This window comes from Vidua chalybeata, chromosome 2 (genome assembly GCF_026979565.1).
Source record: "Vidua chalybeata isolate OUT-0048 chromosome 2, bVidCha1 merged haplotype, whole genome shotgun sequence".
Taxonomy (NCBI): domain Eukaryota; kingdom Metazoa; phylum Chordata; class Aves; order Passeriformes; family Viduidae; genus Vidua; species Vidua chalybeata.
The window spans coordinates 99,135,268-99,257,163 of record NC_071531.1 but is presented as its reverse complement, the minus strand read 5'-3'; the positions used below and the strand labels follow the sequence as shown (position 1 = coordinate 99,257,163).

The 121,896-nt window shown below is 39.7% G+C and overlaps 1 long non-coding RNA gene across 3 annotated transcripts; it reads left to right on the top strand.

The window, feature by feature from the left end:
- Positions 1–17,817: 17,817 nt before the first annotated feature.
- Positions 17,818–73,938, top strand: LOC128784738 (uncharacterized). Of its 3 annotated transcripts, XR_008429595.1 has the most exons (4): positions 17,832–17,884; positions 18,224–18,332; positions 20,205–20,311; positions 66,839–67,939. It is a non-coding gene; the product is annotated as an uncharacterized LOC128784738 (long non-coding RNA). The 3 variants fall into 3 exon arrangements; XR_008429594.1 differs by lacking the exons at positions 18,224–18,332; positions 66,839–67,939 and adding an exon at positions 73,185–73,938 and having other exon boundaries at positions 17,818–17,884; XR_008429593.1 differs by lacking the exon at positions 18,224–18,332 and having other exon boundaries at positions 17,818–17,884.
- The last annotated feature ends 47,958 nt before the right edge of the window (positions 73,939–121,896 follow it).

The following is a 121,896-nucleotide window of genomic DNA, read 5'->3' as shown; positions in this document are numbered from 1 at the left end:
TGTTTACATTGTTTTTTTTTGTTCTGATCAGATTCCATTTTCCAATCAACTGTTCAGAAGGAAAACCATTTCTCTCCAGTTTAATTAAACCTGTAATCTTAAATTGTTCCTTATCCTTTAGTTCAGCTTAATTTTTGTCTTACCCATTAACAGATAGAGAACTAAGTTTGTAATCCTGGTTTGCACAACAGATGTCATTATACAGTCAAACATATCTCTGCATCTGGACAGTTTTCCCCTAAGGTGAACTACGTTTTGACAGTTCTCTGTACCAGATGTTGTTTATGAGCTGGTTAAACTGGAGGCCTCTTTTCTATACAGAGTTGGTATTTCCTTAAAAGTTCCTGGTAAAGCTAGCTAGAAAATTATCTCCTTTTTTCCCAGAAAATTCTGATTTGGCAAAAGCCTCATTGTTCAAGAAGATTTTATGTAGTTCCAATGTCATATATTTCTGACATTAAAAAAAATCACAGAGACTTATTTTTGTCAGAAATTCAACAAATTGCACTAATGATATTAGTAATAATAATTAAGTCAATTTTAAAATTAAAGTCATGATCTCTCATATTTTTGTCAGGGCACTTTTTCTTTGCATTGACTTCATTTTAATTGATTTCTAGCAGAAGGGAGAAAACATTTCCAATCCAATCCTGCTTCTAAAAAAAAAAAAAATCTTCATTTTAAAACCTTCTCAAGTTCCCTTCCTTTAAGTTTGTACAATGAATGAGGAGAAGCACTTTGGATGAGCAACATGCAACACTCTTTGTGGCTCCTGCACTGCCTCTTGCTGCCTTGCTGCTGATCCCAATGGAGTCTGCTATTGCTGCCTGTCATGGAAAGCAGTCTGAATGCTCTGACCTTTCTTTTCTGTATATACCTGACACTTGCTGAGTCCCTTCCACAGGCCACTTTGTAACACAAGCCACATCTGCACTTTATGCTTAATTCTTTGCAGAATTTACTTGGCTTTTAAAAGCCAGTACCTTTTCTCTAAGGTGTTTTTTTGTGCCACTGCTTTAGTCCTATCACTGAAAGTCAAATTGAAGTAGTCTCTTTATTGGATCTACTCATAAAGAGTAAATGAACTGCTTGCAGTAAACATCAAGGTTCTGAAAAGATGTGGATACAAGCACACATTAAATATTTTAAGGCAGGAAAGGATAATCTACAGTTTTGGTGCAGAGACTAAATTTATACTTTTGTATTCCTGTATCATGTATATGTATAGAAGGGAAAATTCTTTCAAGCTCAGCGTCTCCTACAAATCCTGCTGACTTCTTCTTTTCCTTTTCTTCGCTCTTGTTCAGCTCAGTGCCCAGCTGTCTAAGCAGATGGCAAATACCATATGACAGCTGTGAACTGGATGTTTCTGACAGGTACCATCACAGGGACATACCATGCAGCCTCCTGACATACATCAAAGCATTGTGGATAACTAGGCATGATGAATATGTTATGAAATAATGAAAACATAGTGGCTTTCAGCAGGATCTTTATCCCAAAGGAACTCATGTGCTCTGGGTGTGGAGAGACTAGGGCAGGAGTATTCCCTATTTCTGAATGAAGAATGCTATGGTGGTGAGTGGCACACTGAAATACAAAAAAAGATGCTTAGGCTAGGAACTAATGCAGCTATTGCATCTACTTGACACTGGTCAAAATGTCATTAAAATTTAGCTTAGAGCATTGGAGTGCTATGTTGGCAGACAGCGTCCAGAGTGGAGATGACACAAAACACTCAAGATGGGAGCTTCCTGCTTCACTTGAACAAAACTACCATGAGCACTACCATCAGTGTTTTACTGATGTCCAACATGCCAGTCAGTCCAATCTGGGTTCATAGAGAAATACATATTTTGTTATTGCCAAGCTTCCTCGCCTTTATTTTCTTTTCTTTTGACTCTGCCGGTAACATGGGAAACCTGAGTTATTGGCATTTTCTTCACTGGTCCCTCCACCATCAAATCTCTCCAAAATTCATGAACAGGGCAACAAAAAAGGAGTTTTGTGTTGCATAGTGCTGGGATCTCACCTTCAGAGCTCACTCAGGTCTGCACTAATAACCATATTTCAGGAGGAAGGGGCATATTGCAGATGTCAGGCAAACTGGTAGGTGTTAGTATGGTAGCAATAAAATAAACAGAATTATTATAAAAAGTGAATAATTATCGTGCATATACTCCTAAGAACTGTATCAGAGGAAGTCTAGGACTCATTTCATATTTGGGTGAGAAGTTGTCCCCCACAGGTCAGCTGGTGGCATGGTTTGATGGGGAAGTTTCAGAGCCCAGATGGGTCCAATCGTAATTTCACTTGCTGGCAGCTTCTGTGTCCCACACGATCCCTCAGCTCCAATTCTGCTCCTGACAACTGAATCCTGACAGCACTTAATGCAGCTAATGGAGGAATAGCCTCATTAGTGATGTGTCTGGATCTTTTCCAAGCCAGTTCTCCCTTTCTTTACACTTTGATCTTGGTGAGTTGTCCCCGTGTTTGTATGTGTAAATGAAGGCAAGAGTGCTGTCCCTTGTATTGAACTCACTGGGTGAGGAGCCTTCTTTGGCCAGTATCTTGTTCTAAATGAAGGGTTCAAAGGCTAAAGGCAGCTGTGGAGCTGAGGATGTGGTTTGCCATGGTGGCAACACGTGATGTGTGCAGTTTCTGGCACTGACACTATTCTGCCCTCGAACTCTGCATTACCATATGCATGGGGATTCATCTCGCCCAACTTCAGACAGCCAAACCCCATCTAAACCATTTGTTTAGTCCCCCTTTCCAGCTGAGAGAATAGGCACCTGGGGGCAGAAACTCATCCCATTCCTCTCATGAATGGATACAATTCATTTCTCTAGGAAACTCGAGATTTCCTGGAGCACCTGAGTATGTGAGAATGCAGGTTTACCCTGGTGCGTCTCAGGTACCACTGGATGTCTGTGTTCACATCCCTGACTCGTGCCTCAGACACCCAGACCAAGAGATTACTCCCACATCAGAGTTGTCTTTCTGCCTTTACTGACTGGAGGGATGCACTGTATCTGCACAGATGATTCACCGTCCCTAAAAGTGGCTGCAGGAGGATACCTTAGCATTTTTAACATAGCATTTATGATTATATGTAGGCAAGTGAATCATGCCACAGACAATTACCTGAGTCTAAACACTGCACTGTTAATGATTTAATGTTAAATGAGCCAAAGGCAATCCTAAAATACCCCCGAATCCACCTTGGGAGTGGCCAATGTTTCAAGCCCTGTGGTTTCTATCTGCCAAGAACCCATATTGATTCCACTGCAATGCCTTTTGGAGAGACCACAGCAGTTTTATTCCACTACTTTGAACTCAATTCACCCTTCAGAGTGAGAAGCTGTATTATTAATGACTTCTTATTTGCACTGAGCTCTTTGCAGTCATGCTGGACTGCTGTCTCAAGCAGACTTGACTTGAGCTGAAGTACCTCCATGCTCCAGAGCAGTTGCCTGCAGTGCAGACATATCCTCTGTGATTTCTTGTGACATGAGATTGAATGTAAACATGCTTGACTAATGTTAGTAACCATTTTCTGCTATGCCAGCTCTGTACAGTGAAGTATTTAGAAATGCCTACTATTGATGTGCTGAAATGAAAACACAACTACTAGGTACTTGTTGCTATCAAACACAGTTTATGTATTCCTGGCAAAAGAAGATGGGATGTGGAAATGACATATTTCCCAGATGGAGAATGAAGGGAAACACTTTCAAAGATCTTTTTCACTCCCTTTTCCCGCCACTCACTACCCACGTATTCTCCCTCTCCCAATAATTTTGTCTCTTGCCAGTAACTCTCTGAGGCTGGCACATAACAGCAAGATCACAGTCCAGTGATCTATGCATACTACTGCACACATAGTATGATTCACATTACTAGTAGGGAATGGCATCCTTACACAAACACAATAAAGCAGATTTCCACTTTGCCCCAAATATTCCTTTGAGTTTTTTTTGGAAACTCTAATTTTTGAGTTCAAAGACAAAAGAGAAGTCCCAAAAGATGCAGCTTCTCAGAAACCAAAATATTGTTGTTTAACACCAAAGAGGACTTTAGGGTGGGCGCGAGAGCCTTACCAGCTTTCTCTGATCAATGGTGTAATGAGAGTTTCTAAGAAGAGTCAGCTTCCTGTTACTGGATATGACTGAGAAGTTTATTCCTGTAATAAAATCTTGAGAGTCTTTATTCTTGGAATAAGTTTTCAGCCAGTTTTTTAAACAAAGAATTTCTTAAAATATCCCAATCATAATTGGGGCCCCCAAGATTCATGAAACTAAGTATGCTCCAGCACAGAAAGGATCGCTACCAATGCTCCATTACAAATGCTCAAAAAGTATCAGAAAAAATTGTGGACAGCGGTGATTGTCCCCTGTGCTTGGCACTGGTGAGGTCACATCCCGAGTGCTGTGTTCAGTTCTGGGCCCCTCATTTCAGGGACACTGAGGTGCTGGAGCATGTCCAGAGAAGGGCAACAGAGCTGGGGAAGGGTTTAGGACACAAATCCTATGGGGAGCAGCTGAGGCAGATGGGGGTGTTCAGACTTTCAGCATGGCAAAGAGCAGGCTCTGGGGGGAAACTTATAGCTCTCTGCAACTCCCTGAAAGGAGGGTGTAGCTAGGTCAGGGTTGGTCTCTTCTTCTAGGCAACTAATGACAGAACAAGAGGACCTGTGCCAGGGGAGGTTAAGGTTGGACACTAGGAAGAATTTCTTCTTAGAAAGAATGATTGAACATTGGAATGGGCTGCCCAGGGAGACAATGTCCCAGGAGGTGTTTAAGGAAAGACTGGATCTGGCACTCAGTGCCATGGTCTACCTGACATGGTGGTGTTTGCTCATAGGTTGGACTCAATGATCTCAGAGGTCTTTTTCAACCTAACCCATTCCGTGTTTCTGTGAAGTAAGCATATGCCAGTTCTTCCATTTCTGCACCACTATCCCAGTGATATGGGCCATTTATGAGTTACATGGGAGCATAAATACACAGGTAAATACCAGATGAGTTTTACTAACCACAGTTATGTGGGAGGAAGGTCAGTGTTCACATTTCATAACTGTGGGATAAGAGTAAGAGTATATTCCATGGGCAATACAAAGAGAGTAGGTGTGAGTAGTGGCACAGATCTGTGAGGTGGAACAGGAGCTTGGATAGGTGGTGTGAAACTTTGAAAAACTTTCAAGTTCCTTTGCACAACCTTGTCTTTGGGCAAGAGGAGACCTCTGCAATATCATGGGCCAGATATCTTACAGAAAAATATCCAAATGCAGCAAAGATCCACTTATTTTTAGCCAAATTTCCATGGAAAATGTGGTGTACATAATGGTGTTGTAAATATATGTCTGCCTTTTCCTAGTAATGTTTTGAAGGAATTGGCTAATTTCAGCCACATGGGAAAGAGTGAAGTTTCCTAATAATATTAATTCTCCCCATATCTTATGAGAATAGTGAAGAAGTACTTTTAGTTATTTCAGAAAGAGAAGGGCTGATGGGTTAGTTCAGCTCTGATTAAAAACCAGATCATCCACATAGGAATATTTTCCTCAAAATGTAAGTCCTCAGTGAGCTCAGTTTTAATTTGTTCTACCACTCACAGGACTGTGTATTTTGCTCTAGCTGCACAGGCCTTATCTCACTTCCCTCAGCTCCTTCCTTTCTTTACCTATCTGCCCTTCCTCTGCATGGGATTGGGGGCCTGTTCTTTATTTTGCTCAGTCTCCATATCGGAAATACGTCACGTGAATAGGAGCCACACACACACCCAGTGCTGACAGTGACAGTGATGAGGGTGAGCATTGGGAGCAGCTAGAAGGCTTTAACTTTTGGAACTTCATAGTGACAGGTCTCAGGGAGATGAGGTGCAGGTATCTCCAGACGTGGACAAACAGCAGCAGGGAGTGAAGCCAGGTGCTATTAGGGTGCCATGCTGTGTGCTTGCAGACAATCCAGAAGTAGCATTGGTCCGGGTGAAGCAAACAGTGCTTCAGCAGTGTTAACAGAAATGAGCAGGGCATGTGTAAGCCCAGGGAGCAGAGGTGAGCATTTAGGAAAGCAGCCCTGCAAGGCCAGGAGGCTGGTGCTCTGCAGCTGCAGCACTACTCGTGCATCTTGGAATCAACACCACCACTGCAAAAGGCCAGCGTGCAAGAACTTCCTGGCTGAACGAACCTGCTGAAGCCACGGCTTCAAGGCTAAGAACAGCATTTCTGTCAGTTTGTAGCTGTCCCTTTTCCCACTCACAGTTTCAGTGATCACAATGGCTAGATCTGTATTTAAATCACTGTACCTGCTGGGGAGTCAGGAGAGGTTAATATACCATAGGAGTTCATTATCCATGTCTTTCTCTTCCAATATTCTTTAAAAGTTGCTGCTTTCTCCAAAGATAAGAAAATTACAGAGGAACAAATTCAAAGTTGGAGCTTCTTTTTTTTCATGGCCTTATAATTTTGTTTACATGTTCATCAGTCAGTGTGTTGGCTGGACACAGGTGCTCACAAAACCTCTCTATCACTCCCCCTTCTCGACTGGACTGGGGAGAGAAAATATGATGTAGAACAACTCGTGGGTTGAAATAAGGCAGTTTACTAAGCAAAAGTGAAACGTTGCATGTGCATTAGCAAAGAAAACACCAATAATTTTATTTTCAGCTTCCCATCAGCTAGCAAGATTGGGCCATTTCCCAGGAAGCAGGGCTTCAACATATGTGATGATTGTTCTGGAATACAAACATTGTAAATAAAAAATGTCGCCACCCACTTCCTCCTCCTTTTCTTAGGTTTTATATCTAATCTGACATCATATGGTATGGAATATTCCCTTGGTAATTTGGGTCAGTTGGCCTAGATGCGTCCCCTCCCAGGATCTTGCCCATCCCCACCCTAATGCTGAGGGTATGCTGGGGACACAGCAGTGATGCTGTGCCAGCCCTGCTTAGCAGCAGCCAAAGCACTGGTGTGTTATCACCACCTTTCCAGCTACCAAAGAAAACACAGCACTGTGAGCACTGCTAAGGGAAAATGAACTCCATCTCAGCCAGACCCAATACACACTTCACTTCTTATCATTTGTGTCATGCTCAGATCCCATATAATTTTATGGTTTTTCTAACTATTCCATTGTATTTATTTTCTCATTACTGAAATCCCTTCTTACACATACAATTAAAACATTTTTAAACCATCTTTATACCCAACATACACACTAATGCATTTTCATTAACTACTATCCCTCCTCCTTCCACAGACAGATATTCTTTTCCCACTTCATGAGCTTTCTCCACCCCTTCAGATGTTCAAAAACAGTCCATGCATGACTTGGGTCCCATTCCATCAGGATAGGTGCTCAGGACCAGAGGAGCAGCACATTCGCTCATTGGACACCAACACCAGCTCAGCCCAGCCCAGGTCACTGTCACACTCCCCTGCAACATAATACCATAAATTTTTTTCCCCATGGTTAAATCTCCTTGAGGTATACACTGGCTCTCCCCAGTCTTCCACATTACCCACCAAGTAGACCCCCTTTGCTTGAGCAAACACAATCCCACAAATGTGTTTGTCTTTTCCCATGTAAGGAGAAATCCACATCAATTTCCCCATCCATTTCCCTGTGTGCAGTACAGAGACATCACCCAAAATGGGTTTTTTTTTGGACAGGATGAGGCCTGTTAGCTGATCCTCTAGTGTTAACCAGCCTTGGGCTTGCTAAATTTGTGTCCCAGTGCTTCCAGGGCTCATTACCAAATGCTCTTAACATAGTCTTCAGCGGTCCATTATAACAGTATTATCAGAGATTTGTGAGTGATTAAGGATATGAAATATAACACAGTTGTACTGAATTTGTTGTCCCAGAGCTGAAACCTGCTGAGTTTCAAAGGGAGATAACAGCTGGCCACAGGTCGCCATTGCTTTGAGCACTCTCGACTACCTGCTCTTGAAAATTATCAAGTTGAAAAACAAGTTAGTTTTGTTGAAAAACAAAAAAGCTTGTTTTGTTTGCAACTTTCCAAGCATCCAGGCATTTGTACAATTCTTTTCCTAAGAAGAGCTCTACACCGAACCTTCTGTGACTCTCCTGAATTTCAGCATTTCCTTAACTTCCCCATTTCCCATTAACTTCCGTTGCCATTCCCTCTGTGGGCATTTTGTTCTTACAAGAGGAAGTCATACTCTTCCAGCTTGAGTGAGAAAAAATTAACTTGGTTTGTCCTGCAGCTGCCACAAAGCACTGTGTGTCTTTGTCCCCCATCTTGTGGGATGTTGATTATCCATCAAAGCTGAAAGATCTTAAGGGCAAGGTGGAGGCAAAGATGAGCATTATTTCCTCAAGAGTATTGCTGGCCTCTCCCTGGCACTTATATTAATCTTTCCACTTTGATAAGAAAGTTTTCTAATGGGACTATTTGAGGGTTATGTTTTTCTGGTTCCCTGGCCAAAGTATCGGTTCCATTCCTGGAGGAGAAGACCACAAGTACTTGTACACCTGCATACCTTCCAGAAAAGCTGCCTGTTATTTTGTTCTCTGGTTGGTAAGGTGTGATAATATCTCACACTCATCAATACCAGTTGTGAAACCCAGAAAGGCTTTCAGGTACAAGTTTTGCAGTTTGCTTGAATAAAAGCCCCTACACTTGAGAGACTCTTCTTTCTAGCCTCTTAAGCTGGTGCAATATATGGTATTGCCTCTCCATAAAATTTTTCAACTTGAATTTGGAAGCTGTATGGCTACCCTGTTACTAACATGTTGCAATCTCTGTATTTTTTAAATGTAAATGGACATAAATAACCTAAATTGCTGGCAAGCATGGCAGTCTGAATTAATCAGGTTCCGTCTTTCTTGAAGACCCCCCAAAATATAGGTTGAGCTTCATAAATGGGCAGTTACATCATTCTTATGGTGCCACCTACCTATACCCTGTTTCATCTCGTGCACTGCTACAGAATGGAGTTTTCATCTGACTTCACTTTATTAAATCCCAAATAGTTAAGTGAAACCGATTTTATAAACCCTTTAAAAAACTGTGATGGACATATGTTTTTCTGGCAATCTTCCTTCAGAATCAGACATAGCAAAGACAACCTCAGTAATCTAACCCTTTTTTCATTCAGATATACAGACTAAGAAATTTTTGTGTTATATAATGCAGTGATTCAGTAATGTAGGAATGGCAAGATTTGCAATGAATGCACGTTGGGATACAGTCATTTCAAAGAGAGGGGAATGCTGGGAGGTCTTGGACTACACTGTAGCTTTAGCCAGGCATTCTGTGCCTCAAGGAAATAAACCAGCAGTGTGCTAAAGGTACCAACCGCCTTGATTGCTTACAGCTTCACTAATGAAAGCAGCCTACAAGAATATTTTATTTAAATGTCTGCAAATATCTTTCCCCCAGGGAGAGAGAAAATGCTCCTTATGAATAAGGGAAAGAAAGAAGACTTATGTATACCTGCCTGGGCAGTACTCTTAGTTCTGCTCATTGTCTTTCATTTCTGTAGCACATATCTTTCCTGTTAGGTTTCCTACCAGAATCCCAATCAACTGCTTGTGCACCAAACCCACTTTCAGATAAGCTTATTTTAAAAATATCTACTTGGATCCTAAACTTTATGGGTATGGAAAGTTAAAAAAAATCTGCTAAAATGGTAGGATGTTGCTGAGGGACAAGTGCATAGGGATAATTTATGTGAGTTGTTTTGAGTTTTCTTTCTGTCGGCTTTGTACTTGCCCTGGTTACAGAGGAGTCATTTGTCATCTCTTCTCGTGGTAATCTTTAGGCTCTTCTTTCTCTCTTCTGTATTCTTTGGGAACTAAAATGAAAGCGAAAAGTCATGTTCACCTTCTCCAAAGCAGTCATTGAACTGGAAAAGCCGTTTTCTAGATGAGTTTACTTCTAAGGCAATGAACCAAGAGCTCAGGGAATCCAACTGCAAAATCCACCAAGCCTTTCCTCCCAGGCAGTCTCCAAAAGTTTTTCTAGCTGCACCTACAGACCCTTCCTACAACCTTCTTCTCCCTCTCTCCCAAAACTCTTTGAAGGATAAATAAAAGTTACTACCATTAACTACAACTTTTAGCAGTGGACTGCAACAATGTGGACATGTGACCAGTGAGAGCAGCTTGTCCTCTGCAGTGCTCCTACGCCATCCACAGTACCTGAGCTAACTAACTCAGGTCAGCGAGGTGTCACATGAAAGGAGGGTTGGGACACATGCCAGCAGCATAAGAGAAACCCCCTCCTGTTTCTCCACACTTTTAGCTGAGTACCTTATCCACTGCCAGCGACTGGCAGCACCCTTGAAGGGCTCAGCCAGACAGTTTACAGAGTAACACTGTTAATGAACTCCCACACTGAAATTGTGACAGGTTAAGGGTCAAAGATTGCCATTGATAGTAACTGACTGCAAAAACACATTCAAAGCAAGACACAGACAAGCTCTAATAACCAACAAAAATAACTCAAGATAACCATTCAACACACACAGAATTAGGGCTCTTACCTGAGAGTCATCTCTATGGGGGAAAAGATAGGTTCAGCCTATTTGACTGATCCCAGAAGTTACAATGAAATCTTCCCTAACTTCTCCCTATTCTTAACTTAATTTTTATGTGGAACTTGAGTGACTCTAGTCACACATACCTTTGTTGTTACTTGGTGTAAAATTCTCTCACTTTGCTCTTAGAGAAATAGTCAATAAAATAAGGAGTGCCTGCCCAGTGAGGGGTGGTCGTATCTCGAGGTGAGTAACTGTGGGATGGAGGTGTGTGTTGGGGTTTCAATTACATTATAACGAGCCAAGTTCATCCAAGGAGAGTGATTTCACCACAGCTGCTGGTTCAGCAGTAAGGCATCTTCTCCTCTTCCTTGGCTGACGGCTGCTATGTGGTTTATCAGCTACTTGGTACCATCAAGTTCCCACTCCTGCAAGGATTTCAACACGGCCTGGCAGCTGTGTCTCCACTCCATTCCAATCCACGCCCATTTCATCTCCCTTAACATGTGCTTAAGGTTGCACACTGTGAGTGTGGGGAGTCATTGTGGAAGAGGTTTTGAGCATGACAGCTGCATTCCAGCCAGGGTGCAGGAACTGCATTTCATCCTATAATTTCTGTACTTTTAAAACTTCTGTTAGACTATAACTTTCCATTTTTTTCTCTAATTTTACCCCTAGTCATCTTCCCACTCAGGGTACTCTGGTTGTTAAGGAAGAGGTCAGCCCCTAGGTTTTGTGAGTTGGTTTAATTCACCTCAAGGTGTTTGTCCTTGGAGAGGGATCCCAAACAAGGAAACCTCTGGGCCTTTATACTGTCTGTGCACCCAATCTTCATGTGCTCTTTTTGTACCCTTTTGTACCCTGCATGTGCCTCTTGGACAAATGAAGATGTATGGTCTGGGGTCTTCTAACACCTCATTGGATTGTTTCTCCATGTCCACATGGGCAAGCCATTAATTGTTCAAATCTTCCAGCCTGGGCCAGCCTGAGGCCCTCCAGTGTCTCAGCCTTTATCTGGAGATATCCATCTTTCTCTGTTTACAGTCCTGCTCAGCTGTTCATGCTAACAAACAGAATTCATTTAAAGTTCATCTGCATTAAGTCTTGACTCGTGCGAAGCTATAAGCAAACTGTACAATCAAACTGTAACCTATACAATTTCTAATATTTTATAAGTAAATTTATTTTAATCTCCAGTGCTGTTACAGCATGGCAGTCTGCAGCCCACAAAACTCCCCTGTGCATGTAAACCCCCAGGTTGGCCTAGGAAACATTCACAGTGGTGTCTGCACATTTTCCTGCTAACACATTAAGCAATTTGGGAGAGAAAGAGAGATTACAGTAGGACAAGGAGTCAATGAGAGCCTTGGAAAGGGGAGGATAAACAAATTTCTGCTTACTTCGTTAACACTTGGACCATTATTTTTAAATTAATGAGAAAAAAGGAAAATTATAAATGGGAATAGCCACACTAACTGCATTTGGAATTTCAGGTTTTTTAAATCTCTAATAATATTTCTAATTATGGTGTAAGCAAACCTGGTTTGAAACACCATGTTTAATGGTTGGACTCAATGATTTTAAGGGTCTTTTTCAGCCTTAGAGGTTTTATGGCTCTGGGCTAATGTCCACACATTCGCCATGCTCTCCCTTTGCTCCCTGTCCCAACCAATTCCCACCCACCAGAACAGGTACTCCTGCCAATCACAGTCTAGTGAGCAGTTTCAGGGATACATACTTACAAAAGCATGGCAGGGGCCATGTTAATTAATCCTTAATTCACAGTTTAATTAACCCTGCCAATCAGGAGTTGCCAAAGAGAAAATGTCTCCCCTTCTCAGCTAAAACCCAGCTCTTGTTCTTGCCCCGCTCCTGAGCATCAACAGTGACCCAGTGCAGGGGACTGACTGATCCAGCTGGAAACAAAGCAGGCCCTAAGCTAAGTGTGAAGAAATTAATCTGAAATCTCTGATTGATAGATATAGGTGATGGAGTGCAAAAATATTACATAGGAATGCTTTTCCCTGTTGGCTTGGCTTATCTCAGAGTGGAAAGAGCTTGATCACAGGGGCATTTTCTTATTGTTAGCAGCTCCCTTTTAAATACATCAAGTAATTAAGTACTAGTCTCTTCTGTATCTATACAGATATACCACTGAGAGTGTACACTTTACTTAAATTTACTGCAATTAATGTGCTGTTCCCTGGGCAATTCCATGACAAATGCAGGTCTCTAAAACCCAATTTTTCCCCAAAGTGTTTCATTATGCTCCAGACAAGTACTTCCACACAGGTTTTCTCTTGTGTTCTTTTAGTGAGAAGGCCTGCAAATACAAAAGGAGCAAAGACACAGAGAGAAGACCCGAATCACTAATATCTGTATTCCATGTGAGGCAGAGATCTCCTAAGTCTGGCTAAATTCTCTGTTTCCAGCTTAGGCCTAAAAGGTTTAATGTGCTCATCACTTTCTCCAGCTTGCATCCACTGGCAGCTGGAGTTGTTAATTTTGTCTTGTAGGCGCAAATGGTGATTGATTAAGGAAAAAAACAGTGAAGAATGATTACTTCTGCTGCCCTGTTGGAGGTTTCTGGTCTTCGGCAGTTACACAAAAAACAGAGCCAGGAGATTTGGAAAGGCATCTCCAGCACAGCCAGTGAAAGGGGAAGGATTTGGGGACAGATCTAGGGTCTTCTGGAGTGGGTTTCTCACAGTCATCAGATCTGCATTAGGAATGCCTGCTTCCTTTCTTCTCTCTCACAAGCTAGAGGCCTTCCATTACCTCACTGTCCCAGGCACATTCATTGCCACCCATGAGGGGACAGCACTTCCCACTGGATTTGTAGGAGCTGTGGGAGTGAACAGTGAGAATCCTTCCCGTGTTAACCAAACCCTCTGTGATGAGGGACACGGTCACCTGCAGGTTTACCTTCCTTCAGCAGCTGTCCCTGACTGTGGACACTGTGCCCTCTGCCCGCCTATGTCCCCTCTGCTGAGCCAGACATGCCATAGGGAGGCACAAGGGGAAGATAGAGGTTAATCAGATCTTACCAACCACCTAATGAATCTCTGGAATCTGGCTACAGGCAGATCTATTTACACATTTAAAGTGTGACACTTTAAGATATCCAGAGCAGGGGCATTTACATCTGCTCTTGTCACCATAATCTCCCTTAATAGGCACCTCTAGGACAAAATTTATCTTAGTCAAATGAGATTAGAGCAAAATAGGTCAAATTAATTGTGTCCTTATTTCTCCCCAGTGAGCACAAATGGAGTCTAATGTAATTAATTCAGAAATAAATATCTCTGCCATAGATATTTGTGGTTGGAGAAAAAAGGAACCCAAGCCACCGATTTCATTCTTCTGCTCCAAAATAATCACCTGTAAGATGAATGTCTATGTAGGCTCCTCTTATGATCAAACAATAGGAAAAGGCACTAGTAGAGAAATACCCAGTGAATGGGCCAGTCTGAGGATAATGCACATTTCAGAAGTGCCAACCAGGTGTCTAAAATGTGAAAATAAAACTGCATTGAGGTAACAAATAACATGTTCTGGTTTAGCCATTAACTCTGAATCCTGATGACCATTTTATTTCAGAGTAAACCAGTACAGTATCAAAAAAAAAAACAAAAAACAAAAAAACAAAAAAAAAAACCAACAAAAAAACAAAAAACAAAAAACCTCCAATTTCTTTCTGGAAAAAGACAGAGAAAATGAATAGAGAAAGAAAAATTCTAATTTCAAAATGTGGTTTGGGGTTTTTTTGTCCCAGAATGAAAGTTCCATATTCCCTTCCTTTTGCAGACAGAAGGGGCTCTGCTCAGTTGTCCACACATGTGCCCTGGAGACTCTTGAGGCTTCACAGAACATCAGAGACCTCCATCAGGACTGGCAGATGTTGCACCATACCTAAGGGAAGCCCATGCTGTCATTACCAACAGTCAAGTGACAGACTTGTACTTAAGGCATCTCAAATAGCAAAACATATTCATGTTTAAGTAAGGGATTCACACCCAAAAATGTATTATACAACTGCTGTAATTCAGACATATAAAAGTTTGACCTCCTCTTCCAATTCCCCTTTGAATCTTTCTGTTTCTGTCCTGGCTTCAAAGCAGTTAAAAAGATGTGACGTACTACTTCATCAGTCTTCCATATGGTCAAGGACTAAAGAGATGGTGATACAGAGGTCATCATGGAGTGGAAACTCACCCCAACTTGAAATAGATTAATTAGTATTGTTTGGATCTCTCTATCTACTAGATCATCTGGTAAAATGCAGACATTGTCTTAAATCATAGAAGATACTTTTTTTTTTGGAAACCAGTAGTATACCACCCACTGATTTTATCATTGCATCACTTGGTCTTCAAGAGCAAAACACCTATGCCTTTATATGATTTTGGAGCCATAGTCATTGATCCAAGCCCTCCTAATTTCTTTCTCCAAGAGAGAAATTTTTCTTAAGCCAACAGCAAAGTGATGGCACTCAGCTCACAGAAGACACTGTCATTTCCGTTGTGTGGAGTTAAAAAAGTAATTTTATCATTTCAATTTCTCCTGTACAGGATCTAATCTTCTGACAATCCAGCTTCATGACTGATCTTTAAATTGTGACAAGCAATCAAATATATTGGTTCAATGATCCTCTACAATCTTCTTCCTTTGACTGCCCTTTGACTTTGAATTAGAAGAGTTAGCAAAACCCTCGATTCACTTTTTAAAAAACTTTTATGATTCTTTCTGCTCTGAAGAGGGGAAACTGATCAAGTTAAGCAGCTCACAAACCCATGAGTAATAAGTCACTAAGGCAGAATAGAGTACCTAAGACAATGCTAAAATTCACTTCTCCTGCCAAGTCCTTAGTGGAGATCCCAGAACTTTTCTTAGCCTTTCATTTACACTTATCCTTTCTTCTCACACTTCCTTGCACATCTTTTCTCAATATGCAGAAAACTTCCCATTACATCCATCTTAACACTTTTCTTTCAAATTTACTTGCCTCCTCCAACTATTATCTCTTGCCCTGCCCCTTGGAAAGAGCCTTACTCCTAAATTTTGGTTGTATCTTCTTGTGGAGGTGGTTTCCGTCTTTTACAACATGTCCTTAAGCTCTTACTCAGTGACTGCTCACAGAGAAGCTTCGCATTTTTGTTACAGGAGTGTCTTTCCTGACTTTCCTGATCTTTTACATGACTTATTCCTCTAAAAACATTGTCTTCTTCTGGTTGCTCTGACTGTATTCCCTTGGATCTTACTTCAGTCTCCAACAAGACAACCCATATCTTTCACATGCCTTCTTCTATTGATACACACTAAAATCTCAGCCTGTTTCTCTGACCCCTCCTCATGGACATGCAGCTTTCACCTATACTTGCCAGAGTAATTTATCACTTCCTTCTATTATTAATTCCTTCAGGTAGTACCCATTTCTGGGTCCCTAGCCTGATCATCAACTACATCTGTAGCTGCTCTACATCCCCTGACATTCTGAACTTCAATTGCATCAATTTCATGCTTGCAATCATGGCTAAATCTCTTTTAAAGCTCTTATTACCAGCTTGTCTTGCTTGTTGCAACATGTTTTTTCTCCAGCTTTGATAAACACATTTTTCCCCTTACCTGTTCAGAGTGTTCCCCCTTGTTTATTATTTTCCATGTCTTGTATCTTGTCTCTCTTATCTCACTTATTTTAAGTGATGTGTCTATTTTCAAAGACTGTCATGTCCAGGCCCTACTCTGCCTGTCACCTGTCATTCAGTTCTTCAAAGACCACTGTTTTCTTTGATTACTCCACTGTTTCCAAAATCCTGCTTGCTAAATTCTGAACACATTTGTGATAACTTTCTTCCATTCTCTTCCATGCTGTGGACATAATGCCATAAACATCTACTTTATCTTGCTGTCATTCAGAATACTTCTAATTTTCTTTTACCTAATATCTATAAAAAGCTGTGGAAAAGCCTCTCTTTTTTGGCAATCTGAAATTCCCTCCCATCTTGTCAATTAGAATGTGTTTCCTTGAAGAAGCCTCTTCATCTCTCTGATGTTATTGATAATCTTTGTCTTAAATTTAAATAGTGACCTTCTGTGGGGTAAAGGATATCATTTTATTCTGTGAAAAGTTCTGTACATCACAGTATATAGATACAATAACACTGTACAACATAAAGTAATAATAACAATGATAATGACAAGAAATCTGTTCCAAATGAAAACTCAACAGAAAAGATTTAGTGGCTTTAAAAATATCATTCACCTCTTGCTTTGACACATATTGTACAGCTTTATCACTAGCCACAGAACAATATTTATGGACCTATAAACATACTTGTATAAGCAAATAGATAAATGACAACAAAGCATCACTTATAAAGAAGGTTTTTTCTTATTTTATCACATGACTGAGACAAGTAAATGTGAAGGCATACTCTAAAATTACCTTGCAAATTGTACTATTGTTGCCTGGGTGGCACTGCCCTTTCACTGCCTGAGCCATCTGCTCCCCTGTCAGCAAACTCTGGTCCTCCATCCCCTCCTCCTCTTCAGCTGTATTTCCATGGAAAATAATACGTGTCTGTGGTGACTGACTGGTGTTCCCTCTGACCTCCAATCCATTTGTTGTCAGCCAGGTTTCCTTTCCTGAGTCCTTTGTGTGAAAATTGCCTTTTAACCGTGCTACTTTGTGTTATTTCTCCCTTGTCCAAAATGACATATGACAAGACATCCTCAGCTCCTCCAGCCTGCCAGCTCTGATAGCATGCTGCCCTGCCTGCCATTTTGTGCACCAGACTGATAAGAAATTTCCATCAGGAGAAAGAGGAAAATAAGAGTGCAATAGCCAATGACATCCGATCTTCCTGTGCAGTTGAATTCTGTAAACTGCATGTACAAAAAAAGAATGGCAAAGAGCCAAGTACTCTGTGGTTCAAGGGAGGACAGGGTGTCCTGGGCACAGCTTGCCTTATGCCAGCTCCTTTCCATACCTGCCAAGTTCCAGGGTCTGCCCCGGGATGCACCAGAGCTCAGTAGTCACTGTGAAACCACCTCATCAACGTTACATTTGGAGTGCCTTAAAAATTTGTTGGCATATTTTGACGTCTTTCCTGGAGTTCCAAAGTGAGAAGGGTAGAAAATTAGCTGATTTTTTTGCCCCAGGCTTCCTGCTCAAGAACAACCCAGCTGCTGTTTGGCTCAGATGTTCAATGTTTTACCAAAGAGCACAGGGAAGCAGAGGCCAGCTCACTCTGAGATAACCGACCCAGGCGCTTGCACAATCTGCTGTGACGTGCTGGCTGCTGCTGGGATACAGGGCCACATGCAGCTCCATTTCCAGTTGAGCACTGCAATTACTGGGGACATGAAGCTGTAAGTATGGAGAAAAAATTAACTCATTATACTTACAAATTATATTTGCAGGTACTTAGTTGGCTGATTGAGCTCTCAGTTCATAGTTCTTCAAGTTGTGGTATCATCCTCTGTAATTGAAACACACCTAGTAATAGATGTGTAATGGAATATGTATCAAAAAAGTAATGGAGATAATGAAGGAAATAAATCTGTTTAACAAAGGACATATTCTGGTAGTCATCTTGTAGTATTCCAGAAAGAATCAAGAAGAAAAACATTTTCGAAGCTCCCTGAAAGGAATATCACAGTGTGAGATATCCTTTTGATTGTTTTAATTTTGTTTATTTTTACATTTAGAACTCCAAAGGTCATAGGAGGCTATCTGTTTGTCACCCCACGGCTGAATTTGTTCCTAATGCATGTACACAATCACATAAGAATCAGCTCATTGCAATGCATCCTGGAGGTGTGTAGACCTGAAAGTTATTTTCAAGACAGATTTTTTTTTTTTTTAATTTAAAAATGCCAATTTGGGATTGCTTTCAGTATTTTATTCCAAGTCAAAAAAATTTGACATTTCTTTAATATCTTGTTCCAGTATCTTCAAAAAGAAGTGCTCTGTTTCTTCATTTCAGAAATGTGTTCCTTCTGAAATGTAATTACAGTGAAAACAAAGATTTTTTTAAAATGAAAAAGATCAGCATGTAAAAGTAAGCATTTCAGCTACTCTAAATCTATATTTCTTGGGGAGGGAGGTTGTTTGTTTAATTTTGCTGTCTTTGAGGTTCTTGGGTTTTGTCCCAGTTTGATAGAGGAACCTGAAATATTCTAAAACCAAGAAAATTATAAAATAGCTTCTGGCCCTATATAACAAGAAAATAGCTTATTGCAGAATTCAAATATGGTGATGAGTGAGTGTTGAGTGATGAACTGCCTCACTTGGTGATCTTCTGGCTTCTCTGTAATTATGCTGGTGGGATTTACACCAGGCCAGTTTAATGTGAAATCCAGTTATGGTACTGGCCTATTTTCCTTATACACTACATCAAAGAGGTTTGAATAATTATCTTGATTGTACTTTTTCTTCTTAAAACCCATACATGATGTAGAATTAAGTTTCAACAAAGAGCCATCTCAGGCCTGCAAATCCATTAGATATATTCTTTTTACTAAGGAGGCAATGTAATGATTCAGTATAGAGACACACAAAACTGGTATATTTTGTAGCACAGTTTTGGTTGTTTTGTTTTGGTTTGTTTTGTTTTGGTTTGGTTTTTTGGGTTTTTTTTTTTTTTTTTTTTTTTGGTTTTTTTTTTTTTTTTTTTTGTCGAGCCACTTCTGGAGATTTCCAATCCATGGACTTCATTTCCTGAAAAACTTCTATGAACAAAGAAAAGCCGTTCATAAATAAAGGAAGATTAGGTATAAGGCCTGTGAACAAATTGTCTCAAATTAGGCCATTACCTTTATTAAGAGCACTAAGAAAATATAATGAATAATCAAGAATGTGTTTAACATGGTGGGGTTTTTTTCTGTTCATCTACAAATTCACACTAAGTAACATGTCCAGAATTTAAAAGTTTGATGTATTTTAAATGGTAATTTGTGTGGAATTCCTTTACAGAAGCATATAATTATTAGTACCATTTTGAGCTTAGGGACTTTTTCTATTTAGATAAATATTACTGATGTTGAGAAACGGCTTTCATATCTAAATTGTCTTTTCACAATACTGCATAAGTAGGTAATTCGTCTGTTGAAGAACATACTGTCTTTAGTCATATTAGACTACTTAACTGCAATTATTATTCAATTCAACCTCTATCAGTCATTTATTTTTAAGTCAGTTTACTGGTAGAAGAAAGATTTTCTCAGTCTCTTTGATGTTTTCACTGCTACTAAAATTCAGAATTGTAAGAAGTGATTCTTCTTGAGCTACCTGCTGTATTTGCAGTCATTAATCATAAATTTCTTTTTAAACAATTGACTTGATATTTGCATCCAAAAAGGCTTGATTTTCATCAATTACTTTCATACTTTCTCCAGCTTGGGACACTGGATAATGAGAACAGTGAGTAACTGCATTACTCATTACATAGCACCAATTCTTTTTGTCTCTTGTGAATAAACTACTTGCATAGATCAGATCTTTTGGTTGACAAAGTCCAGATTTAAAAAGTATTCAAATGTATTCTCAGACTTAAAATTCAGAAGGTTGTGAAATTGGGATTAATCACATGTAGGCCTTCAGGGCAGTTTTCCACATTTATGTTCTCCAGATCCATCTTTCTGTTCTTTCCCACTGCATAATGGGCTGTGGTGGTTTTTTATTCTTCAGCACTGGCCTGTCTCATGTCCTTTGGAATGATACCAGATGGTCAACCTCCTTTCCTTTGGGGAAGATGGTCCGTACTGCTGTGAAGAATTTGAGCCTGGGGAAAGGAGGTGAACATTCCTTTTTCTCCTAGTATTTAAGAGAGCAAAGTTGTGGGCTTTTAGCAAAAATAGCACCATTTCTTAAAAAAAAAATATTTCATATTAAACCACGTGAAACTAAAATTCCTTTAGAATGTCTTCACCTTTTCTAACACCACTATTTGAACTTTACTGCTGTTTCAGTTTCAGCTGATAGCATATCAGACTGTTTTCCATGCAGATTCCCTATTCACTTGGATGTCTTTCTGAGAGTTAGGTAAGGCACAATTCAAGATTTCACCGATCCAAACTACAAAGACAATCTCATAAAAAGGTGATGAGTGTAATGGCAAACACACTTAGAAAATACCAGACTTTGACTGTTTGTACAACATTGCATGTCTGTATTTTGATACAGACTTCCACTCTGGCAAGAAGATGCAGTATTTCAGGTGTCAAAGACTTCCCCCATTTTGCACAGTCTTTCAAATACAATAGAGAAAAGACTTTTATTGCTCATGTTCTCTCAAATAGCCTCCAACTCATCAGTATTGCTGTTCCCTCTGCCACTTTAAGCCTTCCACTAAGCATAGAGGTCTGGGAGATATATATTGTGAAGACAGAGGCTGTTGGGATCTGTGATATTTAAATGCTCCCGAGATTGTAGAAAGTCTCTGTCTTTCAGCCCCACTGCCAAAGAAGGAGTCGTCATTCGTCTGTGCTGGTTTTCAAGGTTGTTTATTCCTTCTTATCTAAAATATTTTCTCTCTGACCTGCAGCAGGTCTGTCTCGCAGGACAGCGTGCGGGGCTCTGCCCCTCAGTGGGATGTTACAAACATTATATACTAGAAACTATGTGTGCTATATTTACAATAACGTGCCAGTATCTATCACCCATGTTGAACAGTGTGTCCCCAGTCTAAACCAATAGAAAAATGCCAACACCACAGTGAAACATGGAGGCCATGAAGAAGAAGAAAAAGGACAAGGCACACCCTGTTTCTTCCATCTTGCCTCCTTTGAACCCCTTATCTAGAATCCTTAAATTCTACTTTTGCACCCGTGCCACACTAATTACTACTTATATCAAACACTCAGAGCTTGTAATTCATCCTGTAAGATTGAAAACTCTTTTCCATGGATAGAAATCAGAGTCAGTGTCTCTCAGGGCTCTGTACAGGGGGGTTTCTGACCCCATGCCAGGGTCCCAGACCTTTCAGGGCAGCCAGAGAGGGATGCCCTGGATTCCCACAAGAGGCAAAGAAGGTGTTGAACACATCAACCTTAGCTGGAACTGAAGCCAAGATGGCAATGAACTTGCACGAGGATTGCACAAAGAATAGCTTTGGTACCGGGTCACTAGAGATGAATGTCATCTTGAACATGTCGTGTGGCAATGCCAGGAACTCTTAGTTAAAAAACATTGTAAAACTTGTGATGAGAAAAACAAGAGATTGCTTTTCCTTAATCCCTCTCTTTGAAAAGGCCAAATGGCATTAAGAGAGCTTAAACAAACATGTTCAAACTAAGGCACTTTCTTCTTGTGAAAACTATTGGCCTAAAACATTCAAGTTCGGCAAAGAACTGAAAATAACAGGAGTCATCATCCATGACATGAAGATTTTATTTGCATCTTAATACAGAAGTGTCTGTCAGCTTGATGGTGTTTGATAATAATGATGTCCTTTTATTTTTAGCTGCTACTTTTGAAGCATCTCTCAGAAAAACAGTAGAGAGAATCACTTATAAATGCAGGCTCAAAAATATCTCCATTACAGTCTATTGGCAGCCCCCTACTCAGCCCTCCACCCAACTTCAACTCTTTGCAATTAATTTTTTCATTGCCAGGGTAATGCCTTGTTTATTAGCAAAGGTTACTTAGTGAAAAAATAATTCTACTTGTGCTTCAACTGCACACTGTGCAATGCCAGGAGTAAATGATTACTAAGCTGTCATGTGTTATCATATAGAAATGCTGTCCATTTCATAGTGGATAAATTTAATGGACAGACCACATATTTGAGTAATTTAATCTGTTGGGCAGTTTTTGTGTCAGCCTTTGGTGCTTTTAACATTCTATTCTTTTTGTTTTCTGTTGTTAAGATTCCTTGTATAGATGAGCTCTCATGATTGTCTGTTACAAAAATAGGTAAAATTCTAAATTATTCTTCTTTGTCTGTTAAACCTTGGCCTTTACACAAGGAGGAAATGAATGGAACATTTTTTCCTCATTTCCTTTATATTAACCATGGAGCTGAAGGGGCTTCAGCTGGTTTTAAGGCATTTAAGAGACAAAAAGATATGTTGTAGCTAGATGCTTTTGCCAAAGCTGGCTTCCACATTAATTACTCCAACACTTAAAGTTATCAGGCTGCGAGGATAGAGATCTTACTCAATTACATACAGTTGTTACGAGAAAAACTTGTTCTTCAAATCTTTGCTTTAAAACTAGTTGCCATTTATACTGCTATGCCCATAGTTTTGTCAAGCATACCAGAAAAGGCAAGTCCGCATCTAAAATAAAATGTTACCAAAATGTTTCAAAGTAATGCTTGCTGCTTTCATTCCTTTAAATTAAACATTTCAATTTTAAAAGCTCATAAATATTAGCTAGGAAACACTGCTGAAAACGAGTCTGGTTTGAACACTGTGAAGTGTTTGCAATTCTAAAAATAATTTCAGTATTATTTTCTCAGTTCCAAAAATCTTATTCTCCCTGCAGTCTGTGGCTGACACTGTAGACGTAGAATAGTTTTGTATTAAGATCTTTTCTGCAGATTAACACCTTATTTCCTTTTTTATCTCTTTGGATGAGGATTATTCATATATACTTCTATACCGAACGGGGCGTATTCTTTGGAGACAAGGATTTGGCACGGGGCCCTTCAGAATTCATTCTGGCAGGTTGATTTTTATGGAGTCAGGCTGGCAAATAATGGCTTTTACTGAGAGGGTATTTTTCAGAAGTGTTCAGCACCTACCATAACCCAGGGAGGTGCCTGTGTAATTGACTTGGTATTAAAAAGAGAGGAATGAAAACAGTGACAAACTCCTTGCCTTTGGAAATGTAGTTCAAATGAGGTGCTACTACCCAGTGCATATACATGCAAAGGTGCAAACTGCAGAGCTTGGGACTTGATTTCACTGCTTTTTTACCCTATCCACCTACAAGGCACCTGATGCAAATGCATAACTTGTTTTTAAATCAAATGTTAGCATTTCCAGTTTAAGGTTAATTGAACACCCAGTCCGAGGCACACTACATGACTTTTTTCTGGTTTGATTTCTTATGGTTTAGTGTTGTGGACAGCAGGAACATTGGCCAAATGAGGTCCCTCTGTTTATATGTCTTGTCATTAGTTTAATGAGAAGCTATTGCAGTGACTCATTCCCTCTTTTGCTCTAAGGCTCTTACCTTTAAAAAACAAACTGGCACAAAAAAAAAAAAAAAAAAAAAAAAAAAGGATCTAATAAAAGCAAAATTGAACTTTCCTCCTTTCTTTTTCTCCATGCTCATAATCTGGAGTGAGAGCGGGTTCCGAGTGTCATTTAACCATCTGCTCCTACTGAAGTGCCAGATGCCCAACAACATATCTGAGAGAGGGGTGCCTATCTCTGGGAAGTTGTTCATCCTTAGGGAGGTTTCTCTGGAAGTACAGCTAGTTAGACACAACGTCCCGTGAGCAGGACAGGCCTTGTCTCCATGTATTTTTCTGGTTTTAATAATGGACTTTGTTTGTCAGGCTGCCTGGCATGTGTGGCTTCACAGACAGGCATTTTGGTCCAGCTTATTCTCCTTCCTGGGTGAGCCAGCACCAGCTTTATGTGCTGTTTATTGAAAGGCAACCCAAGAACTGGAGTTCCAAGTGTCATCTCTTCTCCATCAACACCACCGCATGACAGCTAAACCATGTTCTGAAAAGTAACCTGAATGAAGGAAAAGCAAACTCACCCAGTCCAGAACAAGGGTGGCTTTGATCCCACAAGCAGGCACATGAAAATCCTCATTTTCACAGAAAAAATGCTTTAGAGCTCTTTAAAAAAAAAAATTAAAAATCTTTTTTGATTCCAATCAGCGCTTCAAATGGAATTCAAGGAAACAGATTGGTATTTATGGGGATAGGTTTCGGGGGAGGCATAGGAAATGTGTCTCAGTGTGTCTGTCCTCTTCACTCTGTGACCACACAAGTGACAATAAACCTCTCTGAAGCACTGAGATGATGTGTCATCAGTAGCAAGACAAGTCCTACAACAGCTTCCAGCTGATGATGTATTGCACATTTCCACAGCAGGATTCCATTTTAAATGAAGATTATTTATATGAGAGTATTTTACAAGTAAGAATGCAAATATTCCAGCCAGTGCTGGAGTTGCCTTCCCACTCTCCTTTCCTTTGTGGCAAAGAGTTTTTCTGACAGGAGCATTTTCTGAAACAATTACTTTGCCCCTGTGCCTGCTATCAGCAAAGACTCATTTTAGCTTGTTTTCTTGTTCTCACTTTTTTAATGTGCTTCTCCTCCTTGTCATTGCTTTGGTCTTTTGTTTTCACTTTCTTCTTCCAAAGCTGCAAACATCAATGTGAAGGATGCATGGTGGGATTGAACAGCAGGTACCGAGGCTCTCAGACACCAGCCATCCTTTCTGGAGGCTATTTTCCCAATATCTCTCTGTGAGTTGAAGATACACATACCTCTTCTTTCTCCAGGTACACTGCTGGCAAATATTTCAAACAGGCCATAGCCTTCAAATCCTTTTGTTCTAAATTTTTAGAAGCTATTTCATGGTCCACTTAATAAAAAAATACTTTTAGTTGATTGGATTTTAATGAGGGAAAAGGACATTAGGAATTTTGTGCCTAGGGGTGTTATAGAAAAATAAATGATTGGTATAAGCCTAGGGGTGTTATAGAAAAATAAATGATTGGTATAAGCCTAGGGGTGTTATAGAAAAATAAATGATTGGTATAAGCTATATTTTCCCTCTAATTAGTGCTCTTGATGGGTGGCTAGTGTAAACGCAGTGGGAAATGCAAAGACTTCAGGAGCTCAATATGACCTCAACATTACTATGAGCAGGTATCTGACAGAGCACTGTATAATTGAACCATCCTCCAGCCCTGCAACATACTAAGCAAGGTATGAAAAGGTCTGAATGACACCTAAGTGTCACTGACATAGCATTTATACTACTTCTGAAGAGTTGAATTGCAGGAAATCTTGCTAAGGATACCCTTGAATGGCTGCTACCCAACCCTCAGTACTGCCATATTTTGGAGTCTTTTCTCAGAAAGCCCTTTTGCAGGTCACAGAACTCAAACAGAACAATCTGGTTTTGATTATTGCTGAAGAAGAAATTGCTGGATGATGGTGACCAGGAAAGGACAGGTTATCTTTCTGGTGCTTTTTAGTACATTCCTTTGTATCCTCTACAGCTATTCCTGCAGAATGGCACAGCCCTCCAGTGGCACTTATAATATGTTCCAGATCTCTACGAGTGTCCTGGACACCCTGAAGTATCTCTTCTTTTGTGTTGAAATTACTAAACAAAAGTTTACCTTCAAAGAGGTCCTTTTCCCCTTTCTTCTATATGAAATACAGTACATTACTATATAAACATAAATTAGTAGAAGGTTGCAGTTTTGCTACATCTTCCCTTTCTTGTTGTAGAAGAAATATTCTTGAAGTCTGTTCTGGTCTTCTTTTAGGTGGTAAAATAAACAATTAGTGATTGAGCACAGGAACTACTGCTGCAGCACTCACGAGAGAGTGTCACAGCCCAGCCTAACCTTTGTCTTCCACCTACTCTAGCAAGAAAAACACCACATGGTTTCCAGGCTGTCACCACACTCTTCATTGGCCTCTGTTGCTATGAATAAAATAAGTATTTTAAAGTTATCAAAAGCCTTCCTATGCTCATATTTAACTCTTCCTACTGAAGAGCAAAACTGAAATGAACAATTATTTTGTGTTGGCATTGCTGTACATTAGGAGACCCAAACCTCAGGGGGGCTCAAATCTCAGATGTCTGCTGAATTTAACTGTCAAAAATGGAATGGAGGCAACCATCTCTAAGAAGAGATTCTGGCACCAGCTGCCTGTGACTGCTGCCCCAGACACTGAGCACACCTCTGTTAGGGGATGTGGTTGGCTCCTAGCTTAACACCTTGGTGTGTACCCAAAACACCAGGAGGTTTTTTCTTTAAGCAAATACCTACATTATCAATTTCTTCCATAGCAGGAGACCCAGAAGGCCTCAGGAGGGAGGGCTTATATATCCATTTTAGACATACATTTGGAAGGTCACAAAAACATTGTGCCTGACTTTTGTCTATGCAAACAACACTGGCTCTTGCTGTACTCCACTGCACAGATGAATTTTAGAGACAGGTTAAGTGCCTAAATTTTGTAGTGACCCTTAAAATTATGCCCTAAAACTGCCCTACCTCCATTTTGGGCAAAGTTTCCCAAGAATATGCAGGAGTCTGAAGGATTGTATCCAGCTTTTCTGGATCTGAGCCCTGTATCTTCAAACAGTCTGAATGTTTATTGGAAAAACCAGCAGTGGGTTTTTTTGTGATGCTCATGTTCCTGTACATACCAGCATCAACACTTAGCTTTGGAGTCTGAGCTCACACCTTGCTTCTGCTATATAAAAAAAAGTATGCTAAAATATGAATGCAAATTCTACAACAACATAACTATCCAAAAGCAGGCTGCAACATTCACAGACTCCAATGAGTAGAGGATAATTGCAGGACATCAGCTGAGACTAGGTTAAAAAGCAGATTTCTTCATTATTTCCTTTTTAAGTCCTCTCTTCTGTATATAGAGCTCTCCACTTTGGAGATTTTGTATTCCTTTCAAGACAATAAAATAATTATACCTGTCAGTTTCTATTTGATTTCCTTGCAAAATTTTAGACACTTGTCTTTTTTTATAATTTTAAATACCAAAAATAAGAGTAATCAGTCATTTGTAGCACTATGTAAGAAATAATTTTGTCATGTTGTTACCCACTACTACACTGGTACAGTGTTTCATTAGATTGACATAGCATATCATGTTGAAAGTTATATAAAAATTATAATGGCAGCTCCTGATTTCTTAGAAACCTCTGAGTCTGAAGACACCCTGGAGAACAGTACAGATCCTTTTATAATTATATCAAGCTGAACCGAGAGCAATTTCTGTCAATAGAAACGAGTTGTTTGTATTAACACCAGTTAGAGCAAAATTTGGCCAGCTGTCCAAAAGGGAGAAAGTCTGCTATATTCCTGCATTTATTTGTTTATTTCCATTTATTGTTATGTTTGCAGTAGCATAACTACCAGAAAAACGGGCAAAGGCTCTAGGTCTGCAAGCAAGCCACTGATCATCTGTTTTAGTGAGATACCCCAGTCACGTGGGATGCTGTCTGGACCAGAAAGTAGCAGGGGCACCTGAAATCAAGTTTCTCCCTCTAATGCAAGACACCTAACTGATGGTACTACATCCCACACTTTGAGGCTGTCCATGATGAATTGTAGGCATGTCCAAGAGTAATTTGGGCTTTAAGAGGAAATCCATCATTCCGGGAACGCATCTTCCATATTCTCTGTCTACAGAGAGATCAGGAGAAATGTGCCTCAGATCCTTGAGTTTGATGCAGTAGAGCAGAGCCTACATTGTTTTCCCTACATTCAATGTTTTAACTAAATAACTTGTGGCATCAGTATGTTACACTATGCTAACAATGTATGTAGTCCATAAAAAGGAATCTCTTAAGCAGTAGTGGGAATTTAACGTTTTCTTATATATAATGAGAAAAAAACAGTACTTCTAATTTTAAGCTGTTGGACAGGGAAGATTAAGGCACAAAAATATCAAGCAGAAAGTACAGCATCAAAGTAGCAATGAGAGAAATCTGTGCAGTATTTTTCCACAGCAGTCTCCCATGTTTTGGGAACAAAATAACAGCTGTCTTTGCATCTGCATGTGCACATCTTAAACAGAGCAATTGAAGATGTAGAGAAAGGGATAAGATTTCATGGGTCACAGCTGCTAGATTTTAGCTACCCAGAAGCAGGGAGACTTGAGGGAAAATTTGAAATGGGTGTATGAAACTTTCAGTGTGCCAAGAAATGTGTGTGTGTGTATGTGTGCGCATACATATATATGCATACATTCATATTTTAGAAAATAACTTTTAAATGGAGAAATGCCAACTGTCCTTAAATTTAGTATACACCAGAGGCACAAAATGACATAGGAAAATGGTATATGTCTAATCTGAGTACTAATTAAACTTCCATTTTCTTAGTTACTGCCTGGACTTTCTCAGCTTTAAAGGTCATGTGACATTTAGACATCTCTTTTTGGGCATAGGCAGAATACTTCTTAAGACAACTGTGTCTCTGATAAGGACACACACAGACTCCTACACATATTCCACCTTCCACCTGGACTTAAATCAGTTGGTGTCTTCAGAGTTCAACTATGGAGAGTGCAGCAGCTTCTTTGCTCTAGAAGAAGACAGGCTTCTCTTTCTCACTTCCTGCTAATGTATCTGATCATCTCTTGGTCAATACAGCTTCTGAGGCTGTGCTGGTCTTGGGTTCACTTCCCCTCTCCATCTGAAATCATCTGAACCTGCTTCAAATATGAGGCTGTATTTGGTGGGTGCTGCTTGGCTCTCCTGTGTGTGCTCAGAATTCTTATCCCTTGTTTCTGGGCTGGGGAAGAGGAGGAAATGAAAGGAAGTCCTTTAGGGCCACCATGCAAGACAGCTGGTTTGGTGGGGGTTCAGCTTGGAATTTCAGCACTTTAAATAATGAAATTTAGAAACTCACTCTTGTGTTTTGTGAAGCAGTGAATTCAGTTAAAAAAAAAAAAAAAAAAAAAGAGAGAGAGACACACACCTCTTTTCAGCAGGAACATCAGCACATCTGATCCTGGGAGGCAGCAGTGGCATTAGTGCCATAGCACCTCTTACCAGCTTAGATGTCCTCTCTGCATGGCTCCTGTGCACCGCACAGGCATCCCAAAACCCTCACCCAGGAGTGTGGATACCACTAGGCAGCCTGCCTCAACAGTTGCCAAGGGAAATCCCAGAGCTGTAATGTCTTTTAAAGAGACAGCTTTCACTGGTAACAAGCTTTTACTTCCCTTTTATTTTAAGGGATAGACTTACATTTCCCTACCAGCTATCAGATAGTTGATCATGAAAATGGCATAAGATAGAGTGAGGTTTGGAAACATCAGGGGAAGACCATAGGATAATATGTTTTCTTTACATGGTACTTTTCTGTAACAAAGAAGAATACCAATTAAGGCAGAGAAACCCCACTCAGCTCCAGGTAGAATTTCATCCCATGTCTCACTGGAGAGCCCAGGACAACAGCAGCATCATTTCACATCCTACCATAGCATTGTTTTTCCTTACAACTCTACAGATGTGTATGCATTCAATATTTGTTTTTATTGCCATCCTTTCCACTATCTTTTAACTTCTCTAAATTGCAGTGTCATTACTCTTACTGTTCAATTACCTTCCTCTATTTTCCTACTTCTTTGCCTGAGCAGGCAGGAGAAATAGGAATATTTAAAGCCAGACACACTGGAGAACTGCCCCATTGCTGAGAACTTCATGTGAATTGCTGCATGGAGGAAGCTGTAAGCAGTACAAGTAATTTTACTGATCCTACCAAAGATGAAACTAGCTCATGGATTCTTAAATGCCTATTAAATAATTATTTGCCTCTGTGTTGATATTGTGTTCTCTAGTAACAAAAATTTTGCATTTTACAAAACTTTACTGCCAAAGAACATTCAAGCTAACTTAATTTTATAACAAGTCAGTTGTACTATTTATTTTGTGCCTTGTAGATTACATTTAAGGTACTCAATGCTAATATAATTGTGGGCTATTTAAAAAACCAACCAAACAGCCCTACAAAAAATCAAACCACGAACCAGTCTAGTAGAATAATATAATCTGCCAAGAGTACCTTTTGTTATCACCTGAATTCTTTAAAAACACAGTAGTTTGAGTTGGAGATGTTGCTTTGCCCCAATTTTTTCCTTTTGCACATTGATCTTGGTTTGGAGGAAGCAGGCTGGGAGTAAAAAAAAGAAACTTGCCCTCAACAACAGAGGGCCAAGGACTCCACATTGTTACTTGCACCCAAAAAGGTTTGACCACCCACAGCAGCTCTGCAACACCCTTAGGCTGAAGCCAAAGCGAGTGCTTTAGACAAAGACCTCCTTGTCAGCTTCTCAATAAGACAAGTCTCCTGGCAAATCTTCATGTGTCTTAAATTTCCAGCCTTTTTTTTTTTACTCACTGACTGACAGAACTATCCTCTAACTGGGTGCCAAGAGGGTGCATAAGAAATAGGTCAGATGTCTCACTCTCTGGAGGTGCCTTCTCTTCCACTGAGTGTAAGGGCAGGCTATTCTGTCAAAGGCAGGGATTTCACATCCCTGTCTGCAAATTAACCCTCTAAAGCTGGTTCTTCCAGTCTTGGGGACTGTGCTATCATCAGTGCACTCTTATCAGTGCAAATATCAGCCCCAGCTGAATGGCAGAGATCTGAGGGACAACCAGCCCTACCTTCCTGCACCCTCATTTCCCTGGAAAAGGAACTTGGGTACATCCTAGGCAGAAGTTGCAGTGTGGTTCAGCTGTCCCTGCAATCCCTCTGGGTCCCATCTCTCGATGCCTGGGTGCCTCCCAGGTGGCCCTGGCATGGTATTTCCAGATCTGCATGCTAGGTACTGGAAAACCCATTCCTAAAGGTAACTCATGTTGGCAAATGGCAATGCAAGACATGGGACAAGGATCACTCAAACATACAGCCTGAGATGATCCAGCTCCACTTTTACATCCCTGTTTTCAGAGGGAATGTTCAATAACGTCGAAATATAAGAAACATTTCTTTCTCTACCAAAGAGGACAGATAATGTGTTCCAATACCAGTAGCTTGCATGTAAAAGTCAGGTGTCTAATAAAACAATCTTCCTGAAAAAAATGAAACTGTATTATATACACAGGCAATGCAGAGACATATGGAGACAAACTAATCCATAATGTTTTCATAGTGGAATTCTTTAAGGACAGGTGTTGACTCATTTCTGGTGTTTTGGCCAAATAGATTTCATTAGCTTGTGTCAGTTTCTCAAATATTGTTGTAGGCTTGGCAAAAGTATTCCATTTTCCTGTAGGCTTCCTCCATAGGCAATATTTTGCGATGAACAAGGTAGAACTGCTAATGTAGAGAATATTCTGAATAAAATTAATTATCTTACATTATGGGTAAAATCCACGGAAGGATGAGCAATGATATAGCTCAGAAATCATCACTGCATGAAGAGAGTACTCCATGATATATACTACAGGGAAATGGCTAATGTGTGTCAGAGTTTGTCATCATTTGAAATACAGCCTGATGCTTAAGGAATAAATCAGCATAATTTCCCTTATTTGTCATCACTAGAGCTTTGCTGATCTACAACGCTTAATAATTTGATCCACAGTACAGCAATATTAATATAATTATTGCTATTTATGTGCCTAAATAGTTTTGGACACAGAGTTTGCCAACCAGTTGGAATACAGCTTGAACTCTGAGGAAACGTTACTGCTATTGGACACAGCAGATCCACAATGGCATCAGAATGTATAGGGCACCAAGTGATTTTGCTGCTCTACATGTCAGAGCAAAGAGATTTAGAGTGTCTGTGTTGGACAATGAATTAAATTTAAATCAGAAGGAAAGAGAAAAGACAAAAAAAAAAAAGCAGAAAATACTTTTCTGTATGCCAGCAAAGAAACATCTAGTGAGAAGAGCTTGTGAAGGCAGTTTGTCCAGTTAAATAACAGGAAATGTCAGTTCTGAACCAGACTGTACTCATTGATTTCAGCAACACTTCTGAGAACATACATAATGCTTCCCACTGCTCTGTATTTCCAGGAACTAGATGAATAAGATCCTGTCTTTTCAGCATCTTTGCTGTGTAAGCAAACAAAAAGGACTCATAGGAATGTATGGTTTTGAAGATAGTTGTAAGTCCTACTTCCTTCACACACTTTGGCTGATTCTTCACAAAGCTTTGTCCTACTTCCTGCCTATTTCAGAGGATAGATCTGAGCCCTGCCACAAGTAAGGCACGTACAGTGCACTTTGGAAACAATGAGATGAGCATTGTCTATGCTGCTATTTCAAACATTCTGTGTAATTGCTGTTATTAACCCACTTCCTTTGTGTTGCATGACAGCTATGTTCTACCCTGTTGAAAATAATAGAGGAAAGTGTAAAGAAGAGCAGAACACTTTAGAAGAACCTCAAAAAAGATTTTACTTGGTCAAAATTATTTTTTTTTAATCTACTCCATTACACTTTTTGCATTATGTTTAGCGGTACAATATACTTTATCAAGGATATTATATATTGTTGATTCTAACCTCTTTTTCCTTTTGTTTAAAGGAAATATTTGGTTTGGTTTTGCAGATATTTGACAAATTAAGTTGCACATCAATATTGAAGGTGGTTTTAAAGGTTTCCAAAGCAAAGACATCCTTATTTTTATTTACATATACCTTTTACAAGGAAAGTCATGTTTTTCTTGGCTGTTATTGAAGCCACTATATTCAGTAAAAGATTTAAACATCTTCAGTGTCTCCAGGTTCAAACAGTTCCTTAGACTTTAAAGTTCTAAAGCTCGCATGATGGAAATTGTTATTCTGTCCTATATTTGCAATGAATTCTGTTTGAAATTAAGTTGGAAACTACAGTTCTAGAAGAAATATCCAAATGCCATGCATTCCTGTTCTATATTTCCTTTGACATTTTGTCAAACAATATGCTGTTTTCAATCTCACTTAGAAGAATCTGGTAGAACACTGTATGCATTATTTGCTCTGTCCTTGGAAGAATCCATGGTCCACATCTACCTCTCATTCTGGAAAGGATGGCCTCCATGCATCCACTCTTTTTTCTTCTGTGCTTCTGATGTCTTTAGGTGTGAAAATCAAATTCTGCATTTTTGACAATACTTTCTGTTTAACATAAACTTGCTTCCAAAATCAAGGAAAAACTCTTTATTTTTTTTAAATAAGTGGATTTTTGACAAGTCAGCCAAAGAATCCTGCCAGAAGGTTTTGGTTTTGCAGGAGTAGAGACTACATAGTCTCTAGTGTTAGCAAAGTTAAATAGCTTATTCAAACTCATGTAAAAAGTTTAGTCAAACTCATATTTAACTCATCAAAGTTTATTCAAACTCATCTACAAAAAGCAATCGATCCTCCTCTTGTGGAAACCTTCAACTCTATTATCTCCAGCATGCCAGTAACCTCAGACTCATGTAGATTAGCTACAAATTTGGTTTTTTCCAATTGTCAGTACAACCTTTTTTTCCCCAGTGTGGTTTTTTTTTTTTTGGTGTGTTTTCTGATGTTGCTGTCCAGGTGAAATTTCCTCTTCCTTTTGCCACTCCTAATTCCGGAATTCTGGAATTCACAAAAAGCATTAAATGCACACAAAAATCCAAACAAAAAAATCACATTGGCTACAAATCAATAACCACAGCTATTTTTGCACTGGGAGAACAAAACTGAGAAGGCAGTGGATTTTAAATGTAGGATAATCTAAGAAAGAACAACTAAATAAAGAAGAGTTATTCTTCATGACAAGTTAAAGGTTAGTCAGCTCCCAGGAGCTCTGTATGACCTTATTCTTTCAGATCATCTAAAATTTTAGCTGATAACTTTGTGAGTATAAGGTGACCCCTACACTGAGTTTTCTTGGATAAGACTTTGCTTATGCTACCCATGGTTTTGCAGATAAATCTGACAATAATACTATACATAGTCACACACAGTCCCAGACCCTTTAACTGAGTTCCTTGTTGGAAGTTCAGGTTTCCACAGATCCTAAACCCGATGCCTTGAAGGTAGCCAGCAACCATTTGCATATTCACATCATCACCCTTAGGTTATGTTCACATCCTTAGGTTATAATGTTAATCTGTTTAATGGACCTAGATATTAGAACTCAACATCTTAACAGCAGTCATTTTACCCTGAAACTACTAGAAGGCTGAAAATGCTTTGTCTAGCTTCTCCTCTTCACTGCCTGAGATTTCTCCAGCACTTGAGCTACAAAAAGCATCCATGCTTTTTCTCTTTCCCGTTTAAATACGTCGACATGCTGCCCTCCTGCTCCTTAGTTTGCTTGCTCATGCACTGCTCCCAAGCTGTCGACTTCTCAGAGAAAATAAGGGAAAAGCTGTCCCTGGCAGTGGGCCACCAAGTTCAGGCACCTGACTTAGGAATGCAGCCTTCCTGGTTTCCCTTCAGAGAGGTATGGAAACCTGAGGGGGACAACAGAAGTTTCTGTTAGTTCTGCTCTGGAACACTCTCTAGAAGCGTTAGAAACTTTGCATTACCTTTTCAAGGACTTTGTTTAAGTCTCCTATGTTACCTAACTTGCATGAAAATACCTTTCTAGATTTCCATCAAAGACTACCATTTGGTATAGCCTAAAATTTATTCAAAACATGTCAGAATGGATGGACTTTAGAAGAGAGATGTGAAATTTCATCATCTGTGATTCTACACCACACAAGTATCTAGGAGCTTTTAAGCTGCCTGTTATGAAGACAGCAACCTATCCGAACTCCTTTCCAACCACCACCGCCGTCAAAACTTCAGTATGTTCAACATGATGTTGCTTTTTGATTAGAATTTTCATCAGTCACATGGTCAGGAAGGCATTTTTCCTTTGTGAGTTGGTGGCTTATCTGAATTTCCAGGTCACAAACCAAAAATTTTAATGGTCTTATTATCATTCAGATGAAGGAAGGAAGGAAGATATGAACCTTCAATCAGTTATGTGTGAAATGCATCATATTAGTGGTGTATTTGACAAGATTAGCTCTGGTTCAGCACTCACTACCAGTTAAAAAAGGAACTTTCACTTCCTAGTCTACTGACACAGAGAAAACACTGGGAAAAATTCTGCCTTGCTTGTTTAGCCAAGCTGTGGGAAGCCATTGGTCCAAGTGCCATGCCAGATGGGTAAGTGAGAAGAAAAGGGCAAAAGAACAACATGGAGAGGATAAGAAGGATATGTAGAGGCTAAGCAAATGTAGAAATGAGACATGTGGGAAGCAGTAAGACATTTCATAAAATTGAGCTGTGAAAAATTAAGAGGGAGAAAAATGGTAAAAGAATATAGAGGCTGGAAAAATGGGAGGACATGGAGACTTGAACCTGGATAGTCATTTACATCCGGCAAGGTCAAGTAACTCCTGCAAGGGCACAACATGAACAAAATCCATTATTTTGGACTGAGAAAACAGAAATGCTGCAGTCAAAGGACAATACTCATTGTTCCTGTCCTTACAGTCAAAGTGAGCAGCTGATCAGCAAAGCACAGATGATTTTGCATGCCAGAAGACTTAAAAATGTCCAAAGCATCAAGAGAGATTTACAACAGAAGCCAGACTCAATTTTTTGTTACACATGTTTTGCAATGAAGCCTTAGAGATTAGTAGTGACCTCTCCCACACAAATGCTGCACAGCTGCACACACATCAGTTCATCCTCCAAAATGTTAATACTTGGTCACTTTAGTGGGAAAACTGGGCTGTTTCCCTTTTCTTGCTGATTTGGCCTGTGGTTGATGCTTGTTAAATCTTTTTTCTTACAATACTTTAATTTGACAGTTCTTTCTCAGCTAGCATCTTGTAATAAGTTAAAAAACATTTTAAAACTACTTGTGGCTAAATGAACAATATGAATACTGCAAAACCCACCCTTGTTTAGAATATTTAGAGGGCTCTAACGATCTCGGGACTGAGATGGTTGTTGCAGCTTGAAAAATGAATAAAAGTGTGTCATTAGGAGCAAGATGCAGATGTAGTGAGATTTTGTTCATCACTTTTTGAGTCATTTTCACACGTGTCTCTTATGTGGGTGCTCTAGAAGCTGAGAAACAGCCCAGAACAAAACTTCCTCTTCATTATCACTAGGCTGTGAAGAGGAGTAGGAAGCATTGGGAAATGCAAGCCTTAGTGTTATTTCAAGTACATTTTTCATGAAATAGATTGAGTAGGAGAGATAAAAAGTTCCTGCGGAGAACACTAGATGTGTGAGTGTAGCAGGAGAAAAAATTCTGCCGCTCTGTCTAGACTACTGTTAATGTAGAGTTTTAAATTAATTTGGTATATTGCCAACTCATTCTACTTAACACTCACCTTGGAAAATTATGTTGCAGCCATTTTATAAAGTCATGTGTTTAAATCTTAACGCTTTGGATGCATGATGGGTAGGAGATGACCTCACAGAGTTTTGCTCCAAAGCACAGGCTTGATTTAAGCTGATGACTTTGATCCCATCTCAATCAGCAGGCCCACAATCATAGATGCAATTAAGCACATTGTGGAACTGGGATCCAACTAACCTTTTCCTATTCAAGCTCCCAAAACCATTTCTTACACAAAAAGTCTACAGTAATGGGCATGTACAGGGTGTGGCACTGGGAAGACTGAAGTAACCATGATTTTTCTTGTCATGTTTAGAGATCAAAGTCTTTCCAGGTGGATCCTCTCAGTGAATTGTCAGTGGATTTCTGGGACACTTACATGGTGAAATACAGCACCAAAAGAAAACAAAGAATAAAATATTTCTGCAATTTTATTTGCTGTAATGAACAAATGTAGAATTTAGTCTCATAGAATATTTTTATGGTAATTGTTACATTTACAGGAGAAAGTTCAGTTTGGGCTCAAAATATTGAGTAGGGAGAGAATTTTAGTTTTGCTGGTGATGCATCTCTCCTACTGTATCTGCAGTGAAGGATTCCAGGTGAATATTATGTTACTTTAGACAAAATACACATTTTCCTTCACTGTTGAGAGGCTGTTCCCCAACTTAAAGAAAATTGATGTTTTCAAACCTTGCTCTGTGTATTAAAGACTTGAAGGAGAAGCAATTTAAGGTTTTGCTTAGAACAAAATAAATCATTTTATCTTCTGAAGTGTCAGGATTCCTGAGGACAGTGTCCAGATAAGCCATTAGGTACAGGTACACAGAAGGTAACACAGTTGGTATTGTTTGACATCCTTGTGACTTTTAATCTTTGCTTAAGCACCCAATACCAGGGATATTCTTCTTGTTATTTACACTCACAAAGAATGTCCTGACCACTGACAACCTGATGTGTCACTATTTACAGTTCTGACAGGGAATGTCTTGAAAACATCTCTTTTTGTGACCTGAAAACCCTACTTCTAAGCCTGGCAACCAAATCAACTTTTGTTCAGTTCAAGATCATTTTCAGCTTTACTCTGACCGTTGTCTTACTCCTGGTTGAAAACCACTGCCTGCCACAGAGCACAAGCCAAGTGATTGTTATCTGCAGTGACACTTCAGTCATCCTGGAAAATGCACCCATGCCACAGAGCAGGGCTGCTCATTCATTCCAAGGATTGTTGGGCACTTTCATTTTGAAAGATTTTGGCTTAGCGTCCTATAAAACAAAGAATGTAAAATCCATCAGAGCCCAGGATGTTCCTGTGCTGTGCTGACCAGTGCCACTCTGAACCCAGCACAGGATGACCAAAGAGAGCCTCATCTCCACCGCCAGCTGCTCCCCAGCTCTTCCTACCTGCATGCTGTCAGAGAGAAAGCAGATTCAAAATGGAGCCTGCTCCCTTTTGAGGTGAGTCCTGGCTCTGCATAAAGTTGCCCCAGTGGAAAAAGGGATTTATTCCTCAGTTTTAGAAAGACTTTATCTAAAGGGAAAAATTGGACTCAGTTCCTCTGCAACAGACCTGTCATGACATCTGCAAAGATTGAGTCAAAGATAACTGCAGAGGTTATTACGTTTTTGAAGATATTCTGGAATCTACTACAGTATTCCAACAGTATTTAGGCAATTCTAAGAAGATGTGTAAGAATTTTAACTGACTTTCAAATCACAAGTTTTTACCTGAAAAGCTTATTGCAGTATACACTTCAAATTGTATTTTACCTAGAGGTCATTATAGACTCTGAAAGAAAATTTTTTATGACATGCCACATTGCAAAGGCAGCTACTGCATTTCTGCAAATCATAGAGTGCACGTGGAGGGTTCATGTGTTTGGGTTGGATGTCTAAGGTGCATTTTCAACTGCATTTCATAATGCCCTCCAGGAATGTGTACACTCTTGTAATGATTTTACTGAGAATATATATGTTAACTTTTGTATAATCACTATCTTTGCATAAGGTATTTCCATTTTTTCCCCCCAGGAGTCAGAGAAAGGCCAAGAAAATCTTGTGAAGGTAATATAGACTTACTGAATAACCTCGTTTGGAAGGAGCCTTCAAAATCATCTAGTCTTCTCTCTGGCTCAAGGCAGGGAAAATCACAAAGTTAAATCAGGCTGCTCAGGAACTTGTCTAGTAAAATTTTGAAAACTATCAAGGCTGCAGATTTCCATAACCTCCTTGGGTCTCTCCTCTAGTCCTTCATCATTCACAATATGAGGGATTTTGTTCTGTGCCCAGCTGGAATGGGCTTTTCACAGAAAGGAAAAGAGCATAGGTTTTACCAGAGAGCTGTTAAGTTACTCTCAGTTTACTAATTCTGAAAAGCACCAAAGTAAGGCAATGTTGATTTGAAGGGAAAACACACATTTCATAGCTTCAAGCATTATTTCTATGAAAGGCTAAAACTAGACTAAAGCATTTATTGTTAAAAATTAGGTTCTGGGTGATTTTAACAATCATTATATAGAACTAAATGGAAAATACTTTGCAAATAATATCAAGGTGATAAAGAAGAGGTGGGTAAAGATTGTCACATAGCCTTCTGGAAATAGCTTTGCAGTAAGTTTTCTCAAAAGATATTTTGGTCTGTCAGATCCTATCATCAAAAAAGACTGAAGGCAAAGATTGATATTTTAAACTAAAGCAGTCTTAACTTCTGTCGCTTGATTCCTGAGCAGCTCTTGGAAATGAAGAATTCAAATGGAATTATTAGAGCATCGTTTCAATGAACAGTACATGTGGGACCCATTAGGAAACACCCCTGCAACAAATCTGTATTTCCTTCATTGGAGTGTTATGGTGGTGCATTCTAGAGGATACACAAGGAAAAACTTTTGCAGTAGAGTTGATGGATTATGATGCCAAGGCTGGACTTTGCAGGACTATACAAGATCCATCATGATTTATACTAATCCTTGTATCACAGAAAGGCAAACTATGAAGTTCAGTCTATTTGTCATAACCCATCACTTGCAGTAGAAAAGTGTTCTGTGGGAGAGAGTAGAAATCACACAGGACCTAACAACAGAAGGATGACATTAATTTCTATCCTCTCAGTCATCTGCAATTCTTCATGTTTTCTCAGGGAAGTGTGAATGAAGTCCCAGTGTCCAAAAATAGCCTGTGATATTCAGTGTATTTTGTGGTGACACCAGGCTGGGAAGAGCAAGGGGCAAGCACAGGCAAAAGGTTGTTCTTCAGTGTGGCAGTCCTCCTGATCCATTTTTCCCTTGTAACAAAGCCTAGGACAACCACTCTGTGCTCATGCACATGCTGTGGGCTGCACTCTGACTCCTCACATCCAAGCAGAAGGATAAAAGCCTGGGCTGCTCCACAGCTAGACATCAGGCTTAGGTGACTTAGGTATGATCCTGAGAGTCCATAGTTGAGTTCAACCTGTGCTTCACCAGAAATGGAAATATATCTCTAATGGCCTGAGTTTCAAAGTCTGCACACTCCAATACCTTTGAAAACAAACATCTCTTAAGCAGCCTGAGATCTGTTTCTACATGGTATTAGTCACATTAATAGCCTGAGCAATCCAAGGACAACTTGTTTTCTCCCTGCTCTAATATTGCCTCCTTCCTCCCCATGTGGCTCTTTATGGCAAGGACCTACTCCTCAATGTCCTCCTTGTGCCACTGAAACACACTGAAGTCCTTGCTGAGTTAACACAATTTGAATTCCTCAGTTTTTCATCTTTATATTTTAACCACTGGTACACCTACAGTCTGGAAATTTGTCTACCCAGACCACTTGAGTTGAAAATCTTGGTCCAAGTGTCAGATTCCCACATCTTTTATTTCTGTTGTTTGCATTCACTTTGATTGTTGACAGTCTAATCACACTAACATCTAGCCAAAAAAAACCCAACCAACCAGCCAAACAAACAAACAAAAAAAAAAAAAAGTGCCAAAATTCATTATCTTACAATTCTGGAAATATGTACACAACTCCAGCTGTTTGTGCTCAATAAAGAAACTTCTGTGGTTTGTTTGGTTTTGTTTTTAGTGCCAAATACTTAATGAGTTCTCAACTTTCTCCAAGCTATTTGTAACCAGCACATTACATAAAGCACAGTTAGGTGGTGGTTCATCAAAGCCCTAAGTTGCTGTAAGTAAGTGGATAAACAAAATCTATTCTGATTCAAAGTTCTATTTTCAAGTAGTAAAAGGAAAGGAAGTTTCTTACTTTTTTCCCATTCAAATAACTTGTTCAGCAAAACTAAGAAGGTAAGGATATTTTTGCTTGAAAATTACTATATTTGGCCACAATTTCCAAGTCAAACAAGACACATTGAACTCCTTCTGCAGTTTATGTTGCTCTCACTTTTGTTTGTACCAGGACTAATTAGGTACACTGCAAACAATTTTTGAAATGAAAGAATAATCACAGTGTTCCCCACTTCTCAGTATTTCCAGAGCACAGCAAAGCACAGAGATTAAGTTGTTTATCTTCATTACAAACAGAAAAACATCTTCTGATCATAGAGAAGGGAAAATAGATTAAAACTGTGGGGTTTTTTATTTATAATTACTTTTCAGATTGCCACATATACTCTGACACTTGTGTTCCTGTATAGTATCAGATGGTCTATATCATTGATGAAAGGCACCACAGTGCTGTCTTCTGAAAAAAACAAAAAAAAAGATTTTTTTTGTCTCGTATATACAGAAATCTTCAACTACTATAGTTCTATACCCACATTTAACTGAGATTCAATTTAATGTGGGTATAGCCCTCAATTGGGCTACAGCATTAGAGCCTGTAGCAGTTAGAGGCACCCCAGGTTGGTTATGACTTGGATGCTTGTTCTGAGAAGCATATGTGGAGTCTGGTCAGACCCTGTCCAGCCCCACTGTCTGCCCCCTGGGGTGCACGTTGCCTCCTCAAACCCTCTGGTTCTTCAAAATTCCAGCTCAGCAGCTACCGGTGCTCAAGTAGTTTAAATTCTGAATGGCTGGCATATGTAAAGCTAGTCATATCTTTGCATCTGTTCTCCAGATCACAGGAAAATAAAATTAATGCCATTTATTATTTTAATATTTAGACAGAAGATGCCACAAGTTCAGAAGAAGAGCTAAGCATGGGTCAAACAGTGGTCATTAGAGGGGGCCATAAACCATCAAAGATCCCTAAAGTACCCTCAGACTCTTTTCTGAGGTCTTCCACCAGAGGACTGCACATGATCCACAGTGTTGCATCATAGAGTGTAAAACTCCCTGCTCCAGGGGAGGTACCTGTGTGTTCCCACCTGGACCTGAACACACATTAACACATTAAACTTCTTCTTTTGTGGCCCATGTGAGTCTTGGGGTACATTTGCACTTCACAGTTCCACAGAAATATTTGAACTTGCTCCAAACCCAGCAACATTTTAACATCGTTTCAGCACTATAAATCCCAGTTGTGGCCATCAGGCTATTTCCAAAACCTTAGCACCATGCTCCATGGTACAGGGCAAAGCTAGTGTCTTAGTAGTGCAAGGAACTATATGGTGATGTTGTGTCCAAAGATACAGATAATTCATGACAGTTACATGAAATGTAGAAGTTTTACACAAATGACTCCCTAAAAGGGTACCTAAATGGTTCCCATCCTCCAGAACCCACATCCAAATTATTTACAATGTAATTTCATTCAAGTCAATAGAGACAGTGTTGAAGTCAATGGAGGGTACAACAGAGATTAATTTGTCCCTTAAAGCTTTAATAACAGGAAATTACCATGCCTGCTTTATTAAATTTTTATAAGACACAGAGTGACAGTTTTTATAGAAAGACAGATTATTAGTATTGCACACCATCCAAGCATCTGTCCTCAAGACTGGGCTTTATTCAGCAGGAAGAACATATGTATTGCTTGTTTCACTTACTGATGTCTTTCTTCTTTCATAAAAGCAGGTGGTTTGTATTATTGTAGTTAATGTCAGTAAAGTCTCAGTTCCCATAATCTTCATTCTGAGCAAGTGATGCAATGCTTAAAGCAAAAAATCTCTATTTAACAATATATAAATAAAATAAAAAAGTATTCCATCAAGGATCACATATCCAGAGCAGGACTTAATTTATTGTCTTTCTATACCATTGCCTTCTCTATTTTGTGAAAATGTAATTAATTGCTAAGTCACAACATATGAAGGAGGCATATTTCCTTGCAGGGGCTTAGCTATAGGTGCTCATCCTCATATTAAGAGAAATTGTATGGCCAGATCCTTACAAAAAAACAGCAAAAACCCAAACAAACAAGACCCCCACAAAAACCCAAAAACAAACAAACACAAAATAACAACCCAGGAAATTTACCCTTTCTCAGAAAATGTGAATTTTCACTAGCAACCTATAATGTGAAAGCAATAGTTTTAAGGCCAAGAACAGTAGTTACATCAAATAAATTCCCACTAGTGATGTTCTGTCCCCCTCCAAGAGCAAGTAAGGTGTATGCAAAGAGCTTAAAGTAGGCACTTCCTTATGTTAAGCCCTGTTCACAGAGCCTCAAAGGAGCCCCTTTTCAATGGATTCATATCAGTAGGCACAAAATTGCAGGAGGCTTCATTGGTGCTGAAGAGGAGACCATATTGCTGTGTTTGGGATGCCATCTTCCTACTGACCCTCTTTAAAACTATGTAAAGTTTGACTCTTTCCCACCCATTGTGAATATATCTTGGGCTTAATTCAGGATAAATTTACATGTGTGAGGCCAAAAGCAGAAGTTTAAGACATTTTAAACTTCCTTAAGTGAAATTACAAAGGCTGTTTCTTACAGCGAATACAAGTGTTTTTCACAAGAAAACTATGGCAGAGCTGGTTTCCTCTGTGTTTTTGTATACAAACCACATTTAAGAGCATGAATCAGTGGGCAGGAAACTGAGCCACTGAAATAAAAACCCCAGAAAACACAAACTTTATTAGAAAGGCTAACAATTGCTATTCTCCTTTTAATGGTCTAACTTTGTAACATGATTATGATGGGATTTACCAGAATTACTTCCATGCATACAGAAAGCATGGAAGTAATATGGGCTGGAATGGGCTGGAAGCAGACCATTCCCCATTTCACCATCTGCAGTGTCATGCTGGGTTTTTAATAGAATTCTGTGGGCATGATATAATTGCAAATCTAATGAGGAGTTTGTATTTGCAATATTTGTCATAATGCAATGTGTAAAGTTTTACTAGTGTCTATTCAGAAAGCTCTGAGTTACAAGCAGCCAAAAGCCAGAAAAGTGCTAATTAAGGTATACAACAAAATATTAATCAAGAGATCTGGGGGAGGAGAAGGGAAAGAAACTACTTCAATTAGTCACACCATTATGTGGCATCCAGCATAGCCTGAAAAAAAAAAAAAGCTAGCTGTACTGATGAAACAGCCAAGGAAAATAGCTAGGAGACCTCTCTGGCAAGCAATATAAGTGTCGGAACCACAAGTGGATTCTGTGGGTCCACATGAACTTCTGACAAAGGCCATTTGCAGAAGAAAACACTCAGCACTGAGAGCATTGTGCATGAGCTGTTCCAAGGGCACTTCCCCACATTTGCTTTCCCAAGCCTCATGTTTGAATAATAATCACAACAGGGAAGTTAAACATGCCATACTACAGAAAACACGGTAATGGTTAATCACTCTGTAAGCCTCCTTTCACTATCGGATAAATCAGCATGCTTCCCTCTGTGGGTCCCACCACCACTGCTAAAAGGCAGCAATGGAAATGTCCCCATCTGTGCTGTGTACTAGGGCTCCATTGCCTCAGCCCTTCTGTCCATACTGCTTGTATGAGACTCAAATAAATGCATTGTTGATTCTTATCTTCATCCCCTTTAAAGTCTGTCAACAGAAGTCACCCCCCCCAATAATGTGTATTCCCAGAATTCCTCTTGTGACCTCATGTAGACCTCCTGGGCCATGCTATTTGCAACCAACATTTGTCATTTGTCACTGTCTGAAGCAATGAGTTTTTCCCATAGCAGCCCTCAGAGAAATGGGCTGATTGTCAGGACAAGAGGGTTCAGATGGTATTTTGTTGAAGTGTTTTCTGTCAATCACATCACCAGCATTCTGGGCTTGGGTTTTTTTTTTGATTGAGTTGAGGCTTTTTATTTTTATCTTTCTTCTCCTGGAAATTCTAATTCATATGCATTTTATAAAAAAATCTGCTTTGCCAAGGAGTCAAGTTTCTCCATTCTTTCCTTGGGAATTCTAGAAAGTTACTGCTTTCTGTTCCCCTGTTTGAGAGTAGAGCCAATGCCTCACACCAGAACATCAGCGTTTGTCCATGTGAGAGACTGGTCTATTAATTATTAATGACTCAGAACATTTGACCATTTGTGGAAGAGGATGCTTTGCTGAAGCCATGTTTGCACCCCTGCAAGAGGTGAAAGGGAAAGAGGTGAGGTTTTGGGTGTGTGATGGCAAACCTCTGGTCTGCACAAGCCAGAGGGGGTGAACAATCACCACTGGAGGCCACAAACGGCCTTTGAGGCTAATAGGAGGCAGATCCTGTGAGGTGGGATGGTGCTTTTCATCATGCCAATTGCCCTCCCTTACAAAAGTCACTCAGTTGTAAAACTCCCCCAGCCTCCACCTGGGAAAGGTCCTGAGGGTTTTCATCCCTCCTGATGGGGCATTCCTGGCTCAACTGCGCTGACTGAGAGGCAGCTGTGATGTCTTAGAAGGTGTCACAAACCATCAAAGACCCCCAAAGTGCCCCCAGACTCATTTCTGAGGCTTTCCACCAGAGCACTGAATGCTCGCCCCCAGGGGAGGTGCCTGGGGGCTCCCATTGAGCCCGAGTGTATTTGACCAAGGGATATCAAAGATGCAACAATCAAGTCTCATCCCAAGATCTGGGGTAGTGCTTATGTGTCTTTCTACTCTTATTCTTTCTTTCTCTTTCTTTTCTTTATGTGCTTTCTTAAGTAATATTTATGTGCTTTCATATTGACATATTACTGTAGATAAGCAAAATGTAAGCAAAATGGCTACATGCCTGCTTTCCATTGCAACCAAATTGTTCTAAAATAAACCCTTCGTGTGTATATTTACAAACTCTGATCATCCAGTCTCCTTCCACTGTAATCCGCCCCAAGGGATCTATTAACATGAACCTGGGTTACCCTCACGTCCTGGAGTGGGTTGTAACAGTATTTCATTTACACCACCAACTTCTTGGGACACTGGCCTGCTAACTGGCAGCCAGTTTTAATGACAGCCACTGCAATTTTTTATCCAGCAAGATACTGCATAGCCACTTATCAAAATACACAAAGTCAGTATGAGGTCTTGCAAAATTCCCTCCAAAGCATTAAAGGTGGTTATTCTGTTTTATTGGAACAAAGCAGGGAGAAGGCTGCAAGACAAAGCAGTTTGGATTTTTTTTTTTTTGGTGGGGGGGGTTGCATACTATGCATTCAATCGACAATCAGGACCTATGTCATCTCTATTTTTCAGAACCTCTTTCCATCAGACAACATTTTCAGTGTTTCAGGTATAGCACTAGAGAATGAAATTCCTATTCCAGCTTTCTAGTCTTCTTACAATAATTTCAAACTGTGCTGAAGGAGTGAGAAGAAGTTTTCTTGGCTTTTTGCATTATAGAAAGATCATGTCTGAAGAAGTGAACCCACATAGAATCACAGAACCATCATCTGCATCAGCTGAAGTGTGTGGGTTTGTAATGATTTCACAGCACACTGTGCCCCCAGTTCAAACTAGAAGATATAGCATTTGCCTTGGGTACATGTACAAGTCAACAAGGCATTAACTCTCTTGTGAGGATTAGCATGACCTCTGCATCACTGTCAAAACCCCATTTTGCTTCTAATTCATGTCTTCTGAAAGCTTTTTCATCAACATGGTGATCTTGACATTGATTATTTGAAAGCTATAAACCACATCAAAAAATTGCAGGACTAGCATTAAGGAAAACTATGCCTAGATATAATTTGGAACTCTAATAAATACATGAAATATCAGGAAGGCTCAGTAATTCAAAAATGATAGAATTACACAAGTCAGCAGGACCATGATGACATCACTTCATCTCTAGTTAAATTTCAGATTCAGAGTTTTACAGCAGCAGAATGACATGTCTGCATTGCTGGAGGAGCTGTTTCATCTTGTGTTCCTAGAAAAACAGATTTGGATTTCTCAGATCTTTGGGACAGCAAGAAATTACTGTTTCCCTGATGTCCTAAACAAAAATAAGTCCTTAAGGATGAGTCTAATTCTGTAATGTGAGCCTTGTTCAGTAGAACTTTAGTTTTGAGGTCTTCCAGGCTACATTCATACACTGACATACTCATACTTGTCAGTGTGAGCCACTCTTACCAAGGCAGATAATCAATTTAGGAACAAATATTGGCTTTGTCCTTTATTTGTAGGGGTGCAAGAAAGAGGTTCTGAGCCTGATCTGAGCCAAAGCATTTCTAAATGCAGTTTGGAGGTGTCTCACATAAGAGAAGAGAAAGGCAGTATCTGTGTAGCTCCTCAGAGCTACACCATTGCTCTGCCCCCACTTTGACAAAACTGAAAGAAACTGGAGATAATACTGAGCTTCACTAGCTTTGTGTTTAGCATGAGATTATGTGACCCATCTATACTTCAGAAATAACTGCTTTTCCTCCCACTTCCTCAATTTTAATGTGTTTTTTTAATATTTTGCCTTTCCATAAAACCCATCCCTCTCTTTAATTGTCCCTCTCTTTAGTCACCCCAAATATTACATGTATATATATTTACTGCATTTATAAAGAATTCAAGGACTTTCTCTTGCTCATATCCTTTTAAGCCCAGTGCCTGTAATCTGCTATTTTCCAGACCTTTAGCTAATGATCTTTGTTGGTTTTTACCCTTGAACGTGTTCTCTTTAGAAGGCGTTTTTCCAGATTTGAGATATAGGCTCTCATTCAGTCCATATTATTCAGAAATGTCTTTTTGATGTGTTGAGGGTCATCCCTCTGGAGCCTGTGGCATGTCAGAGGGTAGACCTGGGGCTGAGCTGGAGCTGTGACATATTCCTTCACACAGTTGCCCGCTATGGGAACTGAGATAGTTTCCTTCCCTCTGTTAAATCATGGCACAAGGATGGTGCAAGTCAGCTTCTTTCAATTTCTTTAAAGCTTTAGTTCCAGTTCCACATGCCTGTCCCTGTGAAAGCTTCTATTAACATCAGATGATCTGGGAAGGAGTCTCACCCACAAACTGCACATCCTGAGCACAGACTCTCGTAACAAAGGCACTGTTGGCGGTTGGCAAGTGCTCTTCGCTGTCATTCAGAGCTAAACCTCACAGAACCTTTTCTCACTTTAATTGTCCCTTTTATTTTATTACACAATAGCTTCACACTTCATGACTAAGGAGGTAATCCAAGTCTTAACTGCATAGAATTTCATGTCGCCCACCTTTACTGCTGTAATGTCAATTAGCAGATGTTTTGAAGGTGCAATAGCAGTCAGTGTCACTTGTCCTCACATAAACATGAAAAACTGATCAATTTTTCTTTTAACTTCATTGTATTAGCATTAGATCTCACTGATTTATCAAACACGAAGCAGTGCATTTCTGCCACTGCAGTTGTCCCAGTACAATATGGAAAAAATCCTGCTTTGTTTTGTTTGGAGTTTTTTGTTGCTTGCTGATTTGGTTGCTGTAGATAAAATTTCTAAAAAAAAAAGAAATTCCTGTAGTTATGGGAAAGGCACTGGATGAAAAACATAAGTTTGTCGTTAGGATTTGTCCAATATCTTGAAATAGTCATGAAGTGTGAAGCTCTATGCCGTGTCATTTGGTATTTTAGGACACTTATACAAGATAGAATTATTAGTAACTGTTGATAAATGACTGGATCGTCAGGTCAAAACCAATTTATTAAAAGATTTTGAACAATGAATGAGGGAAGAAGGGTATGGAGAAGAAACAGGCAGCATTATCCCAACATGAAGGACTTCTAGTGCAACTCAAGATGTGTGTGAGGGCACTGGGAGATTAGAAATTCTGGTCAGACCCTCAGACCATTATGGGTAAAAATGCTGAGGGAAAACCTTCAGCAGCAGCTGCCTGAGGCTATGCTGGTGTCCAAAACTATTCCTGATGGTCAATACCTTATTGTATTACCTGCTGAAAGTGCACGCTGGAAGACATTGTTCTGTTTTTCAAGATGTTCTAGTAGAAGAAGCACACAGGGAGAAGGCAAAAGCTGCCACAGTTTGGCAGATTGGCACTTGAACGTGTTTATTTCTATAACAGAACTAATCACACTTTGGTATTTTGGTTCTTTATATCAAATTAATTTCAAACTCTATGTATGGGTGGAAAAGGGTAATGAAGGACCATTGCTTTCTTTTAGGTAAGTAGCAGAAATTAAGGGGTTGCAAGAGAAAACACAGAAATAGAGAATAGGTTTTTTTAAAATATGGTGTAGAGCATGAAGAGCATTTCTTTTTATAGTCTCAAAGGACTGATTAGTGCTAAACAAAATTTAAGAATCATGATGACTTGCACTTCCTAGGAAAAGGGTTGAAAAGTGCCGTGCAACATCTCTATAATTTCTGAGAGGTTATCAGCTGTACAATAATCCCAGTATCAGTTTAATCCTCATTGCTTTTTCAGCGATCTGAGCTAAAACATTTTGGATTTTGGTCACTTCTGCAGATAAGGACAGCTTTTAAGAAAAAATTAAAAAGACATTTTCATAAAATTAGGCCAAAGAATCACGATATATTTTTCTTTCTGGAAACAAGTTATTGGAAGGTATCTTTAAAATCTTATAAACTAAAGAGTAGTAGCAATTAGTAGGGTAGCACAGCTGTAGCTGAAATTGGGTTGTGGATTTTCTTGAAGCTTTTTCAGTCTTGATAAGGTTTTGCATTCAGTACAGATGGAGTTTCCAGCAGGATTATCTTTCAAAGCATCCGCAGCACTTAAAAGAATCTTCTCTGTGTACACACAAATCATTTAATAAAACACCCAGAGAAAATACAGCTCCCTGGATCCTGGCAGATAGCTGACCAGAGGAAACTTCTCTAAAGCTGATTCACCTGCAAAGAGAAATGTATTTCTACAAATAAATGAACTAGGGTGATTAATAAAGTCTGTATTTCCCCAATTTTCCTATGAATACAGGGTTATTTCTGAGTGAGTAGGGTTACAACTGTTCTAATATGTACACATACATTGTTCTGAAGATGTACCTTATAATCTGCCATTGAAAATCCAGCCTGGGCTGTAATGCCCCTTGGGTTGTACCTCAGAGGCATCATAACTCCACGCTGCCTCACCAAAAAGACAGCATTAATTGCACATCTGTGTCACAGTTTTTTGGAACTAGAAGGTGACATATTTTTGAATCCATTAGATTAAATTCTTTCAGATGCAAAGCATCATTTAAAAGGGAAACACATTCCCCCCACAAATTATTCCAAAGGCCAAACCTTGCATGAAATTGAAAAAAGAGCTATCAGTTTATGAGACAACAAAGACCGCAATTATATAGATGAGGTTTTATGTACAACCAGTATTTATGTGACCAAATAACAGCAATCTATTTATAGATGTTGTGCATAAGTATGACATACAGAGATTTGAAGAGGACAGTTTTCTTATGAACATATTTCTCAGCATTTTTTCTCTGTCCTGAAGCATCTGGTAGTGGATTCTGTAAAATGTCAGAACCGGTCAGCTTTTTGATTTGAGTTTGGATATCAAACCCCACTTTCTAGCTGCACACAAGACTGTGTAGAACTGTATAATGAAAGACTGGAAGGAGAATTATACCTAATATGAAAAGAAATCTAGCCAGTGAATTTTCTTGAAAAATGGTAGAAGTAAAACATAACAGAAAATGCTGAAACAAATCTGTGCTTATTGCCTTAGAGTCAGCATTCTGCACTATACAACAAGAATTCCCTTCACTGTAACAGGAACACCCTTCAGGCTACCAGGACAGGTAAATGGACGAACAGAGCAAGACCAGTTCCTTTAAACTCTTTATCAGTGATGCCAGTGTTTAAGTAGGACTTGATTGTTGCTGGGAATTAGGTAAATTAAGCTGGTACCATCCAGGATCAAAATGGAAAGTTTGGTGTAAAACTGTGCCCACTGGTACTGGCATTAGCTACTGCTAATGATCCCAGCTGCAGCATAACTGGTTGGCTCACTGTTCAAGCTTCTCTGGAGGCAGCATTTGGGAGAAGTTTCCTGATTTGCAGCTCTCTGAGGCTGATGTCATGGTTTACTAGCATGGAAATATTCCACATAAGACATGGACTCAGCTTTAAGCTGCAAGGGAGTTTGAGACTTCTGGGTTTTGCATTGTTGGTTCTTTTCATTATACAAAATATTTCCTACATGTAAGTACCTCTTCAATGAATTGCAACAATAGTTCTGAGGAGAGCTAAATTAAATACAGCATAAATTTAAACACATGTAATCTTTTTAGACATTAGCAAGATAATTTTCCCATCATTGCTAAGTGTGTTTATAAGGGTGACAACCATTCCAGAAAAAAAAATTTAAGTTCCATTTGAATGTATCATTTATTCTCTTTATTGTTTAAAACTTTTGTTCTGCAAAGCTTAATTATAAGTGAATGTCTGTAATGGTGAGTTTTTTCCTCCAAAGTCTACTGCTACAAGGCCCTTGCAATGCAGGGTGCAGAGATCACAGATGCTGGTACTCCAGCATGCCTCGAGCCCGTGACTTTGGTGAGGCATATTGGGTTTCTTACTGGGCTGAAGGAGAATTAAGAATACTAGCTTTAACCTAAACACAAGTAAAGAGGATCAATATATTGCTGTGCATGGGAAATAACTTGTACTACATATATTTGCCCTGTCCTCACCCTAACTTGGGGCATTGCCTTTGCTTCAATGATGTGCAATGCTGCTCTTGGATTACCATCAAAATTTGCTTATTAGTTTTCAGAGCAATCTTAAACTTGTACTCAGTCACACAATCGTGTTACTGAAGGTTAGCAAACTGTGCTGGATTACTTGTCTGTTCACAGACATAACAAATAGTTATTGTTGAACACCCCTCTGCTTTTGGATTTAGGATAGTCCCCTAGTTTGCTGTGATAAATGCTTCATTTACTCAGCATTTACATCAAAAGCCTGTAGAAATTCTGTAAAGTTACTTAAAAACATTAACCAATCCATGACTGAATTTCCTCCTTATTTCCTGTAATTTCCACCTTATTTCCACCACTTTGCAGGAACACAAGGGATTACTCTGTGGCAGGTGTAGGATCAGGCTCATCCCTCCCTGATAAGCAGGGCACCTAAGCTAGGAGTTCTCAGTCCTACCAGACATCTCTACAAGGTGATTTGAATTCTTATCTGGTGATGACCCTCTCTCTCTGCAGTGACAATGAGGCAACCTGGATAAGCCTGTGGTCCCAGGCTGGGCATCTGAGCTGCACGCAGGTGGGTGCAGTGAAGCAGAGTTTCATCCTGACCAGATTTTTTAGCTGTCTAAGCAGTTTTAGATCATCAGTGGTACCCAGGAGCCCTGCAGAATTCCTGCTGCACACACACCAAAGGTGACAGCTGCTGACCTAAAGAGCAAGGAACAAACACTTGAGAATAGAGAAGACCATTTTAAAGAGGTGATGTGTCAATGCCAGTGAACTTTTGAAGACTTTAAGTGCCTTAGAGGATGTGTAAATTGTTTTATAAGCTAAGGCATAGGCCACAAACAGGTGGCTGTGAAGGAGAGCTTTTCCAGATTCTCCACAAGGACTGACTTCTGAATACCATGACTACTGGGTACAAAATGGAAGTTAGAAGGTAGATCTAATCTGCCTGGAGACAAAGGTTAAGCATTTTTGCTTCTGTATTTGCAAGGTGATTTTATGGAGCATTTAGTATACTAACACAGCTGTACTGGTGATTAGATATAGAAGGTCTTTGCCCTTGGGCACTACTCTTTGGGCCTTATACCCAAGCTCAGTCTGCAGTTCTTCTTTGCAGAGAAAATAAACCTTGATATTCTTTACTTAAAATCTAATGCTTGGGCAAGATTTATCCTAAATGGGCTGGCCTGTGTTCTAAAAATTTTTAAAGTATATGAATACTACTAAAGCTGTTTTCTTTCTGTTAAATTACATTGCATGTGCATTCTTGGATGTAGTATTTGCTTCTTTTTTTTTTTTTTTTTTTTTTTTTTTTGCCTATGGTTTTCAACAGTTAAGGTGTTTAACAAAGTTCTTTTAGATTTACGGGGTTTGAGTATTTTGAAAATTTAGGAAACTGATTCCTTGTACTCTTTTTCCTCCCAGTTGTCAATCCTTAATATAGTATACTTTGGTACATCAGCTGCTTTCAAAGAAACAAGTAGCATGGAGAAATTTCAGGCAGCTAAAGTTTCGTTACAGACCCAAAAAAAGATAAAGCAGAAATGCAGTGCTTTCATATTAGGAAGAGAGAAAAAAGTAGTGCTATTTGAGTAAAAGATTTTTGGAAAATGTTTCACAGCAGCTTAGGAAACTTCACACCAAAGAGCTTTGCATACTGCACACAGAGCTTTGAGGATATGCCACACAGTCTGCCCAGGAAAAGGGGTCACATGGGGAGGAGTGACTTAAAAGAGCAGAGCACACTTCACTTTGTAAAATTATTATCCACTTCCTTGAGTCAGGGGAAAAATATCAAATATCATTACAAAGATAAAAGTCTGGGGACTGGTCCTTTTAAAATCTGGGAAAATATTCCTATCCATGGAGCACCTTCTGCCAAGGGTCTGCTGACCTTTATGAACCCTGACAGCCTTGAGCTACTGATGATATTAAAGGTAGCAACTGATTGCCAGAAAAATATTTATAATTAAATGCACTTTTGCATTTTTCATTTTTCATGGGTGCTGTCCACCGCAGGTCACACAACATGGATTTTGTGGATTTGCACTACATATTTTTTGCACAATTGGAAACTGAAGAGGTTTCTGAACTCCAAGATTCTTCTGCATTTGCAGATTTTCCAAAAGCTCCCTCTTTCAGTGAAGCCTGAGCAAGGTGATTTTCCTTTGGGTTTTCTTGGAAACAAAGATTGTAAGTCATCTTCCTTGGAAGAGGTTCTGGAAGCTGGAAGGAGATGAGGATGATGCCTTTGTCAGTTCTTTTAATTTGATCTAGACCTTACTTTCCTGAAAGATGTATTACAATTTCATGTTCACAGCTGGCTGTTCCAACAAGTTCCTTATCCTTGCATAGTATAAACTATGTGGGATTCCATAGTCTTAAAGAATAATGAGCTTTTCCATCTGCTTTTCACATGTTCAGTCCTTCTTCACAGGCAAGCCTCACTCTGAAGGTGTCAAGCCACACACTACTAGATGATTGCTCTGAATCTTTAAATGGCTAATCCCATTTCCAGTGGCAATCCAGAAATTTTAGACATTCATGCTAGGGAACTGATGGTCTACCAGAAGGACACTGGAAGATTTGAGCAATTTGGATCTCACCCTAATGATTCAGTTGGTGTCAAGAGGTTCTGAGAACACCAGCAATGGAATGAGAAAGTGGAAGATGAGCTGGCAAATCTGATGGCATAAAAATAGCTGTCTAGTACCAGTTCTGGGAAGTCTGGAAGAAAAAATGCCCTGTGCTATTCTAAGGCAGGGATGTGTCAACTTAAAGATTTCAAGATGTTCCTCTCAAGATATCAATAAGGTCCCTCTGAGTCAGATATGAAGAACAAAGAGCTGGTGAAAAACTCCAAACAAGTCCATTTTACAAGTTGTTTACAAGGAATGGTACTTGAACTCTTCACATTATGTTAAATTTTTATTTCTTTTGAGACACTTATATTTCTGAAGGCAAAAAACCAAGATTTTAAACTGTATCTTTGAATTTGTGCAATGGTGTAAGACCTTCCCTGTCCACTAAAACATTTTTTGCCCTGAAGCTACACACAATTGTTACACTAATGTAAAAGAAAGCACACAAATAGCAAGAACACACATACAAAAGACAAAGTATTTCAGTTTTACTGAGTTGTAGTTTTGCTGAGTTTGGTCTATGCCTTTGCCTGGGGTTATTCTGACAAAATCCTTATTATTTGGTTATGTCTGATGAAGGAGAAAGCGGATTGCAAGGGAGAGAAAGGAGCTAAGGGGAATAAGGATTCAGAAATACTATTTCAACAAAATCTTAAATCTGTTTTGTTCCACTGTTTCTGAGAAGAAAAACCCACTGCTGTCTCAGAAAGAATGTCTTACACAGTTTGTATAACCAATCTGGTAGCAGATGAGGGAGAAAAATGAATCTATATTTCTTGCAGGCTGGGCATGTGACTTAAACAATCCTTCTCTCCTAGCAATATGGGAAACAGAGAGGTTTTTTTGTTTGGTTTCTTTTTGTGCAGTACAGTGCAGAACAACTAATAAGATGGCCAGGATGTACAAATTTGCTTCCTCCTGAGAAAAACTAATAAAACAGTGGTTCAGCACTCCTTGAAAAGTGGAGCACAGATTCATTTGCTACTTACACAAGCAGCCTTGGAGATGCCATAAACACCAGGCTGTTACCTGTTTAAAATTACCTGTTGTCACACTCTCTACCTTTTCAGAAGACCTGTGAAAGATGTTGGTTTTCTCCCATAATGCAGGAAGGGAGCATCTTCAACATCTTAAATGTACATGTAGAATGGAAAGTCCAGCTGTGCTCAGAACAGCTGTGCACATTCATTAGTCCAAGACAAGAAGAGATGTATTTTTGTTGGTCTCAAAGAGTGATCTTTAAAAGCTATGACACCTAATATTGCTGGTCAACATGAAAATCACCTTTCAGGTGTTTGAGTGCTCCTGAAAAAGCCAAAGACTTCTTGTTGGCTTTCATGCCCACTTTCTTTGATATCAAACAAGGTGTTTCTAGGTCTGAACCAATATGTACTGAAATCTGTATCTTCAATGGACATTGAGTCCTTCTCATGCCTGGCTAATATACAGCAAAAAACTCTGAATTTGTCTTATTCTCTTGCCCAGTGTTACCCTTCTGCTAAGCTTTTCCTACCCTATATATAAAAATTTATTTTTCTATATGTTTTTATTTGTATTTTTCCACAAAGCATAAACATTTACATTTCAGATATGCAGTAGCTTAAAAATTTAAGTTAACAAGCAAATAAATACTTTTTACAGAAACTGCACCTAATCATTAAGATTTCCAAACTTGGGATTTTTTTGGTTTTTTGAGTGTTTTTTTCCCATAGTTTCCAAAATAATTGTGTCCGTTTCTCACGACTGAAGAATGCAAGTGGATATTGACAATTGGCACATAATAAAACTGTAATATTTTCCCACATGTTTAAATCTAAAGAAAATTCTTCAGTGCAAGATAAGTTCTTGAAGATCCAGAATTCCAAATACACTATGAATTCCTGAACACCTAGAATTTTAAATTAAGTCTTCAACTGAAATCCTGTCCTGAGTATTAGCACAATTATTTTGGAGACAAAACTAATCAGATGTACTACATCTTTTCTGTCTTCTGAAGATGAAACATTGTTCCAGTATCACGATTTTTTCAGAAACCAAGTCACGTTTGAGCTCAAAGCACTGCTCCTGGGAGCCTTTGCAGGAAAACAGAAGTGTACATGGCCTGTACAGCTTCTGGGGATGACAGACTAAGCTATGTGTTGAGTTGAAAACTTACATGGTCATGTAAAATCTCACAAAAATCTTAAAGTAGATCTTGTAAGGATCATAACGAAGTTTGATTGGACTTCCGAAGGGTGCAGCCTCTAGGGGACAGATGCTCCTGCAGGAGGCATGGAGAAGGGAAATATTTGCAATCTGTCAACCGTGTCACTGTGAGTCACACCAGACAATGTAAGTCACGCCAGACAACACATCCATCGTTCCTCGTGTTTCTCGTTCTCATATTCTTTTGAGGAGCATAGGAGAAGGAAGCTTGGAGAAACAGACTCCCTCCCCACATACTTCCAACTACAGTTATCTTTTCAGGAAATAACAAGAAAAATTTAGATTAGGATCCTAATACAGAAGGACTGTTACAGTCTCTATAAAAGCCTGTCACTAGTGCCTGTAACAGGCATAAGAGGAGCCCACTTTCCATCTTCACCCTTTGCCTGGCTGCCATGTGCCTTGGGACTCCACACAACAAGGGCTTGCACCAGAGGAATATCTGCAGGGAACACCCTACACAGTGAGACCCTCTACTTCTCTGCACACACCAGTCAGGGTACAAATGGCCTCGTAGCATATCCACTGATATTCTGATTCATTCAGCTCAGGGGAGCTGCCTGAAAGAAGGTAAAGAAGTAAAAAAGATATTTTTTACATACTCATCCACTACCATTTAATATAAACTAAGGAACAATACATTTAGGGCTATTCACTGTCCAAGTCCAGTTCAGTGTCTTCTACTTTTGCTTCATTACGTATTTTTCTATGCCCAACACACCCTTTCCACTGAAGAGCAGGTATTCTATTCTTAAGACCTTATTATAAGCACTCTCTGTATTCATTCCCTCATGAGGCTTGTCATCAATTCCAGTAGTTCATAACATGAATTAATGGTGTGTTTTCGTTTATAAAGTATAGCACAGAACTTCAAGCCAGGCAGATGATCCTTTTCTGTTGTTTTCTCACCAATTTTATTTTAAAAATAGTGTTTTAAAAACAACGTAAATGAAATCTTGCCCATATTATTGTCACTTCTTATCATAGTTCAAATGATAATATGTTTTCTAACCTAGCAGGTACTGCCAAGCCCCTCACATAATGTCTCTTGTGTCACACAGGGATAAGCTGCTTGTGATGACACATTTATGAAAAGAATGAATTGAAGGCAAGAGCTCCACAAAAAAAGGAGTAGAATTCATTTTCCTGTTCTTGTGAGAAAAAGGTCTCAAGTCCTCTGCCAATATAAATTCATTTGATTCCTACCAGCTGGGAATCCACTCCTGAGCTGGAAAGTGAAACCATTCCCCAAGACTGAACACACTTGCTCATCAACCTCTCTCTACAGAGCTGTCAGTTAGAATCACAGGTGGAAAACACACCTTCCCCCCACAAAACTCTAGCTTTTTTCCATTTATTTTCCAAACTTAAACCACACAAAACATTCCCTTTGCAGGTCAGCTTTTGGTTGTTTTTCCTCTCAGGCAAGGTCCAGCAAAGAAGCCCTTGGTTTTACATTTTTTCTCTGTTATTTCATTATTTTGTTTGGATTGGTGAAATTCAACTGTTACAAAAGCCATCAGGGCTTTTGGGATCCACCCTGGTGTTCTGCCTCCCACCCTTGTATAAGCCACTGAGATTTTCTCTTCTGGCTAGAAAATGCTTTGGCCCTTGTGACACCAACTCTGCAGTGAGCCCACACAATTTCCATGGATACACACTCTAAGAATCCATAATCCTGCCAGTCTTCTCTACACTTCTGCACGGTGCAAGAGGGAAAGCTCCACTGCTCTGCCATGCTAGCCTATTGGCTATCTTGATTTTCTAGACAGTAAGGCTTCTTTTCTTGGACTTCATAATGTGGATGGAATTCATTGTGCCTCATCTTTTCACTGATTTCTACATCCAGACTTCTGAGCTAAGCAAGAACTTATAAGGAGACAGTTATGTTAGCAAAATACAAAATACAGAATCATCTAATTAGACATATAATTCTGTTGTGTTACCATGTGAGCATGGCATAAGGAGTCAGATACCACAGGTAATAAAACGGGGAACTGGTAGTAAAAGCAGGGTAACACCACCCTACTCACACATGTACTTTTCTATGCTGTGAGTTTTATGTGGTTTCTTCTGGGGGACAATGCCTAAAAAGCTGCCTGTGTTCATCTAATTCCTCAATTAATTAATTTCATACTATTCCATTGCTTTTTTATCTTAGTTTCATGTTTGTTCTTCTTCTCACTTCTTTCCAAACAACAATATTGTTCCTTCCCTCTGTTGCTTCCCTTCTCTGCTTCTCCCCTTCTGTACCTTCCCATTTTCACTCAAACCCCTCTATTTCCCCTCCCTCAGGCTCCTCTCATTATCTTTTCCCCATTCTTCTATGTGCTGTTTCTCTTTTTGTGTGTGTGTACTTTTAACTCTTCCCAGAAGGTTTTATTCCTGCGACACTTTCCTCCTGTCTCTCTGACCCATAGTGACCTGCACACACTGACACACCACCATTTTTTGCCCGAGCCCTAAGTTCATCTGCACCCTTGGTACCACACTCCATAGCACAGGCAGAGAGCAGGAATGACTAAGAAATGTTGTGCTGGCAGGGGAGGATGTTGAAAGCCAGGGAAGTCAGACAAGGAGAGAAGAGAGATATCCTCCTGTTAAACTGCAACCACCCTGCACTCCTCTGCAACTTACTTTCCCTCTCTTGTCGTTCTTAACTCTTGAACAAGCCCCATTTTCTGCCTTGGGTTTCACTCATGATAGTCAGTGCAATGATTTCTTTCTCCATCTGCTCTGCAAATGTCCTTCCTGAAGAAGCAATACCTTTCCACAGCAGTGCTCTAGGCTCAAGATTTATCCCAGCTAGTCTTTATGGCTGTACCCTGCTGGCACATCCAGGGTTCAATCAACAAGTCAAGGGCATTACTATATACTAAAACATACACTGATCCCATTCAGTCCTCAGGATATTAGCCAGATGTTCAATATATCACCAGTTTTAGATTTACCTGTGGTAGTAGACCCTTAATCTTTTTAGGTTCTGGTCTTTCTTGTGTATCTACCCAACTCCTGACCTAAACTGAAGTCTTTTTTTGTACCCATACTCTGCCCTTTTCTCAGTCTTTTATTTCACCTCGGCTGTACCCTCAGGAAAATTTATTTATTGAGCAGGACTCCATGCTGAGGTTTCACAATCCACTTACTGCCTCCCAGAGCCACCACTCAAGTCAGAAGGAAATCTTTGCAGAATAATATTTGTCTCCTTGTTTTTAGTTGTCATAGGGTTGTACTTCTACTGCTGCTCTTGACATCACCAGGTAGGAGACACTGACACCCGGGACTGCTGGCAGCCCCTCACCTTTCATTCACCACACAGCAGCTCGATGAGCTCCCCCTGAATTCTGCCCCTGTGCTCTTGGCCAATCTGACTCTGGACCAGCTTCCCCTGCCACTGCACAGGGGAGTGCCCCACAATTTTCTTCCTCAAATGGGTCTGTGTTTGCCATAGTGTCAGCAACCAGGAGCAGGGTTTTAGCAGATGTTCTCAATGTAGGGATCCTCCTCTGGACTGGCTCCTCACAGCTGCTGGCAGCAGGGAACAAGTTAGCACCATGACATTTTCCAGGCTCTAGGCTTTTCTCTCAGAAGTCTCTCCTAGCAGCAGGCACATTTTCTGTCCCTGTTTTCTTCCATTAATGAGCTCAGCTGATTAGCCCCCTTGCTGCTTCAGTTTCTCCAAGCCCCAGTAACACAAGCATTGCCTCCACACACTTCCCTGACTCCTAAACAGTGATTGCTCTTTTCTCTGTCTTGCCCTTTTTCCTGTCCTTCTTCAGCTGCCTTTTATCAATAAATCACAACAGGACCTGGCTGCTTTGATTTCAAAGTATGGTATTAGTCTCTATGCTTCCAATTAATTCATGTTTAGTGAAACATTGTGCAGCCAAAGCTCCAACTCCTGATATCTTTTATCACCTAAAATACACAATGATGGAGCAGAAAATATTTTAGTGCTTTGTGCTTTGACTCTCTCTCTGGTGAGCCAGTGGGACCCAAAAATGGAATTTAAAGCTGTCTAAGGCAGATTGCAGACATGCCAGAGAAATTGAAGAGAGTGCACTGGAGAGGAAGAAAATCCCTCCAGAAATTTTTTTTTTTTTTAAGTTTTGAAATCTTCAGATTTACTTTGTGTAGTTTGAACACAGCTGCATGAGCACTGTCACCATGATTGCTGCTCATGACAATCCCACTTCTATTCTTGGTATTCTTTGCCAAGCTGGTGAGAGACTTTTGCTGAAGGCCATAAAAAAGCTTTGTCCCACATGACTAACAGCCTATCACTTCCCTGTGTGTTCCCAGGCAGTATTCACAGGTCTTAAGAAACAGAAAGAGCATTGAGCTTCTAGGACCTGATGGGAGATAGCCTTGTTTTTCTACTGACATTTTTTTTCTGCTTGAATCACTGTAGTTACACTTTCCTTTGTGCATATGTTATCTGTCCTTTCAGTACTTTGTCTGGCTTTTTTTCCTTTTCTAATTTGTTTCTCATTCATCTCTCCTGAATGTCCACATTCCATATCTCACTTACCCAGTAAGAAACAGAATATTATGCTGCCTGTTACTGATTTTGTGACCTCTTTGGGTGGAACAGGAACAGGCAGAGGGTTCTTGGTGGGTCATTGCTGGGAGCAGAAACTCAGAAAGGTAGAAAGCAGTACTTTGGCCGTAACATTGAAGCCTCTGCTTTTCCCACTGTCTGAAAAGCACAGAAGAAAAATTTCTGAGGTTGCTGGGAGCTCTCATTTTCTAGGACAGTGACAATAAACAAGACTGACATGACTGGTTAGAGAAAGGGGAGCAAGTTCAACAGTGACTCACATCACATATCTTGCATTGTACAGAACAAGATGAATGAAACCATCCATACAGACAAGTGGAAAAAATCAAGAAAGCAATGCTATGCAAGCAAAGCCTATTGCAAAGGCTTATCAGAACCAGAAAATGCCTCCCTGAACACAACTGTGTTGTTTTCCTTATTCTTTACATATCAAAGGTGCTTTAAAATATTTTAAGACGTGTGTATGTAACTTCTGAAACTAGTAGTGTGATTACGTATATTAAAAAGCACAGGTAGATGTAAAAAGACAACAATTCAGAGGCAAGTCAACTACTAGCACATTCTCTGCTTTATGAGGCTTTTCCTCCCAAGGAACATTTGATTTCTACTGGCTCTAGTTATTTATGACTTAAAATGATGACTTGGAAATTGCAAACTGTGACTCTGGTTCAGGACAGCCTTAAAGATGCGTTTCAGCAAGTTTCAAACTGTTCTTCTGTATTGACCCGAAGGTTGTGAACAAATTATACAAAACTATACTCTGGGATGTCTGCAGCATTTATATAATGAATCAAACAATTCTTTGGTGTTTGTAGGGACAGCTGTGAGGTTTATGCATTATAAAAATCTTTAATAATGCATAGGATGAGGAAAAAAATTATAAGCAAACACTGAGAAGAAGGACCCAGGACACTGTATGAAGTCATGAATAGGGGCACCTGGCATGGTCAGGACAGCACAAAATTACAAATGCATTTATTTAATAGAAATAAATTGCTCCTTGGCACGCAGGGCTGCCTTCCTGCCTCCGTGACAAACATACTGAATGGGAATGCAATCCTTCTGGAGAAACTGTGAGACTTTTAATTTGCTGGAGCAGCAGAGAGACTGAAGGATGACAATTCAAACTGTACATGATGCGGCTATTGCAAAGGCTTATTTATTCCATTTAATCCTGGGTCAGGGGATTGGATACTGCTGGAGGAGCTGAGAGAGCCTTAATGTGTTAGTTCAGGGGTGATATTCCCAAAGTTTGAATGACTGCAGCTTCGTGTCCAGAGTTTTAAATACATCTTGGAGATGTGGCTTTAGATCTGGGAACAATCCCATTGCTTTTGCCTATTTGGAATAATCCCATTCTCTTTATCTTGGACTCACTGAGTCATTCAGCTGATTTTACAAAGTCCAAAATACAGCCTCTATTTTGATCCTTATCGCTTCTGGGTTTAGTGCCAAATGTTTGCAGCTTGCCTGTTCACTGAGTTTGCTGATATTTCCTTGTTCTCCACCCCTTTGGCCCCAGTTTGCTCCAGTGTTGAGGCTCCACAGCCTCCAACAGGGTGTCAATCCCATCAAACTCTGTCCACTTTTATAAACTAGGCACTATTTGTTTTACACATTTCATCCAGTGGGTCTGTTCCTTGGTTTTTCACTGGGTCTCACCCCAACAGTCTCTCAATAATTGTTGTTTACAAAATTTGAAGTCCCATTGCTGACTTCTACTTTCCCTGTCTAGAGAGATAAGGAATCATTTTTCTACAAATGATGAATATCAAATGCTGGCACATACTGCAATTCAAACACAAATTCTAGTCTTATGGCCGCCCCTCATGCCTTCCAGATGTCAGAGCTGTTCATTTTCTGTAACACTTAGTAGAGCTGGACAACCTTCACCTGACAGCTGGAATAAAATAGCTGTTTATTCTGAATAAAGTAGACATAGTTTGACAAAAGAGCTAAATTTCCTATCGTATAGAAAAAATTGATGGTAAAAAACAAAGAAATCTTGAAGTGCTTGAGCCTGACTCTTAAATTAGACCCTTCATAGAATACAGCTGGCTCAGCCTTACAAGGATAAGGGAGCCAGCAATTAAAAAAAAAAAACACACAGAAAAAAAAAAAAAAAAAACAACAACAACAAAACACACACACACCAAAAAAAACCCCAACCCACATTTTAAAATTGGCATGTGTTTTGCCTCCTGTGTTTTGATGGTACTGTTGGATGAAAGATTTCTATGAAACTTAGCTGACATGAGGCCACAGAGAAAGGTCACAATACAGTCTAAACTTACACTGCATTTCCTTAATTTCTTTTTATTTTCACACCTTGTGCTTCTATGGACTATTTTTCTTATGCTTATGTGGCAGATACAGGAGGACCAATCTCAATACAGACAAGAGAACATGTGTTAATCTTCACATATTATTTTGGAGTGCTATTTCTGACTTATTCATAGAGGATAACTCTGAAGTGTGCCAGGGGCTCTTGAATTTCTTAAATCCATCAGTGACAATGGTTATTCATTCAAATCTGAGTGTTATTAAAAAATCTTAAAATCCTAAATTCATCTGGACAAACATATTTCAGACACCCTAGTTGGCTGGCTGGGGTGAACTCCAGATCTAGACTTGCTACCTTTATTAGATATAGGCATTAATCTGAACTTGCCCTATACTCATTAAAAACTTAAATGTCACAGAAAGAACTTGTTTTTCTTCCTAGTTGTCAGTTCCAGATTTAGACTTGTCTAGGTAATCTTTCAAAGCACATCTTCCAAATGGAGGTGCTCCTTTTTCTTCATTTCTTTTTGTTCAGATCCAATCAAGAACCCAATAGAAGACATCACATAGGCATCTGTCTTAATATCTTTCCTCAGATTCTCCCCATCTGACTTTTGTTACTGTCTGAATGATCTCCTATGGCATTGAAGTGTAACTTCCTTCCTTGTCATTGGATATTTTGCATTGCATTAAAATTAATAGTCCCACAAACATCTCCTCCAGGTCTATTTGCTTCAGTTCACATCCATCACCCTGTCACAGTGCAGCTAAAATCTTTGCAGCTACCATTCTGACCCTTTTGCTTAGCTCTTTTGTGTGCTCCTTTATTTCACAGCTCATCTGCCTTTTGACACTGGGCTACTAACATATTTCTGCAGTCAGTGGGCATGAAACCTCATTACTGTGATCCTGGGTAGTTGCCAAATTATTTTAAATATCCACTTGGAAGAATAAATGAATGCAGAAAAATTGTCTTATGAATAAGATCATTTATGTGCACTTATATCAATTTAGAAGGAAAAGGTCCATGTGAACCTCATGAGGTTTTCAAAAAGGCCAAGAACAGGGTCCTGCACTTAGGTTGGGGTAACCCCCAGTATAATTGAAAGGTGAAGGAGGAAAGGACTGAGAGCAGCTCTGAGGGGGTGTTGGTCAATGAGAGGCTGGACATGAGCTGGCAATGCACACTTGCAGCCCAGAAAGGCAATTCTTTCCAGGGCTGCAACAAAAGCCGCATGGGCAGTATGTCAAGGGAGGGGATTGGGTCCCTCTGCTCTGCGCTGGTGAAACCCTACCTGGAGTACCGTGTCCAGTTCTGGAGTCTCTAGCACAGGAAAGACATGGACCTGTTGGAGTAAGTCCAGAGGAGGGCCACGAAGCTGACCAGAGGGATGGAACACCTCTCCCATGAAGACAGGCTGAGAGAATTGGGTTGTTCATCCCGGAGAAGAGAAGACTCCAGTGAGATATTATTGCAGCCTACCAGTACCTAAAGAAAGATGGGGACAGAGCTTTCAGTAGGGCCTATTGCCCTATATTTCTTTTATAAGTAAGACATTTTTTATGATGAGGGCAGTAAAACACAGGCACAGGTTGCCCATAGAAGGGGTCAATGCCCCAGCCCTAGAGACAGGCTGGACAGTGCTCTGAGCAACCTGATCTAGTTGTAGGTGTCCTTGCTCATTGCAAAGGGGTTGATTAGATGGTCCTTAAAAGTCACTTTTAACTAAACTCTCTATGATTCTATATCTGTGTTTATTTCCTTTATCCCATTCCCCTGAGTGAAGTGAGAACAATGCCATGGACCAAAGCCTGAACTTCAGTCCATTTTGCATTGCTACAACTGGAGTTACAAAATCATATCAGTCAAGAATGGCATGAGTCTGAGTTGAAAAGTGCAGATTTGCCTATTTTAGTGTGTGGATGATATCAGCTCCCCAAACACTCAAGCTTCAGGTCTAGAACAGCATCAATGTGGGTTTAACATTTTGCATTTTCATTAAAACACCGCCTTCTACTCCCAGTCATGGGGCAGGGGAATAAACTTTGCAGCAGTTCAGACTATAAGTTCCCCAGCATGCTGGCAGATGGCAAGCTTCCTTTTGACTTGGATTGAATAAAGCAGAGAGCAAAAATCCACAAAATTAATGTGGTGACATTTCACTCCCTATGGAAATCTGTAGTCACTGAAATAGCCATTACCTATATCAGTCCAACAGTTTTAGCATTTCCTGCTGTATTGCAGTAGCAGTGACGAAACTGGGTCCATCTGCAATCCAGCTGAAGTGTCAGCATTTTATTGGTTTTGGAATTACAGACTTCAATCCAATAGCAACATAATGACTAATATCAACTCCTCCTGCTCAACCCTTGAATAATCACTTCTCTGGATGTGGTTTTTCCATGGGCTCAGTGTCATTAAAAGGTCACATCTGGGCATGATGTAAAAAATCATAGCTCCTTTGACTCACTCAGTAGTCCCCCATTCTGTATTTACTGAAGCATTTCTGCCTGCATGGTAGCTTGCACTTGTCCTTATAAAATTGCTGCTTTTTTTTTTTTTTCCAGAGACCATTTTCTCAATTTGTCAAGATTATTTTGGACTCTGTCTCACAGCCTCCAGCAACTTTTTTTATAGTCCAACTTAATATCTCTATTCTCCCCTCTACCATTAAAGTAACCAGCAAAACATGTAACAGAAACAACACTGACATTATCTTAGAGTTCATGAAAATTTTCCAAGACACTCTTCCTTTTGACAGTGAAGCATCAACAGTTTCTTTTTTTAGAAAGTCTGTCCACCCAGTGTTATGGCAATGTTTTCCTAGTTCATGAAGTACACTGGTTTAAAACATTTTACTCCTGAGTATTCTACATTGACAGTTACTCAGTCTGTCCTTGGAGGCTTACAGTTTCACTTTTCTCTTGTTGTGTTCCAGAGCTTTTTCCAAGAATTGAATTAGGCTAACTGTTTAGGTGTCTTGATTCTTCAGTCTCTCTGCCCTTTTTTTTCAAGCCAGGCCTTGCCCATGTCTTTTTCCAGTCTTCTGGTGCCTCACTCAGTCTCTAGGAGCTGTCTCTGATAATGGACTCATCCAGGTATTGCCATCTTTTGCTAAGATGACAGACAAGGTCCATCAGACTTAACTCACATGAAAATATTTTTCTCAGCTAGCTATACCCAGGAGTTCCCCTTCCTCAGATGAAGGGTGGTATCAAGATATGTTACTAACTGTGCTAGCTACAAGCTCTTGACCGCTTTGGGTGGACAGCACCTTCCCTTTCCTAAATGGTGGTTAGGAGAGACAAGCTTAGAGGACAAAACTAGGAGATTCAGTTTAGATTAATAACCACAGCCTTGTGTGACGGTATTCTGTCCACTCTGAAGAGAACAGACGACTTGGCAGGGGGGAGGGAGTTCCACTGAAAATGTAACTAGGACAAAGGGATATGGGGATCATAGCTACTTGCACGTAGGAGTAAAATACAGCAAGTAGTTTCACCCCCAGGAGGAGAAGAAACAGGCAAAACATTAAAAATTTAATCTTAAAGCTTTTTAAACAAATTAACATCTTAAAAACCAGGAAAACATTGCAAGATTTGAATCCTGTAATGGACTTTACTCTGCAATTATTTTGTCTGTTGTTTAAGGAGAAAAGAGAAAAAAAAACCAAAAGTTGCCATTTGACAAAGACTGCAACTAATTTCAATCTCAATTTTTCAGGTTAGCTGAAGAGTGAAAAAATCAAGATTTGCAAGTCAAATCAAGTATTGCAAAACTCCTGTCCTGGAGCCTTTGAAAATTACCCTCGAGAGACAACGATTATGGGAGTTATGGTGCAGAACAACATCGTGGAAGTTTAAATCAGAACTGACCGAGTTTCAAGTCATTTGGGAAGATGTCATCAGAGCTTGTTTTTAAATGGGCTTAAAAGCAGTTTCTGAAGTAGTAATGAATACAGGTTGGCCTTCTCTGCACCTTTTCACCTGGCACCATTAAGTATAATTACTTCTAGTGCTCTCCATGCTGACAGCATCAAGTGACAGGTAGTTTTCCTGTTGTAGGTGACATCTCTAAGATGTCTTGTTGTGTGACTTTGCTGCCAGGAAAGATAACTTTTACCTTTTAATCACCATATTTCCATTCATGGACACCAGGATGTAATAGGAAATTCTTAGGGAATTGAATTCTTCCTTGGAGCTGAAACTCCCTAGTTCTTGGAACAGTTTATCCATTGGAGAGCTCAGCAAATGGGTTGTTGCTTTCTTTAGACCTTGACTAATAAGAATAGATTACTCAAGGGATGAGTGAAAAGGTTAAGTCTTTTTTTTTCCAGTAATCAGTGGATTAACTCATCTCTGAATACCATTGCTATTCATGTAGTTCACACAGTTTATTAGTACCACAAAGTCTTGGAGACAAGGTTGTAAGTTTCACTCAGGTTCAATCTGATAAAGATTTCATGCCTGGTTCCTGGAGCATCTTCTTCGGGTGCTGGCCATTCAGTGCCTTCAGTTGTCTCAGCTGCAATCAGTCCAAACACTTAGCAGAAACCACACCTTGACCATCTATGGAGCTGGTCTGTACCACAACTGCCTTAACCATTTATTGTTCACTGCCGCCCTGGTTATCAAGAGTTTTCTAAAGCCTTCTGAGTTTACATTCTTGTAGAGAACTTTCTCACACAACTTTCTGTAAACAACCTATTGTTTTGCATTCTTTCATAGAAGCAGAGAAATTTGATGTACAGGTAGTTTGTCCAGTGTCGTTGGAGAGGTGGCACGTTCACCCTCCAATCCACTGGCATCTTTTGAGAACTATAAAAGATTGGAGTAAGAAAAAATAAATTAGTCTCTTCATCGTGACCAAGGCTGTGGTGCGTCGTTTTTGCTTGTGTCATCTGGTGACAGTTCACCCCAGAAGGGAAGAAATAATCTCTGCATGTGTGTACGTGCACACATAAACCTTCCTAGAGTTTTAAGTGAAATCAAAGAGAAAAAAATTGTAAGTTGTGTGTTGTATTCTTTCTGACAAGCATTCTATTCAAAGCAGTGTAGAAGGTCAGGGATGGGACAGGAGTTCTCTTCACAATACTACAAAAGAGAGGAACTCTCTACTCAGCTAATGATGAGATCACCTCTTCATGCTGTGAAGGACCTAAGTTTGGATCCTTTCTCACAGCACCCAATGGCTCCCAGACTCCAGAGAGGTGTCTGATCTCTGTCCTCAGCATCATCTAACATGGCTTTGCCAATCTCTGGTTTTGGGTTTGTTTTTTTTTTTTTTTTTTGTAAACAGATCTTAACCAGTTACAGAAGTAGCACTGAAGGCTAGAATCACTCACAGAGATTGATTTCATTAGGGTGTTTTTATACTCAGTGGATTTCCTGTGTAGGGAACTGATACCTTGTTTTGATTTGAGTTCAGTATCAAAAGTGAGAGGTGCTGCCAAGACGATTCCCACATGAGGTCTGTATTTTGAAATCAATCCCCTTTGACCTAGAAATGTGCCAGTTTTGGTATTACACAAAGCCTGATCATTCTGACTGCTTTCCCCCAGCTTTGCTTTAGAGGTGCACTGAATATTCCTATTATTAATACTAGGACAGCCTCATTGGGATTTTGGATGCTTTAATGTTTCTTGGAAATCATATGAAAGTAAAAGGAAGCAAACGTTATAATATCTCAGTAGTGGATATATTGCATACAGGCAGTGGACAAAGATGTTCTGAATCTTGCTCCTTGGAGTATTGTTTCTTCTGTCCTCAGTAATAAAGAATGAAAAGTTAGTAGTTCACCTGTGGGTGCCCAGCACCTTCCCTTTGTAGGCACCCTGAATAGTCAGGAACATTTCTTTTAAAGCTTTATCAGACAACTGCTTTTGAGGGACGGATTCTGAACACAGAAAGATCCTTCTGGGTTTTGCTTCTATTAATTTTACATGAGGCATTTTTGTTAGCCAGAGTTAGATAGCACTACTTATTTATGAATAACCCATGAAGGAATGCATGAGTCAATATGAGACATTTTCCCAGTCCCTGGTGCTAGCTATTCACAAATCAAGAATGACATCTATGCAGAACAGTCACCAACAGAGGTATTTCTGCGGTATGCTTGGATTAACTTACAATGAATTATCTTCCCAGATATATTAGTTGCTTTCCCTGAAGCATGTTTCTCCCATCCTTCCCCTATGGGGAATAAGTCATGATTATGGTGGAGTTTTTTGGCTGTGCACTTTGCATGGCCTTGGTCTTCTTCTACTCTTTTATTAAACAGTTCTAATATTGTCCAAATAACATTGTCTTTCTCTGGCACTAAGGAGTTGGGAAAGTCTGAGTAGTATTTTCACTCTGTCCCCTGTGGTGCCCAAAGCCACCAGGACAAACTGCTTGTAGAAGAAACACATCAACCCTTACAGAGAGACAGCAATTTCAGTATGCTGTAACTCTCTCAGAATCTTCAGAAGAAAATTTGTTTCTAATGTGTTTGCTGAAGCACACTGACAGTCTGTCCAGCCATCAGGCTGTTCATATTGTGTACAAGTGGTGTATAGCCCACAGCAATGCAGATTCTAGAGTACAAGCATCTATATCTGACTTAGGTTAAATTTTTCACAGTATAATGCAGAAGGAGAATGCTGACTTGTAATTTGCCAGAAGCTTTCCACAACTGGTAAATCATCAGGTGAAATTAGAAAGCAGAGTAAATGCATTCAGAGTACATATATGTGCCCTGGAATGCATCCAGAGTAAATCAGTGTATGTAGGCAGTAAAACACAACAGTGATTTGTTTTTAATTGACATTTAAATTACAAAGCAGTTATTGTAATTATTAGCAAGTCTAGTTTTTAAAGCACATTTTGTTAATTAATGGATATAACCATTAAAACAATGGGTGCAAGCTTAATTGAATTTACTAGGATCACTACCAAAACTCATGTCCACAAAAATCTTACTTTCCCTAATTACTAAGATACAGTTCATTAATATGGCTACTTTGTTTGTGTAACTGTGTGAGGTGTACTACATATGTGTATCGCCTAACCAAATACTTCAGCTCTCACTTAGCATTCCTGTAAGAATGTCTGCTTTAGAAATTTGCAGGTTTGGTTTAGTACTTCTGCAGTGTGTATTCCGAGCACACTTAGTCATTTGGAATACATGGAATTTGCGCTGATCCCCTGGATCAATGTGAAATTTGTACATAGCCAAGAGCAAGCACTGATCATTCAAGAGATTCAATGGTTCTACTCATGGCAGCGAGTCCTTGCCTCATGAGAGATGACTGAAGATTCTAAGAATTAAGATCTTTAAGTTTTCAAACAACAAAATTAAGGCCTGTTTGTCCTTTGGGGGAAGGGTTGAGGCAGTGTTCACCCTGCATAATGAAAAGGGCTTAACTCAGGCTCAGAAGTTTATACAAACAAAACTGAAACCCCTTCTGTCAGAATAACAAGTAAAAAACCCTGCTATTCTGTGTACAGAAGAATTACTAAGCAAAATTTTGAATGCTCTAGTTATTTTGTTTGCTTAGCAATATTATGCACTCTAGTCTCCTTTTGGAATTGAATTTCAGCTTTTCCTTTCTCATTCTGCAACAGTCCACTTGTTTTTTCAGATGTGCTCCCTTTCCAGAATGTGATGCAAGTCCAATAGATACACGAGCCAACACTAGACAATCTGATTCCAGGAAATAATTAGATTTATTTTTAACAGACCATGTATCCTCTTAAATAATACAAGACCAAAAGTCCTAATAGTCTAGGCAAGAGAATAATAAAATCCTAAAAGACTTGGATTGGGAGAGGGCTCTGGAGGTATATCTAACAGAAAATCATCTCTGTGATTGCAGCATGTCACTCAGAACCTTCTCCTGTCAATTACTGAGTATGCCCAAGGATGGAGATGCTATTAATACCATTCATGTGGCTCCTGGATCACACTGTTAATATGGAGTGATGTTCACAATGGAAACAATTCTTACTTCACAAACCATATAGTTACATTTACAATCAAAAAACAGCTGGAAGGATATTAACATTCTACTTGAAGTAGATTTCCTGGATTTTTAAGAACAGGACAGCTGTGATCACATTGTCCAAATTCCTGAGTAACATAAGCTGGAAGGTTGCCTTCAGACAGGCTGAAGTAGTGGTCAGGCACTCATATAATTCCCCTTCTGTGAAACTCTGAGATGACTCATGCAGCAAGCTTTATGGTGCCCATCACAAAGGACAGTTTTAGCACCTATGTTCCACCTGCACAATCTTCTACTCATTTGTGGAGACTCCTTCATTTCTCTCTAACAGACAAGAGAACTTCAAGGGCTCTCCACCCTGGCAATTATTTCAGGTTAAATTTTAGCCCCTGTGAACTGGTTCTGAAGTTGTTATTCAAACTCAGTTTCAGCAAAAGTATTGTGTACAGGGTTGAAGGCTGTGAGATTGGCCCCTTTGGACTGTAACTGTAATTCAGGAATCAGAAACAGGCTGTGTCTGCATTTTAATGAGCTAAAAGACAGGAATTTCCAAATCTCAGCAGGTGCTGCTATCAGGAAGATTTTCAGAGAAGATCTAATCCTTTCTAGTTGCTGGGTAGCTGAGGTAAGGAGCCTGTTAACATCTTATTTTATCTCCTGCTGTGTTGAAAGATGTAGCTTTCTTCTCAAACAACATTTTTGTCTTCACACAGACTGAAACACATCTGCCATGGATTGTGTAGTGATGAGACACCTTTTTCCTCTTCCAGAGTGCTGGTTTGCTGTTAAGCTACACAAGAGACATGAGCTGCTGCTTCATGGCTGTACAGCTGTGCTGCCCTCGCATGGCTCCAGGCATCAGTTCTGTGCCTGCCTTGGGGACATGTGCCAGGTGCACTGCTGCTCAGCTTCACCTTCTGCCAGACCTGCAGCACTCCTGTGCTGCTTTTGCAAAAGCACTTGACTGCAAACAAATGAAGATCAACCCTTGCCTCCTCTGCATGTTGGCTCATTTGCTGTCTTCTGTCCTTGGTTTTATTTGTAGGTTTCCAGTGAGGCATTTGGAGTCATGGTTAGTAATGGCTCTGGATTTTCAGTGTAATCCAAATTTAAATTTCTGTCAGTTTGGAGTATTTAGCTCCCTTGCATACCTCTGTCTTCTGGTTTCTGGTTAATGATTCTTGCTGCAAAGGCAGAAATTCTAAACTTCATCTAATGCATATTTCTCTTTAATATAGAATCACAGAGTCATAGGAAAATCTGAGATGGAAGGGACCTTTAAAAGTCATTAGTACAACTCCCTACAATGAGTAGGCACAATTTCGTCTAGATCAGGTTGCTCAGAGCTTGGTCCAACCTCACCCTGAATGTTTCCAGGGATGGGACATCTATACCTCTTTGAGTAACCCATGCCAGTGTTTCACCACTCTCATTGTAAAAAAAAAAGTCTTCCTTCTATCTACGGTAAATATACCCTCTTTTAGTTAAAAGCATTACCCCTTGTCCTATTGCAATAGACCCTACTAAAAAGTTTGACCCTATCTTTCTTGTAGGCCCCCTTTAGGTACTGAAATGCCGCAACAAAGTCACCCCAGAGCCTTCTCTTCTCCAGACTGAGCAAGCCTAACTCTCTCAGCCTGTCTTCACAGCAGTACTTCCAGCACTCCAGTAGATTCATAGAATAGTTCAGGTGGGAAGGGACCTTTAAAACAAAGGCTTTATTTCTGTGCTATGCTTTGTACTGGTACAACACCTCTCCTCACAAAGTTTCCATTTTCACACCACTCATGATGCTCAAATGCCACTCTGGGCTTTCCCTCACCCTGCCAGGGACAAACTGAGCAAGAGCAACATGCTGCAGTGCCAATGCCCATTCACTGCAGTCCTGCTTCTGGGCTGCTTGATACTGCCTAGCACTATCCTGTGCAGTGTACATATCTCCTGGTTTGGGATGATTTATCTGATATATTGCCATTGTTTCCTAATGGCACATCTTCCTAAAATAGGTTTCTAGTTCAAATCTAATGAGTACATCCTCTTCTATTCTGTGAAAGTTCTTTTTTTTTCTCTTTTTTTTTTCTGTGCCAGATGGAAGTTTGCAGCTACTGTGGGGTCAATCACAGTTACAATGCTACATGTTTCCAGCTCATTACACTAATTAAGGATTTGTAATATGGCACCAAACAACTTCGGAGGAGGACAAAGAGACTCCCGCTTGAAGAAGATCACAAGATATTTATTTTCTTTCCATCTGTGAGTGGGACAGGGGTGGGAACATGTATTTTAGTGTGCTAGTTAAATTGAGGGTATCCAAGGACAAAACACAATTAGCTGACATCCCATTCTTCTTGCCTTGCATCAGAAATAGAAGAAAGATCTGGAAGAAAGTGGAAGAAGGAAGTTTGGCCAGGTCCTTCTTCTTCACAACTCTGTTCCAGTTTACCCGGTGGCTGATGCAGGAACAATTACTGCCTGCCCTGCTGCCTGCTAGGCAGTCTCATATCCTGCTGAGGGATGCCATCTTTAAAGAACAACTCAGGTGTATTGTACAAAGAAACCTTTTGAACAAGGCACAAAAAGTATTTGCAGTCAGCTTTGCCTATAGAACAGGAAAACAAACCCCCATGTTGCTGCAGGGTGAGACTCTTTGTGAACCAATTTTGCATGCCTCTCCAAAAACTGTATCAAAGTGCCTTGTGGAAAGTTTCTCACTCCAGGGAAGAAGTATTAATAATGTTTCTCACTTGTATAAACATGTAATTAGTGACATGCCAGCACCAGATAAATGTTAAAACTTTATTAATAAAATATTAGGAAATTAAAATTAATTTTTTAAAAAGAATGTGTTTTTAAAGGGCTATTTTCTTAATATGTTCTAGCTCACTCTGGAAGTCTATGATTCATCTGCCAATACTACATTTTTCCAAGTACAATCAGTATTACATACAACAACAAAGCTGTGGCATTCAGTTTTGGTGAAGCTGCACAGGCAGAAATTCTGCAGAACATATCCACATCCCAGGCCTGCAAAACTGGTTGGGAATCTCAGGAAAGTGAACTTGCACATAAAATTCAGGCTGTTGCCCTCCTGAGAAGCTCTAGACCCCCCCTAGTACACAGAAGCTACAAGTAAAATCTCAATTATTTAAAATATTTTATCATCTCAGAGAGAGTTTGCTTTGGACAAGGGATTAAAAGGTTGTTATTTGCATAAGGAACTTGTCTATCAAAGGTTAATGAGCCATAAAAAACTTTGGTTTGTTAATCATCATTGCCAGCTTAATGGTCAAACTTACCTTACACTCTGATTTGCTTTTGTACTGCAAATCTCTTCTCACTGTTAAACATAACTCTTACTGGAGACAACATTACAAGCCTCATCTCTGCAAATTTTTTCAAATGCCTGCCTAATCTTCAGCATCCTCTTCAGCCTGTGAATTTTCCCTGTATTTTTCAGGACAAAATCAAAACTTAGCACTATGCAGCATGCATTGACAAGTCTCTTGGAATACTACAGGAGGCACAGGTAAGGCCTATCAGGCTGTGCTACTGCCATCCTCGTTTCAGATATGCAATATTCAGTCACTCCTAGAATGCATTTAGGAATAAAAATTGAGCTAAAGACTTTTGAGAGGTCCTAGGACAGGACTCACACAGCCAAATTACCCCAGATATGGGAGCTTTGAGCAGTTCCGTGTACTGCATATCTCAGAAACAAACTTCATCATCTTCAGAGCAGCAAAGTGGCTCATTAATTACAGATGAGCTTGGAACATTATAAATGTGATAAACAAGATTTTCAAAATTGGATATTTCTTTGTCAGCCTCTGAGCATAGGTTTGATGTCTATAAAAGTAGTTTCCTTTTCAAAGGTACCTAAAACCCTGTGAAGCTGATGAAAATCACTCCATTTCAGAAAAGAGAGTTTATATTTTCCATATGATTTGCCTGGAATATTTTTTCTCCTAAATGAGCTTCAAATTCCTGCACTTTTGTAGGGTCAATAGAAACATCAAAATTTTCATCCCATGGGAAATTGAGATATTAAGGTAGATGTATTTATTTTTCTTGGTGTGCTATCTCCAAAAAGTTTTATTTGTGAAAACACTGAAAACAGATTATTTCCAGTTCATATCAGCTATGTGTCCATTTTAAACTATAGCAAACTTCATGTAGACTTCATGTAGACATCTTAGTCTCCCATTCTTCCTAAAAGTTTAGAGTAATTTTTAAACTAGATCATCAGTGAGGTTGTACTATGGATGGTCAAATAATTTGTATAAAATATTTGGTCTTTTTGGAATACTCAGCCAAGAAGAAAAAGCACCAAGAGACTTAGAGAACAAGGAAGTATCGGGTCTATTATTTTGGTGAGTCACCACAGGATCTCATATAAGCACACAGAAATATTCAGTTCATCACATCTATGGATTTGGGATGGTCTTCCAAAAAAACCCTTTTTTTTTTTCACTCATAAAATGTAAACTTGATCAGCAACAACTACACTTTGGTACAAAATGTCTATGTTTAAAAAAATCACTTTCCATGAAATAAAATAGTTGGACCGTTCCTGAATATCACTCATCTTTAATGTAAGAAAAAAGGTGAAATTGTACATCCTCATGAAACAGAACAGCCAGAGGCTGCATAGCCAAGTGAGTTTTTGGAAGTATATCACTTATTTCACTGAAAGAGAGGTGAGACCTTGGTTTAAATTTATTTTTCTTATGGTTCAAACAAATCTAGCATGCTGTTTATCTAATCTTTAGGAAAACTTGTATGAATTTCTGAAATTCAATATTGAAGGTGAGATGACCTAATTACTCTAATAACAAAAGTCTTTTAAAAATGCAAGATGACATCAGCCTGTCTATTATTAGACCCTGTCAACTCAAAGCTGAGTGCAGTGGTAGTTGCAAAGAACAAAGGACTCTTTACTGGTTGTTATTTTATGATGTGGCTTTTGGAGGAGGAGGGCTTTTGGGTGACATTTTTCTTGAACTGCACTGCAGTTAGAAACAGCTTTTAAGCTTTACACATCTTTTCAACAACTGACTCAGTTTTGTGTATGAAATCTGACTATTGGTCTTGTCTGCTCCAGTAAGGGACAAAAGATCATCAACATAAAACTGAAATGCTTGTCAGAATGACGGCATGTCAAGAAACACCAGAATCAGAAAGTGGTCAAGAAATACTAGAGCAAAATGCCACCCAAATTTAGCCAAAGATATTATAAATCCTGACTTGTGCTATCATGTTTCAGTCACTTCCCCATTCACTGAATCCTTCTCTTTCTCTGCAAAGGAAATAGCATCTGCACAGTACTGGAAGGAGAAGACACCAAGATAAGATAAGATAAGATACACAGGTAATTGTGCAAGCTGTGTCACCCCTGGTGAAGGAACGACTCTTTTCTCCTAGTCATGGAATAACTAACTAGCATAACTAGCAAAAACAAATCATCAGAGAAAAACAAAACCTAAGACATGAGACAGAAGATGATTTGTACATGTGTCTGGCAGGGAGCTGATGGAGGCAACAGAGCCTAGCTGAGCTGAAAGGCAGCAGCTGCCTGCTGTGGGAACAAGGGCTGCTTACTCCTTCTGACTCTGAGTCAGAGCATTTATTCTCTAGCCTTAAGTATACATGTGTGTTTCCACAGGGGAGTTCCTGTGAACTGGCTGTAAACAAGAAAAATAATGTTTCTTTTGTTTTTTGCCCTGAGACTTGAATGAAGAAACAAGTTTTTAATATAACATTTTATTTACCTTGCTGAGCACAAGCAACGTCTACCAAAAACATATATAACCTCACATAAACAAAGAATATGGACAGCAAGGGACCCTCTGAGGCTACAGAGGTAAATTCTTTTCTAGAAAAGAGCTTTGACTCAACTTAGCAACTATGTATGGGTGGGGTTTTTTTACTTCATGGAAGGAATTAACAAAGAAGCCATGTGCAAAAATACAACACAGACATCTAGGGGGACAAAAAGGACCTGATACTCTTGAATGTGACACAAAGGGAAAGCCATTGGCTACTGGTGTCATTACTTGTGAGTGTCTTCTATGGAGTTTATCAAAGTTAGATAGTTCTTTGCAGACTTTACCAATATTTACCTCAACTCACTGATCGCTCTTTCTAATGTCCTGTATCACATATATATGGCAATATTTTTTCTGTTACCTACCTGGAAAACTACATTTTCTAAAACAGAGGAATAATGAATTATGATTAAAAGCAAACTAACAAACAAATACAACAAAAGATGAAAAAAATCCAAAAACCAACCCATAGCTAATAAAACATCGGTTTTTGTTAATACAGTTAGATACAAACAAAGTTTCAAACAAGCATTGAGTAGCACTTGCAAAAATGGCATCATTTTATATGTAAGTTAAAAGATGGTTGTTGGTCTCAACATGGCAATCATTACAAATATACATTACAAATATAAACAGTGAGAGCTGTAGTGGTTATTTGTTCACGCAAATTTTGGAAAGGCGTGCAATCCAAAAATGCAGGTTTTTTCCACAATCACCTGCAGAGGCAATAAAAATGCTGGATGATAACCATGCAGTTTATGAATACACTTCACACATATATCATTGTCCACACAGATGAACCCAAACTTTACGCAAGAGACTTTATGAAGAATCTGGCTGAATTTCTATGACACATATTTAGCTGTAGCTCAAAATGCTAAATACTTGCATCTATATCTTCTGGCTTGATTTTAATAAGCATTTTAGATTGGGAAAACAAGTGGAAGCCTGGACCATTTAGCTGTTCATTTGACATGGAGCAGCTTGACTGACAAAGCTGCACACACATCCTGACACCTGTCAATCATAAGTAGCCCATCTGGGCCCTGTTCTTTTTATTCCTATTCAGTAAAGAGATAGTGCACAGGAGGAGCTGGCAGGCTGCAGAGAACGCTCCCTTCCCCCTTCATTTCTGTGCCTCTGCCTGCAAAAGGCAGGATCTGGCTGTAAGGACCCAGTTTTTCTTTTATGTGAGACCAGAATACAGCTGAGGTAGTTCTGCCTTAACTGTGCAGAATCTGGTGGGGCTGTGATGACTGGCCTTACAGGTGGGACACACCATAGCAAGCAATGTCAAGCAGGTGGTGAAGGTCTATCTCTCATTTTGCCTTTTCCCCAGGTAACTTCATCACACAGTCCCCCTAATCAGAACAGAGAGCAAAGAGAATGTGGTCCTCACTGCTGAGAACCATCAAGCAAAAAAAAAAAAATATAATAGAGAAAGTCCCTGCACATTATATGGCAGTTTACATGCAATTTTAAGTTTATAGAAGAACACAACTTAGAGAGGGCAAGCACACACAAACACATCTCTTACCTTTTTGGAACCAGAATTACAGGTCACATGGCCAAAATGCCATTTTAAGAATTATGTCATGCACAATACCAAAATGATGGCCAGGGAAAGCCTCTGGGCTGCCAGCTTTGTGTCCTGGTTACCATGAACTGAACCCCTTGCATGTGGGCTTATAAACTGGGATCAGCGCACCTAGGCTGTCCAAGAGAGGGACAGGGGAATATTCCAATTGCTCCAGGGCTTCAAAGCAAAACCCTGTGGGAGCCCAGATCCTGCTGCTGTAATGCCCAGTGCACCTGACCATGACAGAGACAACAATACATTCAGAAATGGGAGAGTTTATGCCTTCTTAATTTTGCCTTGACTTTTCAGTTCTTCACATATATTCATACTGCTTTTGAAGTCTTTTGTAAAAGACAAATGATAAAAATATAATCCTTTGAGAAGGTATGAGGTGTTTGAGAAGGTATCTTCTTTTCTTTCTTTGCAAGAGAGTTATCATCCTCTTTCCAGAATTCAGTTTTGCTAGTACAGAACTATACAGACAGTGAAAAAACTTCTTCTTCACCTTTTTTTCTCATGTAAATTAAATTAATCTGAAAACTTCACTTCTTTTTCAATTCATTCAAGCTCAGAACTGCCAAAAGAAATTAGTCTATAGGTTTAACAAGCTGGCCTAGAGCTGCTACAATAACTACAGTCTCTGCAGGAGCAGCTTTGGCAGTTACAAAGCCTTACCTGAAAAGGATGCACTTCTGACAAGGGTGAACTGCTCTGCTGGCCTGGCACCCTCTGTGACTCCAAATGGCCTGGGGACGCACAGCCTGACAACCTGAATGATCACCTCAAAATAATGTCCAGCTGTGCAAAATGGATTTGTATGGAATTCTCAAAACCTGACTGAAAGCTCACACAGTCTTGTACATCTGTATGCAAACTCTGAGATAAGGTGTGCTGACTTAGGAAGGCCATGGAATAGAGACGACATTGTTGAGAGAGAGATTGAACTAGAAACAAGTTTCAACAAGTTTCAAAATATGGCTTTGCAAAAAGACCAGATATTTTAGAGAATTAGAACTGTGAAAGATGCATTGTAGCAGGTGGGGTAAAAATATAGGTGATTGGTGTTAGAAGTATTAGCAGCATTGTGTGGCAAAAGCCAATAGGCTGAAAAACATTTATAAGGTATTGTAACCAGGAAACAGGTTGGCTTCTGATAGAATGGTGTAGAGTTTTACATCTCTTATGTCTCATCCTTCATCGAGACTAATAACAGAATAAAAGCTTTTAAAATGCCTCTCAATTTCCCCATCTCTCTAAAAGCTGGGAAAACCAACACTCATCAATGGAACTCAAGACATGTTCCAAATATTCAGGGTATTTGCTGGTGAATATCCCAGCTCTTTGATCACATGGTGTAGAAAGGCAGGTTTGTATCACTGAGAAATGAAGAATTTCAGTGGTTGCTTCTCCTGTTTCTTGTCTTCAACATCTGTCTTTGGACAAAGAAAATTTTGCTCTGCAGGTACCTTCTCCTTTCTGCTGGCCATAGGGAAATGCCAAGGTGATAAGTTCAGATAAAGATGGATCAAACCACTAGATGACACTCACATAGCCTGTGCACATACAGGCACAGGGCACTAGAAGAGCTATCACATAATAGGTTTTTCACATGGACCATTGTGAAACTTCAGGGGATACTACTTCTGCTCTGCCATCATCATACTCTCACCTGTCCCTTCCCCGTAATCTGATCTGAGAAAAACCAAAGCTTATAGGACTTATAGGGAGGGTTGCCCCAGGAATAGGATGGGCTTCTGGAGTGGACAAGGCAGTTGCACCCCATGCACAAATCCCCTCTCTTCTGATGACCATTTGATTTCAGCACACAGATGTGAAGTCTTCAATCCTTATGCCCTGTTTCCTCTCCTGAGACAACCTCCTTTTCTACTCCCCAAGAAGGATTCTGGGCCCTTCTCAAATAATTTCCAAAGACTAACACAGTACATGCAGAACATCTCTGAACCAGAATGGATCCACAAATTATTTTTTGAAACTGTGAGATTCTCCAAGCTAGGAGAAGCCTCCAGGTCAGTCTCAAGTATGCAATGAAAATCACTGATCTGAACAATAATCTGTTGCCTGTCCCACTCTGCCACTTAAGGCTCTGCAAGAACATTTGTGTTTCAGCAAACACTCCAAATCATTGTTCATTCTATTTTGTTTGGCACAGCAGTGCTCATTCTCACAGGGAAAAAAAAAAGGAAATAACTCTGAAAACACATGGCCTGGTGACAGGCATGGCACAACAATGTAGTGACAGCAAGCCCCCGAGCACTCGGGTGAGCTGGTGCCACTGCCAGCAGCACGACAAGCCCTGCCACTCCCCCTCAGCAGCCACCGAGCGCACACTGCCAGTCAGGGGTTATTTTTCTCACAACTCAAGCAAACTAAACTGTAAAAGCACAAATGTGCTTGATTTTTGTTATTACTTTTGACTTCAGCAGATGTCTTGCAGACAGTAGCTGTCTCCTTAATATTCCTGTGGAACAGTTTTCAGCTATAGCTGTGGGCAGTCCTTTACAGAACAATTTCACAACCCTTCATCATGTTTCTGTTTAATTAGGGTATAAGTCTGGAGTGTTTTAGAACTGATAGCTCATTAAAATAGCATCTTAGCCATTGACATTCTATCTGGGAATTAACAGAAGAATAAACTGTAAGCCAGACAGTAAATCAAGCAATGTTGCAGATATTAAAACAAAACAAATGAGAAACAAAAAAAAAAGTATACTAATGATAAATTGATTGAAATCATCCCTTCACCAGGCTCTAAATGAGACCTTGCAAATGGTAGTCCCTTCCACTCATTTTTTATTAGTGAAAAAGACAAATAATCATATGTAGGAGAAGCACTTTGCCACAGAGCCCAGAGGACCTTATTGTTTCTGCTTTCCACTCATCATCTGTAATTTGGATGCTTCTGGGATTTTCTGGACAGATTCACCTTCCATACTCTTATCTGGTTACTATCTGTTGCACTACAGAAACAACTGCAACAAGGATGAGGGATACTAGCTGCTGGAGATTAAACATTAGCTGGACAATCAACTTACAGCTCCCCTCTATGACCAGGGCACAGATTCCAGTCACCAACAGATTTGGTCCAATGGAAAGCTGGAGTGTCAAAGCTTAGCGAGTATCTTCATGTGCCCAGGTACTTCATCCACCCTTTCCCAAAAAATCCTTTTGTATGTAGTAAGATGAGGGATGTATGCAATGTTAGGAAAGGCCATGAAAGAATAGATATTCATTGCTCTGGGGTAATTGTTCGTGGTACTTAAGCTGCATGTAGGTACTAGGAACCTCATCATCAGAGCCTTTTCCACCGTTTTAAACACCTGACAAGCCTGCAATGTAGCAAGCATGCTTGAAAAGGCTGCTGATGCTGGAGGTTCCATCTGTTGCTCATTTGCAGCATGTATTTTCAGAATACTGGGAATGCCTCTCTCCCACCTTTTGATACTCTCACTCTGCTTTGCATCGGTAAGATTTCAGATGAACATCTGTCACTCAGCCCAGAGGGGAATATGACAACACACCTGTCATGCTTTGCCCCTGCCAACATGCCTTCTCTGCAGACAGAAAACTGAGCTCCTGCTGTCTTATTGTCTGGAAAGACAAAATCCTGTGGGATTATTTTCCCCATTGTTTTCAGAGGTAGGTGTTTTTTCCCCTCTGCTGCTTCTTCAGCAGTACTTAAGTCCCATGCCTTTAACCAATATTGTGCCATGACTTTTCTGACTGTGCTATGATTTACCCTTCTTCTGTTTTAGCTTTAAATCATTTCCATCTCTCCCTGCTCCGCTTGGATTGTGTCAAGTAGGACACATGAAGTACCAAGTACCATCAGCTACAAGGATTGCAGCAAAAGCAGGGAAGACAGATCATAAGTCCAAAGGCATGTGGGATAAAAAGTCCAGAAGTGCCCAAGGACTTTGTTAGATATTTCCCCTATGGAATGCCCAGCCTGTGGTGATCATGGCTGGCTGTTCACAGCACAAGCCCCCCACTACTTCCTTAAAGGTTTGTTTATCCTGTAGTGCATAGCAAGAGACTCCACTCTGCAGGGTGAACTTGCACAGTGACATGGTGTTGGTGACAGCACCACTCCAGTTTGCACACTCCAAGATGGCTGATTCATTTAATTTGGGATGTGTGGAAAAATTTGCCATCAATTCATGGTATCAATTTGTGGTCCAGAAGAACAGAACTCCCAAGTTCAAGTGGAGTAAATTAGACTGCTATCCTTGCTCTCCTGCTCTGCAGGATGTGGATTTCTGAATTTCACCCCACCATAAACATGCATGAGTGAATGCCATGATGTAAATGAGAGGAGTAGACTGAGTCCCTCCATAGCCTCAAGACGTGGTAAGAGTAGGAGACAGGCCAAAGTACATTTAAGCCATTGTCCCATGCAGCATTCATCTTGCCAGCTCTAACTCACACCTTTTCTCCATCTTGGTACCTTTGGTACTTTGGGACATGGAACAAGAGGCAAGTTATGACTCTGAGACAGAAGTCCCACAGAAACTCCGCGAGACAGTGGCAGAAGAAGGTGGTAACAGAAATATTACAACTTGAAACTAAATAGAGCTGATACTAGACATTATTACAAGATATTTTTATAGACAGAAGGTGTCAATTGCTGTAAAGACAGTATAAATTAAATGACTAATGAGAGAAAATCCAAATCATTCAAAAAGCATCACAGATGAATATTTGTTTAATTGAATTGAGGTAAAAAACAAATCAAAATATGAAGCAAAATCCTGATTACAAGAAACTGAAGGAAACAAAGGAAAATGAAAGTTATTTTAAACTGTCAGAAAATAATGCAGATTTGTTCTTGAAATTGCTGCAAATAATCATTAAGAAGAAATAAATTTCTGCTTAGTTGATTATCTGTCTTGCATAAATACTCTGGAAGGGCCCTAGGGTACTACCAGTTTATCACAAAATTAAAAATTGCTGCTTATATACAAACATTTGAAGTTTATTTGAAAGGCCAATGTAACTTTTCAAGAGTTGCATATTTGCATTTGCATGTGCAAATTAACAACAAGAAACACAGTCTTTGCAAGTACATCCTTTCTTAACAGAGAAATCCACAATGATAACATTTTTAATAAATGCAGTTCACATCACCATAATGATATTTGTCTAGCAATACCTTGGGAATTATAGTTAGATTTAGCATTAATTAATTTAGTGCAATTTTCATGTGTTATTGACATATTTTACATCCTCTGATGGATCTGAATTACTCCATGATAATGGAAATTTTTTCTGTGCATGAATTTTCAAAGTGTCTTTCAAATACAACAAAGTATACAACAAAGAAAAGCAATCTCATGGGAGCATCAGCATGCAAAATGGAAATCCTAGTTCATGATCTGCACCTATGTTTCCTGACTAGTAATGTGAAATATTAAAATAAATTGAATGCGACAAAAGCCAGATCCTTGTCTCATGGTTATAGCATGTCATTAAGAACTGGGTTTTAAAGTTCATGTCCTATAAAAAGGCTGCCTGGAAATGAAGGAAATTAAGGCCATGATCAGTGAGTTTTTAATAATTCACAGAGAAACTAGTACAGTGAACAATTTTTGAAGCTTAGTAGTTTTGTGCAGCTAACACCAATACAAATATCTTAGGTTTAGCTATCAAAGAGGGAAAGGCATTGATTCATCCACACAGGAGGTAAAAGTTAGCAGTTAGGAGAAGAAATTAGGCAATGGAAAATAAAACATAAATATCAGGGATAAAGCAGCTGACTGTGAAGACTCTAAGAATAAGCTGCCAAATTGCCACAAGCAACACATGAGTAAAGACAAAATATCACAGGCAAATATATTGCAGTGCTTGGCAGCAGGGGTGGTTTATCTCTCTTTTTTGACATATTCCAGACCCAAGTCTGCAGCAATTTATCCTTTCATTTTTGAACTGTCTTCCCTTACTGCTTGCAGCTCTTGTAGCTTGGGACAGAAACGGCAACAAGTGGGACAAGGAGGAGTTTCATAGGGCAAGGTGGTGAATGTCCACACTGCAGAGCACACAGAGAAAATCCTGCTGTTTTGGAGTTTATTTATTGAACTATTGAAGACAAACTACCTTTTCATGCTTGTCCACAGAAGGGGAAAACAGATGAGACAGTGAGGCTGAGTAAATACCTGTTTAGACATGCCCTTGTGGAAGATTACAGATTAGAGGTTCATAAGGGTGGTTACAGTCAGTAACCAGAGGCACACCATCCCTTCATCTGGATAACAAAAAGGGAGGTTTTGAAGGAAAATATCATTCTCCCTTTGTTGCCATGACAGCCTTATGAAAAATATAACAAAAGATAACACAACCAACAAACTTAGCATGTGAAATTCCAATGAAGTCGGGATATTGTTTGATAGACTAGCTCATTAATTCAATAAGAGCCACTGACTTCAAAAATCATACATACATAGACCATTGTTAGTGTGAAGGAAATGCATCAGAGAGAAGTGCTGCCTGCTCCAGTTCAGTGTTCATGGAAAACAGTGAGAGCGAGGGATTAGAAACAAGGCTTTTTAAGGTAGTCTTCCTTTTCTTGACCATAGAGATTTTCAGAGTCCTTCTTGAATGTGTCATTCTGTCACCCTGACTAGATTTCTGTCTGATTTTTCACATTTTAATACCTGTAGTGCTAGATAGACTTTACCCTCACTCAAAATTACCAGCTATTAAGCACCAATTTTTTAATGCTCAGAACAAGAACCCAGCAGGAGGTCAAATACTTTTCTCTCTACAGAAAATCAGTGTGGAGAAGTGGCTACTTAGAGCCAGGATACAAGAAAATGTCTATGTTTGAAGTACTTTGGTGGAGTGGGACCTTCATCCTACTGCCAGATTGAAGGTCCTCTGCCCCTGACTTCCAACTGTGTCTTATATTTGATAAAGTTCATAGCACCTAGAGCTTTAATTCATGTTGAAGTGAGCCCAGACCTACACAGCCCAGGAGTTGAGCCAGTGGCAGATGTTCAGGAGGAGAGGTAAGGGACACTCTTTCCCTTCCCAGTGTTCACTTTGAACCCTACAGGGTGAAGGCAGAAATTGAACTGCTGGGACTTTAGCATAGCCTGGTTGCTTGATATCTCACCATGGTAGTCAAAAGAAGCAACAACAACTTGTCTCATCATCCTGAGGGAAGACCCTGAACATCATATCATCTTCTAAAGAAGGGCACCTTCAGATCAAGCAGACCTGTAGCTACCACTTTGGCTGAAGGACTTCCTTGAAACTTTAGGTCAGATGTCTGAGCTCCAGATAAATGTACAGTTTCAAGCAAGTTTCCTGACAGAATGCTATTTTCCAGGCATTCTGCAATGAGGGAACATCTACTGAACATGCTGCTATATTGACTCTTTTCCTCACACATCTTAAACTGTGTCTGTAAAACTCATTATGATGGACCAGAGAACGATCCTTGCTCCATGTAACCCTCTGTGGATCAGAATGACCACGACCACCTAGCACTCAGTCTTCATGTCCCACCTCCATGACACTCCCTGACAAAGTTATTCCTCTTTGTGAATGCTTTCACAGTGCAAAATATCTGAAAAGTTGTAAATTCAGGCAAGCTGAGTGGTCTTGCTACAGCATGAAGATAAAAGTTTCTGTAGCCAGTCACAGAGAGTGGCACAAAGGAATTTCTGGAGAAGTAAAGCTGTAATACTTGGGTAGGGTTATATCTCATACCTGCTGCTTGTGGAAAAGGTTGCTTGGCACGGATCATCCTCGGCAGCAACATCTTGCTATTGTCTTGAAGAGAGCTCTCTGGCATTGTCTGGAACAGAGACATGAAGCACAGTGACATGAAATGCTGTCAGCCCCCTCACGTGCAGCACAGAATCGGTGAACGTGCTTTGCTGGATTTTGCTCCTGGGATCTGGCATGGTGAAGTTAGATGACACAGCACACTGCTTGCAGCCAAAGCTGCCTTTCACATCCTTTACATCCCTGCAGCCACTCTGCATCCTGGTGGGACAATACTCAGTAACTTTGAGAAACACAACACTATTGGTAGAGGACTTTTACAGGCTGATTTTGCAAGCTTTTGGCAGCTAGCTGTTACCACTTTGGCCAAAGCCTGTAAATTACTGAGACAAGAGCTATTACTTTTGCAACTGTGTGTGCTTCAAGCTGCTACAAACACCTGATCTTTTCTTCAGTTCCCATTAATCTGCCAATTATTAGAGACCTGAACTCTAGAGCACTTGGAGGACTGTGGGATTTCTCTTTGCAGTTTGATATCTCCTGGTAGCTGTCCAGGAATGTAAACCTTGAAGGATAAATTAAAGGCAAGACCAAGAAACATGAAAGAAAAACGATACCCAAATGAAAGTGTCTCTACCATCCCACAAAAACAAAACAAAAGAAAAAAAGAGCATGAACAAATACCACCTTGCAGATGTTGTTCCTCAGCAGTAAGTGAGGCCCTGATTTACATGTATTTATTTTACTGCTACAGATGAAATATGACCCTTTCCAGTGCAGAAAACAGCAGGAGATCACAGTGGTCTTAGAAAGGAGGTTGTAAGCAAGAGCACCTACTGGGCTCTGTCCTGCATGAATAAAAAATTTAGAAACGAAGAGGTGCTACTTGTGCTTCCAATGTACAATCATGTTCTAGTGTATGACACAATGTATTCTAAATTTACAGACTACTTCAAATGCACCAGAGAAACCAAACCCCAGCTGATTGCACTTCCTTGAACAGTTTTCCTAATACAGTTCCTAGAAAACCAAAAATTATGAATTTGATATTCCTGTCCTACTCCTCGTGTATACACTCTGCCACAACCTTTTTCTCCCATGCCAAACACATGCTGATTTTGCAGAATGCCTTATATTTTCTAAACCCAGCCCCTCAGTAGAAATGCATACTTTCAGCACAGAATCAGTGCTGTGCCAATGGTCTCTTTCAAAAGCAAGCACCAAGCCAGCAACATGAAACTTTCTCAACATCAGATGACTGGAGAAGGAGAAGTCAGAGGCCTTTGTTCTGCCATGAAAGTTAGTCTTTCCTGCTCCTAGGGACTTTGTTCTTCTGCATGTGGGACAAATGAACTGAAAAAACAGTCTCTTCATGTAGCCCATTCTTCAAGCATATGCCACCTGATTTCACTCGGCTATCCTTGTACTGAGCACAATAACCTGGTTTTGGCTACAGCATATCTTCCAGAAAGACTTCCAATTCTAATTTGCAAACATAAATGAAAAATTAGCTGCTTCCTAAGCTAGTTCCTACCCAACGATGAATCACCCTCCCTGTTAAGAGTGTATATCTTACATCTCTTCTGAGTTTTAATTGAAATTCTCATGTGAATGTTACTTCTGGCTCCACTAGCACTAAGCCAATGAATCACCATAGCTCTGGTCCAGGGTGACAGCTCCTACACATAACAAGGAAATCCATAGCCTTATGAAATGCAGAAAGCTAAATGGACAAATGCTTCTTATATATCAAATCTACTGGCACATGAATCCCTGCGTGCTGCACTGAGCTACCAGCATTCTGGGGACAGACAACCATAAATTAGAATATTTTTTTAAATCTAGTATCATGATCAAATATTCAAGAAGGCAAATGCTAGTAGAGTTCAAACCCAAATAGGCAATTTCCTGCAAGAGCTTGAAATCAGCAGACTATAGGAAAAGTTTAGCAAAATTAAAAGTATAGCAAAATTTGCACTTTTGCTTAGTGCAAAAATGCAAAATTGATGCCTGCAACCTCTCTAAACATTGAGCATGGGATTGTAACTAAAGTCCTTCCTTACAAGAAAGTCTTGTATTGCTCTAGCAAAGGTGCACCTTCCAATTTCTTTGTTTCAGGTTGATTTGAATGCTCTGAAATGTTCTTGCATATTCATTTTGTTCAGTGAGGCCCCACACTTTTGGAACAGTTCACATTTAAGTATCTGCTTAAGCCTCACTGAAACCAAATTGCAGTAAAGTAATATTGTGAAAAACAGGGCTGCATTGCACCAACTGTAAGCAGTGTTGTTAACAGAAAATACGAATATTAGTAAAGCAATAAGCTTAGGCATCTTCATTACTGAACCTCTTCAGTTCACATACTCAGACCATAATGCAATCAGCTTTTTTCAGAAGGGTTTTACATGCAATGCCAGCAAGCAATACCAACTCTGTTTACTACAGATCTGAGTTTTTCAGAAATGTGTGTGCTTGCTTTGCAATGACTTCCTAATTGGAAGTACTGGTGCAGACGTGTCCCAGGAGAAATATCTGATTAGATCCTGTTACTCACAAGTAACTGTGATTGAATTCCAGGTAAATTTCTGCTCTAATTATGCACAAATTTGTTCTGTTCCATTTCTGAGAACCGGGTCCACTAAAATAATCCAACACTTCAGCCATGGCATATAACCACAGCAGTAATCAGGAGTGCATTTCTCTTAAATTGGGTCTTGCTGCACTCAAGTCCCTTAGGTGCTGCTTCTCTTTGCACGGACCATGGCATGAACAGAAAATCTCTGCAGAGGTTGTCAAACTCAGAGAGTGTTTCTGAGTCACTGAAAGAGCATTAAATGTTTAAATTATGCTTCCAGTACGAAGACTGGGGAAGGGGCCCATGGGACTGATTTGCAGCAGGGCACCAGGCTGCTCCTGGTCTGCTGGAAAAAGTTTGCATCCCATCAACTATTACATATTATAAACTGAGATTCAAGTCTAAGTGCTTAGGAAAACTCAAAATAACTACATGTATGGCAGCATTTTAGAGGTGCATGTAATAACGAGTCTAGGATGCAGTTTATGTACTAACACAGAGCTTAGTCATGTATCTGTGCTAGGTTTACTCCCTTCACAACTCCGGGTAGCACGTCGTTACCATCTAACATACTGTTATTGTTGAAATATAGAGTGACCAACTCTAAGAGGCATGAAAATCTCCCAACTTAATGATTAAGCAAGAGCTATAAATAAAGCTGTCTTTAGTCCTTTAACAATTTAATGACAGGTTGACATAAGTAAAGGGAACAAGAATTTAACCATAAATGTCAAAAAGGTTGAACCAACAATCTGAAGAAACAAGTCCATCCATTCCTCTCACGGCAAGGGAAGGATAGAAATCCTATACAGAGACTGCAGAACCTCTCATGATAAAGATGACATCAGAGTAGAGATGAAGGATAAAAGACCTCCATGCCATCCACATCCAGCTGTGCCCACTCTGCATCAGAGATAAGGGATGTCTGTGGGACTGGTTCAAACTCCAAACATTACATTTGAAACACTTGAAGTTAGTGTAGGTGAATGACACTAAGAATATTTCCAGTCATGACGAAAAATATGAATAATAGATATTTTTATCCTGAATTCCTATGAAACAGGGCTTGCATGGCTCATAGAAAGGACTTCAGAACAGAAAGAAATTAGGGGGGAAACTGGGAGTGATTTTGGTTCTCAGGAGTAACAAATGAGATAACAGAAAACTTGGCAACAGCTGATGGATCATGAGGAAGCAAACTCACACGAATAGAAACAACAGCCAAGCAGCTGATAGAGCTTCTAAGGGGCTGTTTCTCTCCCCAGTGGATTGCTGAGCATGGCTGGTAAGAAGCTGCTTCCCCATCGTGCACTTACGCAGGAGGCCTGGCAAACAGACCGGGCAAGGTCAAACTATTGGAACAGAATGTGAAATCAGACACTAGAAGGAATAACAGCGTGTGGTAAAATAGCAGCCACATTTAGAGCAGATGTATCACGAAAAAGCAGTGTGCAGAAAGACAGAGATGAAGCCAAAGGCAGTGGGGTGCATCAACAAAGGAACTGAGCATAAAAGTGTAAAGGTAGAAACAATGGCATGGGCACAACAGTATCTGTCTGAATCTCACTGGGAAAAAAAATGAAAGAGGTTTTATTGGGCTGAGAAACCACTACATAATTTCATTTTGACGTCTGGTTGTTATAGATACTCAGGCAATGCTATTAGAAGGAGAGTTTTACTAACAATCATATCATTAATGGATATTTTGTAACCTACATAAAGGATGTAGAATAAGTGTGACAGGGTATAGAAGGGTAAATTACTTCTAGATGGGATGGGTGGCACATTTCTCCACCAAATAGCCAATAGAACCAAGAGACTGTGGTTATTCTTATTAGTCTTGTAATTGCCGAAACCATTACAGAAAATTTGACCATTAAAAATAAAATCCCAAAGAAGATGAGTTTATATTAAGTGGAAGAACATATGAAAGGAGGTCTGCAAGTTCTTCACTGAAGACAGAGCATTACTGGAAATGAGGGAAACTAATTTAGCCATCTGATGCTGAAAAGACTGATATAGTGACTAACTGCAAATATTTCTGCTCTTCATTTAGATTTAACTGCTTCTTAGTGGAGAAGGACATAAAAAGATATTAGGGGGATTGTACAAAAACTGGCGAAATGGGTAAAATTCTGATCATTATTTGAGGATTCAAGTTGAAACTTAAAGAGATGGAGATCAACACTGTTAAGAGGGCCAGAGGAATAGGTAGTTTGTCGTGAGGGAAAAAATTAAAATAATTTGATTTGTGTATTCTTTCAGAGAGAAGAATAAGAAGTATATTAAACCCAGACAAGATGGAGGAAAGACCTGTGTTAAAAAAAAATTAAAATACATATATATAAAATCATTGGTTATATCTATAAAATATCAAGAAGGTCAAGCAATAAATTCAAATAACTGAATGTACACACATTTAATCATTTAGTATGGAAATATAAAGGTCTCTTGCCTTTGGAAAAGGAAGTTAGAGAACAATGGGGTTTTGGTCAAAGCAGGGACACAAAACCTAATGAAAGATAAGACAGAGATAGACCAGTTGTTACATTATGGCTGCAGCAAGAGAGGAAGGATCTTCCTGCTGCCTGCAATACAACTGTCAAAACTGCTGTGCTGCTTATGAAAAACAGGGCAAACTGTGTATCTTCCTGTTGTCTCCTTAGTAAAACAAACAATACAGGAAATAATAGCAGAGCAAACAAAAAACAACCTAAGTTCAAAGGAACAATATTCAGCTTGCACTAATGTTCCAATACTGGACTCCATGATATTGCTTTTGATGCAGTGCAGGATTCTGGAGCTGTCGATAATTGCATGGTGTTGATTTTTATTTTAACATCTTTCTGAGTACCAGAGTTGATTTCCCTCTTTGCTGAAGCACAGAGCTTGCCAAAATGTGTAGACTGAAGGGGAAGAGCTTGGACTTGATAAAGTACCCCTTCCCACTGCTAGCAGTGTCTTCAATAATGAAGAAAAAAGGGTTCAACCCTGCAGAAGGCAACCTGTGCTACTGCCAACAGTGTCAGTGACTTTCACTAGCATCAAAGAATTTGGCTGCAAGGACCCCTGTAGGCTGAGGAATTTAATCTCAGAGTGTATCTAAGTGAGCCTCCAACAACCACCCTGCAGATGTAACCCAACTGGCCTTCTTGTTTGCTAGGTGGGATAGTGATAACTACACCTCTGTACTTTCAAAATCTCACTGGGAAGATGGTTGAATATTCAAGCAGCCAGCTGCTGCTGAGCTCTGCCACAGCTGCTCCTGCTGTTCTGAGGGAAGCTCAGGTTTAAGACAAATTGTCCCAAACACAGAACAAAGAAACATGGTGAAATAACATCTAGTAAACAAGAAAAGTAATCTGAAAAAGCATGAACAAAAACAGCTGTGGCAGAAACTAGGACTAGACAGTGAGCAAAACAATGAAGGAATAGTTTATTGTCATCCCATTCCTCTTTTGAGACCCTTAAAAATAGTTTTCCTCAAACAAGGGAAAATCCAGACAAAGTGTAGAGGAACTGAAGTAATGATTTATAGTATCCTCAGGGCTGCTAGACTATACTTTCCTGGAGCCCTTCTCCTTGCATATATATCCACAGCCATCAGCTTCACCTACATATGGAAGAGCACCTGGAAACTGGACTTTATTTCTTCTTTCCACTGCGTGTGATTTTCTTTCTGCATCCTTTAGGTTTGCCTTTTTGTTTGCCTTTTTGTTTTGTTTAAAAATAATCTGTGTCAGAGAACAAGGAGAGTGTCAGAACATGCTCACAGCAGCACCATAAATAGTCCATGGTTGAAGGGACTTGCCAGCTCCTGGAGTTATTCAAAGATCTTTTGCTGTGCCTGACCAACTGCAAATAAGGAGTGCATTCAATTCTTACCCTCCCCTGTGAGCTGTGGCATGTACAGCCCCAACTCTGGAGCACTGCTGCTATTTTTGAATTTTTTAAAATAGCATTGCTGCTATTTTTGATTACTTCCAAACTACATTTAATTATTTGAATCTTCTCTAATTATCAGATTAACTCATTTGTCTTAATACTAGATTATCAGGGTGATTTGTGGTGAAGGGAAACAAAGGATACTTGCTGTGTGCTTCATGAGCTAGCAGCTGATTCTTACATGCTCTCCTTGAGTCTTTGTCATTTTCACCTGCTTTATACATTGCTTCTCTCTGACAACACCATAGAAAATAGCTAGTTTTGCCTCACTAAAACAGGACTATTTAGCATTCAAGCATTGTGTTGCCACTTTGAATATTTATGGACTCAGCAGACAAACCCAGACAGTGGAAAGTATTAGCAGCACCTATAAGAAGGATGCCTTAGGCTGGTCACAGCAAGATCTGCAAAGAGGGGGAGCTCTCCATCTCCTTCACTGACAGTCCTGTAATACTGGCACTGAAATTTCTACCTGCTTCACATTTCTCTGAGCTCCAGTTTTACCCAAATATGAACTAAGGATGGCAGAAAATTGTTTTAGGTAAATTGTCACTGTGTGCTACAGCCCTAATGATCCGTGGAAGAGCCCTGAAGTCCTCTTCAGTGACTAGCATGCCAAAATTATGTGGCTAACTATATCTGTCAGCATTGAATGACTAATGCTGCTTCCATGGCAGTGAAAAACCAAGAGGTTATTCATCTGGATCATTACTTTTTAAGCTCCAACAGCCCAAAACCAGATAAGTTTTGTTTTTAAGCCAAAACAGAGGACAGTTCGTGACAGCTGGAACAGCAAGAGGCCAGTGATCAACTGCTTTGAAGGGAGATGGCTAATTCTCTCCTGTCATACATGAAAGTTATTTCAATATCAAATAAAGAGTCTAATTTGGAGAGACTGCATTATCCCCTAAGCTATTGAACACTGAGAACTTCCTCTCTATCTCATGTGAAGTTCTCCTTGCATTCCATGAGCAATTTCTGTATTGTGCTTTTATGAGATTTTGAAACAAACTGTTCCCTTGTACCATGGAGATTCATCTGGCTGCAAACACATAAAATGTCATTAATTCTACTGAGGAAAATGTAGTGGTGGTCACAGTGAGAGCATCACTTATAGACAGGCAGAGGGGGGGGTGGAAATAAGACATTCAAATTTTGTTAGTTTAGTGGAAGTAGAGGATTTCAAATTAGGTTTCATCATATTTGAAGGAAAATTTAAAGATACGTTGCAGTTTCTTTTTGTTTTATTAGGGTAGACCACAGTGCTATTCATATAGCTTAACACAGTGGGAGAGCAATCCTAAAGCCTCTTGCATTGACTTTAGAAGAATTTTGGCAGCACAGCTCCTCCCACAGATCCTTTCCACACTTTTACATAGGAGAAAATAAATTGGCCATATGCTTTACAGTTTCTTCCATCCTGCTACTCTGATCATCAGAAGGACATCAAAGAAACTGCAAAGGACCATATTCATTAGAACAACTCATAGATTTGCAATAGGAACTGAGCTCTTTGAAGCCTTGGAAGTAAGACCATGCTGCTACCCCATCATTTAGTTTTGCACAAGGAATAGGGTTCGAAGATTTGGCCAGCATTTCCTCAGTTCAGAAAGAGCATTCCAGACCAAAGCTCTTTTCCCATCTACACTGTGCTAGAGGTCCTTGATCACTTTATGCAGTATTCATAGCCCATTTAAAAGCACTGATGGCACAGAGATTGCCTTAGAGAGTGTAAGATCTACACTTGAAAACAGCAAGGGAAAATCAAAGTGTAGCAAGTGCCTCTTGAGCACATACAAGCTTGTTTTTCTACAAGATGTAAGTGGTAAGACTTGAAGACTTCACCAGTAGAATAAATGGCATATTTTCCACAAAAATTGTATGCCAACCAAAAGAAGAAACAAAATTTCTTTGTAATTCCACCTGAGTAGACATTACAGGCAGAACTTCAGATGGTGAAATTCTGGCAACAGAAAAAACTGAAAATGGGGTCTAAGCAAGAGACACATCAGACACTTTTATTAACACATTCATCAGGCCTATCTAAAATTATGCATTTAGTGCATGCCCAATTTTACTGCAGTCATTCAAAACCTAGAAAAGAACCATCACTTCTCATGCCTCTTCTTCCAACAGATAAATTATGAAGTACTTATATATTTCACCCATAGCTCATTCTGAATGTTTTAAAATAGCGTTTACCTAATCCCACACAGGCTGGGACCTCAGTCCTTGATAAGCACTTCAGAGTGCTGGGTGTTAAAACTAAACAAACTCCCACCCAGACCCTGCTAGGATTTTGGCTTTCTGGTTTGTTTTGGGGCCCAGGGAAATCCAAAGAGTGAAACTGCACTTGGAGAATATTATCTGTTTAAGGAAATTATATATACTCAGAAGCACATAAATCATAATACATTTTTAAAACATAGGAATTGACAGAAGAAGAAATAATTAACACAAAACAAGCAATAACCTCCAGTCAGGGGAAAAACTGTTTCTGCAAACTAGTAGTGCAATGCTTGAAGTAAGAGTTGAGCATCAGACAAGTCTGAAGCACCTGCAAGTTCAAGAGAAGACAAGCATTGCTCCAGTTGCTTAAATGCATTCTCTTTGTGCCACAAAGATCCATGAGCAGAGCACAATCCAAAACCATTTGTGAGATAAAGTGCTTTCAAAAGAGAAGGTAACATCTTTCAAGCCCCAAAGTGGTTACTTTCAGTAAAGTTCCTACACTGACACTCATCTCTTCAGTGTGGTAACCTGAATATAAGTAATAAGAGCTAAGAAAAGAGAGGTCAAGTGTTTACCCTCCTGCTTCAGTCTCTCCTGCTAAACTCTGCCTGGCTGCAGCAGGATTTCAGGGCTGTGAGTGGTACATAACTGTCAATTGTGCACTTGGTGGTTTAGGTTACAGAGTGAGTAAAGTATAAAAAGGCAACTTAGACTGGAAGTCCACTTTTGCTGTGAAAATCTCACATTTCCATGTTTCTTTAAGTTTGATAACAGCAGCAGGCTTAAAAAAAAAAAAATACCTCCAAGTCTATATGGCGTTTAAACAGCAGATCTAATATAATTATGTGTAAGTTGGAACAATTATCTGAAAATCACGCAGGAAAAAAAGGAGGCAAAGCACTCAGCCACCACAAATGAAAATGCCAGAAGGGACTTAAGACTTCATTATAGACTGATGACCGCCTAAATTATATTGCCAGAGCACACACAAGACCATCACTGACAGTCTAATTCCAGCTTACCTCTGCGGAGACATGAGAAATTCTTCTCTCAGCCCATACCCAGAAAGCAGATTAAAAGAGCATGAAAATTAAAGGCTTCATAGAGATCTGCTGGACCATACTGATACTGCACCAGAACTTGATTAAAGAGGTTAAAGGGACTTCATATTTCTCCAGTTGTCTCAGCAGCCATTCTAATAAGAAATGTAATGGATAGATGGAGAGTGTGCAAATAAGGACAGTCACTGACCCTTTAACTCTGGTAAATCAGTTTTTCTCACACTTGCACTCTTTTGAGTTGTGAGTGCAAATTGGTGCGAGCCTGCTTAGCCAGGATGCAGGTGATGGTGAGGCTGGACTGTCACGGTGGAAGCAGAGGGGGTGGAAAAGGGAACTGCTGCTGGAGTGTATCTGCAGTACACAGGGGAATGCAGGAGAAGGACCCACTAGCTGGAACTGGCTTTGTGACAGTGTAAACCAAATCCAAGCTGGTTAGCTCTGCTGTGGGTCAAGGACCAGCTTAATAGAGCAGCACTGAAGTAAAACAGTTATCTGAATTTTTTGGGCAGGAGCAACATTGCGCTGTGCTGTCGTTATACACAGACCTTCACAATTTCTTGGTGTGTGCCATGTGTACAACAGAGCTGTTTTCCTGCTCTGGTTCCTTCTATGAACTGAGACCCAATCTTTTACTTTCAATATTGACATGTGGGTGAAATAGGGTGGTTAGACCTTGCAGGCTGCAGCAGTACTGATGGGCTTGGTTGTGGCAGCTTCACCAACAAAACAAGTGGGTTAATGCAAAACCTTAAACTGAAACAGGATAGGTTTAAATTTTATGTTGGGACAAAATGCTTTATTGTATGGGTGGTGAGACACTGGTATAGGGTGTCCAGAGGAGCTGTAGATTCCCAAACCCTGCAAATATTCAAGGCCAGGCTGGATGAGGCTTTGAGCAACCTGGTCTAGTGGAAGGTGTCCTTGCCCACTATGAGGGAGGCAAAACTAGATGATCTTTGATTCCTTGCAACCCAATTCATTATAGGACTCTCTGATTCACTGCACTAGGGAAAAGTTTAGCCCATACATCCCTTGGGAGAAGAGGGAAGAGTTATTTTGCCTCTTCTCAAACAAATGGACTGCTTGTGTGCCTGGTCTGCAGCGGAGAGGGGCCGTACATCACTTTTCACAGCCATGCTGGTTTCTGCTCTGGCTTCAGGGGCAATCAACCACTTCAAGGATCTACCAAGAAGTCAGGGAAAAAGCCCAAAGCAATGACATGCAAAGGATGCTGAGAACGGTTTAAAAAAGTCAGGGAAGCTTTTTTTGTAAATATATGTGTGAATATAAATAATGCTTGAGTTTTTCACCTGGAGAGGCTATTTTAGTTTCTGTCAAAAAAGGGTCTACCTGTTCACCTTAAGGACAGAAGTGTGGAGGATGGTATTTCCAATATGATAAGGGTGTACATTTACAAGAAAAATTCTTGCAGATACATCAATATCAACACAGTATCACACAATAATTGCACATTTCAGGCATAGAAATCCATCACAGCTGTCTTTGCATGAGGCAGGATTCACTAATTTGCTATGTCAATATTAAAGCTGAGTGACTCACATGGCTGCAAGAAGGTAGATGACGACCAGATGCTAGAGTTGAGACTGAAGAACATTGCAAAAAAAAAAGGAGCATCTTTACCATCACTCCCACCTTGATAAGGTTTGTAAAGTTTGATCTGGACAACCCTCATGAAATTAAAAAAAGAAATGGAAATTTTCCTGCCATTGTGATGGACTTTGTTTCACATCTTTACCTTGCAATTTGAATTTAAGTTTTCTAGCTGTCAAACAACAGATAATGTCACTGTGATTTATAGGCAGACTACAGTGATTTTTTTTCACAGTAGCATTTTCCAAGGGAATTAATTCTACATAAAATACAATTATTTCTTTTCATGTGCCTCTACAAATTATGAAAAAATTTCCATATACACCCTCACTTCAGAAGCATCAGAATGTTCCAGCTCTGTGTCTCTTGAACAACAAAATTACCATGTTTGGTATGAAAACATAGATTACAGCAGTTTAATTAAGACAGTTCTGGAAAAGTGAACAAATATCAGAGCAAAACGTTCATCATTAAATGAAAGACAAATTGCTACATTTTGTTTTGATAGTTTGTGTACTTGGCAGGGGAAAACATGTCCATGACAGAACTATTCTCCCTAGCTCCTCTTACAGGCAGCAAATGGCAACAGGTCACAATTAGGACACAATTCATGTGATTGACAGCAGATATTAATTTTAAAATGGGATTAATCACATCCTAAAATTATAATCATATTCTGTGCTAGACAAATACAGTTTTCTTCCTGCTATTCCTGCAGTGGAGCTGTATTTAAAAGTACAGGCAAAATGGATTTTAATCACAATATTGGGCTCAAAAAGTATAACACAGAGCAGGAGAGAGAGTGTATGGTACCTCATTAGAAATGGCCCTCTTCCTTCTCCATGTGCAGATCCAGTACTGGAAGGTCTGTCTCTCATTTGCTTTCCAACATAGATGAGGAAGCCAAGTTTATTATTCCCTTATTAGGAAGGGATATTAGTATATAATTCAAGCTGGTGAAATTCAGATTTCTTATCCTGAGGGGAAGTTCAAGGCACTGGCTCTTGGTTTCACTGTACACTGTACCAGCCTCACAGAGACAAATGAAAAAAAAAAAAAAACCTTCACTTTGACTGTTCTTAAATATTTTGTTTTATTTTGTTTCAGCTGCCTCTGAAATAAATGAGAACAGTAATAAGGTCAAAATGAAATGTTGTAACTTTTATCTAACTAATATTTTGATATTTTTTCGCACATATTTTGACACAGCCATGGTCATGATTCAATTTAGTTTCTTTCAAATAGCATTTGCTGACAGAATGCTAATACTTCTACAACTGTCCACAAACTATGATTAGAAATTAACTGATCTGTTAATAGGGAACGAACAGGTGTATTTTTCCTCCAGTGACACATGGCCAGGCCCTGGGATGCTTAAACATCACCTAGACTTAGAAGCAATACTGTATCAGAGGAATACTATTGCACACAGGAGACTGGACTAGACTGGACTAGTCCCTGGACTAGCCTGGCCCTGCAGAGTTGACTTCTCCAGAATGAATGCCTGTTCACACCTGTTCCAGCAATGAACTCTCCAGCCTCGACTACCTATTTTCTGCTAATGCAGCTGTGAAAAGGGGACTAAAGAAAAGGAGGAAAACCATATTTAGTACTTTCCCAGTGTCTGAAATGACCTTTTCCTTGTTGTTGGTCACGTTTCTTAGTGCCTCAGCAAAGGTTTTCAAATGCTCATATTCCAAAACGCATGTTGAGTGCAATGCACTCCTCCTAGTCTGGGATTGATCTTGCTGGTTTTTCCTCTGATTTTTGCTCGGGTATAGATGCATTACTTTTACAGCTTAAGGCCCTCGGGGTACACAGCTATTACCCGTCACACCCCATTTACCACCCATCTTTGTGGCCATCAGCAGTCCTACCTAAATGACAAAGAAAACAGTAATAGCAAAGTCAAACGAAAAGGAGACCCAGATATGCAGAAAATGAGTGGAATGTGGAAGAGGGAAAAAGGAAGCAGAGGCTGAGGACAGAAGGCAGTGAAAAATTACCTAGTCTTGGCCTTTTAGGTGGGATATTGATCCTTGGGATGAACTGGAGTGCATCCATTCAGCCAAGGCACAGAAGTAATAAGGGCTGTTGTACAAGTGGATCTTTCACCAGGGGGACAAAGGGGCTTCAATTTTTTTCTACCTGGAGGCAGCTGTTCCAGTTCACCCCACCTCCAGTACAGGCACTGTGTGGCAGGAGTGTGGGCAGCAGGAGCTGCCTCTGTGGAGGGAAGGAGACCTCACCCCAACACATTTCTTTTAATAATTATGCTAATGAGAAGCAGAAGTGGAGAAATAGATCTAGCACTCCACTGGGAGAGAACACATCAGTCCTAACCATCTCTTGCATCACTAATTAACATGTCCTGAATACTAATAGGCTGGGAAAATCAAAGCTGGAAGTTGCACTAAAAACAGGTGCTCAGAAGCGACTACGAGAAATATTAAAATGAGGAAACCTGTGGAAAAACTGAGAATTATGGGGGAAAATTGTAATAATAAACAATAATAGCTTGGATGAATCTAATGACTCTCAACCCAAAGGAACAAGAAATGCAGCATAATAAGGAAACTAATTAAGAGAGGTCACTTTACCCAGCATTAAAACGGAGCTGCCTCTTGTGTAATTGTCTGGTTGATAACAATCATTAACAGTACAGCAGCAGTAGTACAAAATTGCTTGGTTCTGGAAGTATAAAATAACACCAAAATCATCTAAAGTAAGTTTGATCAGGAAGGCAGTTTGAGTTTATCCCTTCAAATGCTGTGCTGGTAGGAACCAGATTTTCTGAAGTCAGCAACACAGGGATGTTTGTGCCTGAACTATTCTCCCTAGCTCCTCTTACAGACAGCAAATGGCAACAGGTACTTTTAGGACACAATTCATGTGATCAACAGCAGATATTCATTTTTAAATGGGATTAATCACATCCTAAAATTATAATCATATAATCATATTCTGGCTTTTAAGGGAGTCCTGGCATGCAATTCAAATGTGAACAGCTTTATTGTATTTTTTTTTTTATTTCTGTCAGGTTAAGACTACCTGATATATATAGACGCATGATGCTGTGTGCAAGACACCCAACTTTTCTGGGTTGATTCTTTATTTTTTTAATTTTAGCAAAGAAAAGAAAAACATAGCAAAATTAAGATGTCTGCAAAATAGGAAAATATAGGCTTTTCTGTTCACCATTTACTCTCATGGTGATGCCCCTATCTTTCTGCACTCTTCGTCATATTTCTTGCATTGCAACATTCTGTCTTCTGTTTTCTTTTCAAGTTCATGCTTTTGTCAGGAAAATTAATCCACAAACATCAGAGGTTTATGTCCAAAAATGAGACAGAGGAGTCCTCTTACTTTATTCGAATAAAGGGAGAGGCCATGGGGCATCCCCTGGGGTCTCTCAAATATTTGGAGGACCCTGCCTCCTCTTTTATCCAAATTTCTTAGCCACATTTCGCTTCTCTCTTTCCCCATTGACTGAGCTACTTGAGAGGTACAGACTTCCTGATACACCTGATACTGAAGATTTCCTTCTAATGTATAACCCTCCCTTTTAATTTTTAATTCTTATGGAATTTAGCGGTTTCCCCATTGTTTCTTTCATCTTTCAATGCCTAATTTCATTTATCAGCAAACTTAAAGCTTATTTGTAAAAGCAAATATCTTTTTCCATTCATCAATCAGTGGAATCCTTCCCATTGTTTCTTTTATCTCTCAGTGCTAATTTTATCTACCAGAAGACCCACAGCTTGTTTATAAAGACAAATCTGCCATTCTTCTCAATCCTTCCTCTTTTATTTTTTTAATAATTGTCTTTACAAACTTTAGTTATCATTGACTTAATTTCCTGTTCCTGGCTCTTTTTTTTTTTTTTGATTTTGCAACTATTTGCAGTGACATCAATTTCTGTCCTTTTGTAGTTATCTCTGGATCAGTAGGCATGGTTATTACCTGCATCCCTTTGATTACATGTTGAATAAGTTGTACTAAGCAAGGGATCATGCATGGTAAAAAGATTAGAGTTGTTACAGCACATAAGAGGAAAAAAACATCTGTTTAACCCATAGTCCTCCGGGTAACCATGAAAACATGTCTAATTCCCATCCTTTCTATGTTTGGACTACCACCTTTTTATTGCTTTAGTAATTATGGAAGGAACATCTTACCTACCTACTATTAGTGAGCTTAACATGCCTTTCTTTGAAGGTGGGAGCAGCTCTCTAAGTGCCAAATCACCACTTTAAGGGAGCAGGAAGAGTTCAGGATACTTGGAGAAACACTACAGAGGCCACAACCTCCTTTCCTCCCCCACCTCCTCTCTCTTATTATTTTTCTTTAATTGGAATTTAAAATCAAGATAGTAATTGCTTGGAGGGCATAGCCAGCAGCAAGGTCTGCCAAGGCATAATCTGAAGAGAACATACAGGGAAATAAGGAGAAATCTGCTAGGCAAAGTTCCTGAAAGAGGAAATAACTGCAGCAAAATGGTAAGATTTTCTTTCAGAAATCATCTGTGATTTTAATAGACCATGTTTCTGAGTAGGGCAAGCAACATCTAGCTAAGCCCTGTTTTGATGCCTTTGCTCTTATTCTTCCAGAAAGTAAGTTTTATGTCAAAAAATCAATATTTCTACATATTCTGTGATTATAGCAACCTGGTTAAATACCAAAAATTACAATAATAACTTCCCAGAGAGAGCATGAGAAACAATGGCTTTAGCAAATGACACGATCCTTGAGAACATGGGAAAATTACTCATTTCTTAAAGTTTTTTAGTATTTCAGAGAGTTACTATTTTCTCTGAGCTTTATATTTTTCAAGAATATTAAAGGAGGTTATAATCTAAAATAAGTGAACTATTGAAATAAGTGAATTATGTTCAACATTTACAAGAGGCAAAAAAACCTATTGTTTCCAAGGACCTGATTCTGAAGGTGCAACCAGAATCAGAAAAAGAAAAAGTCTTCTGCAAACTCCTTTCAACAACTGCTATGACATTAAATATTCATACTCCTTTACATTTACAAGAAAAGTTCTCTTAGGAGATGGGCAGTTTCTTTGTTAAATATATAGATATATTAATTGTCTAGGAGTCTTGCTGCAAATGGGTGAAGTTCCTTACATATAAAGACATGATAAAATTGAACCATGCTCTGTGAGGAGGGATGCAATGAGAAAGCAGACACAATGCAACATGGAAGTCTGTCAAGGAGCAGTTGTTATGAAGATCCCGAGGACTTTTTAAAATGCATTCAGAACAGATGGTATGATAGGACCACGTCCTCTGTGCAAGAGAGATCAGAAGCTAGAAAAATGGTGCATTTTCATTTCATTTGATTTGGACCATCTGGCTGTGATGGGAGATTTTGAACTGAGGAAATCCAAGTCCTCACAGATCCTTAATGACTCAAAATATCTCAATTGTCCCCGGTTTTTACAATGAATCCATGCAAAAGTCATAAGTTCACCTTTTCCTCATTTTGCCAGTGTATCCTATCTGTGCATGTTCTGCCTTTTCTCCTTGCTCTTGAAGCTCTGGGCAATGAGCATCACCATTAAATAGCATTTTAGTGGTCAGACCTTGCTTACATTTTTAAGTCCTTTTACAAGCTTTCTTAAAACATTTTTTTTCATGTCAAATCCCTTTGGGACCATTGTCATAATCATTTTACAAATGCTCCTACCAATCTCTGACAAATATAGAGATTAAGTGACCTGCTTAATGCTACCAGAATTCTCTTGCCAAGAAAAACCAGTATAGGAGGTAGGGCTAAATTTCAGGAATAACTCTCACTCCTCTTCCAGGATTTTGATCACAGTTTTTTCTTTTTCTGATTGAAAAACAACCATAAGGAAAATAAATTAAAGTCATGGTCAACACTGGGTATTAAGGGGATGCACAACCAGCCTCACAGAGCCTGAGCACAGGATCATAAGCCAGCTCTCTGCAGTGGGGTGACTTCCTTACAAGCTGTACATTGCTCTGAAAATAACAAGTGTGTTGCTGTAACATAGTGTTCTAAATAACTGAAAGGGCTGGAAAGAAACAACACCACTTAATTCCTGCATGCAAGAACGCAAAGCCTTAGTCAGGTCCTTTTATGTCCTTCTTCTCTGTTGCTGTACACAAATCTCAAGCCAAAGTGTGTTGTCAACCTTTGAGTATATTAATTCAGGTCAAAATTGATATTAATGATCCTTTTCCAAGGAATCACAAATTCTAGTATAGCACTTGCTCTGAAGGCCAGTTTAGCCATGTTGTAGTATTCTGGGACCTCTGGAAAATTATCTCATGTATCATTGGATAGCAACCCAGGAGAATTTTGATTTTGGCTAGGATTAATAGTACTTATTCTGAATGATGGATCAGCTACATTATAAAGCTCATATTTCTCATAAAACTTTTGCTCGTAAATCAAAAGGGATACAGCCTCTTATGTACTTCATCTAATGAAATATAGATTAGTCTAGGGGTAGATTTTTGGAAGCCCATTTGATGAAAGTTAGTCTGTGTTTCTTCTCATCAGCCCTTTTGCTTAAAAAAAAAAAAACCACAACAAAAAAAAAAAACCCAAAAAAACCGACACCACAACACCAAAACTGAGTAAGATACATCCATTATAAAGGTATTAGCACCCAGATATTTCTTGGAGTCAAAGTGAGAGATTATTTGTCACATACAAGCAGGCGAGTACCTGCCTCAGATTATAAATTGTTCCTGAGGCGCAGAGTAATGTCCTATTCACTGAAATCCTACAAACAGTTTAAGGACTATTGGTTCCCCAGAGTTTTTCTGACATTGAGGGTAACCTTGTAACGCTGTCAGTAAGTGCTGACACAGCAGAGCTTACACGTACCTTGTGAAACCAGTGAGTTATAATTACAAATTAAAGGTACCCAGCTCAGCACACAGCGTGGCCATAAGAAACGAGATGAATTCAATTTTGTTTCTATTCTGTGTAAGTTGTTTGGCCCTCAGTTTAAAGCATCTGTCTCTTTTTCACATGCCCAGGATTGCTGCCTTCGGCTCGGTGTAAATCAGGACCAGAGCAGAGGCAAGTGAGGTCTTCCAGGAGTGGTTCTCTCTGCAGGAAGTAAACTCAGCTCTCATGTGACAGAGGTGGAAAACTCACAGGAACAAGGAGCTCTATTGCCTGCCCTCCTAGAAGCTTGCTCTGAACAATTTCCCTGGAAGCCATGAGCTCCCAGCTCCCTGACACTTCTCATGCCCAGATGAGGCCAGCAGGGAGGTTCAAGCTGATAAAATCAGCAATGTCTCAGCACAGTCAGCTGCACTGGGGTCTGACAACTATTAAGGGCTCTCCAGAGGTGCCACCAGAGCTAAGAGCTGGTCAGGGTGCAGGTAAAAACACAGTGGTCCAGAATGGGAAACTATGGAGAAAAGAAGATGGGAAGCACTGGGAAAGAAAATAACAGCAACGGAGGAGTCAATGTGCTGTGGATGAAAGGAGGTACAGAGGTCCATGGAGCAAAACAGCAAAGGGCAGGACAGACTGATGCCAACCACTGCAGGTCCATTGTAAGTGGAGTCAGTGGAGTGATGTTAACTTACATCAGCTCTTGTGTGTCCCAGGAAAACGTTTTGGGATGGACTATGAAAACACTGCCTGCACAGAGCAGCCCCTTACTCTGCTGGTAGCTATGAGAGCACATTGAGCCCTGAAGAGCAGATCATCCACGGAGTAGAGCAACATGACTGAGAAGCTCATCACAATGAGTGAAAGCTGGAGAAGGAGTAGTAAAGAAGCAGCTCCATTCTCTCTAAAGGACATAATAGAGAGGTAATAGAGATGTCCTCAGAGGTCCAGTCAGACATGATAGAAGAATGCATTTCCAATTATCTGCTCATCCAAAAGGTGAGTGATGGGTGTCGTTCACAATCAGGCTTATAGAAAAAATGCACTGCTCCTTTGAGCATGACATTTCTTGTCCAATTCAGATAACACAAGCATAATCACAGGGTTTGTTCTTCCCCAGAACCATACTCCTGACATTCTTTAGGAGCAAAACAAGTCCAAGGAAACTAACTCATACCACCCAGGCCCATGAAAATTTCTTTGCAAGGAAGTTTGAGAATACTGTGAGAATCCCCTTATCTGTATACTGCAATTTGCTACTCCAGGGAATAGTTTCAACTTGCTCCCGTAATCTCCATGGATCTTGAGGGATCCACATACCACAGGACCACCAACCTCTGCTCTGGCTCTCAGAGAAGATGACAAAATGATTTAAGGCACTCCCCTTCACTGTGAATATCCATAGTGAGCATTCAATAGTCCCTGCACAGCTTTTCAGCGTAATCAGAGGCTCCTTTTGGAAAGAGGAAAAGTCAATTTTTGAAAGCTTTCTCTTCCTGGCTTTATCTTGCACCATTGCCAGTTCCCTGGTCAACTGGAAAGTAGCGTGTACGCTAACCTTTAATATATGATCCTCTCCAGACTTGTTATATATTTAGTGTTCAAGTCTTAGATGTATGTGTTCCTGAAGACTCTTTTAGAAGGAAATTCAGTTCCAAGCTCATTTTATTGTCTTCTGCTCTCTTTGCTGTAAGAACTCTCCTGGGTATTTGTTTTTAACTTAATCATTTGCTGTTCTGTGCTGTGGTTATGTACACACACAAAGCTGCAGAGAGTCAAATATTAAACACAGCACAGGATCACATGTAAACTTCGCATAAGAGAGTCCAAATTTCAGGACTGAATGCAAATAGATGTGTTCACTGCAGCACAACTGCTACTGAAAAAAAAAAAAAAACAACAGCATTAATGAACAAAGTTTTCCCCCAAGAATTAAGTAAATGCCAAAAGGAATAAATGACAAGGTTGACATTTTAATAGTGAACTTTCCTTCTGAGTCACAGCTGTGGGCTGTGAATTGTGTTGAGCTTATGCTCAAAGGATGTTGATTAACTTTTTTAAATTGCTTAGCAGCATGTACTATTTAACACACTTAGTTCATGCATCCATAAGCAATTTTCCCCTTTCTTTTTTAAGATTTTATTTTTGTGATTTCCTTGCAATTTTTCTTTTATTTTTTTTTTTTTTTGTAACAGATGCTCTTGAAAACTACCAGGTTCTTTTTTTTTTATATATATATAAACAAAGGAGGAAAACAAAAATGGCAAAAATGGCAAAAAAATTGAGGTTTTTCATGAAGCTTGAGAGGCCTTACTCTGTCATTTCTAGATATATATATATATATATGTATTGCTTTGTTTGGACAAAATGGATATACAGTGTACAGATAAGCTAGACTTTCCTTGTGCCCTTTCCACCACAGAAATTTGCACTCATATAAAAGTGTTGGGTTTTTTAAGTTGTTTTTCAGCAGTCATTAAATAGAGTTGGATGCTACCTATGTAGCTAGTACCTAGATTTCAATTATTTCCATTTGTTCTCCACAATGGCTTTTTATCATGGCACCTAAATTTGAGCATTTATTCCAAACAGAAATTAATTGCTCAGTTTTAAGTTTATTTTGTTTCAAACTTTGTGAGATCAGAGAGGAAAGTTTTTGTTAAAGTAAATTGGTGTGACTGAAAAACTGCCGTGTGTCCCTTATACTGGATCATCCTATTCGAAATATTAAAGACAAAGGGAAAATGAAGATGTTGTTCAGCTTTATTCTTGATACACTGCTTTGGTCAGCTCTGTGTTTCTTTGCAGCGATCTCGACCACAACCATCACAAACTACCATGTTCACAGACAATAAAAGACAGCTGTCAAGTATTGTCAATCCTTTTGCAGAGGTTGAGGAGAACACATGATGGGGAAGGGAAACAGTCTTGGAAAATACTTCACTATCAAGTGCCACTAACAAGAGCTAAATACTAACTCACCTTGGCGAGTTATTCACACTGAAATTATTCGTAGCATAGCCTGTATCTCAGTACATCTTGATTAAAATAAGCAGCTGGCTCCCATTAGAAATAATAGGAGAATGGCACTGATAGGTTCATTTGTAATCTCTTGCCCAAAAGACACTCTGGAGGTCAAATTTTGCAGTAACCAATGTGTGTCTGAAAAGTCCAATGCAAGCAGCTGCCTGTTGTAGATGATCAGAGACTGACACCAAACATCATAAAGAGAAAGGAGGATCACAAAGTAGCAAACATTGGTGTTAAGTTCTCAGAAACCTTCTCAACTACTATCACAGTGACCAACAGATATTGTTAATAAGAGATCTTAATGCTTGAGAGAAAATGGTGAGTACACAGATGAACAAGGGAGAAAAGAGGACCCTGCTGATAAATATTTCTAAAATCAGGTTGTTCTAGCAAGACCTAGTACAGCTGTTATACATCAGCTCAGCAGCGAAGCACGCGAGCATGTCACCTGGTGAGCTAAGAGGTGCAAGAGCAGTTAAGGACAAACCCAGTGCTCTGCATCTTATTGCTAAGCATGACTTTAGCACTTCTTTTGCATTTAAGCCATATAAGGACTTAAATAGGATAATTAAGGTAAGATTAGAGATGCTATCCCTGCTGCCTTATAGGAGAGCAGAATTTGTATTTCTAAACCTTGTGACACATTGACATGTTAAAGCAATAAAGATTTCTTATCTACTGAGAAACTGCTAGTTGTTCCATTAGTTCTTAGTGTTTTGATTGCTTTAAGACCAAGTCTTGGTCCTTCACAATTCAAATGTTACCTACTGTGTGCATAGTTATCCACCTGAGATGCCTTCAGCCACAGAGAGAAATCCAACATATGTTCAGGACAGAAGGAATTAATGTCATGATGTAGAATTTTGCATTGCTGACCAGATCTTGGGTGCAATAGATCGTAAAGGTTCACTGCTATTCTCTAAGAAGTAGAATTAATGCCATTTGGCAGGGGGAGGTGGGGAATGGGTTCCTTTACCTCTCCCACAATTTATTCAGCCTGAGCACTGCACAGCTGTGTTTCACTTGCTCAGCATTCAGGGAATATATTGGACTGGGAGTGTTCGCCCAGTGATTTTCCAGCATGAGTAATGAAGCTGCAGGAAGCCATATGCTTTTTCTAATTATCCATTATCCTCATTATTCGGCTACTGTCTGATTATTGATTTAAAAAATCCAGCTCAGCAGTGAGATTTAGATTAAAATTAAATTTTCCAGTTGCTTTGGAATAACCTAAAAGAAAAAAGAAATCTCACTAGCAAATTATACATTTATTAAGATAAATTACTGAGACCCCTCTGAGACATGAAATTAAAAGTAATGTGAAAAGTTAAAATGCAAGACTGGGAGATTCTTCCACTGATTTTTGGAATTTCCCCTGATGCTTCATGTCTACATGGGACATTCACTCCAAAAAAATTGAACTTCCACTCAGAAAGAAAGAATAAAGGGGTTTTACTAGTAAACATAGAAAAGCGATCATCCCACTCTACTTGGGACTTGTCAGGCCTCACCTGAAGGACTGTGTCCAATTCTGATCCCCATAACTCAAGGGAGATGCAGGCAGACTGGAGAAAGTCCAAAAGAGTGCCATGAAAATGATCAAAGGGCTGGAGAATATGCCCTATGAAGAAAGACTGAAGGAGTCAAGTCTTCTCTCCCTGGAGAAGAGAAGGCTCAGGAGAACCTCATCACAGTTCTCCAGTACTTACAGGGTGGCTAGAAAGAGGAGGGAGGGTCTCTCCACACAGGGAAAAGACAAGTGGCAGTGATAACAGTGATAAGAACTAATCCCTTGGAGAACCTCCCCAGGGATGTGGTAGAGTTCCCATCAATGGAGGTTTCCAAGATGTAATGAAGAGTTGGACCACATAATCTTCCTGAGTCCCTTCCAGCCTGGGGTCTTCTGTGATTCATGAAGAAACACCCAATGAAACATGCTAATTAATGCATGCTTGCTTTCTTAAAATATTTTAAGCCGTACCAATGAAGTCAAACTACAACTGTCATCAGTCATGAACTTTCTCCTCCCTCACACTGAGCATTCCTCTGCCACACTGCACAGTCTGGTTCAGTGTGTCTAATTTTGACTGATGGATTGCTTTTTCTCACTAAAATGTAAGAGGAAAGAGCTGATGGGCTCCACATAATAAACTGTGTGTTATGAAACACTCAAAGGAGCGAGCATGCATCTTGGAAATAAATTATGAGAAAAAGTACAGCTGAGAAAGAACTGCCACCATGGATGCAGGATACAGACTGTTCTCTGTGTATGCAACGTGCTTCATCTCCTGCACATGGAAGTATTAAACAAAGAGCCAAGTAACACAGATGAGAGATGCTGGAAATGCACTAAAAGTAATTGCCCATCTCATTCTGTTTTCGTGAAAGCAAAAACCAATCCCAAACTATTCCTCTGGCCTCATTGCTGAGTGTCTATGTTGAGATGCATCCAAAATGAGGATGGGGCGCAAAAACAATTTTCAGGACATAACAGGTTGCACTCAGTTGCAAAAACTCTGGCACTGGCATTTCTAGTCAGGAAGGCTGTCCAAGATTACACAGCTGCTGAGCTGTATCCATATTCCAACTGTATTCACTGAGATGATAGAAATCCTCAGGTCTGGATAACTGAGACTAATCTCTAACCAGTCTGGACATGAATAATCGCTATATCATCCCCTCATCTCTGTGAGTTACAGAGAATATTCCAGATAAATTCTTCTAAATTCATGTTTATATCCCAGTTCTCCCAGCTAAATGATACTACTATCTTAAAATAACAAAGGAAAAATATTACTGAGAATAAGGTGGGAATATGCAAGCAACATTAGTTCAAAATTTTTCTCTATCCTCTTCCTGTGACCTCACAGGCTGTCAATCTCATTTATATTTTATAAACTGAGATTTCTAGTTTTTTTATCTTTTTACAGGTATTTTGACATCTTTTCTGGAAGCTTTGCAATAATGTACAATGAAGTGAGCCAAATATGACAATGAGGAGGTGGGGAATACTGGAAGGCAAGATGAGTTAACCCAGGAAAGGAGCTTTTCCATGACCTCCCACTAATTTCTGGTATCACTAGGCAATATTTAGTCGGGTTACTCACAGAAGTTTGCAAATAAGCTGCACAGCACTATCCCAGTGTATGCCATTCATGCTGTGTGATGAGAAATAGAGGAGTCATGCCTCTCCTACTAGAACATCTTCCCTGTACCTACTCACTGTGGAGAAAAACCCGAGCTAAACCTACCTAGATTCTTCCTGAAATCTTCATAATCGTCTTAAACAGACGCAAAACTTTTGCTCATCTTTCTGGACTCTGGAGTTGTAGTAAGTTTTGATTTTGCAGAAAAAGAAACACATTTTTTTTCATTATTTCATGCAATAAAGGTTGGTCCAAATATATTTTCCACAGCCAGAATAATGGCACACACTTGTCCCTCTAGGTTGTTTGCCAGCCTTAACTTGTAGATTGGTGACAGATTGCCACCTTTTGAGAACTAGAAATTATATCTTCCAGTGTGCAGTTTCCACAGAGTTAAGAAAACATTCAGATGTTTAATTGATTTTTGTCACTTTTCAGCCATTTTGATTCATTAGGCATTTCCTTTGATCTCCAAATTGTCACTTCTGGGTCCTAAAACAATATTCTTTCTCTTGGAGAATTAGCCTAATCTGACAAGGACCATTTGCCTTTCAGTGAAATATTTTTTGGGTTGAACACTTCAATGGTGTTGCTAAGAGAGGACTTCATTAGAAGTGTTTGTCATTCTTTGCACTTTATTGACTTCTATGTCTGAGAAGAAAAACTTTTGCTGGAGTAGGCCTCAACAATTTCCCAACTTGTAGAGTCCATTTTGATCATATTTTATTTCACACAGTTTTTCTGCTTGGAATAGTATTTTTTACATGAAGCCAGATTTTCTTGACCTGGGTTATTTTATTTTAAAATTAATGGCATTTGCACTAGACAGTGGAAAGTCAGCAAAACACTGTCACTTCTTTCCACTGCTTTGAAAGGACTGACAAGGCTGACAATTTTCAGAGATTTTAATTTCTGCTACAGCAACATAGCAATGGACCGACAGCTGGCCCTCCAGTTAATGCTTTGCAATGAACTATATGAGAACCTAGAAACAGAATTTGTGGACATGAGATCTATCATAACATATGCATAAAAGGTAAGTGTCCATCTCATTCAATCAGCTGTGAGACAAAATATGCTTTTCTGAAAGTGTGGCACTCTTGCTCCATTTGCAAAACACACAGACAGGTCCCTCCCAAGGCTCTGCCAGGGGACACAGCTGCTTTGTGCTGTGATAAACCAGTGCCATATTCTGGCTCTGTTCTCCCTGATTTTGTCCTGGAGCTGGGCTAAGACATTGCAGGTCTTTCCCAGGCAGCTTTGATTTCCAGCATGGGCACAGGGGAAGCAGAGGAGGTGAGCAGAGTGTGGTGAAGCTTGGCTGAGTCGAATGTATGCACAGGGTGGGTGTGAGGCATAAGGCATCTCACATCTCAGAGGGACATGGGAACTGAAGGAGCAAGTATACCAGAATATGAACCTTTCTGCAGTGGAACTGCCCAGGAACAGGTCCTAGCTCTCCAGAAATACCAAGCTGGCTGAGGTCCAAGGTAAGAAGAAGATGACTTGAAGGTCAGGGAGGCAATATATCAAGAGATTTAGCTACCCTGCCTAAAGCACCTTCCATCTTTTTTCTTTCGCACCTCCCTGCGCTCTACTAATTCTCCACTAATCTGTTCTGGCCCTCTGAAACACTCCTGAGACAGGTTTCACCTTCCTCCCAAACCACTGACATGGTGAACTTCACTGCTGCCATCAGTGGGCTCTGCACTCTCACTTGCCATCAGCAGCTCCAAGCCAGCCACAACCAAATTGCTCTGTGGCACATGGAAACATGGTAGGAAACAGAGGTGGGGGGAGAAGTCAAAACTTTTGGATATTTTGAGTGCCTTTGTTTCTTCAGCGTGGTTCCTCACCTGTGAAGCAGAACCCCTACACACAACCCTCCCAGACACTGCAGAACAGCCCCAGCTGTCCTTTTCCATCTGTGCCTCCAAGCTGTACGAGCTGACAGTCAATGAGGAGGAGAACTAAACTTCCCTCAGTTCACAGAGTACAGCACTTTTTCTGAGCTCTCTTTTTCAGGAACTCCTTATTCTTTCCAATGCCAACACCTGGAGGCATTTTCTACAGAAGTGGGAAAAGCCATGGATGGAGTACAGTTTAACATTTGGAGTAATTTTGTCTTGTAAGTTCAATTTAGTCAGTGGAGTTTGGTGAGCCAGTGACCACACATGTATCATTCCAGATTGATCTGAAGTGTCCTGTAAGCTGTTCTGCAATCTTAGACCAGTTCCCCAAACTTAAGGGTGTAGGAAAGTTTGAGATATCCTCGTGGATCCCACCTAGCTGCCATTTTCTGGAGTCCATTGATGCTAAGCCCTTTCAACTTGGTTTGGAAAGCTACAGGAGCTCCAGCTGATCCCTCCATATTTTCCTTACTCATCTTCCTTCAAACTGGCTTGAAAGTGTGTTAAATCAATATGGGACTAAAATAAACAAATTTTCATATGATGTCACATCTTTCCAAACATTGTCTTCCTCTATTAAGTCTGGGCAAAAGTGGGCCAAACTTTTCAGTCTTTCAAGAAATAAAGAAGAAAAGGCAAAAAAAAAAATCCTTCTTTCCTGACAGATTCAGTCCAATGTTATCACAAATTGCCTGCATTCCTAGATCCTGTTTTGAGTGGCTGAGGCCCAGAGGAGGTGCTACATCAGCTGACAGACTATGTCACCCCATACCATTAGGTTCCTATATCTTGTTGCCTTCAGTAAAAAGAAATTTGGGTGTTTTTTCCCCAAAAGGGATTCTTAATTGAGGTAAAAAAACATTAAGAGCAACTGCACATTGCACTTCAACAACACGGATAAGCAAATCAATTTCTGTTCACTCAAAGTAGTGTTTTTGATTTCTTTGCTGAGGCTTTAATGGTCTGAAAAAATGCGTTTAAAAATCCTCAGGATGAAGGCTGTAGCTGGCAATTGTGTTAAAGAAGACAATAAAAGCATCTAGAAAAGGGGTACAGCTTGTTTGTGCAGAAAAGACAGTGTCTGTGGGGGCTGAGTGAGGTAATGAAGTGAAGTACCCCATAGCTGGGACCACTGTAACCCTGACACATGGTTCTTCCAGACAAAGCAGGTTGCTTTGACTCTGTCATCTCGAAACACATAGATACATGGAAGTATATGTTTATTTTTCTTTTAAATCCCTGTAAATATATGTTTGTTTTTCTTTTAAATCCCTTCTGGAACAAGAATCACTGAATTCATTTCCAGTCCCCAAGTGAGGAAAGAAAGAGAGAACAAACAACATGTGACAGATGTTATTCATACTGTAAAGTGTATTTGGAAGGCATTCAGATACTGAGTGATAATATCTATAAAAATCTTAATAGAAAATACTTCACAATAGATCTCATGTAAGAGTGACCTAACAAGAGCAGTGTGTCAAGGCTTCCTTTGCAGGTAGTGCTGATGCCTCCAACTCAGGGGGAGGGAGGGCGGTCTCATGCATCGAGGACTGCACAGGAACATCCCTGTTCCAGGAATTCACCATGTATTAAGATGTTGTAGGGCAAGAGAGAAGGAAAATCATGATACACCATAGCTCCCAACTCTTTTTTGTATCCAGTAATATTTTGAATGTTATTATCTTGATTTGTCTTTTGAATATTGCCCTTACTATGATGAGATATCCATTTAATGAATAAATAAATGCTCGCAATGACATAAATCCTTCAAACCAGTAATGCTGACTTTGTTTAATCTGATTGCCACTCCCCACACAAAACTAATAGGGCTGATCCTCTTTCCATTGAAGTCAAAAACAAAGACCTAAAACTGCTCCAGTAGGAAGAAGATTAGATTCTGAATTAGGATGAAGAACACTGACTCACTTGTCTTAAACATTGCTCCTTCCACCATATCCAATATCAGGTAGAATAGCTGATTTTTTCTTGAGCAGTCTTTTATAACATTAATGGGTGCCATAGTGTCTAAAATGTAATGCTGGTAGGTACACAGCAGAAGTTTGGAAGCAGTAGATTAATGTTTTTGTTGTGTTCTTGACTTCTTTATAAATTAAAATTTCCTTTTTAACAACGAGATGTTTACGACTGAGTCAAGTGGGAATGGATGTGCACAAAAGCACAGCCATAATTCTCTCCTGATAGTCTGGTAGTTTGGAACAGTCAACAAAATTACCCTTCTCTGTGTTGCTTCAGAGCCATGGTCAATAGCTAGGAGCCAAGCCCAAATGCTGACTTGGCACTTTTGTTCTTGTATCTCACCAAATCAGATTTAATTCCCAAACTTTATCTTTCTATCCTGAAAGAAACTATGGAATAATATGTAACTATTTAATCACTATGCTAAAAACCAGGGCAGTGAAAGCAAAGAAATTTAAACTAACATATGAAGCCAAATAAAGACTGAGGCTAAAGAGTTTCTATCTAAAAGTATTTAAGATTGACAAGAGTAAAAAGCAGGATTACCTTTTTGTTCCAGATTAAGTCAGCAGATTTTCTCAGATCTCCTCTTTTGCCAGATGAATTAATATTTCCTTAAGTAGAAGATTTTCACTGAATTTTGGCAATGTTTCTAAGTGCATCTCTGTCATTGCCAAAACTGTAATTTCTTCAGCTTCAGCTTGGATATGTCTGTTATGAATTTTACATATTCTGCCTCAAAATATCTAGCATCTATAATTTTCAAGAAATGTAATGACCCAGAAAAAGAAGAGTAGAAGGGAAGAGCCAAAACTGCAGTTTTCTATTCTAGGAACTCTTCAAAATATCAAAGTGAGACAGTGTTACTTATGATACCTTACTCTTTGAATATGGTTTGAATATGCAAAACATTTTACTAGGTGCCAGGAAAATTTTCTAATACTGTGGTTGATAGAACTCATGTGGAACATAAGCAAAAGCAGTGTGCATCTATTCTAGCATTTGGGGACAGGAACACACTTTAAAGCAAATTTCATGCTGATATCTATCACACAGCAATCCTGGGAGTGTGAACTCGATCCCTTATGGATGAGGCAAGGAAAACCCAAACAAGACCACTGTTTCATCCATTTCAGTAATTTATTGTGAATCCCCACTTATTTTCTCATAGGCACGCGTAAGTGACGCCAACTGAGAATTTTTAACCTAGCAAAGGAATGAGAAACCTTGCCATGAGGAATAAGAAATGCAGAATTTCTTCCCAGGTATCGTTCAATATTTATGCTGGCAGTCTTCAGACCCACACAACCCAGCCATATTTTTGTGCCACTCATGGACCACTTCATGAAGAGCAAAGCATATTTGGGATCATACTTTGAGTGACAAATGGTTGAAGGCTGAGATAGCACTCAGAGAAGGCCATATATGTTGCACTGTCCACATGGTCTCCTCTGGGTATCTGCTTTTTTCTGCTGTAAGATGTGTGATACTGAGCTAGGTCAGCCTAGGGATTGACTCAGCTTGACCACTGGTGTGTAAGAGTTCCCAGTGAACTCTGAACAGGACCTCACCCTGGCGATGGTAGTTCCACTCCTGGAACCATTGTTGTGCCTCTATCACAAAGCAGATGGTATTAAAATCTCAGATTCCCTCAGTCTCCTAATTTTTGCCATATCACACACACACACACACACACACACACCCCAAAAAAAAAAGGCCTGGAATCTGAGGCTATTTTTCCATTCTGAAATTTATCATCCAAATCACTCTCTATATTCTGTTTTATTTTGGCTTTATAGGACCTACAATATTCACGATCCTGATATTTTCCCTTCTGCTAGAAGAAAGACAGCAAGCAAGCTAAGTCATCCACTACATTTCTTTTTACATCCCAGGCATGTTTCTGAGCACTTTCACCACATTTGCCATTTCAGCTGATCAATCTCAGCCTGCAGAAGTGACTGCTCACTCTATAAAATGAATGGATGGAAATGAGGCATAGCTAATGAGCATTTTTTTTAGAGGTGTTTGCCCACAGACATTTTCCCTTGATACCAGGCATTTAGATGAATCAAAAGAAAGACACTTCTCAGAGGGAAAATAGCAATTTGCTCAATAAGTTTATTTTAATGGGTGAAAATGAGAAGATGTGTCTTTTAGAGAAGATGGGTGAGGTAGCTTTGCTAAATCTATTTTACTGTAAACCTTCATGTTTCTTAAAGGAGTATTTTATTATTTTGCCATTTCTATGACTGTAAGGCTAATGTTTGATTTCTGGCAAAAAACCCCGCCTATATTAGCTGTAGGGCATTGGATTTGTTGCAGGAAGGAGAGATAAGGTGTCACCTGAAAGCAAAGAAAGTGTGTTTGCTTAAAAATATAATAGTTGTGGTGTTATTCACATACCTGTGTAAGTGATCTTCAAGACAATTTTTATTAATTGCCACACTCCTTCAGAAATCCTCTTTTTCAAATATAAGAGATATTTCCAAACTCAAACATAAAAATACTTTGAATATATTAAAAGCATCTGGCAATAGTCACTTCACATTGGACAAGTGTCTCCCAAACCTAGCAGGAAATTTTGGTTTAGCAGTCAGAGTCCAGAAGAAGCTGCAGGCTAAAATGTATTTGCACACATAATCATCTAGACTTACAAGGAACAGACCTATTAATATTATAATTTGCACAAAGACAACTCTCAAGCAGAAGGAAGACAAAAATATAACAAAAGAAATGTTCTCTGCCAATTATTTCTCCTTCTGGTAATTATAGTGTGAGAAAATAGATTGAACTTGAACAAGAGCGCACAAGGCTGAACACTGGGGAAATTTCCATAAGTTTTGTCCATGACAGTAATTGGTGATTGATGTCTCCCAGTCCTCACCTCAACTCATGAGCTTTCTGTTTTCTCTCCCCTGTCCAGCTGAGGAGGGGACTGATAGAGTGGTTTTGGTAGACACCCAGTGTCCAGCCAGGGCCAAACCACTGCAGGGCCACAAAGCCAACCAGAGTGCTGGGGCACCTCTCCTGTGAGGAGAGGCTGACAGAGTTTGGGTTGTTCAGCCTGGAGAAGAGAAGGTGCTGGGGATATAACAGTTTTTCAATACCTAAAGGGGGCTACAAACAGAGTTGGGAGGGCATGTAGTGACAGGGCATGGGAGAATGGTTTTAAACTAAAAGAGGAGACATTTACATTGGATGTCAGGAAGAAGCTCTTTACTCAGAAGATGGTGAGACCCTGGCACAGGCTGCTAGAGAAGTTGCGGATAACATATCCCTGGAAGTGTTCAAGGCCAGGGTGGTCACCTCGATGGGGCTTTGAACAACCTGGTCCAGTGGAAGGTGTCCCTACACCTACAGGCAGGGGTTTAGAACTTGATGATCTTTAAGGTCCCTTCCAAGCGATAATATTCTATGACTCTACAATATTCGCAGCTACCCCAACTTTCTCCCTTATTTTCTGCATAGCAGTGCTCCAGCAGAAGTCTTCTGACAGGATTGTGCTTGGCAAAGTCTAACACAGGTTAGGAGTAAAAGTTTAAAGAAAATAGCAGAGGTCTTGGAATTTACAGACTTACCTTAGTGTTGATTTACTGGTGTCTCTGAAACACAGACATAACTACCTGATTAGACAAAAGAGAGATGTGGTTTGTTTACGGTCATAAAGCTGTTACCATTTATTTTCTGTATGTCTGTGTTTTGAAATTCACAGATGGACTCCTAATACTGAAGTTCCTAGAGGTCCTGGGGATTCCCAATGTGTAGCAGATCTGTTCATGTCAAATCTTTATCAGCACCATGCTGTGGACTCTGCTGGGAACCAACTTTGGCAGTTTATCAATATTATGAAACTAAGGAGAGATACCCTGCTGTTGAGCATCTTTCCACCACCTGCTTTCTCTTTCCATGCCTCCCCATCTTTCAGAGACCACTACTTGCTCTACTGGGATCACCACCAGGTCCTCCTACATCCAAGGATGAATATTCATATTAGCTCTTCCAGACAGCCTCTCCTACCACCACAGCTCACTCCAATGTTTTCAGTCAAAGTGCCCCTTCAAAATAGGATCTATCACATGTGGTCTTCTGTTCCAACAGGATGTCAAGAGCAAAGAGCATGTCACAGTGAGTCACCAAAACTGATGACAAAAAAGCCCCATCAACAAGCAGCTGCCTGAATCCAAAAGGCCCAAAACCAGTTTCCCTTTGTGTTCTCTAATATGCTTGGACAGAAGCCTTTGGGTACAACTATCACACATTTTCATGTGGATTATTACCTCCTGTCAGGTCTCTAGGCATTAGCAATCACACCACACATCCCAGCTGACACAAAACATCTTTGAATGTCATACTCCGACATTTCCCAATGCTCTTTCTCACTGCACATTGTCAACATGTTAAGCTTCAACATGCATTGTCAACATGCACAAAAGCTTCAATAGGCTTTTGTTAGTCCTTTGAAAGACTGAAAACCTCCTGTCTGTTAGTCTGGTCTCTGAAAGCTTTTCCAGAAGACTTGCAAGCTTCCCTTTAGTTCATTTTCATGGCTACTGATATTCTGCTGAATGGTCTTCAGACCTGACTGAGCCAGGTATCCAAATTTGGAACCTCTTCATCCTATTTACTATAAAATACATTAAAAAGGGTTCAGTGCACTAAGCCAAATGGATGCAAGAATTTACACCATGACCATGCTCTTTTGCAAAACACCTGCTGGCTTTGAGAAAAAACAAGCAAACAAACAAAAAAAAAAAAAAAAACACCACAAAACAAACAAACAAACAAACAAAACCCCACAAAACCTTCTTTGCTTCAGATAGCAAGTGATGCAAAAACACCTCTATAACATGGGGATAAACCACTCACACCCTTTGGTTTAACACTTATTTTGGCTATGCTGCTTTGTCTTCATGCTGTTCTTTCCATTATATCATGTTGGTCAGAGTTGCTGACAGGTGAATTGATGTGTTTGGTCACAAATTATCAGGGAGATTCTTCTGTGACTTTTTCATGTGGAAAGAGTGGGTGGTAGAAGCCAAACAGGGTATTTTGGAAAAAAACAGAAGTTGTAATACACATTACATGTACATTCTGGCAGAGAGTTCTCTTCAGTAGGATGAAAATGCTTTGAACAAGTTCCTTTCCAGGTTTCAGCTAAACTTGAACTGCCCTGGTGAACACCAGCAGAGCTGGCAGCAGCCTGCAGCTCAGTCTGCTGAGCTGACTGAACTGCCTGGAAGGAGAAGACCCGATTTCATTTAGCTGATCCTGCTCTTCCCTTCCCATGTATTCTCAGAGGAAAGCAAGCAGATAATGAATTATATATCCCCTAAACAGGGAGGGATTTGGAGACATGCCATGGAGCTCAGGGCATATCCAACATAGGTGGGCAGCTACTGGGCAAAGGACTGATGGTGAAGCCTGACAAAAGTGAATACCCCAAGCTCCATCTCTTGCTCTTAGTTTACTGTGTCTTACCACATATGGCTCATTGGCTGAGGAAAGGAAGAGTGCATATAAAACCACTATATAAAACCACCAGCTCATGCAGAGATCAAATCCGAGTCACAAACATCAATGATGCTTTTGCTTTCCTAAAAAGAGGAAACATTATCTGATATGGGGTAATCGTTCCGTTCTCTTAATAGCTCCCAAACTGCCCAGAACAACACAGGATAACATCTGACACTTCCGATAGACCAGAGCATTAATAGCAGGCAGGGACTAAGCAACTTGTCTTCAGATTAAAACACTGGAAGACTTCCAGCAGATGCTTGATATGGATCTTGCTGAAATAAATATGACATAGACATACACTCCTGCTCAGCAAATGATATCAAAGCAATAAATTAAAGATGCACTTCATATTCTCCACTGTCTGCCTAATAAGCTAAATCAATTTAAATGTCTTAATTTGCAAGGCCTATGACTGGCCTTATAGCTTTATCCTGTTCTTTTCCCTTTCACTGGGAGCTACACCAGGCTTGAAAGTTCAATCTTGGCAGAAAGAGGCCAGCCTAGGTTTGATGGCTGCTGAAGAGCTGCTTCTGAACAATAAAAATCTCTACTAGGAAACTGTGTCACTTATTGGGTAGATGAACTGCTCAGAGTTACAGATTTATTTCTGAAATTAGAAGATAAAGAAAAGAGTTGCCCTGGTTTTGGATGGGATATATTTCCTTGTTTCCACAGTAAGAATGCATCACTTAAAGGTGACTTTTTCACCATCATACCTTTTCAATTACATTTCAAAACTCAGCTTTTTGCCTTGATCTATAGATTCATAGTCAAAAAATGGGGGGAAGTGAACTTTTCCCATATGTATTTCAGAATGTTTATAGTATTCTGCAAGTACTTTTTTAACACAAAAAGGATGCTACCAAAACTGATAACTTGTTACTTGTATGCAAAACAACAGCAAAAGTAGTATTTATAATACTTTACACATGCTGTATATTCACAAATAATCCATAATTATTACTTTTATTGCCTCAGTAATAATAAGAAATATCTTGCATTGTCATTATTTTACCATTTTAGCTATTACAGAAAGTACAAGGTATATTTTTGTGAAGAATTTATCTGTCTTCTGCTTCCAGATACATTACCCAGTTGTCCCTTGTGTAAACTGTCTGAGGTAGAGATTGGCACAAACACAGAAATTATGGAGTAGGACACATTTAGATGAATTGCTGTTTGGAAACCTTCTTCCATCTTAGATTCAGATGCTTTAAAAGTGAATAAAATAGCTGTAGGATTCCAAAGGGAAGAGAAACTGATGGAAGTTGAACTCATTTTAGCTTCATTGTACAACCTTCAGACAGTTTCTGAAGAAAAACAAATCAATCAGCAACCTGGAAGAGTAGAGGAATTATTGGTTTTTTTAACATATAGAAAAGAGAATGGAGGCAAAATTGGAAGTTAAAGATATTCCAAACACATTTTGAAGGATATATTTCAAAGTTGCCTTAACAGATTTTTCAAAGATGAGGCAGAGAGAGATGAAACTCCGCAAATGGAAATGTCGACATTCATAACCATACAAAGAAATACATGCTGAGTAAGAATTTGCTAAAGGTTATTCAAAATTACTGGTATTTCAACTGAGATGGGGGGAAATAGAAAAAATAATTTACAGAATGTTTTCCCTAGTGCCCAAATCATCACAGCTCAGACAACAGTATCAATATCTGTTGCACTGTAAATAAAACAGCCTAAGCAACAAAACTGAGAAAGTTTAGCTAGTAAAATGATTTGAATTCGTGACTC